This window comes from Sus scrofa, chromosome 1 (assembly GCF_054392235.1).
Source record: "Sus scrofa isolate SSC_HxYL_T2T_F1_AM1 chromosome 1, Sscrofa_HxYL_maternal_Yorkshire_Landrace_v2.0, whole genome shotgun sequence".
Taxonomy (NCBI): domain Eukaryota; kingdom Metazoa; phylum Chordata; class Mammalia; order Artiodactyla; family Suidae; genus Sus; species Sus scrofa.
In genome coordinates this window covers 118,186,313-118,330,491 of record NC_139383.1, presented here as the reverse complement: position 1 = coordinate 118,330,491, position 144,179 = coordinate 118,186,313, and the positions used below count along the sequence as shown (strand labels likewise).

The following is a 144,179-nucleotide window of genomic DNA, read 5'->3' as shown; positions in this document are numbered from 1 at the left end:
CGATGTAGCTTCTCTGAACAGACGCATCCAACTGGTTGAGGAAGAGCTGGACCGTGCCCAGGAGCGACTGGCAACAGCTTTACAGAAACTTGAGGAGGCTGAGAAGGCAGCAGATGAGAGTGAGAGGTGAGGACCCTGCATCCAGCCCACCTCTAGCACAGCCTTTCTCTGATCTTGGGCATTTAAGTACTTTATAGAACCTCAGTGGGATCATTTCTCACTTGATCCAGGTGTGACTACTGGTTTTGTTAACATGAGCAAGATGCCTTTGTGCAAAGCACTGCTTTAAAGCGCAAAGCTGCAAAGATCAAAAAGACCCTATTCTTGCCCTTCTAGAGTTCACCCACCCAACCAGGGAGATAGGACTTTAAATGGGAAGTTCTAGGGATGCATATTGGCCCTTCCATTCCTGCTGACCACAGAGCAGTTGTGCATTTTTTTTTAAAATATAACTTTATTTATCTAGGCCTAAGCCTCCTAGGTATATTTTAAAATTAAGTATGGGCTGGCAGTTGTCGAATAGCCCAACAAATGAGTAGAAGAGAAAGCACAGATATGACAGCAATATGATCCACAAAAGTAAATTGTTTTGGGCTTATTAAGGCTGATAAGACACACATGCACAGGTAAGTACAGTCAGATATGTGTGTGTTCTAAGCCTGCTCCCCCTGTGACCTGGCTGTACCTGATTACTACTCCAGGATTCAGCTTTATGGTAGTTAAGGAAAACCAAAGCCACGTGGGCCAGAAGGTATTTCATCTCATGCTCAAGTATTCGAGTTAATGTACTGATACTGCATATAAGCACTCTAAGAAGAACTCCACAAAACTAGAGAGAGCCCTGCCGTGTGAGAGCTCAGTATTGTGATGTCTCAGACACTGAAAGTGTGTATCTGCTGTGACCTGGGCAGGTGCACACAATCATTTTGTCCATTTCTCCGTCTTTAAGGTGTGTTTCTGCCCCCTGCCACCACAGGTGAAGAGTGATTTCAGCAAAAGCTCTTTTACCAAAGTTTTCAGCTCGTCATTCACTGTTGTTTACTGTTTATTTTCTAACCAAGAGTTTTGGAATTCTTAAAGATGACTCATCATCTCTTAGAGTTGTACACCTAAGTAGCGGTTTTGTGGCTGGCCTCTTCCTGAAATACACTTGTTAGTAAACCTAAAAGGCAATCTGGCAATGTTAGGCTTGAGAGTAAAAAGGTATTTAGAGGTCATTTGCCCCTGTCCCCTGGTTTTACAAATGAGAAAACTAGGGTTCAGAGACTGGGGTGGCCTACCTGAAATCTCAAAGAGAATTTATGGCTGAGCCAAGATGCAGGTCACCTAAGATGTATCGTAGAGCCTCTTTTTTTTTTTTTTTTTTTAAGTAATTTATTTGTCTTATTGCCTACTTAGATTTTGGTGGATGAATCCCATTTTAACATAACTTATTATTCCATAAATCTATAGTCTATTGTAGGTCAGTTAACATTGTCCAGAACTTACCACCATGCTGAAATAGCCAAATATACATATCAGCATAGAAGATAGTGTTGGTCCTGTCTCTCAGCTGCTATTATGAAGGAGTTTTATAATAAGAACTATAATAAAAAATAAAATTTATATAATAGAGGCAAAACTCTGTTTCTTATCTAAAGTATTAGCCCAACCCACATAAAATTGCCATTTTTACAGGTCTCACATGGTCTAATGCCAGCAATTTCATATGGTTTGATCTGATATTTACATTTGTGTCTGTTGGGGTAGGAATAGCTACATGAAGATAAATTTCCTTTGTTCTGACTTTGGTCCATTTTCATGCTAAAGCTTCCCACCAGAAACGGGAAGAAATCCCGTTATTTATATAGCATGGGAAGCACGTTAGCTTTCTCTGATTCCACGCCTCCCAGATTCAGACATGGTACCTTTCATTTAACATTCGTTGCCTGGACAGTGTCAGCAGTACCAGAAGTGTAAGATTTCATTCACAATAAACAGAAAGCAGTGTATGTCTTTTTCTGCCTTCAGCTCTGGAAAGTCTTGCTTCATGGTTTGGAAGATAAAAAGTAGCTCTGTGCTCTGTTTTGGTCTGTCAGTTACACTGAGCCTCACAAACCACTGCCGTGCAACGTGGGTTCATGGAGGTCAGCTCTAAACCTTGCATCTTCCTTTTCAGAGGCATGAAAGTCATTGAAAGCCGAGCCCAAAAGGATGAGGAGAAAATGGAAATTCAGGAGATCCAGCTGAAAGAAGCCAAGCACATTGCTGAGGATGCCGACCGCAAGTATGAAGAGGTCAGATCCTGGGGCCCAAGGCCTTGTGGAGTCCCACCCGCACCCATGGGAGGGAGAGCAGGGTGCAGCCTTGCGTTCTTCGCTGAAACCATCTGCTTAGCAGAAATGGGCAGTTTGATAAGCAGAGTTTCTTTGTCCCCAGAAAACGGTTCCTAGTTTTTATCCTACTAGGGGATTAGTCACACTGGGAAAGACAGTTTTTGTTGTCTCCCATCATACCCAAAGACCAGGACAAAAGATCTGTGGGCAGGAGAAGGGAAGAGTTGGACCTCTTGTGTTTGGTAGAAGGGGCCTCTCATGCAAGTAGTTCTTCCTGTGTGATTCACCTAGTGCAGCCCAGTCCAGGCAGTGCAGAGCTACACACCATGCACTTGCTCTCTCAGTCTGCCCTCCTCGCTCCTCGGGGTTCACAGGTGAATCAGGTTCTGGTCATGTCCCCATGAAAGCAACCTCCCATGATAACAGTTTTTCCCTTAATGTAACGTGGCTTTCGTGAAACAACGTTGTTCATTACCTTCATCTCCAGATTACACCATGCCCACTAATTTTGAAATGCTTCGTAGGATCCCTATTCTCTCATCTTCTTCCATTGAGCTCCAGTGTTAGCATCTCTTGCTATTTCTGTTGGCCTTTTTAATCTCCTCCTCAAAAAGGAAGTTGAGGTACAGAGTTCTAAATTGATAGAGTTCTTAGGCTTATTTTCAAGTCTTGTCTTGCAGCCCCTACCTTTTCAGCGTAAAAGGCGTCATGCCTCATCATACTGCTATTTTTAAGATTGTGAATTTCGTATTTATCCCTCCTTCCACACTTGGGTCTGGTTGCTCTGTAATTATCCAGGCTTTACCTGAGCCAGACTTAAAATAAGCCTACCCCTTAAAACTAACCGTGCTGGGTCTTTGTGAGCAGAAGCCTCTATAGTCTCCCCATGGGCACTCCTGGTGGAGAATTGCTTCTCACTTGTCCATGGGAAAGAGGATCATCTTATTTATAGACAAGAACTCCTAGGGGCTGATGGACCCATTCCCCACCCCTAACACCCCCTGCTCAGAGCTTGGAAGCCCCACGGTGTGTGAGTATTGTGTTTGTCCTGCTTCAGGTGGCCCGTAAGCTGGTCATCATTGAGAGTGACCTGGAACGTGCCGAGGAGCGGGCTGAACTCTCAGAAGGGTAAGCAGGCCTGGCGCCAGGAGGCTGTGTGTGGGGTGCTGCAGAGCAGTGACTAAACAGCATGACCTTCTGGCAGCTGCACATTTACCTGTTTCAGCTCCGGGCCTCCTTATGAGCTCATTTGACACGGATGAGCCATGAGTATGGAACATAGAGGACTTATGTGGGGTGTCTGTATATGAATGCGTGTATCACTGCATGCCTTACCTGCACACTGATTTTGAGAATGGCCTTGTGCATTTCCTGTGTCCACTAACAGCCAAGTTCGACAGCTGGAAGAACAATTAAGAATAATGGATCAGACCTTGAAAGCATTAATGGCTGCAGAGGATAAGGTACTGATGGCTCATATATGGGTTTTAGGTTTAACTGCAACCCAGGTGTCTTTCAGCTTCCAATGCCTACTGGTTCGTTTTTATAACGACTGCACCTTCACTACACCCTTTGCTATCTTATATCTTGCTTTAAGTGCTTTCTTTGGGTCCTTTATACTCCTTTGTTTTTCCTTCATAAATGCTCTTTGATGCAGCCAAAAAAGAAGCCAAATTGTCATGCTTGGAAGTTGTTGGATTTTTGTCACCCCTGCCTTTCTGCTGTTGGAAGGTCAGAGGGCAGTGTCTGTGACAAAATGGAGCATTTTAGTACCTGATGATTTGGCTACTTTAAGGCGGCCCTGTGTTCTCTAGGACTCAGTTTTCATTTTTTCCCATCCCTCTCCTTTTTCTCTCCTCCTCCCTTTGGCTTGTCTCCCACCCTTTCTACCTCTGGTCGAAAACATTAGCAAATGTGCCGAGCTTGAAGAAGAGTTGAAAACTGTGACGAACAACTTGAAGTCACTGGAGGCTCAGGCTGAGAAGGTAGGCCAGGAGCACGGTGTGGGGGAAAGGCACCCGTTTAGAGCTGCTCGAGAGACACGCACTTTTTCTCTTCTGAGGCCCTGCCGGTGAAGGCAATAGTCCATTAGGCACTTTAGCAAAAGGCATCGTTTTGAGGTGATTTCCTGATGGTTATCAATAACAGCGTCTTTTTTTTTTTTTAATGGGGACTCTATTTCATGTTGAGTGTGTGAGTCATCTGTAACAATTTAATTTAAACCAAGTGCCCAATGGATACGTTATCTTGTTCTTAGCCCATGTAAAACAATAGGCAAGAAAACAGAGAATGCATTGTCGTATGCCATTTGATATCAGAGGCTCCGTTACCTCCGGAGAGAGCCTCAACATCTGTTGGCTGGGCTGGCACTGTCTTTGTATTGGAAGACGTGAATATAGGGTGAGCTGTGGCCTGACATCTGGAATGTTCTTTCTAATTACAGTACTCACAGAAGGAAGACAAATATGAAGAAGAGATCAAGGTCCTTTCTGACAAGCTGAAGGAGGTAATGTTAGGGGTGTTTTGGACAAAGCCAACTGGATTGAGTGTGGTTTTATGGAGCTGGTCAGGGGGTTTCTGTTTTAAAATTATGACGATCCAAGTCAGGAACACGTGGGGTTGGTCTTGAGGGAGCAAGCTGGGCTAGCCTCTCCCTGTGGTGCTTGACTGATGGGTGGTCTCACCTTGTTCATGGGTGCTGCATCTGATTTTCATTCTCTGGTGTCCCCATCTCTTTAGCTATCAGAAATCTAAAACTTCCCAATTTTAATGGAAATAAATTGAATTATTGCAGGCTGAAACTCGGGCCGAGTTTGCAGAGAGGTCAGTAACTAAATTGGAGAAAAGCATTGATGACTTAGAAGGTAAGATCTTAAGTTTGTTTTTAACTTTATCGTTATGGCTGAATACCAACCTGGAAAAATGATTTTCCAGTCCAAGTGCGTCCTCCTTGATACACTTCTTTGCTCTCGCACATTCTTCCTATCTGCCCTTTGGGGTTTTCATTCCATAGCTCTTAAACTCTGGGACCTGAGTCCTCTGCTCACCAGATGGCTGTTAGCCACCAGACCGGGCACATCTCTTTTTGTAACAGCAGATGCCCAGAGGCTCTACTGCACACTCTTTAGAAGTGTGGCGGGTTTATTTTTCCCTGCAAGAAAGGCGGTTGTAGGCGAGAATGACTAGTGTGTTTTCTATCTTTAGTGATACCTACTGATTGTCAGAATGGTATGCAGTTGTTTTTAGGCACAACCTGTCCCCTCCCAAGTACGAATTCAGTGTAAGGGTTCGGCCTTATTTCTTAAGTTACTCATCATCTTGGTCTATATCCTGAAAGAGGGGTGGAGGGTTAATAGGGCATTGCCCTTTGACACGATTTGCATTTCCCTACAAAGACATTTAGGTTTTATTTTAGTAACCTCCCCTCTGTCTCTCAGAAATCATAAATGCTGAGCTCTGAAGCTGCAAAAAGAAAGGAAAAAAATACATAGAATTATATACATCAAAGGTAGAAGGGGCTCGAGAAAGGACTGGAGGTTGGTGCAGATGACAGCCAAGCTGCTGGAGAGGAGAAAATGACAAATGGTTGCAAAACAGTCTGCCAGGGAGCAGCAAAGTATGGAACCTTCGTATTACAAAAACTGAATTGCAGGCTTGGCACAGCAACATCGTAAACAGTGTGGTTCTCCTCACGTTCAGGCCTTCTGGACCAGTGAGGAGAACTTGAGTGGGAAGACCCGGGGCGGGGGGGTAGTCTAGGTGGCACCATCAATCGATAGCCCAGCTGTCTAGCTTGGTCAGGAAGTCAGTGGTTTGAAGGTGGAACCAGATAAGGATTACAGACTGTAGTCACAAATTGTTCCTCCAAAACAATGCCCTGGGATATTTTTTCCATTCTTTATAGTTACAGATGGCTGACTACTCCAGTGTAATTCAATTAGAGCCCTATAAAAGGAAGATGTTCTATTACCCAGCCCCACCTACCCTGGCCCCAGGAGACAGCTTTTTGTGGTTTTGTTTAGGGTTTAACATGGTTTACTGATATACCTACCGTATTTGTTATGATTTTCATATTGAGTCTTTCTTGTTTTATTTTCTAATGGGTTTTGTTCTTTTTGTTTTTGTTTCGATTCTGTTAAAATCAAAACGCACGCCTCCTGCATTGGCCACCTGCTGCGGCACCAATTCCTTCATGCATTGCCCTTTCCTTGCTGCTGTGGTGGGATGGTATCCATGCCACCCTCACTCACCCTCCATCTCTTGATCACTCTCCATGTCCTTGCACCTCTGCCTTCCACTTCCTGGTCATAGACGAGCTGTACGCTCAGAAACTGAAGTACAAAGCCATCAGCGAGGAGCTGGACCACGCTCTCAACGATATGACTTCCATGTAAATGTGCATCCACCCTGCCTGCTCACATCCGTGCTCTCATGCTAATACGATAAACTCACCACCACACCCTTCTGTATCTTCAAAATCTCCATCTTTGCAGCTTTCTGCTCACTCTCTTTGCATAATCTAGGATAGTCATTGTTTTTTTTCACATCCTACTAACATAAAGGCCAAGTAGACTGTCTCTCTCTCCACAAACCATTTTCCTTTCAGAATCCATTCATTTCATATTGTCTCAATGCAGTCGTTGGTACCAAGCTGAACTGGAATATGAATGACTTGGGCACTATCTGTTTAGCAAATTAAATGAGGCTCAAGTAAAATTAATAGGCCGTGCACCTGTGCCGGAATTTCCCAAGAAATATCAAAAGTTCATTTCCTGAAAGTCAGTTAAATACAGTGTGATGATTTTTCGTAGAAGAAATATAAATTTAAGGAACTCTACAGTGTCAAGAGGACTGAGGCTCTGAGGGAAAGGAAATTGATCCAGAATATCCTAAAGAATGGTGCTGTAAAAGGTCACATTTTCCTCACTTTTAAGAATTCTAGACAGAAATGAACCATCTGCTGAGTAGCCAAGCCTTTAATTTCCTATGTTTATGTAGAAAGAATGAACATACAAATGCCACAACCTGTGTCAAAGAAATGGAACCTAAAACACAGATTGCAATCTGAGTTTGAGAGTTAATGGCCCAGCCTTTACTACTGCTGGGCAGTACAGGTGGAGTAGGTAGTCTTCCTGTCACTAGAGCCTGGAGCATGCATGACTAACACACATGCTACTAACCAAATGTGAACATTAGACTGGTTCTGCCCCTCTCATGTCTAACCTGGAAATGTTTCACAGAGGTTTCCCTTGATTCTTCTAAGATGGCACTGAATTGCATTTAAGCTGGAAATTTCATTTTCCAGGCCCACCTGTCATTTCTTTACCCAGCTAGAAAAATGGTAGCTTGAAGACTGTTAGCATGTACCTGCTGCCTTACACATTGTATAGACTCACCACATTGCCCTTGGAGACACAACTGTCACCGTGGAAACTAGAGCAAATCCCTTCCTCTCTTCCCTCCTTTGTGAATGAGGGGTGGATGAGATCATCTGTCTCCAAGCACTAAAATGAGGTGATGCTATAAGAAAAACTTTTAGGAGTTCTCGTCGTGGCTCAGTGCTTAACGAATCCGACTAGGAACCATGAGGTTTCGAGTTTGACCCCGGCCTTGCTTAGTGGGTTAAGGATCCAGCGTTGCCGTGAGCTGTGGTGTAGGTCACAGATGCAGCTCGGATCCCGCATTGCTGTGACTCTGGTGTAGACCAGCAGCTACAGCTCCAATTGGACCCCTAGCCTAGGAACCTCTATATGCCAAGGGTACAGGCCTAGAAAAGACAAAAAAAAGAAAGAAAAACTTTTAGTATCAGGTATGATTTAATATTCTGAAAAAGGGGTTCCCCTCACGGCCCAGTGCTTAACGAACCCAACTAGTATCCATGAGGTTTTAGGTTTGATCCCTGGCCTCGCTCAGTGGATTAAGGATCTGGTGTTGCCGTGAGCTGTGGTGTAGGTTGCAGACTCGGCTCAGATCCGGCATTGCTGTGAGCTTCAGTGCAGGTCAGATGCGGCTTGGATCTCGAGTTGCTGTGGCTGTGGTGTAGGCCGGCGGCTACTGCTCCGATTTGACCCCTAGCCTGGGAACCTCCATATGCCATGGGCACAGCCCTAAAAAAATAAAAGACAAAAAAAAAAAAAAAAAACTGACAGGTGGGTTTACTTAACATTTGTTAAGTTCTGTTCATGGGTCTTCTTGTAATGGATCCTCCCCCAGAAGGGGCTGTGCTGGCCTCAGGTCTGGATCCTGGTGGGCAAAGATTGACATCCTCCCTCAGGCACAACTGGCCATGGGTTTTGCATGTCTGCTTCTTGCCTGTGTTTCAAATGCTTCTCTCATCTGTTAGTTTAGCTTCTCTGTTTTCCATTGTGCCACTTTTTCTCCCACCTTTTCTCTTCATGCAGATAAGTTTCTTTGCTTCACTTCTCCCAAGACCCCCTCATCGAGCTGGATATCCCACCTCTCTGAGCTCTGCAGTTTGTCTCTTCTCCAGCTGACCCTGGTTTATTCTTTCACATCCTGCCTTAGGGCCAGGCACACACTGTGCTTTCTATTGTACAGAAGCTCCTCAATTCAGTGTAAAATAAACACTGTGTAAGCTATTTCTGTTTGCTATTCTTTTTACTTCTTATTTATTGATATTTTAGTTTCAACACTGAATAAAACTACAAATCTGCTTCACACATATGAGGGTTAATTTTTGGCTGCTGCTTTGCTTTTTTTTTTTTTTTTTTTTTTTTCTTTTCCCCACTCTGAACATGAATAGCAAGAGTTTCTAAAGCAGTAGTTCCTAGTGGAACTTAAAAAAATAGCCATGCCTCGATCTCTCTCAGCTTTGGTTCGCAAAGGTCAGAGTGAGGCCTGGGCAAATGTGTTTTCTTAGGGGTTGTCATGATTCTCGTATGTAGTGCAGGGTGAGAACCTCTGCACAGGGGACTTTGCTTGTTGGAGATGGAAAAATATGTCTTGAGCAGTGCTTTCCTCTGCCAGACATTTAGTTTGGGATGTGGTAAGCCCCCTGTGTCGATATTTAAATGGCCCTGCTTGGGAGGATGCTGCCAACTAAGAAGGGCTCATGAAGAAGGCTTCATAACCATCCCGAACTGCTAGGAACTTACTGGAAAAGATGGGAAAGAACTTGGATTCCAACAGCGTAAACTGAGATTATTGTTGATCATCCTTTTACAGAACAAAGAGCAGTTAAAGCTTTTTAAAAGTATGCTCATTCCTCAGCCCCCGTCATTTTGATCGTGGAATGACATTCTGTAGTTTTAGGAACATGTGATTATGTTCAAGTCGAGATTTATTTTTGTGCGTATAAGCACATTATGTATTCTTTAGGAGGGATTGTACTTAACATGATTCTCGTGACAAGAACATTTCATTTGTGAACATCTCTAAAGCATAGCCATAATTAAGTTGATTCTGCCTGCCGCCTCCTAAAAATACTGGAAATCGTTCAGTTATATTTTATTTGGGTTTCACCATTTCACTTCAAAAACAGCAATTAAGTGATTTTTTTTAATGTATCACAAAATTAGAGCTTTAAAATGATTTGAACATTCATTTCTTAATTCCCAGCATTTCTCCATCCTCCAACAATCTGGCTGTATTTCTCCTGTGTTTTAAATGCGGGTGATCTTCATCTGTTTGTATATAGTTTTTCTTAGCCTCAGAGGATTTATAGGCCACTCTTTTCAAGTAAATTTGGACAAACTGAAAATGTCAGTTACTATACAAAGACTTCAGAACAGGGTAAAAATAGTCTTTTTAAGAGGGCCATGGTATAGTAGACTTTTTAAAATTTATAATATACACAGTGTCTTTCCCTTGAGAGTAAAAGACTTCTGTAATTTCTTGTTTTCCTTTTCCTAAGGCTTCTTGGGCCTGCTTTTGACTGTGATTCCTGCCTGTTCTTTTTAAAATTCAGAATAATAGAAGTGGGTCCTTTCCTGAGTAACCCTGCTTCCTGCCCTAGACAAAATGACAAGACTGAAAGTTCTGCTAAGCAGATGTTCAGTTAATTCTGGAGGCACATCTGCTCTTGGAAACCCTTCTGGAGACTTTCACACTTTCTATAAGTATATTCTATAGTATGGAGGTGGGAAACTGATGTATTGGGAAGGCAAATCTGAAATGAGCCCAAGAAGGTATGGCTGCCCAAGAGGATAAATAGCTAGTTGATCTTATCAAGAAATGGTTGAGCCCCAAGCTTCTAGCTCAGAGGGCTAAGCCATACATAGAAGCAGCTGCTGCAAGAGCCTTGGTTTGATGAAACCATAAGTATTGCTGAGCACTAGATGCCCCAGACATCAGGGAGGTGAAACAGGAGGGGAAGATACTTCCAAATGTATAACTGTTCCAGGTCCCTTCCTTCAGCCCCAACCCCAGGCACACCAGCTCTGTGGTGCTGAAGTGGAGCAGGTCCAAAGGAGGATGTGGAGGGGATGGCTGTCCTTTAAGCTGCATTCACACTGACCCCCTGAATTCTCTAGGGTATCCTCCAGAGTTCTTCCATTCCAGCTTGGCCGTACATTGGCTCAGCAAACTGAGACATCCTTCCTGCCTGTGGTGATGGTCCCCCACGCAATAGTGTGAATGTGCTGGTAGGGTTTAAATTTTGCAACCCCCAAATATGCAACATACCGTGAAAGGTAGAGAGGCTGTGGTAAAGAGACACACTGCAAATGTTCTTTGCGCTCGATGAGCTGGCCATCCAGTAGGAAGATAGAAGAGTGAAGCAGGTCTGAACTAACAGATGGTGGGATTTTAGCATCAACAAGGAAGAAAGACAGTAATTCTGACTGAGAGCTACCTGGAAGAGGTGACATTTGATGGGTTTTGAACATTCAGAAAATTTGGATCAGCAAAGAAGATAAGGCAGTAGGTATTCTGAGCCAGAATGCACAATGAATATGGAATCTTCCCCATCTTCTACCATTTATGAGAAAAAGTTAAAATAAGAATTAATTAATATCGGGAGTTCCTATTGTGGCACAGTGGAAAGGACTCCAACTAGGAACCATGAGGTTGCGGCTTTGATCCCTGGCCTCGCTCAGTGGGTCGAGGATGTGGCATTGCCGTGAGCTGTGGTGTAGGTCGCAGATGTGGCTCAGATCCTGAGTTGCTGTGGCTGCGGTGTAGACTGGCAGCTAAGCTCCAATTAGACCCCTAGCCTGGGAACTTCCATATGCCGTAGGTGCAGCCCTTAAAAAAAATATATATATATATATATATATATATATATATATATATATATATATATATATTAATTAATATCCCAACAGACCTGGGGGCTAGAGACCAAACTTTTTTTTTTTTTTTTTTTTTCCCCTGGGTGTAGAATTGCTAGCTTTTCAAATTTGTTAAGTAGAATTTGTGGGTTGAGGTTGTCACTATCATTTGAAACAATCATATGGCCTCCAGCTTTTTCTGTTAAGTGCTAGGTGTTTGTCATTGTTTGGGCACCTTCTGGGCCATCAGATACAGACTGACTCTTGTGGCTACTTTTCTTGCCACGTGAGCAGATTACATGCCAGGGTATAAAATGTATGTCAACCGGGCTCCCTGTAGGTGTTTGAGATTCCGTTCATTTTATACACAGCCATCTAGCACAACAGAATGCCACTCTCTCGAGGAAGTCAGTCAGATTTTAAATCAGTTTTGAGAGGAGATAAGTCTTTGTCTCCTGCTCTTCGAGTAGGGTAATGCACACCCCGTACCCCAGCTGGACAGGAGGTCAGGATTTGTACCCTGTATCACTGCAGTTGCGGGAGGGGCAGGGAGCTTGGTTTTGCATTTCATAAACTGTTAATGCAGGAGTTCTCTTGAGGCTCAACAGGTTAAGGATCAGGCGCTATCATTGCAGCAGCCTGGTCGCTGCTGCGGCATGTGTTTGATCCCTGGCCTAGGAACTTAAAAGTGCCACAGGCATGGCCAAAAAACAAAAAACCATTAATGCAGCAACAGAAATCCTTCTTGGTGCTACCCTAAAGGAAAGCCAGCCCTGGGAGTGGAGATGAAAGGGGTTCCTAAAAGAGGTGAGCAGAAAGGGGCAGGTTGAGGTTTTAAAAGCAGCTCTCTGCTGAGTTCACCTCCAGCCCTGCCTCCGGTCCTGAGGCTGTTGCCAGAAGCTGCACTCGGCCCAGTTCACACAGGGGTTTTATTGAGATGCATGTGGAGCATTCCCTCTCTCTCCTCCTCAGATCCTGCCACTCTTTCCTTCCCCTCCCACCAAGAGGGGAGTCCTGGCTCTTCCTAAGTCTGCCAGGCCCTTTGCCATCCACCCTCCCTAGGCACAGGCCAGCTGAACATGGGTAAAGGTAACTGCTCAGCAAGTGACCGGTGCCGAGGTACTTCTGTGTTCTGTTAACTCCCTCACCAACTCCAGCTAACCTCTCTTCTTTCTGCCTCCTCTCTTCTGCTAACCTGCTTGCTGACCTGTACAGATCAACTCTACCAGCAACTTGAGCAAAACCGCCGCCTAACTAACCAACTAAAGCTGGCCCTGAATGAGGATTAAACTTAAGTGGGAAAGAACCTGGGCTGAATTCTAGAAATGCAGCCCATGGGCAGGACTGTTGTACCTTCAACTAACAGGGTTGAAAACAGTTGATTTCTGCACAATCGAACATGAAAGGAATCAGTTGAAAGGCTGACCTTGCCTGCGTTTTCCTCTTATATCAGGAATAATTAAGGTCTCTTTAATCTCACAACTGCTTTTATGGTAAAATTATATACATGTATGTGGATAAATGTTCATAATCAGTTCAGCACTCGTCTTTGCCATAGCAGGTCCTCTTGTTTGAACAGATGCATAATGAGGACCAAAAAAATGTTTTCTATTTCCTACAGAGAACTGAGTCCTGCTTTAAGTTAGAAAGCCAAAGCAGAGGGGTGTGTATGTGTATAACTATATATATATATTATATATAGGATGTGATATATATAATATATATTCCTATTACATATTCATCCTAATGTCTAAGTATTTGGTATAGTATTTGAAACATGATTAAGTGTACCTATGCTTGGGCAAAATAGCTTTTGAAAACAGGAGTTCATGTCAGAAGTCTCTGATTGTCTGAAAGGTATGCCTTTATTCAGTCTAACGGTGTTGGAATCTGGTGAGAATGTCATGCTAATAATAAATAGAACACTGTGAGAATAGTAAGAGAATGTCCTACGGAAGTGTGCATGAAACGTGTCAATTTTTTTTTTTAATGAGCCACAGAAATAAATCATTGAAAAGCTGTCAGAAAGCCTATTTACATCATCTTTGTCTTCTGTGAGATTGTGTTATAACACAACTCCCAGACCTTTAACTGCCTGTAACTCATAAATGTCTGCTGTTATTAACTTCAGTGCTGCAAGCACCTCTCCCTGTTCCCACAGCGCAGCGAACCTTCCCCAAACCCCACTTGCATTGTATTCTCCGTGGATTGTTGGCGAAGGTTCCTCTGGGGCTCTGTGAGAACCCACTGTGCCTGTAGTTCCTTAGGGCTCAAGACGGCTTCCCCTTCCTAGGTCCCTGTGTGGAAATGAGTAATGTCTTACAAGCATGCCTAGTCCTAATCATCTGATCCTTTGTTTGTGATTGATGTTTGCCTGCCTAAATGTACAAACACCACCGTGTCCAAAGTGCAGCTATTCATGACTTGATTTTCTAATCCCACCACAGAGAAAGTGGCTCATGCCAAAGAAGAAAACCTTAGTATGCATCAGATGCTGGATCAGACTTTACTGGAGTTAAACAACATGTGAAAACCTCCTTAGCTGCGACCACATTCTTTCATGTTGGTTTTGTTGGTTTTTTTGTTTTGTTTTGTTTTTAAACACCATGCTTACCATGAAACCCCTTAAATGCATTTTTATTTACTTTTACCACTGTCACAGAAATACCCACAAAATACCAGCTAGGTCGGGGATGGGGAAAACACACACACACACACACACACACACGCACAGAGGCGAGCCCCTGTCAAGGCAGTAATGATTTAAATGTGCCATTTCCCAGGTTGACATTGCCACACTTCATAGAGAGTTTAGCAACACAGTGTGCTTAGTCAGCCCAGGAATCCTCATTAAGCAGAAAGATTTCCATTCAAAGTGCCAATGATAAATGAACAGGAAGATTAATGTTGGAAACACAATCAGGTGTGGATTGGTGCTACGTTAAACAAAAGGTCCCACTGTGGTCTTTCGTTCAATATTGTTACTATTTAGAATCTGTCCATCGCTAATTTATTTTGTCTTGAGTTTTACAATGAGGTGCAACTATGGATCCCGTCTGCCAGAATTCACTAAAGCCAAGGGTTTGTGAGCCATCGTGCTCTTGTAAGCCTTCTGTTTTCTTCTGATTGGCACATTTGCAGCTCGTTGCAACTTGTAGGATAGCATGCCATGTGGATTTCCACCGTGTTAAAGTGAAAGATTTAGGCACTGCATACAATGGTGAAGAAAAAAACATTTTCTTAAGAGTTATAACTGTATGTAAACCTTGTATAATGATATGGAATAAATGCACATTGTAGGACATTTTCTAAATGTGGTGGTCCTGTCATTTGTATGTTTTTACTTTGTGAACTTTAAATTATGCGGTCAGCTTACTTTCCCCCCCACACACGTTTCTTAAAGCAGATTAATACCCCAGTGTCCGGGGGAAACTGGGGTACATGTGTTATCCTCCCAGACACTCTCAAGTCACATGCTGTCTTCCTTTGATCTGTGTAAGTTACAGCCAAGCAGCAAAAAAACCCTTTCCAAGTCCAGGCTTTCCTCCAGGTTATGGACTATATCTACGTGTACATACATATAGGTCTTTTGCAGTGGTTTTGCTCATTTGGGGACTTTTCCTGAGTTCGTGGCTAAGTCTTTATCAGTGGCAGTCATACAGTCATACACATGAACAGGTTGTAGGTTAAGGCACCAAATATGCTGTTCTCCAGCAGTGTGATGCTACTTCAAAGTAGAGATTAAGGGTTTTTGTGATTTTCTGCGTTATAACTCATGTTGAGTTCTAAATTCCCATACATCTATTTCTCGCACTTGGAAACTGAAAATATAACGTCAGTCTGGAAGACTTTAGGCAAACAAAAACAGATTACAAACAATATTAGTTGGCTAAACTTGTGCTACAGGGAGAAAAAAGACATTCCCTTGAAAAAACCCAGTAAAATGGAAATAAACGAATCTTTTGCATGGATATTTTCACTGAAAAGGACTCTGTATCCCTGTAGCTGTTCTTCCATGCCTTTTGATCAGGTATTTTTTCTTCACAGACCCAAATAAAATCCCAGCAGCCAGGAAGAGTTCCCACCTCTAAAAAGCTGTCCCTTTGTTCAAGGCAAATAAACTCTCTGCCTCTCAACCTTCCTGCATCTTCCACAGGTCTGGGCTCTCCCCTGCCCATCCTCAGCTTCAGTCAGGGGCTTTCTTACACCCAGCATTTGTTCACTTTGGGAGCCACATCTGGCGTTATCTTTTCTAGTTGCCTAGCCTACCAAGTCCCTAAACCTGAGATTCTTCATCTCTGAAGTGGGCCCCTCACTCACAGGTTATTGTTGTGGGACTCAAATGTATAAGCCAGGGGATAAACACGCAGCACAGCACTTTGGGCACACTCGATGACCATTCATGGTTTTCCAAATGGTGTGACTCCAGAGCCCTGCCCTTATTCTTCTAGCTCTTGTTCCAGACATTTTACAGCAGCTCGTAGACATGGTTAGAACCAGATGAGGCAGCAGGTACCGTTGGGAGGGTGGGGGTTGAGTCAGCTTGCAGCCGCCATGACTGCAGGGAGTGGTGTAGGCCTGACTTCCTCCCTGGGTTCCAGGGATCAGATCAAATCAGTGGATTGCTGCAGTATCATGCCAGTTCAATGAATTGTCATTACCTCATCATTCTAATAAATAGAGAATGCCCTGTCCCTACACACCTTAGGGCAGACCCAGTGTGGTCATCTCTGAGCATGCTGCTCTGGAGGTCAGGGGAAGTGGTTAAGACCCTTCGGTGTGCAGACCTGGAGGCTGGACACTCATACAGTCACCATTTAGAAAAGAGTATAGTACAGATAACTAAAGATTCACACTCTAAATTCCATTGCCGAACCTCAGCAGGCCCAGACTTACAAATGAGTAGCTGGAAAAGTTGCCTGGTTCAGAATAAAACATTGTGGAACTCCATGGAGAAAGACTACAAGGTAAGAAAATAAGCATCTTGCAAAAATATTTAAATTTGTGGTGAGAGTTCTGTGATCTCTCATTAAAGGAAAATGCTTTGTGGATATATTCGGAACTTTTTGAAACTGACATTGAAGAGAGTGATTCTACTTACTATTCCTAGAGATATCAGCAGAAACAAAATCTAATTTTTGTGTATGCTGCTATATGTCCTCCAGAGTTTAATGCTTTGGGCAAGAAATTGTCTTTTTTCCTTGAACAAATATTTGAGACTATGTTAACCATTTTTTCACCCTGTCAATACTGTTTGTAGATGCAGTTTTTTTTTAAATCTGCAGTCAGATGTACATACAGGGGGGAAAAAATTGAGTTCTCCAATCAAAACAAAACACTGGAGTGCTCCGGGAGCCATCATTTCCAGAATTGGAGACAGGGGTTTGGAAAGAAATTATTGGAAATGGCAGGCGATGCAAGAAGCGTTCCTTCCATTATATACACTCTTTGACATTGAGGGTTTTCAGAGCTGCATTCCTCTGACAGATGTTATAAATTTTGTATGTCAAACAATGAATGAAGCTATGTTGAGGGCTTACTAATGTGAATCCAACTTTAGCCAAATTTTTGACAAATAGACACCAGCCTAGAGGAGAAGACTGGTTCCTGCTGCCCATGAGAGTTTTCTTTCCATCTGTTACCAAGGCCGCAGAGAACAAAGAGGCGAGTCAAAGCCTTATCAGGGCCTGCCAAGGCTGGTGCCCTAACTGAAATGCCCATTTGGAGCCAGAAGGAGGCTTATCATCGAGGCCTGGATAGTTTGGTGGCTTGCTCAAGGTCACTCATCTGCTTGAGTTCACCCCCAGCTCCTACAGGGCAGACAGCACCCTGTGGGGTTTGGAAGCCAGAGGGGCCCACTTCAAATCCACCACTCACTGTGTGAGCCCAGGTTGATTTTACCATTTGCACAGCCATTTCTCCATCCTTAAAGGAGATGATTTGCCTCTTGGCATGCCTCTGCACTTCCGCACAGGCTGAGAGCAGAAGGAGGGGTTGTGTGTAAACTCCCCTCCCCAACTCTTCCTCCTCCTCCAGTCCCTCTTCTGCTCCTTGGGCTTTGAGCCATTCCCCTGGAAATGGAAAATAACTTTTTTCCTTTTGAAATTAAAATACCCAGCACCAATCCCCTGAAAGCCATTCTTGGCTTTGCAGCCCCCATACATAAATTACATTCAAATAGGTTTGTTGATTGGCCCAGACACAAATTCTCCAGGAACAGTTCCAGCGTGGTTAATCACCTGTGCACAGGAGGTGAAAAATGTTTCAAAGTAAGAGATTCACATTTCATTTTTAAGTGGAATACCGGCCCTTGGAAATAAGATTCTCTTGCTCCTTGCTTGAAATGCATTTGGATATGCTGCTGAGTGGAAGCAGACAGAACATGGAATCCTGCTGGTAGGCCTTGCAATAGATGTGAGTGAAGGCAGTTTGACCCGCATTTATTCTTGAGGAGCCGCTGCAGAATCCCATCTCCAGAGGAAAGCTAATGACAGGAAAGGTAAAAAGCCCTTCCTGTGTGTGGGCAAGGGGCCGACAAGACATGGGCCAGAGGCATGAAGGCAGGTACTGCGTGGCGGTGGGGGTGAGAGAGGAGTCTGCTTGATCATGCTGAATCCTGATCTCTTGCCAGCTCAGGAGATACTCAGGATTTGGAACACTGCCTTCCCAGCAGAACTCTTGTTGCTTAGACTCATAAATTTGAAATTAAACTCCCAGGTACCTACAGCAAAGCAATATAGCCCTGTGGCGTTCCACTGAGCCACGTTTTGGTGGGCTGACCACATCCTTAAGGACTCCCATCCCAAGCCCACTTCTCTGTGCAAGCCACGTTTCACAATAAAAAAATTTGCTGGAGTTCCCGTTGTGGCTCAGTGAGTTAAGAACCTGACGTCTCTGTGAAGATGCAGGATCGATCCCTGGCCTCACTCAGTGGCTTAAGGATCTGGTGCTGCCGCAAACTGTGCCATAGGTCGAAGATGAGACTCAGATCTGGTGTTTCTGTGGCTGTGGTGTAGGCCTCAGCTGTAGTTCTTATTGGATCCCTAGCCCCGGAACTTCCATGTGCCCCAGGTGAGCCCCTAAAAGGATTTCTTTTAAAAATAGCGAAGTAACTACTTGAGGTATGTGGTGGTCAAAGATACCAGTATTCTCAGTGAGCTATCCCGAAAGGCTTGAGTGTTGTTGCTCAAAGCCCGGGCATCAGCATATTAGAAATGTGGCCCGGCACCCAGGCAATAGGGTTTTTCATTTTTGTTTGTAAGGTGAGTGACTTCCCAGGGATGCTGGCATATTTGCGCCTCAGAAACCAGCCGGAAAGTGACTCATCGCTGATTTACTGGAACTTCATGACCACCATTCCCGTGATGTGTCCTCCTGCTCTGTTCTCACAAAGTACTCTTTTCCAGGATACTCCAGGATTATCTGCCTTAGCAAGAAATTGAAAAGGAACAAAACGGATCATTGGCCTAGGAATAGGAATCTAATAAATGTAAAGAAAATGTGACTCAACAGAGAGTTTCTTGTCTCAGATCCTGGCAGAACTCTTCACCGCTCTTTAATCCCTAATCTTTGGCTTGAAACCTCCTATCTGGAATGTCCCCTGTTTCCGGCTTATGTTCTCCCTTTTTCCTCCAGCTACAGCTTTTCATTATTCTAATCTCTTATTCTCACTCTCTTAAACATAGGAAAGGCTTCCATATTGTTTTCTAGTAACTAGAGGATATATGGAGGTGAGGATTATAAGTAATTGGGCCTCCAGGACTAAGAATTTCCATTTCTACTTAAGCACTGATACTTTTTAGAGGCTGGATTTTGGAGGCCAATATAGAAAAAGTATAAAATAGACTTCTTGCCCCTAGGGAGTCTATAATCTAGAGGAAGCAATGCACACATATTAAAAAATGGTAAAACTGGAGATGAGTGCCTGGCAGAATGAGAGCACATGATACAGCAGTGAATTGAAAATCAACATCATGCCCCCTTCCTGGAACACCTAAAACCAATGGCAAAGGTTCTCTGGGAAGGTTTATAATTTTCTCGAGTATTCGAGCCACAGGCATGCATGACTCACCCTTACCTCTCACACCTTAGTAACAAGAGCTCTGCTAGTTCATAAATGCTTTGGTTTTGCCATTTACTCCAGCCACCAAGGGTTTTGTTCTTTCTTGAAGATTTCTTCTGCTGGACTTAATTTACAAATTCTCCCCTCTTACCCGCCTCCCATTTCTTGTTTTATTGCCAATTAACTTTTTTTTTTAATTTTCTTTGTCTTCGTACACCTTTGCTTTTACCCTAGAGTACCTCCCAATCTTCAGAGCAAAGAGTAAGAGTATAAATAAATAATTACATAGAAGCTTAGAGACTAGAAAATCAGCTTTCTTCTCCAAGAGGGAGGTCTGCAGGGAGCCTCTGCTTCCTGGGAAAGCAGATAGATTAGCATTGCCATGAACACTCACTCCCTCCGTGGGAAGTCTCCCCAGTGCTCTTTCCTGTGACCCTTGGAGGAGAGTCACCTGACCAGGCTTCAGCCTTCCTAATGGGTTAGGAGCCCCAGGGGGGCTCCAGTTAATCCCTTTTCCAGCTTTCCAGGAAAGATGGAGAGCCAGGTGGGTGTGCCAGGAATGGGGTTTCACTGCTATATTCATAGGAATTGCTGGGGGCAGGGGGAGGTGGTTGCAGCTCCCTTTTACTTTTATTTCTTTTCTTTTTTTTTTTTTTTTTTTTTGATTTTTAGGGCCGCACCCGTGGCATATGGAGATTCCCAGGCTAGGGGTGGAATCAGCCACAGCAATGCCAGATCCGAGCCACGTCTGTGACCTACACCACAACTCGAGGCAACCCTGCATCCTCAACCCACTGAGCGAGGCCGGGGATGGAACCTGCAACCTCATGGTTCCTAGTCTGATTCATTTCCACTGCCCCACAATGGGAACTCCCCCTTTTACTTTTCCAGTCAGGTTCCTGCCCAAGAAAGATAAAGTATTATTGACAAATATGGCACAATGGAATTTGGATGAAAAGGACGCTAACCCAAAGAATTCCAGCTTGGATAACAGCAATAGATATATGTTATGTATTTAAAGGAATAGGTAAATACAGCAGTTTGCAAGTTCAAATGGAAATTTATTTGCCAAATTTGGATAGAGGACTGCAAAAGAAATTAGCCAAAATGTGCACAGAAGGTACAAGGCACCATGTAATTGTGTACATTTCCAGTTTATCTGTCATAAAATGTTATAGAAATAATAGAAAATCTATAAGGAAAGAAAGCCACTCAAGCCATCACAAAAAAATGTTTTCCATCTGTTTTGCTTATGTGTATATTTAGGGGTTTTGATTTAAAACTTTGTTTTTTATCCAAAAAAAAATTTGCATAAGCACCTTCCTGTGTTGCTAACCTAATCTCCAACTGGTTAATGTGATAATTTGTTATTTTCCTAATGTTGTACCTTTGGGTTCTTTCTGACCTTGTTCTCTCATTAACTAGAACTGATAGGAAACTCTTTGTAATTTGGATATTTTCTAATAAGAAATGAAAACATACACTTTAAAAATATATTTAAGTGCAAGTACCCCCAAATATAGTTAAGCTGTTTAACTAGGTAGAGTAGTAAGTCCTGCCCCAACCTGGAGTGAGCCCATTTGATTTCCATCCAGCCTCTTAAGTTCTTAAAAAAGAAACCCATTCCCCAAACAGGTTGAACTACAGGCCTTTAAGAAACCTAACTCTACACATTGTCTCTATTTCTCCCCACTCCTCCTCCCACCAACAAAAGCACACAAGCTTGAACTTTAAGAGATGCTTTTACAGCAGCCACCCACTCTTTCCTGTTCCCCATGTCTAGCCCCAGAGTTGATCAAAGTGAATGGTGGGTGTGTGGGCTGAGAGGCACTGCCCAGGGTCACTCTTGCTTCCCTTTTGGGAAGACCCTTAACTACTGGTAATGAACAGTGATAGATGGGAGAAGCAGCAGCAGTGATAAAAGAAACGAACTGCAAAGTGAGGGATGCAGTCTAAGATATGGGTTAAAATCCCAGGCTTTGCTCCCTCTTATTTCAAGGGCAGGCATTTTCCAAACAGGTTTGTTTTGCATTTTGTGTTGGAGCCCTGTGTGGTGAACAGATGGAAGCTTTTTATTTTAAGTTGTTTGCCCTGAGATTGACAGCCTGGAGAGTTTCCTGAAACAGACCCTGAAATTTCCTTTAAAAAAAAAATATATATATATATATGTGTGTGTGTGTGTGTGTGTGTGTGTGTGTACCTGGACAAATAAATGCCTCAGAAACTGTTTGGGGGATATCACTGGGCCCTGCCGCTTGGCCTCATCTCTCCCTCTTTGTGTTACAAAAATAAAACAAATAGAACTACAAGAAACAAAAACAACACAAGTTTGGAAGTAAGACTAGAATTTGAAAGTTGCTCGGCCACTTAATGGTTTTATGATTTTGAGTAAGCTGTTTGTCTCATCTGCAAAATAAGGGTGATAATAGTCATGCCAGCAAGAGTTCCCGTCGTGGTACAGCGGAAACGAGTCCCACTAGGAACCATGAGGTTGCGGGTTCGATCCCTGGCCTCACTCAGTGGGTTAAGGACCTGGCGTTGCCATGAGCTGTGGTGTAGGTCGCAGAGGAGGCTCGGATCCTGTGTCGCTGTGGCTGTGGGGCAGGCAGGCAACTGTAGCTCCAATTGGACCCCTTGCCTGGGAACCTCCATATGCATGGGGGCAGCCCTAAAAAGGAAAAATAATAGTGCCGGCAGCCAGCAGCCAGGACATGATTAAGATATTCTGTGTAAAGTTTTTAGTGCAGTGCCTGACACAGCAAACTCTCAGTGATGGACAGCTTCTTTTTTGGGTGTTAATTAAACACACCTGCATTTTGTGTCTTTGCAGTCAGCCAGTAGAGCCACCCTCCCCTGGCTCCAAAGAAAAGGCTTCCTTTATCTCTTCCATACTCACCTGTGAGGCTGCCATATGGTGCCATCTTTGATCCTTCCAGGTTGCCAGTGATGTTCATTTCATCAGGATAGTTTATCTGGATGGTTCAGAGCCAGGTAGCCCAGATGGATCTGAAATCACAAGGAGACGAGGCTGCATCGCCCTTCAGAACTAAAAATCCAGCGTGAATGAACAGTAAGAACAGCCCCTCTCCAGTGGGAAGGGATGGGACTTGAGGAGACCCTGCATGATGGAAAGGCCAGCCATCACCCGCTCCCTGGCAGCCACCTCCCCATGCCATCCGGAAGAGAGCATGCAGGTCCTGTGTCTCCACAAGGGCATGATGGGGTTTGCCCCTGGGGTTCAGGGTCTTGGGGGCTTCTCAATGACACTGTGAAAACCCAGCTCACCTGGTCATTGATCCTAATCCCAGATGCCAGGTTACCTAGGGCACTTGAAAATTTTCTTTGGACTGAGACAAAATCCTCATCCTCTTCTGGTGAAATCCTTAACATCTGAGGTCCTGCTTTGTAGTTTCCTCTGTTGAGATGTGGCTCCTGCCTCTGTGTCTCCAGCCTTGAAACGAAGGGTCGGCAGGAGGACGCAGCCTCTCCTCAGTTGGAGCAGGTCCTGGACATGCAGAGGAGGCGGGAGCCTGACTTCCTGGCTGTGACTTTTGTCTAGAGAGGCTGTGGGGTGTGGGGCAGGGTGCAGGGACCTAGCCAGCACTCGGAACAAAAGCCAAGCACCTGCTCCGTGCTTTTGGGGCTGGTTGGCCAGGGTATCTGACACCAGGGAACATCTTTCCTTTCACACTCTATTGTCCTGTGGCTTCAATTACATTCTTGACTCAGAGCCCAGAAATGGGGATAACAGGCACTCCAGAAATTCTTAGAGCAATGACTCATTGAGTTTGCAGCCTCCCCACCTCCCTCACCATGATGCGAACTGCTGGTCTTCCAGACAGGGGGAATCACCACCACCTCCACATAGCTGGACACAAGTTCCTCCACCTCAGCACTGATGTTAAGGTGGGTCCTTCAGGGGTGTGTATCAAGGGTATCGGTGAAAGCAGGGAACCCAGAAGAATGAGAAAAAATGACAGAATTTACTACTTCATATTCCCCCCCCTTAAAAGCATTGATGAAGTCGTCATTGGGAAAATCTGAATATTCTTACTTGTACTTCTTTTATTTTAAAGGACAAGTATGTGGAGTTCCCGTCGTGGCACAGTGGTTAATGAATCCAACTAGGAACCATGACATTGCAGGTTCGATCCCTGGCCTTGCTCAGTGGGTTAAGGATCTGGCGTAGCTGTGAGCTGTGATGTAGGTCGCAGATGCGGCTCAGATCCCGCATTGCTGTGGCTCTGGCATAGGCTGGTGGCTACAGATCTGATTAGACCCCTAGCCTGGGAACCTCCATATGCTGCGGGAGCGGCTCAAGAAAAGGCAAAAAAAAAAAAAAAAAAAAGACAAAAAAAGAAAAGAGAAGATAAAGTACAAGTATGTGAAGTCTTAAGCTGACTATATATATCATGGATGCCGCAGCCCTCCACCTCAAAGAGCTAGGTTCCCCTGCCCGCTTCTGACTGGTACACTTGCCCTTGACCCCCCTGAAGACCCCAGCCAGCCCACCATCCCCCAACACACGTTCATGCACGTCCACACCCAGAGCCATCATACCACTGCCACTCCTCTCACATGCGGCAAAGGCCAGCCACAGCTCTGCGTTGTGTTTCATGTTTTCATGAGTCTAAAACACTGACAGAACCTTGGTTCAGTCCCTGGCTCACAACCAGATGATTTCAGGCAAGTGATTTTGACCTTTCTGAATTTGTTTCCTTCTCTGTCTAAGCCTGTCCTTTATGGCTGTGTTAAAGAAAAAAGATAAAATATGTCCAGGGCCTGGGACATGGCAGCCTATCAATAAATATTAGGGTTGTTAACACATTGTCCCCATGCAGGGCCCACTCTAAAAGGAAGATGGAGCAGGACCTGTCTGTCTCTGAAAAAGACCCACCATTATCCCATATTACCTGGGCCTGGGGATTCTGGAGAGAGGCTTGTTTAAAGGGTGGGGCTGGCATCACTTTCTGAAATTAATGCCTTATTTTTTTCTTTTAGTTTTAGAGTCAACCATGAACAAAACACCAGGTGAGTGTGTCCGAGGAAGAGGGAGGCCCATCTGGGAAGGGCAGGGCCCGCCCTGAGCCTCCTTCTTTTCAGCAGGTAGAGTGTTTCCAGGAGAGGCACCTTTCCCAGGCCCCTGTGCCGTGAAGCTCAAGGGCAGCAGCAGGGGCCAAGCCCCGTGGTGGGAGGGCAGGGGATGGAAGCTGTGGGCTAGCGCTTCCCACAATTTCAGGCACGTGAAAATCACCTGGGGGCTTGGTCAAAACGCAGTTTCCCACTGCGATCTAAGGTGACCTGAGGTTCTGCATTTCTTACCAGCCTCAGGCAATGTCACTGCTGTTGGTCCCTGGACTGCACTTGGAGTACAGGGCTCTGAGGTGTGATGTTGGCATTGTTCAGAGAGACTGTAGGTGGTGAGAAAGAGAAACCAACTTGTTCCTCCCAAGAGTCACCATCCAGAAGGGAGCATGTGATGCCCACACCAGCCTGGGCTCTGGGGGGTGAGAAAGAAGTAATTCCTCACCAAGGAATTGGGCCAAAACCACAAGTGCTGACTCTACCCCTCCTGGGCCCACAGCAGGACCTGGGGGAGCTAAGGCACCAGCCAGGGCGAGGGTGAAGCAGGTGGAATGCTAGGGTGCAGAGCTCAAGGAGGTGCCCACTCTCCAGTCATATAAGCACTCGAGCACGAAAGCTACCTTGACTTTTGCACCCTGGGGGCCTCACTCTCCTCACCCTTCCAGCCTTGCCAAGGCAGAGACCAGTCAGTCTTTAGTTTCCCTCCTTGATGTTCCATCTGGGACAGCCAGCTTAGCCCTCTGTGGCTCTGCTTGTCCCTCAAGAAAATAAGGAAACAAAGTGAAGGTGGGGAAGGTAAGGCAGTTGCTTACCACAAACTTCTTCAGAATCTATTTATCTTGGACTGTCTGGCATCTACCCCTGGACCTGCTGTGTAATAGGTTTCAATACATGTTTTGTTCAGTGACTGGTTGTATCCTGTCACTCAGTGGAAAGGATCTGTCATTATCGAATTGCAGTTCTTCCCTATCAAAGGGCAGGACCTGTGTTTCGGCATCTTTGCACTTAGTGTGTTCCTGGAATATAATACAGGTAAATAAAGGTCCATTGAATCTGATAAAAGTGAAAGTCATTCCCCCTGAAGGTAAAGTCAGTAGTTACTTATAAGGCGGCAAATGCGGGACCTTTTTCAAAATATTTCCTTTGCTCTTCTTGAAATTCCTGTGTTGATAATTTGTTCCTTTCACTTTTCCTTCCCCACTTGTCTCGCTTTATTTTTATATTTTTAACCTTATTGTGTCTTTTAATTTGCTCCAGGACTTGTCCCCTATTAAAGGGGTTTTTAAGTATCAAAGAGGAGGCAGGAAGGTTTGGTTTTGTTTAGGATAGGAATCCAGGGGTACTTTTACCACCAGAGACAGCCCTAAGTAGTTCATTTTTCCTGAGTGGAATTTTTTTTTAATTGAAGTATAGTTTATTTACAATGTTGTGTTGGTTTTTGGTGTCCTGTGAAATGATTCCGATATATATATATATACATATACATATACATATACATATACATATACATATGGTATATTGCATATATATTATATATATTCTTCTCATATTCTTTTCTGTTATGGTTTATTACAGGATATTGAGTATAGTTCCCTGTGCTATATAGTAGAACCTTGTTGTTTATTTTATATTTAGTAGTTTGTATCTGCTAATCCCAAACTCCTAATCTATACCCCCCACCACCATTGTCTTACTTTATAATAGCAGAGCCATAGGAAAGGCTTACAGTAACCAAAATAAAACGTTCCCTTTATTGCTTTTTTGCCTTGGGAATTTTATAAACCAGGCAAACTATTGCTTGTGGGCCATATTCAAGCCACTGCCTGTTTTTGTGCAGCCTAAGAGCTAAAAATGTCTTTTAATTTTTTTTTAATGGTTGGAAAAAACTCAAAAGAAAAATAATAGTTTATAACATATGAAAATTATATAGAAGTCTTGGTGCAGTGGAAACAAATCTGACTAGTACCCATGAGGTGGTGGGTTCGATCCCTGGCCTCACCCATTGGGTTAAGGATCTGGCGTTGCTGTGAGCTATGCTGTAGGTTGCAGATGTGGCTTGGATCCCAAGCTGCTGTGGCTGTGGTGTAGGCCTACAACTGTAGCTCCAATTCGACCCCTAGCCTGGGAACCTGCATATGCCATGAGTGCAGCCCTAAAAAGCAAAAAAAAAAAAAAAAAAAAAAAAAAAAAAAAATTATGTAAAATTCTAACACCAGTGTTTATAAATAAAGGTCTACTGAAACGCAGCCACATCCATTCAAGTGTTGTCTATAGCTCTTTGTGCTCTAACAATGGAGTGGAATGGCCATGACAGAGACTCTAGTTCCACAAAGCCTAAAATATTTACTGTTTAGTTCCTGTACAGAAAGTTTGTTGACTCCCTACTCTCAAGGGAGACTGTTTGTTCTCCTACACTGATCCTATCAGCTTGTTCCAGTATTTTTGCCAAAATTACTAGATATAATCTAATTCGAGTAAGGAAGTGACACTCATTTTAGAAGTCACAAAGATTCCAAGAAAGTTATGTGTACGTAGAGATCTTAAGAAAATCATGGTTTAACTATTTTGTATATTGTATTTAGTTATTTAGGTTTAGAGAAATGCAAATATTCTCTCTGTGAGGTTTGGAGCCGGCTTTGTCTGAAGCAGGCACTCCTTACCCGAGAGTCACAGCCTCTTTATCTCTTTTCACTGCTCCTCATTCTTGGGGCCCAGGCCATCAGCCCTGGTTCTCCCCTCCCCCCATACTTAGTCTCAGTCTCAGCTCACTGGATGTAGACAGCTTGAATTATGCTCCTAGCCAGAAAGAGATTTTTCTCAGGGCTGGAGGAGGAAGTGATTTACTCTAGGTATTCCCAGCAATATGCCTGGGTATCATCTGTCTGCAGCTAAAGGGTTTCCATTCTGCAAGGAGTAGGGGCAGGCAGGAATAGGTAAGGACAGAATTCCAGAACTGGTATTTCTCCCATTGTCCCCTAGCCCACCCTCAAGTTTATCAATAAGTGTGAGGTTGTCGTTTTGGCCCCCATGTCCCCACATGGACTCTCCACAAACTTACGGTTTTGCAGCTTGTCGGCTTAAAGGAATGTGAACTTGGGCCCAGTTGGCAGCACGGTGATTTTCAAGTTAGACATCCCCTCCCAGTTGGGAGAGTTGATGAAGGCTGATCCCAGTCTGAAAATTGTGATTTCCCCTGGCTGTCTCCTATTCTTAGTTTCCCTGGACTTGCCGTAGGGATTTTGTTGGTCTCAACAGCAGGAGTCTTGGAGCTCCATTTTTCCTTCTCACCTTAGTGCCCTAATTCATAGGCTGTGAGCCACATGGGAACCTTCTAGCCATGCTTTGGATTGCTGGTGAGCAATTTAAAAGTTCCTCCAGGAGTTCCCGTTGTGGCTCATCAGGTTAAGAACTCACAGTGTCCATGAGGATGCAGGCTCAATCTCTGGCCTTGTTCAGTGGGTTAAGGATGCCGTGTCACCACAGCTGCAGCGTAGGTCACAGATGCGGCTTGGATCCAGTGTTGCCCTGGCTGTGGTATAGGTCACAGCTACAGCTCTGATTTGACCTTCAGTCCAGGAACCTCCATATGTACAAGGGTTTTAAGGTGTTCTGTCAGGAACCAGGGGCAGAGACAAGTATATATATTTATTTTTATTTCATAAAGAGAGAACTAATTTTACAGATATGGAACTGAAGACCAGATGGTTGAAACAATTTGCCCAAGATCCTGTAGCTAAGGGGCAGCAGGGTTCACATTAAAATCTAGGGTCCCTGGCCTCTTACCCAGGGCATTTCCCATTACACCACACCGTCTTCCCTTAGCTAGTCCAGGTGGGGCGGCAGGCAGAACCACGAAGGCAGACTATTAATGGATGGAACTAAGTCATTAAAAAGAAGTGAGAGGAACTACTATATGCCAGAGGAAGCACCATCTTTGATGCAGCTATCAATATTTCTTTATATTACAGAAAGTATGAGAAAACAGCTTCAAGACACATATCCTAGACTCTGCTTTCAGACTGCCAACCCTAAGCTGCCACTGGTTCCTTGGACTTAGTTTAGGTTCTCTTATTTAGTACTCGCAATAACCACATGAACAGGTACTATTATTCCCAGGTTTTATTTATTTATTTATTTATTTATTTATTTATTTATTTATGTATGTCTTTTCTAGGGCCACACACGCAGCATACAGAGGTTCTGAGGCTAGTGATCTAATTGGAGCTATAGCTGCCAGCCTACGTCAGAGCCACAGCAACACAGGATCCCAGCTTCGTCTGCAACCTACACCACAGCTCACGGCAACACCAGATCCTTAACCCACTGAGCGAGGCCAGGGATCAAACTCGCAACCTCATGGTTCCTAGTCGGATTTGTTAACCACTGAGCCACGATAGGAACTCCATATTCCCAGTTTTAAAAATAAAATTTTGTGAAGTATAGTTGACTTATAAGGTTGTGTTAGTTTCAGGTGAACAGCAAAGTAAATTGGTTATACATATGTCCATTCCTTTTCAGATTCTTTTCCCATATATGTTTTTACACAGTATTGAGTAGATTACCTTGTGCCATACAGTAGGTCCTTGTTACTGATGTGTTTTATATACAGTAGTGTGTATATGTCAGTTCCGTCCACCTAATTTATCTGTCCTCCCCCCACATTTCCCTTTTGGTAACCATAAATTCGGTTTCAAAATCTTTGTCTTTTTCTGTTTTATAAGTTCTTTGGTATTATTTTTTATTAGGTTCTACATATTAGTGATCTCATAAGTTATTTGTCTTGTTCTGTATGACTTCATTTAGAGTATGTATGTACCACATCTTCTTTATCCATCTGTTGATAGACATTTTGGTTGCTTCCATGTCTTGGCTATTGTAGATACTGCTGCGATAAACATTGGGGTGCATATATCTTTTTCTAATTATGGTTTTCTCCAGATATGTGTCTAGTAGTATATTATCCTCATTTTACTTGAAAACAAAATTGGGGTTCAGAGCTGGGAAGTGGTAGAGCTGGGGTTCAGAGCTGGGAAGTGGAACATGGAGCTGGCTGTGTGCAAAATTCAAGTGCTTTTTTATCATTTTCTGCAGCTTCCCTGCTGAGAATGCTAATGAGCTTCAGGGAGGGGGGAGTCTCCCAGCAGTTGTGACTAGTTTGAGGATGGGCCAGGCAAGGCTCCAAGTCCTTCTGATGGACTGCTCATCTGTCCTTCAAGGAACCCTGGGTTGAGCTATAACTGGGGTAAAAGTCCAGGGAAGAAGACAAACTTCCCCCAGCCAGAGAAACCTGAGCCCCTTTCCCCTAGGATATGGTCCATGGCTTTACATCTCTGATGCTTTGGGCACAGCACTGTGTCCATGCCCACTGACTTGATGGGAGGTAAAAAACTGATGTGATCCTAAACCGGGGCTAAGTTTTATGTCATCTTTCTTTATTAGGAAGAATATCAACAACTACTTACTCTGTATGGTATCTCCTCTTATGAAAAATTCCCTAGGAGGATTGAGCCATTGGTCCCAATCCATGCTGACCCAAATGACAGAACCAGCCTTTCAGTTAGTTCATCTGGCTCACTTGGTGCTAGTGACAGTCACTCACAGTTCAGGAGGTGCCAATTCTACATTCCCCTAGTAGCACAACCATCCCTTTAAATGGACTTTCATATGCAAAGTTCACTGAGGAGATCCTTGCCCACCAGGGCCATGATATCTGTTATGGACCCTGGGCGCTATTGCTTTTGTGGGTCCCTTCCTCCATAAAAAATGCTAAAATTTTATTTTATGTCTGCATTGCCATGAAGACAAACATATTAATATTGTATGCTAAAACACTTTCTTCAGCCTAAAAATCATTTTTTTTCTTCTGATTTTAAAGGCAAGTAAAACATTTCCATGGGTCTCCCAAAACATCCTGGGCCCTAGGCACTGCACTTCCCCTGGCTGATAGAGAATTATTTGGCCCTGCTGTTCTGCACCCTTTGCTCCACCCCACCTCCATGGCCCTATTTGCTAAAACCAGTGGAGAGTCCACATTTGCTTAAGAAAATTCACAGTGCAGTGAATTTCTTCATTGAAGAAAGCCAAGTAATAAAATATAGGGGGGGGGGGGGAAGATACCCTGGAAAAGTCTAGGTCTGGGAGCTGAGAGGCCTGAGTCTCAGTTGCAACTTTGCCACCTGATTCCCCAGTTGTCCTATGGAGCCCAGGGCATGTCGGGGGTATGTTGAAGGTCAAAGGAGCCAGGGGCAGGACCAGGAGCAGGAGAGACGTTTCAATGAAGCTAGAACTCTAGTTGATCTAATTACTCTCTAATGGTAAAAAAGACAAGCAAAAGCCTTGACCTGAGAGGTGGAAGGGGGGCCCCCATCCTGGAAATGGCCAGCAGGGGCTCCTGCCCAGGTGCTCTCAGGAGATGGATGCATCAGATAATGCTTGCATGAGAAGAAAGAAAATTCAGGGGCCTGAGTCCTGGCAGCTCTGCTGTTTGAGAAAGAAGCAGCCAGACAAGAGAAGGGGACAGTGTGATATGGGCTTCCTGGAGAGTGGCCTGGGTAGGGTGGCCAAAGAGCCAGCACAGGCAGCTTGGAGGATGTGGGGTGAAGGAGGGTGGGCACGGGGTGGACCAGATGGCAGAAAACTGCAAGGTACATGAGTGACCTCTCTCCACAGTCCTCAGAATTTGTCATGTCACCAACTTCATGAAATATTCAGCAAGGTTGGATATTTTGTAGGAAGCAGCACAGGAGCTGAGGTTTGTGACCAGTTTTTATACCAGCTGAAACTCCAAAACATGAGCAGATATGCAGGAGCAAGGAATTAGAAGATGCCAGAAATGAGGTGGGGGAGGGGCCAGAGTCTTTGGAAGGGCTTTTAGCAACTGCAGTGAGGACCATCTGGTCGGCAGGCCCGACTGGCTCAGGGCCTCTGGCACATCAGCTTTTTTCAAAAGCCTGTGAAAACATGTGATGTGAGAAAAAAAATTAATGGCTCTTAAACTCAAAGAGAAAAGTATAAAGTATAAAAAAGTAAAAAGTATAAAACTGAAAATAATGCTATTTTAATGAAATGTATATAAGCTATGCAATTGTCACTTCATTCATTTTTCAAATTAGTCCTTTTTTTTTAATTGTTATTTCCTCAATATGATTTTTTTTTCTACTGTACAGCATGGTGACCCAGTTACACATACATGTACACATTCTATTTTCGCACATTCTCATGCTCCATCATAAGCGACTAGACATAGTTCCCAGTGCTACACAGCAAGATCTCATTGCTAATCCATTCCAAAGGCAATAGTTCGCATCTATTAACCCCAAGCTCCCCATCCACCCCCTTCCTCCCTCTCTCCCTTGGCAACCAGAAGTCTATTCTCCAAGTCCATGATTTTCTTTTCTGTGGAAAAGTTCATTTGTGCCGTATATTAGATTCAAGTTATAAGTGATATCATATGGTACTTGTCTTTCTCTTTCTGACTTACTTCACTCAGGATGAGAGTCTCTAGTTCCATCCATGTTGCTGCAAATGGCATTATTCTGTTCTTTTTATGGCTGAGTAGTATTCCATTGTGTATATATACCACACCTTCCTAACCCATTCATCTGTCAATGGAAATTTAGGTTGTTTCCATGTCTTAGCTGTTGTGAATAGTGCTGCAATGAACATGTGGGTGCATGTGTCTTTTTTAAGGAAAGTTTTGTCTGGATATATGTCCAAGAGTGGGATTGCTGGGTCATATGGTAGTTCTATGTCTAGATTTCTAAGGTACCTCCATACTGTTCTCCACACTGGCTGTACCAGCTTACATTCCCACCAGCAGTGCAGGAGGGTTCCCTTTTCTCCACAGGCCCTCCAGCACTTGTTATTTGTGGACTTATTAATGATGGCCATTCTGACTGGTGTGAGGTGGTATCTCATGGTAGTTTGGATTTGCATTTCTCTAATAATCTGGGATGTTGAGCATTTTTTCATGTGCTTGTTTGCCATCTGTATATCTTCCTTGGAAAAATGTCTATTCAGGTCTTTTGCCCATTTTTCCATTGGGTGGTTGGCTTTTTTGCTGTTGAGTTGTATAAGTTGCTTGTATATTCTAGAGATTAAGCCCTTGTCCGTTGCATCATTTGAAACTATTTTCTCTCATTCTGTAAGTTGTCTTTTTGTTTTCTTTTGGGTTTCCTTTGCTGTGCAAAAGCTTGTCAGTTTGATGAGGTCCCATTGGTTTATTTTTGCTTTTATTTCTGTTGCTTTGTGAGACTGACCTGAGAAAACATTTGCAAGGTTGATGTCAGAGAATGTTTTGCCTATTTCTCTTCCAGGAGTTTGATGGTGTCTTGTCTTATATTTAAGTCTTTAAGACCTTTTGAGTTTATTTTCATGCATGGTGTGAGGGTGTGTTCTAGTTTCATTGATTTGCATGCAGCTGTCCAGGTTTCCCAGCAATACTTGCTGAAAAGACTGTCTTTTTCCCATTTTATGTTCTTGCCTCCTTTGTCAAAGATTAATTAACCATAGGTGTCTGGATTTATTTCTGGGTTCTCTATTCTGTTCCATTGGTCTGTACGGAATGAACATACATTCAAGACAGTGTCTTCATTACTGTTGCTTTGTAATATTGCCTGAGGTCTGGGAGAGTTATGCCTCCTGCTTGGTTTTTGTTCCTCAGAGTTGCTTTGGCAATTCTGGGTATTTAGTGGTTCCATGTAAATTTTGGGGTTGTTTGTTCTAGTTCTGTGAAAACTGTCATGGATAATTTGATAGAGATTGCATTGAATCTGTAGATTGCTTTGGGTACTATGGCCATTTTTACAATATTAATTTTTCCAACCCAGGAATATGGGATATCTTTCCATTTCTTTACATCTTCTCTAATTTCCTTGATTAATGTTTTATAGTTCTTGGCATATAAGTCCTTTACCTCCTAGGTCAGATGTATTCCCAGGTATTTTATTTTTGGGGGTGCAATTTTAAAACGTGTATTTTTGCATTCCTTTTCTAATATTTTGTTGTCAGTATACAGAAAGATGACTGATTTATGAGTGTTAATATTATATCCTGCTACTTTGCTAAATTTTTTGATCAGTTCAAGTAGTTTTTGGGTTGATTTCTTAGGGTTTTCTATATATATGTCATCTGCATGCAGTGATAGTTTTACCTCTTCTCTTCCTATTTGGATGCCTTTTATTTCTTTTGTTTGTCTGATTGCTGTGGCTAGGACTTCCAGTACTATGTTGAATAACAGTGGTGAGAGTGGGCATCCTTGTCTCTTGTTCCAGATTTTAGTGGGAAGGTCTTCAGCTTTTCTCCACTGAGTATTTTATTTGTTGTGGGTTTGTTGTTAATGGCTTTTATTATGTTTCCTCTATATCCACTTTGGTAAGAGTTTTGGTCATGAATGGATGTTGGACTTTGTCAAATGCTTTCTCTGCATCTATTAAGACGAACATGTGGTTTTTGACTTTTCTTTTGTTAATGTGGTGTATGCTGATTGATTTGCATATGTTGAACCATCCTTGTGAACTTGGGATTAACCCCACTTGGTCGTGGTGTACGATCTTTTTTATATATTGTTGGATTCAGTTGGCTAAAATTTTGTTGAGAATTTTTGCATCTATATTCATCAAATATATTGGCCTAAAGTTTTCTTTTTTGGTGGTATCTTTGTCTGGTTTTGGAATTAGGGTGATGGTGGCATCATGGAATGTCCTTGGGAGTGTTCCTTCTTCTTCAACCTTTTGAAAAAGTTTAAAGAGTGTGGGTATAAGTTTCCTCTTTGTATGTTTGGTAGAATTCACCTGTTAAGCCATCTGGTGCTGGACTTTTATTTGTAAGGAGTGTTTTTATGATATTCAATTTCATTTCTAGTGATTGGTCTGTTCAGTTGATCTATTTCTTCTTGATTCAGTTTTGGCAGGCTGTAAGTCTCCAGAAAGTTGTCCATTTCTTCTAAGTTGTCAAATTTGTTGGCATACAATTGTTCATAGTGTTTTCTCATGGTTTTTTGTATTTCTGTAGTATCCATTGTGACTTCTCCTTTTTCATTTCTTATTTTGTTTATTTGGGTTTTTTTCCCTCCTCTTCTTGGTGAGTCTAGCCAGAGGTTTGCCAATTTTGTTTACCCTTTCATATAACCAGTTCTTGGTTTTATTGATTTAGTCTATTGTTTTTTTAATCTCTATTTTATTGATTTCCTCTTTGATCTTTATGATTTCCTTCCATCTGCTGACTTTAGGTTTTGTTTGTTCTTCTTTTTCTAATTCATTTAGGTGGTGAGTTATGTTGTCGATTTGAGATTTTTCTTCTTTTTTGAGGAAGGCCTGCATTGCTATGAATTTCCCTCTGAGCACTGCTTTTGCAGCATCCCATAGATTTGAGTTGTTGTGTCTTCATTATCATTTGTCTCAAGGTATTTTTTTAATTTCCTTCTTGATTTCCTCATTGACCCATGGGTTTTTTAGTAGCATGTTGTTTAGTTTCCATGTAGTAAGTTTTTTTCATTTCTTTTTCTGTGGTTGATTTCTAGTTTCATGCCATTGTGGTCAGAGAAGATACTTGAAATAATTTCTATACTCTTAAATTTGTTGAGGTTAGATTTGTGCCCTGGTATGTGATCAATTCTTGAGAATGTTCCAAGTGCACTTGAGAAGAATGTATATTCTGATTTTTTTTGGATGTCATGTACTGAAAATGTTGATTAAGTCTAACTTTTCTATTGTGTCCTTTAGGATCTCTGTTGCCTTACTGATTTTCTGTCTAGAGGATCTGTCCATTGATGTGAGTGGGGTGTTAAAGTCTCCTACTATGATTGTATTCCTATCAATTTCTCCTTTTATGCCAGTTAGTATTTGTTGGAGGTATCTGGGTGCTCCTATATTAGGGGCATATATATTGATGATTGTAATGTCCTCTTCTTGAATGGATCCTTTAACCATTAAATAGTGTCCTTCTTTGTCTTTCTTTATGGCCTTTGTTTTCAATTCTATTTTGTCTTATATGAGTATTGCAACTACTGCTTCCCTGTCTTGTCCATTGGCATGAAATATCTTTTCCCATCCCCTCACTTCCAATCTATATGTGTCCTTTGCTCTAAGGTGAGTTCGAAGGTTTTTGACAGCAGGTCGAAGGTTTTTGCTTTTTTATCCAATCTGCCACTCTGTGTCTTTTGATTGGAGCATTCAGTCCATTGACATTTAAGGTGATTATTGATAAATATGTATTTATTGCCATTTTAAACCTTGTTTTCCAGTTGATTCTCTGTTTCTCTTTTCTTCTTTTCTTTTTTTGTTTGGATGGTTTCCATTTATTTTATGCTTGAGTACTTTTCTTTTCAGTTTTTGTGAATATAATGTTCGGTTTTGATTTGTGGTTGTCCTGTTTTTTAAGTACTTTAACCCCTTCCTATATCTGCTTGCTTTTGCCTGATCATCATATAGGCTCAAACACATTATTAAAATAAAAAAAGAATCTATATTTTCTTACTTTCCTTCCCCACATTGTATGATTTTGATGTCTTTTTTTTTTTTTTAACATCTTTATGTTTAGATCTGTATGCTGGCTTATTTAAGTGACTGCTTCCCAAGTGTGGTTTCCTCCATCCTAATTCCTCTTTTTCTCTTTTTTCTCTTTTTTTTTCTTTTTTTAATTTAGAGAAGCCCTTTCAGTATTTCTTTTAGAATGGGTTTAGTATTGCTGTACTCTTTTAACTTCTGTTTGTTGGAGAAATTCTTTATTTCCCCTTCTATTTTAAATGATAGTCCTGCTAGATAGAGTATTCTAGGTTGAAAATTTTTTCCTTTCAGCACTTTAAGTATATTTTGCCACTCCCTTCTGGTATGTAGTGTTTCTGTAGAGAAATCAGCTGATAGCCTTATGGGGGTTTCCTTATAATTAATGCTTTGTTTTTCTCTTGCTGCCTTTAGAATCCTCTCCTTATCTTTAACTTTTGCCATTTTTATTATAATATAAAATATATTATATTGGTCTTGGTGTGGGCCTATTTGGGTTCAATTTGTTTAGGGCCCTCTGTGCTGCATGTATCTTGATATCAGTATCCTTTAGATTTGAAAAGTTGTCAGCCATAGTTTCTTCAAATATATTTTCAATACCCTTTTCTTTTTCTTCTTCTTCTGGAATTCCTCTTATGCGTAGATTGGCCTGCTTTATATTATCCCATAGGTCTCTTATATTGCTTTCATGTTTTTTCATTTGGTTTTCTGTCTGCTGTCCTGATTGGATGATTATTCTATCTTCCACATCACTAATTCGTTCCCCTGCATTATTCATTCTGCTCTTTATTGTCTTAAGCTCAGTTTGTATCTCTGCAATTGAATTTTCCAGTTTTTCTTGGCTCCTCCTCATATTCTCTAAAGGAATCTGCATTACTGTTCATATCCTCTCTTAATTCCTTCAGTATTTCACTATCTCCTTTTTGAACTCCATGTCTGTCAGAATGCAGAGGTCTGTTTCGTTGTTGACTGCTTTAGGTGAATTCTCCTGTTGCTTTAACTGGGAATGGCTTCTGAACTTCTTTACTTGCTTGTGTTTTTCTTTTTCTGTGAGTTTGGGGAAGCCAAATTGTAGTCTTGTAAGGCTACTTCTATGCAAGAATACCCCTTTGTATTTGGGGGGTGGGGGTTTACTATTTATTTTTGATGTGGGAGTTTGAATATTTGCTGTCTCTTTCTTCCGTGTGAGCAGGCTATTATTCCCAGGATGCTCAGTGTGTTTTCATGGAGACGGAGGCAGTGCGTAGGGCCAGCATTCAGTGCCTGATTGTTGGGCTCTCAACAGCAGCAAGGACCTACAGGAAGGTGGCACAGGCTACTCCTAGTGGCAGGGCCCCGGGAAGTGGTAATAAGCTCTAGGCAGATCTTAAAGGTGACCAGAGCACTTGGCAGTAGCAGAAGAAGCAGCAGGGTGCGTGAGTTCCCAGAAGAGTGAGAGCAACAACAGCTTGTGTTCGATCGCAGTGCCCTCCTCTAAGGTGATTGGAAACACAGGCAGTTCCTGTTCAGGGACCTCTTTTGAGAGCTGGCCATGACCGTCTCTAGAGTCAGTGATAACTGCAGTGGTTTGCCCCTGCCACCTGTAGACCATGCCTGAAGCAACCTGTGTCACTTAACCCCCATAGGAGGTGCTATACAGGCTGCTTCTAGTTGCAGGATCTTGGGAAGTGACAGAGATCAGGCATATGGGTACTGCCTGGAATGTTTGGCAGTGGCAGCAGCAGGGTGGGTGTGTTCCCAGGGGTGCGAGAGCACCAACAGTTGGTGTTTGGTCACAGTGCCCTCCTCTGTGGTGCCCTTTAGGGGAATGAGGCTGCAAGTGATTTTTGTTCAGGTATCCCCAGTGGCAGTGGGCCATGCCCACCTCTGGAATCAGGGATAACTGCAGCGGTTTGCCCCCGCTGCCTGCAGACCACGCAAGAAGCACCCTGTCCCACTTAGCCCACACAAGAGGTGCTGCAACATCTGCTCCTAGTTGTAGGGTCTTAGGAAGGGACAGTGACCAAGTGTCTGGGCGCCACCCAGAGTGTTTGGCAATGGCAGCTGCAGGGCGGGTGTGTTCCCAGGGGAGTGAGAGCAACAGCATATGGTGCTTGCTTGCAGTGCCCTCTTTTTTTTCTTTTTTGCCAACCTCTGAGGTGACTGGTGTTGCAGGTAGAGCCCACCCACTGGCCCACATATAAATGGTATCATGGGGCATTTGTCTTTCTCTGACTTATCTCACTTAGTATAATACCTTCCAGGTCCATCCAAGTTGCTGCAAATGGTACATTTTCATTCTTTTTTATGGCCGATTAGTATTCTATTGTTTGTATAGACACCATCTTTTTATCCATATGTATGAGCTTTCAGATAGCGAGGGTAAAGTTCTCTGGAAGGAAGAAGCACCTTACAAGTGCTTAAGGTGACTCATGAAGAAGAAAGTGAGCCAGAATGAGCAGGTGATAAATTACTCTTTGGCTGGTGGCAGGGAAACTGAACAGGTCAGGAGGCCTGAGTATGAAGCAAGGAGCTGCTGGGGGGCCTCTGGCTTGGACCAGGCAGCGTGTAGCACCACTTAGCCTTGGTAGGTGTCCTGATGGTGCTGGAATGTACTGTCACCCACTCAAGCACTAAAAACCAGCCCAGGTTGCCCTCCTCCTTTTCCTCCTGTAGTGGTTTCACTTGTACACTTGGGAAATGGGAGGAGGAAAAAAATAGTGCTCTCCAGACTTTCTTCTCCCACTCATTTTTTGTCTTTGGTCCTGTTCCCAGGCTCATACTGTACTGTGGCCTTTCCCGTCACACTCGGCTGTGTTCCCTCCCAGCCCAGGCCTCCCCAGTCAGGTTTCTCTGACTACACATTTCTTTCAGTGTAGCTGCAGAAGGGGCCTTGCAGGCTGGGTTCAGAGCTCTGGGTGGTGGAGATGTGGGAGGCCAAACTGAGGAGCCCTAGGAGGAACCGTGGGAGAAACCAGGCCCCCTCCTACCCCCACAAGTGGCCCTGGGGAGAGGACCTCAGCCCTGAAGTGGCAGTGAAGAGGCGCTGGCTGTAAGCTTGCTGGTGTTTGCTCTTCGTGGCAGGTGACCTGGGGAGGCTGTTTAGTGGGTCTGTGTGTCTCTCTATCATGGGTGTCAGTGACAGAAAGACAGTGGCCAAAGAGCAAAGAGGAGCAGTGGCCCCCCCTTCCCCAAGGAGCCCCTGCCCCTTCCCAGTGCTCCCACCACCATGCCAGGGTCGCTTCCAACCCTGAGGTCTAAGAGTTTTTACAAGAATAAACTAACATTCATCTAGTACTTCCCTGAACCCTGTGATGCTGGGAACAAGGTGGGGCAGGCATCACAGTGATGTCCATCTTCAGAAGCAGAAATAGTTCAAGGGTAAACTGATAGCCAGTGTTCTGTGGAGGAGCTGCTCAAGACTAGAGTCTGATTCTTCTGACTCTGAGCTCACGGTGCATGGTCTTGCACCTGAAACCCACAGGAAGGGGCAGCTCTCACAAGCAGACAGCCAGGCTGGGGGCATAGATTTGGAGCAGGAGTACACAGCCTGTGAGTACATGTGATCCCTGAACCAGAATTTCTGTCTCAGGCAGCTCTCAAGGCTCATAAGATACTGACATCATGTAAGGCCTTTGAATTTTAGAAGGAAAGATTGTTTCTTTTGTGGCAAAATTAAATTCATTCATTCATTTATGCATTTGTTCATGTATTCATTCCTCAATGAGTATATATATACATTAAGCACTACTCCCATCTCCAATAAATGCAAACCAATTTGCCCAAATTATCGGGGCACCCAAAAACCCAATCTGTGGAATAAAAAATTCATCCCATTTGTCAACTTAGTCATCTTGGCAAATGCCTAGTTTACCAGTTTTTCCAAATGTACTCACTATAAGAGCTTAAACAGTAATATTTAACAATTAAAATGCTGAGCAGTTCCCTGGTGGTGCAGCCCATTAAGAATCTGGCATTGGGAGGTCCCATCGTGGCGCAGTGGTTAACAAATCTGACTAGGAACCATGAGGTTGCGGGTTCGATCCCTGCCCTTGCTCAGTGGGTTAACGATCTGGCGTTGCCATGAGCTGTGGTGTAGGTTGCAGACGCGGCTCGGATTCCATGTTGCTGTGGCTCTGGCGTAGGCCAGTGGCTACAGCTCTGATTAGACCCCTTGCCTGGGAACCTCCATATGCCCCAGGAGCGGCCCTAGAAAAGGCAAAAAGACGGAAAAAAAAAAAAAAAAAAGAATCTGACATTGTAATTGCAGTGGCTCAGGTCACTGCTATAGCACAAGTTTGATCCCTGGCCCTGGAATTTCCACATACCACAGGTATGGTCAAATAAGTAAATAAATAAAACAAACAAATAAATAAAAAGTTGGCCATACAGAAATAGTAGAAATCAACGTTTTTCCCACATGACACACTACTTTTCCAGGCAAAATTCCAGCCTTAAATGATTTGATAGGATTATTTTCACTACTTATGGTTTCTTTATGTGTTTTTTAATGTAAGCATATATTTTCAAACTCAAAACATTTAAATATTTTTTCATCAGTTTCTCAAAATGGAAGTAAGCCTTAACTTTATAGATAGTATGGGGGAAATGGCTACATAGGAAAGCCTGGACCTAGAGCCAGCCTGCACGAGGGGTCAGCCCAGCTCTGCCACTTCCTTTGGGGCAGCTTGCACACATATATGATGTGACTTCATCCATGTTGTGTACAAACACTAGAGAAGAAAAAACACATCACAAATAACAACAGTGTTATTTCTGTGTGGTGGGATTATGCGTAACTTGACTTGCCTTCCTTATAACTTTGGTTAATGAAAAATGTTAATCAGTGATCAATCTAAAAAAGAAACAAATTTTATTTGAGCCAACCTCAGACCCACAACCCAGGAACTGCTCCATAGAGGTAAATGGGGAGGTCAGGAATCTGATTTTGGTAAAGAGGGTGTGTGCAACCCAGCACACATCTCAGTAGAAAGTTTGCCACTAGGCACTAGGAGCAGACATCTTAGTTGACAGTTATAGTGCTTTTCTAATATGGGAAGATGCAAGAATCCAGGTCACAAAAGACTTTTCCTTAAAATATCTATCTAAAGGACTGTTCTGCCAGACTTCCCAGAGCACAGAGTACCTCATTCCAGGACTTCACCCTGAATTCCTTTCTAGGGTGTACCGTCCGTCAGCAAATGCAGTGGGTAATGACTGACTCTTGTAGAACTGGATGGTGGGCAACATTCTTTATTTTACAAGCCCTTCCCTTTCAGTTTTATTATTATTATTTGGTCTCTTTCTTTTTTTAGGGCTGCACCCACAGCGCATGAAAGTTTCCAGGCTAGGGGTTGATTTGGAGCCATAGCCACCAGCCCATGCCACAGCCATGGCCACACCAGATCCTAGCTGCATCTGTGACCTACACTGCAGCTTGTGGCAATGCTGGATCCTTAACCCACTGAGTAAGGCCAGAGACAGAACCCGAGTCCTCATGGATACTAGTCGGACTCTTAACCCACCGAGCCACAATGAGAACTCCCTTTCAGTATTAATTTCAACCAGGTTTTAGCAGGCATTTGGGACCAATTTGTCCCACAGTGCTACAAATGCTCATTTCCTAGTCAGGCAAGGGTTTTGTTGATAGGCCACTCGGTGTGCTGTTACTGGACTGGCCCCTTTTAACAGTAACCAAAGGCCTCTGGATTACCTGTCTTACTAGTCTATTATGGCCCAGGCAGTTATTCCCTCTTGTTGCTTCTTCACATATCTAGAGTTACACTATTACAAACCTTGATCTTATGGAACTATATGTGTGGCTCATCACTTCAAGTCACCTGAACATCATTAATTTTATCTGAGGCTCAGTCATACATTTGATGATGCAAGAAACAAGAATCTTTTTTTGTGTGTGTGTCTTTTTTGCTATTTCTTGGGCCGCTCCCGCGGCATATGGAGGTTCCCAGGCTAGGGATCCAATCGGAGCTGCAGCCACTGGCCTACGCCAGAGCCACAGCAACGCGAATCCGAGCCACGTCTGCAACCTACACCATAGCTCACGGCAACGCCAGATCGTTAACCCACTGAGCAAGGGCAGGGACCGGAACCCGCAACCTCATGGTTCCTAGTCAGATTTCGCTAACCACTGCGCCACAACGGGAACTCCAAGAAACAAGAATCTTATGAAATAAGCAGAATATAAGTAATGTAGCTAATAACATTAATAAAGTCATAGGCAAGTATTTAAGCAGAGAACTTCCATTGGGTGCAGCCCAGTATCTCCCCAGGTCGCCTGACCGGCCTGTTCTGCGTTAAGGATGATATGCTGACATCGTACAAGAAGTTCACCAAAGATGTCTGCATGTATAAGGCAAGTCGTGGGTCATCGTGACCCTTACAGGATTGAGAAAGGAATGTTATCTTCTAAGGTGTTCCATGACTGGCACCAGGAGAAACACTGACCATAAAGGTTGATCGGATATTTCTGCTCTTGGGAAGGTCAGGTTAACAGATGCAGAGTACACTGGATGGGAGGTAGGAGGCCAAAGGGCAGAGGAAAAATTTTAGGTTTAAATTTTTCTTGTCTTGCCTTAAAATGTGAATTTTATGTCAACGCTTTTCTGTATGTTGGATTTTAATGTATCCTTTTAATGATTTTAAGTGTTACTGTATAAGAGGAACTATCCCAGAGGGCTTCATATATGTTATGTTATTTAGTCCTCACAACAAACACACAAGATAGGTAGTATTATCACCATTCTACAAATAAAGAAACTGAGGCTCCAGAGCATTAAATAACTCACGTGTAGTCCCACATCTGACTTCTTCATCGAAGCTCATGCTCATTTTTACTTCCTCTGGCTCAACCTAAGCATCCTTCTCTGTTAAATGTGTAGTATCTGGAGTTCCCATCATGGCGAGGAATTTCCGTCATGGCGCAGCAGAAACGAATCCGACTAGGAACCATGAGGTTGCAGGTTCGATCCCTGGCCTCGCTCAGTGGGTTAAGGATCTGGTGTTGCCCTGAGCTGTGGTGTAGGTTGCAGATGCGGCTCAGATCCCACGCTGCTGTGGCTGTGGCGTAGGTGGCAGCTGTAACTCTGATTGGACCCCTAGCCTGGGAATTCTATATGCTGTGGGTGCAGCCCTAAAAAGCAAAAACTAAAACAAAAACAAAAGTGTAATATCTGCATCCCAAAATATGGAGGAAGGATGGAGTGAAATGATAGATATGAAAGCCCACTGCAATGGTACAGCCCTCTACAAAGGATAATACGACTGAGGAGTGTGTGGTATGTACACTGTGCTGTTCTCGGGCTCCTTCCGTCATCTCAGTGACCCTGCACAGCAGGTGGCCATTGTTATCCCCATTTTACACAAGAGCACATCAAGGAACAGAGTGGGTAACATGCCAAGTTTACACAACTGTACGTGACATTAGTGATCTAGATGGGAGCCTTTCCATTATAAATGACTCCTGGGTGATCGTTCCATCAGGGAGACATGGCCAAGAAAGGGAGGCATCCTGTGAGACGTTAGACAGTCCTCCTGGCCCAGGAGGAGGTGGAGGAGGGGGTGGGAGGCAGGTCAGAGATCAGAGGTCGGGCATTAGGATCCCCACCTTCACTGGTGCTTATTGACCTTGCTTTCCAGGGACTGGAGGGGACAACCACAAACTCCAAGGACACTGCTGCCACCTGCTGTTCACACATTCTCCATCCAAGGGCTCCTCCCCAACGCCTGCCTTCCTGTTCCAGTGTCTCAAGGTCCCGGTCACCACTGGGAACAGACCCCCTTCTATGGCCTGGGTAAGAGAATTTCAACCTTTGCTCAATTTCAAATGCAGGAAAGGTTAGCCCTTAGCAGAAGGAGAGGGGCTCCAATAAAAGAGTAGAGAGATGCAGCCTGTGGGCCAGACCCTGCTTCTTTGAATCTGTGACTTCATCTATAAAATGATGACAACCATTATATCTGCTTCATAGAATAGCTTTTAAGATAAAATGAGGGTTTCCCCCCCTCTACAATCTACCTTTCTTACCAGAAAAAAAAAAAAAGTTAGCTATGTAAAGGGCAAGCCAGGATGGGGAAAAATCATGCCTCCCCAAATGCCTAAAATCAACCTCTGTTTACATTAACATTCTTAACATTTAAAAAAATTTCATAAAGCATTTCTCTTATATTTTGCTACTGATGTTGAATGTGTCAAAATTTAAGTCTTGAATCATTTTCGGTACATTTTATTATCTGAACCAGAATGTGAAATACTGCAAAGGGTATATGATCTTTTTAAAAGAGAATTGAAAGTGTCTCTCCCATCTGAGACTGTCAGAGTAACTGCCAAGATTCTGGTTCACAAGTTTCACGTCACTTCTTTCAGGCATGGCATCTAGCAAATGGGCAATGTGAAACTGAGAAAACTGGAGGGGGCTTTTTCCACTCAGGTTCCCTTGGGAACCAACACCAACAGCAAAACTAAGAGGCCTGGCTCCCTCCCAGCAGCTATAAACATCACACCAGATTCTGTTTGCCTGAACATTCCTTCTGACTGGATCTAGATGCTAGTATTTGGGTACCAATCAACTTTCATGTGGCCAATCCAATATTCCTTCCTAGAATATTGGCAATTTGCATTGCTGCCTTGAAAGTTCAGCAAAACTGAAACTCTCAATGGGCAAGTTCCAGCAAGTACCTGTAAATGATTTCAGGGCTATCCATTGTACCACTACGGGCCTAGTTGTGGTGTGGATTCCAGGGACAGGTCTGGCTGTTCTCATCCTCTAAAAGGGAGATTGGGTACCACCTTGTTCTCTCGCCTTCTTGGTGTGGACAGAATGCTATGTGAAGATACTATCTGCTGCCTGGATTTTTCTTGTGAGACATGAATGTTTCACGTATCTGGGAGAAGTGCACAGTGACCCAGTGGAGAGCCTAATGGCACAGTGGTAAAGCCAGAGTGTGGGACAGCTGAGGGAAAATGACTCAGGACCTCTGCACCAGAGCAAGGAGGCATCTTTGAGAGGGAGACAAGTCAAATGAAGGCCCTGATGGAGACTTTGGGAGGGAGCACTAAGGCTCGACCTGGACTTAGATTTTTGGTCCATCAGTGATGAAGGCAGCTGAGAAGGAAGCATTTCAAACTGAGACCCACACCATAGAAATAAGAGGAACTCTTAAGATGGCATTTAGATACAGCTCTTAGAAGCTGCTCAGTAACCACACAATAAGTGGTTAACAACAGCAGCATCTCCAGTGGCTCTGTGGCTCTGCGCCACAGTGCCTGGACTAGTCTACTGGGGCTTCTTCAACTGGGACCTGCAAACTCACCCTCAGGCATCTGCGACTAGGTAAGGAATGCTACACTGTATCTTTTCACTTGATGCCACTTTAAAATAAGATTCATGTTTGCAGATTCTGGTCATCTGTGCAGCCCCTGAATAGTATAAAATGATTTTAGTGTCTACATTGGCACTTTAGATTAGATTGGGGCCAAATAATGCTCTTTGAGTTGTCAGAACTAGAGGAAAAAAGAACAGAGATAGATTTAATATGTAAACAAGTAGAGACCAAAGGACATCACAAAACATTCTATGAAGATAACTTACCTAGTCGTTCAACCAAAAGACTAGTGGGTCTGCAGAGTTATCACGCAGCCCATGGGGGGCAGGCCTGCCAAATACAGAACCCTGTCGTGAAAAGATATCCCAAAAAGGTAGGCAGTTTGTCTTTTCCATTTTATACCGGGATGCAGGCCTGCCCCAGGATGATCTTTTGGTTTCAGGGCCCATTTATATCTTAAAAATTATTGAGACTCCTAAGGAGCTTTTGTTGATGTGGATTGTATCAATCTATATTTATGTATTAGAAATGAATTTGAGAGATTCATTTACTAATTCATTTGAAATGACAAAAGTAAACCCATTATATATTAACATAGCTAACCTTTTTAATGAAAATATGTTTTGCAAAGCACAACTTTAGTGAGAAGAGTAGCATTATTTTACATTTTTGCAAACCCATTTGATGTCTGGTTTATCAGAAGACGGCTAAATTCTTATGTCTGCTTAAGTATTCAACCCACTTTGAATAATGTTTTGTTTTTGGTTTTTTGGTTTTGTTTTTTTTTTTTTTTTTTGTCTTTTTAGGGCCGCACCTTCAGAATGTGAAAGTTCCCAGGCTAGGGGTTGAATCGGAGCTGCAGCTGCCGACCTACACCACAGCCACAGCAATGCCAGATCTGAGCTGTGTCCGTATCATATCCTTAATCCACTGAGCAAGGCCAAGGATCAAACCTGCATCCTTGAAGAGACTATATCAGGTTCTTAACCCACTGAGCCACAGTGGGAACTCTGGGATATTATTTTGGTTGACATTAAGCTCAGGGCCTCCACAAAATGTGCCACAATGGCATATTGATGATTTTGAGTTAAAGTACTTAAGAAACAGCCAGTGTAAGAGGGCTACTCTTTTCTGTCTCCTTGAAAGCAGGAAATAAATCTCTCCTGTGAAATGTGCACTCCCTGATCTGGAGGTAGAAGGACACCCTTATCACCAGAGATAAGGAATTAGGGCTGAGAAGCCTTATAAGCAAACCTTGCTACTCCTTTAACTTACTATGGATGGCAAGCCTAACTTTTCTGTTTGGATTCTTTAGTTATTGAGCATCCGAACCTTAAGTTCCTTTGTCCTGTCAATTCCTCACAAATGCATTGTTTCTTTGTGTAAAAAGTATAAAAGCTGTCTGCTTTGGCCATTTCTTAGGTCCCATTTCTCTGAGACCTTCGTGCTCACGAATTAAAATTTGTTTCTTTTTCTCCTGTTAATCTGGGTCTTGTGTCAATTTTATTATTCATCCAGCTACAAGAACTCAAGAGAGGTATGGGGGGAAGTTCCCCCTCCCCAACACTGATGTAGACAAAGAAAATATGAACCCACGCATGTGCTGTTGGAAAAGGAAAGAGTATTTTAATAGACTTTTCAGGTAACTGTGGATGTTCTTTGATATTACATCAAAACTCAACAGATGGTAGTTTCTTAAACATTAATTGCAAGGTAGAATCTAAAAGCATATTGGTGAACTTTTCAAAATTTGGTTGTATTAAAATCCATAGGTTCATAATGCATTTTGAATGACTCTTGTTCACAAAGGATTTTCTATCATCCTGCATTGATCATTTGGAAAATATTGGTTCAGTGAGTCATACAGATCTTCCAAATATTGACATATGTCATTATATAATATCAAGAATTTCATTAATATCACCACAAATCTCAGGAGAAAAGTCTTAGTACTAAAAAGCTGTCAAGTTATGGTATCTTTATAGGCTTCCCCAAATTCTAATTCAAACTTGACAACTCAAGATTTACCATTAGCAGCAAACATTGTCATATGATTTTTTTGAGGTGACAGGCTCACTTCATTCATTTTCAAGAAAATGTCTACCCAATTCCCAAAGGAATAATAGTTTGTCAGTTAACTATTCTTTCTTTTTTTTTAAGTTAGCCATTCTTCTAGGTGAAAATGGATCACCATTTAAAAAGTGGCTAATTCAGGAGTTCCCACTGTGGTACAGTGAGTTAAAGATCCAGCACTGTCTCCATGGTGGCTGGGGTCACTGCTGAGCCCGGCCCAGGGGGTTAAGAATTCAGTGTTGCTGAAGCTGTGGTGCAGGTAGCCACTGTGGCTCAAGTCTGACTCCTGGCCCACAGGGCGGCCAAAAAAAAAAAGGTTTATACTCACTGGTCAAGATTTAGTAGGAGTAATTTTTACAGCTTCATCAAGGACATTCTTAAGTGAAACAAGCTTCCCTCCTGCCCCATGAGTGCATGGTGATGAAGAATACAGTGACTGCTAGTTCAACGTGGTGCCATGGCTTTGATTTGTGTGAAAGTGACAGCAGTTTTACCCACCATCTCTTTTACACCATCTATACAAGTGTTAGCACAGTGAAAAAGGTAATGTCTTAGTATGGTGACGACGATGAAGAAAAAGAGGATGTGGAGAAGAAGAAAATATTTTTGAACACAGAAGCCCTGAAAACTTCTCCAATTCTACTCAGGTGTCTCATGGACCAGACTGAAGAACAATGAACTAAGGTAATGTACTTAATTGTTTATTAAAGTTCCCAAACTTAGAGAAATTATTTTTTAGCTTATAGATTTTTACCTAGTAAAAATTATTTTTTCTCAGTAGAAAAGAAAACTCTAAAAGTTAAAACTTTTTTATTGCCTCTTAAGCCATTGACCAGTTTTGTGTGTAACCCATGAATTGCATCCTAACATTCCTTTATTAAATTACGGATAAGTACACAGTTTCTCAAATTCTTTCTCTCTTTTCTTTTTCTTTCTTTCTTTCTTTCTCTCTCTCTTTCTCTCTCTCTCTCTTTCTTTCTTTCTTTCTTTCTTTCTTTCTTTCTTTCCTTCCTTCCTTCCTTCCTTCCTTGCTTCCTTCCTTCCTTCTTTTTTTCCAATCGCAGCCACAGGATGTGAAAGTTCCCAAGCCAGGAACTGGAGCCCAGTAGTGACAATGCCAGATTCTTAACCTGCTGCAACACAAGGGAACACCTCAAACACTGTCTACACTGGTTTTACATCTTTCTGTTTCCCTCATTAATTGATGAACTCAGTAAAATCTTTGACACACGTTCATTTTATATGTGCATGAGTCATGATCTTAACTTTTTTCAAAATTGTCCTTTAGCAACCATCAGTGTTTCTATCACATTCCTATTGCTAGTGTTATTGAGCAAAATCTCCTTTTTTTTTTTTTTTTTTTTCCCCCGGGGCTGAACCTGTGGCATAGGGAAGTTCCTGGGCTAGAGGTCGAATCAGAGCTGCAGCTGCTGGCCTACACCACAGCCACAGCAATGCCAGATCCAAGCCACATCTGCAACCTACACCACAGCTCATGGCAACACTGGATCCTTAACCCACTGAGCAGGGTCAGGGAATAAAGCCCGAGTCCTCAAGGATACTAGTCAGGTTCATTATTGCAGAGCCACAATGGGAACTCCTGTGCAACCATTTTTGTCAAAGAAGGTTATAAAAGCATTTTGCTTTTTCATCCTTCGCTCGCCCCTTTCAAAAACAGTCTTATTATTCTCTAATTGCATTCTCAGGACTGGCCCTGGAGCCAAACTCCTAGTTCTACCCTTCACTAGAAATATGACCTTAAACTGTTTAATTTCTCACTTCGGATGCCTCATCTGTAAACTGGAGGTGATAATAATCTCTACCTCATAAGATTATAGAATGGATTATTGAGAACAAGGGGCGTAAAGCACCTGATGCTCGAAAGAACTCAATAGATGGTCGTTATTATTAACACAATGCTCAGCACCTAAGAGCTAAATAAATGCTAGTTATCATGGCTCAGAAGTGAGGTGATGGCTTAGGGGAGAGGCCCTCCTAAAATGATATTTTTAGAAGGAGGACAAGAAAGGAAATTAGTGGACATGCCCCTATGCCAGGCACTTTTCATACATCATGTAATTTCATCCTCACCCATTGTTGTAAGTCAGATATTATCATTCCAGAGCAGGACGAGGGTGAGGGGAGGGAGGTACCTAGAGGCCAAAATTAAGGAGGGAGGCACTCCCTCTCAGGGTTGTGCTGAGGGAAATGAGGCTCTAACAGGGTAGCTTGGTAACAGAGAGGTGAGCAGCAGAGATGGGATTTCCCCTCTGGTCTGCCAGCTGAAGCTGTGGTGTCGACCTGACATGGACCAACCATGGGGCTTCCTTGCTATGGGTTTTCACCCCTTGACCCCATCTGATGGTACAGATCTCTGAGAAACTGCCCAGCTTGTTCTGGAAGGTGCCCAGCTGTGATTGCCCCCCCATGACTCAAGTCCCTAGCAACCTAAAATGTTCTAACTTTCCTTTCACTGGAGGGCCCTGCTGACATAGCTGCACTTTCAGCTTCTTGAGAGTATCATAGCAATGGCCTCTTAAGATTTTCTCAGTGAGCCCAGATTCTAACAACTTCTAATAACTTAATAAGAAAGGCTTCTTAAGGCAAAACTGGGAATTTCTGATCTCTTCGTGAAAAGCTAAGCTTTTTGACCTCCCATGGCAGAGGATGCTTCTGGAGGCCACTCCTATCACTAGGACGAGTCCTTCAGGCCTGCACTTGGGATTGTTTTCCAACATCTTTACTTCAAGGTAAAATAGCTCTGGGGGTAAAAAAAAGCTGCCTTACCATTTAGTGTTGCCTGTTCCTGAAGATGGAAAGATTTACCCAGTGAACAGAGAGCTGAAGCCACACTTGACTTTGGGGAGCTTTCTCTGCGACTCCCTGAGGCGTTTGTGTGAATGACCAACATAAGGGCAGGCAAAACCTTTGAAGGAACAATGAAAGTCTGTTTGGATAAGCTTCCCTGGAGTCTGAGGGTAGACTCTACAAAGGTGCCCCTCCCTCCACTCCACCTCAAGAGAGGAGGCTGAGCAGAGAAATGAGTTATTGGGAAGGATTGTCCAAATAAAAAGATGACCTTTGTTTTGTTTTCAAGGTTTAGCGATTTCTCTAGGAACATGCTATGGTCTGGCTTGTGTCCCCCAAAATTCCTAAAGTGAAGCTCTAACCCCTAATGTGACTCTATTTGGAGATGGAACCCATTAGGAGGTAATTAAGGTTCACCAAGGTCATAAGGTGGGGCCCTGATACCATAGGATTGGTTCTTACAAGAGACATCTGAGGTCCACCATGTGATCTAGACAAGAAGAGGGTCTCACCTGAATCCGGCATTGCTGGCACTGTGATCTCAGACTTCCAACCTCCAAAACTGTGAGTAAATATAATTTCTATTGTTTAAGCCATGCAGCCTACAGTATTTTGTTATTGAAACCAGAGGTGACTAATACAAAACACTTGGTAATACACCCACAATTTATCCAGTTGGCTCCCAGATTTGCATCTGTATCTCTTTAATCCTCACCATCCAAGTAAGTAGGTAATAATTTTTGCTGGTTAATGGCTGAAATTAGAATAATAGACTCTTTGGATTATAGTCAAGTCCAGAGCTGGGTAGTCTTATATGGCACACTTAACCTTTTTGGGCATCAATTTCTTCAAGTGCAAAATGTGGAACGTATTAGTTCCTGCTTCACAGATTGCTTACGAGGATCTATTTCTGTGTCCACAACCCCCAGTGGGTGGTGTAGGCACTGACCAAGCGGGCCAGAGCCAAATCATATTCCTGGAAGTCAGAATTAGGGAGGCCAGAAAAGAGAGCACCAGAGGGGTAAGTATCTATGTTCTTAAACTGCATGAGGTTTCAGTGCTAAGACTGGGCATAGGGACTGGGCTCAAACAGGAAACACAGGTGAGCGCCTTACTGGGGAGAAGCATGTGCTGGACAAGTAGAACAGAACAATACTGAAGATTGCCACAGATTGCCTTATAGGATCAGATAAGATACGAATGGAGTGAGTTAGGTGACGCACCTAGCACGTGGTAATGATTGAAATCAGTACCAAAGGCATTAGTTTTTGTGTTAAAAACCCTTCTCCCACACCCATGATTCAAAGGGCAGGTTAATGATGAAGATGTTGATGAAGCAGGGGGTTTGATGAGGGTCGGGGTTCAGGTGTGCACTGGATGCAGTAGTTATTAAGCATCAATTTGCTTTCCTTCCTCCTTTCCCTTTCATGACGTAATTGAATATAATGGCCCTGTTGGTAGCTCACTGACCATGCTTCCCACGTGGGAGTCTTCAGCGTTCATCCCAGGATGTGCACCCCTCTCCCCACTGCCCTTCGGCTGAGCTGGGAGGCCAGGTCTCTGGGCCTTGGGTAGCAGGATGTTCCAGAAGGGCCCACATAGTTTAACAGAGGACTTTAATTAGGAACATTGAAGTGGTGCCACCAGGACCCTTAGGACTCTGGTTTGAAATCTTAGAAACTCTCTCCCAGTGAAGCAACCAAATGCCTTGTTACAGAAAAGCATTTTGAGAAAAATATATTCAGGCACATTATCATTAGACCAGAGAATCTGTTGTATCTGAAAAGGAATAAGGGCGAGGATTCAGACACCTGCCCAACAAAGACATCTTATCTGAAACAATAAGGCAGAGATTGTTCTGGACTCCCTTGCTTTTGCGCCCCAGGGTTGTTTGGCTTGAATGACTGCCAAAGCCTAAAGTTCAAAAGAGAGTCACCAGTGGGAAAGAGGCCAGCCTTCTTGGAGTTGGGTTCCCAGAATTCTCCCATTTATTGTCAAGCCTCTCACTCCAAGGTCAACCTGCTCTGGTTGGTGGTTCGGTTTTAGATACAGCCCCTCCCTGTACCATATAAAGACTGCGAGAGGGATTCTGACAGTAAAATCATCAACTATGTTGTCCATTCAAGGACCTAAACTTGGATATGTCAACTTCTTCCAGAAGCCACCACCAACGTCCTGTCTGAGGTTCATGAGGATGGGCAGCCCCTCGCACACTGAACACAGCTATTCTCATTAGGCTGTCATAACAGGAGCAAGCATTTCATCCTTTTAAAAGTGTTTTGTTGTAGTTGAATGCAAATATGAATTCAGTTGATAGGAGTTTAGGTAAGCCATTATGCTAAGCTTGGTTTCATCTTTGAGATCTTCCACTCTTTTGCTTAACACCCCCTGCCCGTGAAACATTCACCATGTCCTGCTGGGTTCTACCTCCGAGTTACCACAGGAACCAACCACTTCTCCATTGCCACCACACTGGCCAAGTCACCCTCATGTTTCACCTCTGTTACTGTGACAGCCTCCTAACTGTCCTCTCTGCCCCAAGTCTGCCCTCCCCTCCCCCACAAAATCTATTCTCTGTGCTCTCACCAGAACAGTGGTTTCAGCACCCAAGCCTCCCCTTGCTCAAAACCTTGTTGCTCCTAGGCTAAAACTCAGAACTTTTCCCCTGGCCCCTGCCTGCCTCTGCCTCCTCATCTTGACCCTTGTTCCCTGTCCATCCCTCTCTGCCTGCAGCCATATTAACCTCCCAGCTTCTTCCACCCTTCCCTCCACCACCCATCGATCACAGTTCAAATGGCACTTCCTAGGAAAGTTTCCCACGAGACCCCCTATCTAGGGCAGGTCTCTCTTTCAGTTTTCATTAACTGTGTTTTCTTTTCTTGAGAGTAATTACCTCCATTGTTACTTCCACATTCATGAGTGTGATTACATAATAAAGATCCATCTTCCCTTCTGGTCTCTAAGCTCCATGAGAGCAGAAGCATATCTGCTCACCATCATACCCGCAGACCTTTAACCCAGTCAGTGCCTGGCACAGAAACAGGTTCTCATGGAACATTATTTGGATGAATTTCTGAGAGGGAGACACCGAGTGAAAAACACAGACAGCTATGAATCAGAGCTGCTGTTGTTTTTCGAAAAGGTCAGTACATTTGAAGGGAAGGTAAATTATTTTCAAAACTTGGAGACAAGGTCACTCACAAAAATCAGCATGTAACAGATGAGATTATGTGTGCACAGAATCCAGAGTAAAAAGACCTAACAGCCTGTCAAAACCACACAGGCAAAAAATAAAAACAAAACAAAACAAAACAAAACAAAACCCACACAGGAAGGGCAGAGAGGATTTTGGACCCAAGAGTGTATGGTCAAAAGTCAGAGAGAGAGGGAGACGGCAGGAAGCAGTGAGGTCCTGGCATACCTGGGGTAAAAGCTGTCTCCTGACACTGGTTTGTAACACAGCCTGTGAGACCATGTTAATGAACAAAATTAATGGGGACCCAGGATGAGACAGATCCCTTCAGCAACCATAAAACATGATCTATAAATGTACCAGGATTGGAGAGTTGGGAGCCAGCCATATCTGTAAGTACAGAGCAATAACTGACTGTTGTGTGGTCTGCCTGATGGAAGTGCATGGCCTCTACAAGAAGGGAGGCTCATGTGTCAGAAGCTCCTGCTCCCTGCTTGTTGGATGGAGGACTGGTGCCCAGCTGGCTCATGGTTGGCGGATGACCCTGACCATGGAGATCATCCACACCACGGTCCTCTGGTCTCAGATTCCCCAAGCAGCCTCTGATCACAGACTAGACTTACAGAGACCCTTTCCTGCTCTAGTGGAGAAAAAAACTTTGTCTAGATACTCATGTTGCAACAGAAGAAAGGGTGGGGGGAAATGTAATTGTAATGTATACATGTAAGGATAACCTGATCCCCTTGCTGTACAGTGGGAAAATTAAAAAAAAAAATTATAAAAAATAAAAAAAATAAAGACTGGCCCACTTCGGTAGGTTGAATAACAGCCTCCAAAGATGTTCACATCTGAATCCCTGGAATTGGTGAGTACATTACCTTAGGTTGCAAAAGGACTTTTGCAGACGTGATTAACAAGAATCTTGAGATGGGAAGATTTTCTTGGATTTTCTAGATAAACCAAAGATAATCTCAAGAGGGAGGCAAGAGCACAGGGCAGAGACACTGCAAGATGCAACACTGCTGGCTTTGAAAACGAAAGGGCCAAAGAATGATGGGCGTCTCAAGAAGCTGGAAAAGTCCAGGAAACATTCTCCTCTAGAGCCTGCAGAAGGGACGCAGGTGTGATTTAAAAGAAACTTGATTTTAGACCAATGAAACTGATCTCAGACTTCTGAACTCCAGAACTGCAAGATGATAAGTCTGTGTGGTTTGAAGCCACTAAGTTTGTAGTAATTTGTTACAGCATTAATAGCAAAGTAATATACCAGGTAACATGACTGTCTGGCCAACAGAATAGTACTTGGATCATACATGAGTCTCTAGAGAATTGTTTTCAATTCAGTTCCCATGGGCCAGACCACTGCTAGAGGAGTAGACCAAATTTCTGGATCTTCCAAGAACCAGTATTGTTGCCCCCAGCTTCCCTAAGGTCTTTCTGCCCTAGGAGCCTGGCCTGGCCATGGCAACACTGGCTCTTCTTTGTAAAGACCACAGTGGTCACTGTTAGCACCTCGTTATGTGTGGGCTGTTAAGTGAGCTCTTGGGAATAGAGCATAGACTTTGGTACCAGAGAGACCTGGGTTCAAATCCCTTCTGCCTCTTGAGGTCCCATGGTTGTCAACAAGTTATTTAACTTTTTTCATTCATGGTTTCCTAACCTGTAAAACAAGACATCTCCCTAATTTACAGTGCTATTGTATGGATTGATAGAATGAGGTTATATCGAACACCAAATAAAGGGTCAGGGCAGGAGGAGGCATCCAGACAAGGCTAGCCCTCCCTTCTGCCATGTCCCACCCCCACTGCGTCTTCCCTGTGCTCAACTTTTTATGTGAGTCTCTTCAGCTCCATAGCTCTGTAAGCCCCATCCTGGTCCTGGTTTTTGTTAGCACCCTGACTACACATCAGTGACCTCAGTGTCACCCCTTTAAAACATCCAGATAATTGAGAACCCTAATTAGTAAAACTCTGGATAATAGGAGGGTCACCATATTAAATGCCTGCTGATCATTGGCTGGATAAAGCCGAGAGGAGGCTTTATCAGATAGCCCAGCCCCAAAGAGCCAACTCTGACACCCTAGATGCTCTTCATTATTAAGCAAAATACAGGGTACTGTTCTGGGTGCCGTGAGGCACACGGAGAGGCCTGAGGAAGTTTCAGAAAGAAAGAACTTTGCTTCCCAAAACAACTCTGACCCTATTCCAACTTCCACTATGAGAGTCTTTTTTTTTTTTTTTTTTTTTTTTTTTTTTGTCTTTTTGCCATTTCTTGGGGCGCTCCCTCAGCATATGGAGGTTCCCAGGCTAGGGGTCTAATCGGAGCTATAGCCGCCAGTTTCTGCCACAGCTACAGCAACGTGGGATCCGAGCCATATCTGCAACCTACACTGCAGCTCACGGCAACGCCACTGAGCAAGGCCAGGGATCGAACCTGCAACGTCATGGTTCCTAGTCAGATTCGTTAACCACTGAGCCACGACGAGAACTCCATGAGAGTCTTTTTTAAAAATTGTTTTTATTTTTTGCCATATCCAGCATCCTTTTATATATAATAAACTTCTCACTAGAAGGGATCAAACCCTTGTACCATACGGCCAAGAGAGACCTCTGAGGTCCTGTTGGTGTATAGACCAACTCGGAGGGAAAATAATAATTATTAGGCTGACCCAACCGCAAATGGTAGAGCTGGGCCTAAAGTCCTTGTCTTTGTCCCTAAAATCTGTTTTCTTTGCATATTAATCTGTTACCTGACCTTTGTGCTGGGGATGGGTTCATTAAGGGCAGGGCTCTGAGATAGCTTTCTAAGGGCAGTACCAGTGGAGTGGGCTCCCCAGCTGTCCCATTCTCCACTCTGCAGCTGGCAGTCCTTGCTCCAGTGAGCCCAGCGGACCCTCTGCTGCCTAAACTCCCCTTCTAGTGCAGCACTTTTCTCCTCTGACCACTGTATCAAAATCCTATAGGAAAATCACTTCATTTTTTATTTCATTTTTAAGTTTTTTTTCTATTTTTTTCACTTTTTAAAATTTTATTGAAGTATGGTTGATTTCCAATGTTGTGTTAATTTCTGCTGTACAGCAAAGTGATTCCATTATACATATACCCATATCTATTCTTTTTTTAGATTCTTTTCCCATATAGGTTATCCCAGAATATTGACTAAAGTTTTCCTGGGCTATGCAGCAGGTCCCTGTTGACCATCCATTCTATATATAATAGCGTGCATATGCCAATCCCAAACTCCCAATCTCCCAATTGGAAAATCATTTAAAATGTTCACTCATGGGCCCTTCCCCAGACCTACTGAGTCAGAACCCATCCCTGGGGTTCAGGCCAAGGAAACAACACTTCTAACAGTAAGTTTATGCCTGTTGTTGATAACAGGCTTTCTACATGTTTCAGAGCACACCAGAGTTTGAGAACCACCAGCCTGAAGCCCAGCATCCTCAGCGTGGCTCAGAAGGCCTGCACCATCTGGCTCTGCCTGCCTTTGGCCTCACCTCCATCAGCCAGATTGAAATACTCCCTGTTCTAGAAACAGGCGTTGTACCTGTAAGCCTCTGCACCTTTGCTCAGTCTGTTTCCCCTGCCTCATTTGCCTTTCTATCTACTAGGCAAATTCCTGTTTCTATTCCAAGGCCCTCCTGAAATGCTCCCTCAGTCTCTGTCCCTCCCCACAACTCCTTCCCTAGGGAGACTCAGCTGCTTTCTCTTTCCTTCCCAGAGCTGCTGCTGTCTGCCTCTCTCATAGCACTTACTGTGTGATTGAGTTCTAAGGCTCTACTTCAGTTCAAGGATGCAGGCAGCACACATTGTTCATTTGTGCCTATTTGAAAAAGGCACCCCTTCCTCCAGAGCCAGACGCACAGGTTGGCAATAGGAGCACAAGCTGAGGAGTGCTGGTGGATTAAGGACCTGGTGTGGTCAGGTCACTGCCATGGTAGTCGTTCAGTCATGGCCTCAGAACTTCCCATGCCAAGGGCCTGGGCGGAAAAAAAAAAAAAAAAAAAAAAAAAAAAGGAGCACAGGCTGGCTTCCAGCTCATTCACCCCTCCACAGGCATCCTTGTGCAGAACACAGCCTGCCAGGCCAGGAAGACACTCGCCACTTGTCGTCTCTGCTAACACAGAGCTCCCAAGGGTCCCTGGCACTCAGTCATCTCTGTATGTCCCCAGCATTGAAGCCTGGCCCTGTTGTGACTTTCTATAAAAGGTTTTCTAAGCTGACGTGTGTTGAACACAGCCTGTGAACACAGGCAGGTTTGCTCCACACATGCGTCATCAAATGCCTGGAGTGGCAGAAGGCCCTCAGAGCAGCAGAGGCGGGATAAATAAGGCCATCTGTTCTGTTCTCTGTGGATTCTGGATATTTTAACATCTGCAACTGAAAATTGTTTAGAGCTGTGAGACTAAAATAGACACCTCTAGCCATCCATTACCTCATTCTTTGCTTTTTGGACCTAAAAAAAATCCTTGCCCACTTCCCCAGGAGGTAAATCTGACTGAGGCTGGTCGTTACTAAGGCCACTGGTGAAATCACATGCCTGAAAGTCCCTCTGTTGGATCCATTCTGCGACACAACATGCTCAGCAGTGAAGGGGGGAACCCATCAGGCCTTCCTGGTCAATTCAGAGGACACAGTCAGCTCTGGCAACAGAGGTACAGAGCCATGTTTCAAGACATTTTATTGACCTAAAAAGAAGGGGCATGGAGTTCCCATTGTGGCACAGCGGAAATGAATCTGACTAGGAACCATGAGGTTGCAGGTTCAATCCCTGGCCTCGCTCAGTGGGTTAAGGATCTGGTGTTGCTGTGAGCTGTGGTGTAGGTCACAGACATGGCTCGGATCCCAAGTTTCTGTGGCTGTGGCATAGTCTGGCAGCAACATCTCTGATTAGACCCCTAGCCTGGGAACCTGCATATGCCCCAGATGCGGCCCTGAAAGGACAAAACACAAAAAAAAAAAAAAAAGAGAGAGAGAGAAGGGGCATGGAACGCCTGTAAGGTTTGGCCCCGTTTCCCAAGAGTTTAAAATTCCCTTTACAATAATGAGAATACATTCATGTATGACTCGATTACTTTCTTTAAAAAGGTCATTATGACATTTCAAGACAGGGCGATTTGCTAACTTTTCGTTGGTCCCAGTCTAGGAGAGGCATTGGTTGGCTCTTCAGATGATGGAATTTGAACACCTATTTTGTCTTTAATCACTAAGGCAAGGACCAAACAATTAAGTTGATAAGTTGAGGAAAAGAGATGTGGGAGGAAAATAATCATACAAATATAAACTGAAAGATTTACAGAAAGAACTAGGGACTTTAGTAGTTGAGAGCTTATTTTTTTTAATTTTCAACAAAAATGATATTAGAGGGGAGTAAACAGTTCTAATTTCTACTCCTACTCAGCCAGTCTACTTCCTAAAGTTTCTATTTTATCTTTTTATAGGTCATAGCACATTTAGTCTTTACAACAAAACTTCACTGTCATTGTTATTAGCTCTAATTTATAGATGAAGAAACTGAGGTTCAGATATCATCACCTAAATTCAGATTGTATGGGATTATATGGTAAAAGTATATTTAGTTTTATAATAAATCACTAAACTGTCTTTCAAAGTTACTGTACCTTTTTCCATCCCACCAGCAAAGACAAGAGTTCCTGCTGCTCCATATCCTTGCCAGCATTTGGTGTTCTCAGTGTACTGAATTTTGACCATTTTAACAGGTGTGTGGTGGTATCTCATTGTTGTTTTAACTTGCACTTTGCTGACCGCATATGATGTGAACCTTCTTTCCATGTGCTTGTTTGCCATCTCTGTATCTTCTTTGATGAAGTGTCTATCAAGGTCTTTAGCTCATTTATAATTCCTAACTGAGTTTTTAAGATCTTTGAGTATTTTGTTTAAGCATTCTTTATCAAGCATGACGTGTGTCTTTTTTTTTTTTTTTTTCCCCACAACCACAGCATGTGGAAGGGCCAGGGATCGAAATCACACCATAGCAGCAACCTGAACCACTGCAAGACAATACGAGGTTCTTAACCCACTGTGCCACAAGGAAACTCATGTAAAATGTGTCTTACACAAAGATTTTCTCCTAGTCTCTGGCTTGTCTTCTCAAGCTCTCTCACAGAGAAGTTTTCAATTTTTATGAAGTTCAGCATATTAATAAACTCTCTAATGTATCATATCCTTGGTGTCATATCTAAAAAGATATCACCACACACAAGGTCACCTAGGTTTTCTCCTATGTTATGTTCTAGAAGCCTTGCAGTTTTGAATTTAGGTAATTTTGAGTTAATTTTTGTGAAGGGTGTAAGGTCTGTCTATGTGTGCATGTATGTATGTGAATGTTCAGTTGCTCCAGCACCATTTGTTAGAAAGAATATATTTGTTCCATTGTACTGTCTTTTGCTTCCTTTTTGCAGTTGACTGTGTTTATGCAGGTCTATTTCTAGGCTCTTTATTTGGTTTCATTGATCCAGCTATTTTTTTCACCAATGCTTTGTCACTGTAGCTTTATAGCAGTAAGTCTTAAAGTCAGGTAGTGTCAGTCCTCCACCTTTGTTCTTCTTCAATAATGTATTAGCCATTCTGGATCTTTAACTTCTCCATATAAACTTTAGAATTGGTTTGTTAATATCTACAAAATAACTTGTGGGAATTTAGTTGAGATTTCATTGCAATATTGAGTCTTCCTGTCCATGAACATGAAGTATCTCTCCACTTATTAAGTTCCTGATTTCATTAATCAGAATTTTGTAGTTTTCCTCTTAATGATCTTATACATATTTTGTTTGATTGATTGATTTTTTTGCCATTAGGGCTGCACCCAGTAGCATATGGAGGTTCCCAGGCTAGGGGTCGAATCAGAGCTGTAGCCGCTGGCCTACGACACAGCTACAGCAACGTGGGATCTGAGCCGTGTCTGTGACCTGCACCACAGCTCACAGCAACGCCGGATCCTCGACCCGCTGAGCAAGGCCAGGGATTGAATCCACAACCTCATGGTTCCTAGTCGGATTCATTTCCTCTGCACCACGACAGGAGCTCCAGATTTATTTATTTATTTATTATTTGCTTTTTAGGGCTGTACCTGCAGCACATGGAAGTTCCCATGCTCGGGGTTGAAACAGCTGCAGCTGCCAGCCTACATGGCAGCCACCAAAACACCAGATCAGAGCCGCGTCTGCTACCTACACCACAGTTCGCAGCAACGCTGGATCCTTAACCCGCTGAGCGAGGCCAGGGATCGAACCCACATCCTCATGGATACTAGTCAGATTTGTTACACTCTGAGCCACAATGGGAATTCCCCATATTTTGTTAGATTTATACCTAAGTATTTCATTTTGTGGGGTGCTGGTGTAAATGGTACTATGTTTTAAATTTCAAATTCTACTTGGTCATTGCTGATACATAAGAAAGCAATTAACTTTTTTTATTATTATTATTTTTTTTTGGCCCACCAGTGGCACATAGAGTTCCCAGGCCCGGGATCAGATCCCAGCCTCAGTTGTGACCTAAGCCATAGCTGCAGCAAAGCAGGATCCTTAACCCACTGTGCCAGGCCCAGGATCGAACCTGTATTCCAGTACTCCTAAGATGCTGCTGATCCTATTGCATCACAGAGGGAACTTCAGAAAGTTTTATTTCTTACTTCCCAATCTGTATACCTTTTTTAATTGTTTCTTCTTATGGCCATACCTGCAGCATATGGAAGTTCCTGGGCTAGGAGTCAAATCAGAGCGGCAGCAGCTCCCCTACACCACAGCCATAGCAATGTAAGATACAAGACACATCTCTAACCTCTCTGAGTGAGGTCAGGGATCAAACCCACATCCTCATAGACACCATGTTGGGTTCTTAACCCACTGAGGCACAATGGGAACTCTCTGTATACCTTTATAAAAATTTTTTTATTGGAGTATAGTTGATTTACAATGTTGTATTAGTTTCAGGTGTACAGCAAAGTAAATCAGTTATACATACACATATATCTATTTTCCCATATAGGATTTTACAGATCATTGAGTAGACCTTCCTGTGCTATCCAGTAGGTCCTTGTTAGTTTTCTATTTTATATCTAGTGGTGTATACGTGTTTATCCCATTCTCCCAATTTATCCTCCCCCTCCCTCATGGTTTCCATTTGGTAACCGTAAGTTTGATTTCAGAATCTGTGAGTTTGCGTCTGTTTTATAAATAAGCTATTTCGTATCATTTTAAATTAGATTCCACATATAAGTGATATCATATGATATTTATCATTCTCTGTCTGACTTAATTTAGTACAATTTCTACCTCTGCTCATGTTGCTGTAAATGGCATTATTTCATTCTTTTTATGGTTGAGTAATATTCTATTGTATGTATGTACCACATCTTCTTTATCCATTCTTCTGTCAATGGACATTTAGATTGTCTTGGCTAATGTAAATATTGCTGCAATGAGCATTGGAGTGTAGGTATATTTTTGAATTATGGTTTTCTCTGGATATATGCCCAGGAGTGGGATTGCTGGATCATATGTTCTATATTTAGTTTTTTAAGGTAACTCCATACGGTTTTCCACAGTGGTTGCACCAATTTACATTCCCAACAACAGTGTAGGAGGGGTCCCTTTTCTCCACACCCTCTCAGCACTTGTTGTTTATAGACTTTTTGAAGATGGCTATTCTGAACGATGTGAGGTGATATATCATATACCTTTTATTTCTCTTTTTTGCTTTATTGCATTCAGCTAGGACTTCCAGTACAATGTGGAAAAGCAGTAATGAGAAGGGACATCTTTAGAGTTCCCTGGTGGCCTAGCAGTTAGGGATCCAGCATTGTCACTGCCGTGGCATGGATTCAGTCCCTAGCCTGGGAACTTCCACATGCCATAAGCATGACCAAAAAAAAAAAACGACTTTTTTTTTTTTTTGACCCTTTGAGGCTAGGAGTTGAATTGGAGTTACACCTGCCAGCCTACACCACAGCCGCAGCAATGAGGATCCAAGCCATGTCTGCAACCTACACCACAGCTTTACGGCAACACCAGATCCCTAAGCCACTGAGTGAGGCCAGGGATCGAACCTGCATCCTCATGGATACTAGTCAAATTCATTTCTGCTGAGCCATGACAGGAACCCCCAAGAAGGGACATCTTTGCCTTGTTAAATCTATGTAGGAAATTTTCCATTTTCTCACCATTATTTCAAATTTCTCACCATTAACTGTGATATTATTTGTAGGGCTTTTGTAGATATTCTTTATCAAGGTGAGGAAATTCTCTATCCCTTCTTAACTGAAGAGTTTTTGATCATGAATGAGTATTGAACTTTTCAAATGTTTTTTCTGCCTCTCTTAATATAATCATGTGATTTTTATTTTTTAGCCTATTGATATGATAGACTACATTAAACTGATTACTGACCCAGCCTTACCTGCCTAGGATAAATCCCATTTGCCCATGGTGCACAATTCTTTTTATACACTATTGGATTCCGTCTGCTAATATTTTGTTGAGGATTTTTGCCTTTATGTTCATGAGAAATATTGGTCTATGTTTTCTTCTCATAATATCTTTGTCTGATTTTGTCTGATTAGGGTAATGTTAGCTTCATAGTATGAGTTAGGATTAAGAACTTTCAAAATCATTTCCCCTCCCCACATTAAAATAAGCAAAAAAAATCTCCATGCATTTTTAAATGCCTTATCCTACAAAAACCACCACACTAGGTAACATCTAAAGTAGCATTCAGCTTTGAAATCCTACAGTTATATCACTGGCAATTTTGTCTCCACATGAAGATAGAAGTAAAGAAACAGACTGAAAAGACAGTACACAGAAGTGCTAGACAGGGGGGATGGAGGCTGTAGGAGGTCATGACCTTTCTTCCTCCGTAAATCTTCACATGGAATGAATACTCTCTTGCCTGAATTACTTTGCACATATTCCCAGGGAAACTAGGCAAGGAAGTGGGAAGGCTGTGAAATGAACCCTAATTCAAGTTCTGATTCTGCCATTTAACTTCATTTCCATCAGCAGCTTAGCTTCTCCTGGCCTCACTGAACTTCACACAGCCATAGTCTTTGGGGGTCTCAGCTCAATGTGCCCAGGCAGCCACTCCTTCTGGGGGCTGGTCCCCAAAGGCTTTTCCAGTTGCATGGTCCAGACTCAGGACGGTCTTCTTGGAACCTGCACCAACTACAATTTTCAGGTCTCCTCCCTTTGCTGATGCCTGCTCTTGACAGTGAGTGTGGGTGTGAGGGACTAAAAGGAAGGGAACCGGGAGATGAAATAAAGCAAACAGAATGTTGCCTTCGGGATGGATCAGCAATGGGATCCTGCTGTGTAGCATGGGAACTCTGTCTAGTCACTTATGATGGAACACTTAATGTGAGAAAAAAGAATGTATACATGTATGTGTAACTGGGTCACCATGCTGTACAGTAGAAAAAAAATATATGTAAATAAATGGAAAAAAATTAAAAAAAAAAAAAAAGAAAGAAAGAAAGCAAACAGGAGTTCCTGTCGTGGTGCAGTGGAAACAAATCCAACTAGGAACCATGAGGTTGTTGGTTTGATCCCTGACCTTGCTTAGTGGGTTAAAGATCTGGGGTTGCCGTGAGCTGTGGTGTAGGTTGAAGATGTGGCTCAGATCTGGCATTGCTGTGGCTCTGGCGTAAGCCGGCAGATGTAGCTCCTATTAAGACCCCTAGCCTGGGAACGTCCATATGCTGCAGGTGCAGCACTAAAAGACAAAAGACAAGAAAGAAAAAAAAAAGGAAAAGAAAGAAAGCAAACATATATCTTGCTCTGCACAAGCTCCATTCAAGCCCTGCCAGGGCCTCTATGTAGGAGGACCTGCCGAGCTCCAGGAAAGGGGACTTTGAAATGGACTTGGCAGAGGAAATAGTGCCTAAAGCAACTGACTAGTCCCTTGAAAATATAACATTTTAATAACTAGATATGGCTAAAAATGCTTTAAACCCAGACAGAGATTCATTAAATTTCCATCATGAAATTTCTCTGCCCAGTTGGAAAGGGATTTGGCCAAGCAAATGAGACAGCTAGGAAAGACAAAACCTTCTCTGTTTATACTTCATTGATCTGAGACCTCTCAGATGACCAGTTAGAGTGGTTAGCTACCCACTGAGGGGTTAGGAAAGCCCAGACCTTCAACACCCAGAGGTCTGGCTACCCTCTTCGCAGGGGAGAAAATGTGGTTCATTCCTTGGCAGAATGTTGTTGGGTTTTTTCCCTCTGGGGCAAAAAGTTTTTCTCAATAGGTTATCCACTTGCCTAACCACAGGAGTCTGGACTTTCTCCTGTTGGTAAAGGGAGTTTTAAAGCATTTCAAGTAGAGGATAGATATTGTATTTGAGTTTCAGAATATTCATCCTGGTTCCTACCACATCTCTTACCTTGAAATAAGTTGTATTTTTTTTAAATAATTGTAGGTTCACATGCAGTTCTAGGAAATAAGACAGAAAGATCCTGTGTACTCTTTTCCCAATTTCCCCATGGTAACATCTTGCAAAACTATAGTACATTAATTACAACCAGGATACTGACAACTGATACATCGAGAAACAGAAAAGTTCCATCACCACACAGATCCCTCCTGTTGCCTTTTTAAAGGAACATCTACTTCCTTCTCACTCCTAGCCCTTCCTTAACCCTGGGCAAACACTAATTAATTCTCTATTTCTATAATTTTGTCATTTCGAGAATGTTATATAAATGGAATCATACAGATACATGCCTTTGAGAATTGCTTTTATCCAGTATAATTATCTGGAGATCCATCCAAGTCATTGTGTGTATCAATAGTTTGTTCCTTTTTTTTGGCTGAGTAGTATTCCATGTCATGGCTGTACCACAGTTTTTTTAAAACCCTTCACTCATTGAAGGACACCTGGGTTGCTTCTAATTTGGACTATTATGAATAAAGCTTGTATAAAGATTCATGTACAGGAAGTTCCCGTCATGGCTCAGTGGTTAACAAATCCGACTAGAACCATGAGGTTGCGGGTTTGATCCCTGGCCTTGCTCAGCAGGTTAAGAATCCGGCGTTGCCTTGAGCTGTGGTATAGGTCGCAGATGTGGCTCAGATCTGGCATTGCTGTGGCTCTGGCATAGGCCAGCGGCTACAGCTCTGATTAGACCCCTAACCTGGGAATCTCCATATGCCACAAGTGTGGCCCTAGAAAAGAAAAAAGACAAAAAAAAAAAAAAAAAAAAGATTCATGTACAGGCTTTTGTATGAAAATCTCATTTCTTTGGGCTAAGTGCTCAGAATTGCAAATATTGGAAGCTGCCACACTATTTTTCAGAGTTGTTATATATAAAATATAAAATATATTTTACATTCTTGCCAGCAATGTATGAGGAATTCAGTTTCTCTGCATCCTTGCCAGCATTTGGTATTGTCACTATTTTTACCATTTCAATAGATATGTACTTATGTTCCATTGTAATTTTAGTTTTCACTTCTTTAGTGAAATAATATTGAACAACTTTTGGAGTTCCCATCATGGCGCAGCAGAAACGAATGCAACTAGGAACCATGAGGTTGTGGGTTTGATTCCTGGCTTTACTCAGTGGGTTAAGGATCGGGCATTGCCGTGAGCTGTGGTGTAGGTCACAGACACCGCTCAGATCCTGAGTTGCTGTGGCTGGGGCATAGGCTGGCAGCTGTAGTTCTAATTGGACCCCTAGACTGGGAACCTCCATATGCCATGGGTGTAGCCCTAAAAAGAAAAAAAAAGAATATCGAACCAACTTTTCATGTGCTTATTTGCCATCTGTATATCCTCTTCAGTGAACATGTCTCTTTATGTCTTCTGGCCATGTATTCTAATGGTATACAATACAATTGTATTGTTTGTGTTTTTTTTTGTTTGTTTTATAATTGTATCACTTGTTTATTTTTGAGGTATTTTTGTGTTTATTTGTTTTGGTTTTGTTTTTTACTGTTGAGTTTTGAGTATTCTTTAACTATTCTAGATACTGAGAGTTCCCATTGTGGCTCTGCAGGTTAAGAACCTGACTAGTATCCAAGACATGCAGGTTTGGTCCCTGGCCTCACTCAGTGGGTTAAGGATCTGGCGTTGCTGCAAACTGCAGTGTAGATTGAGGACGCGGCTCAGATCTGGCATTTCTGTGGCTGTGGCATAGGCTGGCAGCTGCAGCTCCAATTTGTCCCCAGCCTGGAACTTCCATATGCCCTGGTTGCAGCCCTAAAAAGACAAAAACATAAACATTCTAGATACTAGTCCTTTATTGGATATATGGTTTGCAAATATTTTCTCCCACTCTAGAGTTTGCTTTTTTTAAATCCTTTTAATAGTCTTTCTCAGAGCATAAATTTTTTATTTTGATTGAATCAAGTTTATTCATTTTTCCTTTTATGAATCATGTTTTGGTGTCAAGTCTATGGATTCTTTCAGTAGCTCCAGGCCCCAGAAATTTTTCTTCAAAGTTTTTTCTAAATTTTTTAGTTTTACATGTAAGAGCATGATCCATTTTAAGTAAACTTTTATATAAAGTGTTAGACTGAGGCCCTCCCCCTCCCCTCATTTTTTGGCCTGTGAATATCCAATTGTTCCAACAAAAATTTTTAAAAAGACTATTTTTCTTCCATTGAATAACTTTTGCATAATTGTCAAACATTAGTTGGACGTATTTGTGTTGGTCTTTTTCTATGTTCTCTATTCTATTTCATTGATCTGTATCACAATCCCTTTGTCACTACCACACAGTCTTGAATACTATGCTATATAGTATGTCTTGTCATCAGGTAGGCTAACTTAACCCATTTTATTCTATTTTTTCAAAATCATTTTATCTATTTTCAGTATTCCCACTGTGGCGCAGTGGGTTAAGGATCCTGCATTGTCTCTGTGGCAGCGCAGGTTAGGTCCTAGCCCAGCACAGTAGGTTAAGGACCTATGCTGCCACAGCTAAGGTGTAGGTCACATCTATAGCTCAGATATAATCCCTGGTCTGGGAACTCCCATATAACTTGGGTGTGGCAAAAAAATTGTTTTATCTATTCTGGTTTCTTTGTATTTCCATATAAATTTTAATATATATTTTTTATCTACAGCTAAAAAATCTCTCCCTGGGATTTTAATAGGTATTGTTTTAAGCTTGTCTATCAGTTTAAGGAGAATTGACATATTTACTATGTTGAATCTTCCAATCCATGAATATGGCATGTCTCTCCATTCAGTTAGATCTTAACTGATTTCTTTCATCACTATTATATAGTTTTCAGGATATAAGTCCTGCACATATTTTGATGGATTTATACCTAAAATTTGGGGGATTTTTTTTTTGGAGTGATAAAACATAGTATTGCATTTAAAATTTTGGTTCCAAATTGCTATTATGTAGAAATATGATTGATATTTGTATGCTTTTCTTACATCCTATGACTTTGCTGGACTCACTTATTAGTTCTGGGAGATTTTGTTTGTTTTTAAGATTCCTTTGGGATTTCCTACCTAGATAATTAAGTCATCTGCAAATTGAGACAGTTTTATCTCTTCATTTCTGATCTGTATACATTTTATTTCCTTTCTTGCCTATTGTACTGGCTAGAATTTCTAGCACTATGGTGAATAAGAGTGGTGAGAGCAGATACTTAACCTTATTCTTAATCTTAGGAGGAAAGCATTCAGCCATTTCCCATGGGATATAATGTTAACCGTAGATTTTTTGGTAGATGCTCTTTAGCAAGTTGATCAAGTTCCTGTCTATTCCTATGTTTCTAAGAGTTTACTATGAAAAGGCGTGGAGGAGTTCCCTGTTGTCCTAGTGGTTAAGGACTTGGCATTGTCGCTTCACTGCTGTGTCTTGTAATTACTGTGGCTCAGGTTTGATACCGGGCCTGGGAACTTGCACATTCTACAGGGATCCAAAAAAAAAAGTATTGAATTTTGTCAATTTCTCTACATCAATTAATATTATCATGGGATTTTTTCTTCTTTAGCTTGTTAATATGATGGATTATGTTGATTGATTTTTAAAGATTAAATCAATCTTGAATCCTTGGAACAAGCCTCATTTAGTCATGGAGTATAATTCTTTTTATATAGTGTTTAATTTTATTTGGTAATATTTTATTAAGAATTTTGGATCTATATTCCTGAGGCATATTGAGCTATAATTTTCTTTTTTGTGGCATTTTGTACTACCTATATATATATGTATTCCCTTCTCTTCTATTGTCTAGAAGAGATTGTATAAAATTAATGTTAGTTCTTATTTAAACATTCAGAATTCTCTAGTAAAACCATCTGGACCTGGAGATTTCATTTGGGAGAGTTTTTAAATAAATTCAATTTTCTTAATAGTTGTAGGCTATTCAAAATATACACTGGATAAATTGTGCCAACTTTATTGATCTTTTCAAAGAACCATCCCTTTTTTCATTTATTTTCTCTTTTTTTCAATTTTATTGATATATGCTCTTTATTATTCTCTTTCTTTTGATGCTTTGGTTTTATTTTTCTCTTTTTCTATGTGGGAGTGTAGAGTATTGATTTGAGACATTTACTCTTTCCTAATATATAGCAGCTCCCAATTTATAGCATTCAGTGTTGTAAAATTCCCTCTTAGCACTGCCTTATCTATGTTCCACAAATTTGATATGTTGTATTTCACTTTCATTCAGTTCAGTGTATTTTTAGAATTTTTCTCAAGGCTTCCTTTTTGACCCATAGATTATTTAGATGTAAAAAATTGTGAAAATAGAGAAAACAAGAAATCTAAACTGTCAAAGCTATCCCCTATATGAGACTTTTCCTATACAGAATGCCATTCCACACATTTAGAAGAATGTCATGTGTCATGATCACAAAGATAGATTTGCACGCTCTGGCATGAAAGGACAGGTTACCTCCTCAGGTAGAGGACGTGCTTTGTGACCATTGGTGCTGTAGTAAAGGATTATTTGATTAGAAGTAATGGAAACCCATTCAGACTAATTTTGGTGAAAAAAAATAAAGAAAATAAAGAAAAGAGCGGGGAGATTATTGGAATATTTAAATAGATTTTTACAGACATCCCCCTAAACACCAGGATCATGGTCATCCGAAAGCTGGAACCTGAACCTTAAATCTAAAGCAACTAACTCCTATTCTCAACTGTCTAACTGACTAACTAGGTAACTATCTAACTAACAGTATGCCTTGCAGCATGGCCTCTCACCTCTGCACATCTATCTTATCCTCCTCTTTGCAGACCAATTTTCTCTATTTCTCAGTGCACGAGGGGAAAGGTGGCCATCTGGTTCTCCAGCATCTGCCAGGCCAATCACTCAAAGAAAACTGACCAGAATTTTTGTACCACAGTTACAAAGTTCTGGGACAGAGAATCTGATTTGGCCTACCTTGGGTAAGGGTCTAGCTGTCACCCAATCATTGTGACAAGTATGGACAAGTCACATGGCCCTTTGTCCTCTGCTCAATGAAAGCTTTGGAGGCAAGCTTTCTGAGAGTAGATTTTGCAAGATGTGTAGGGATGGGATGGAAATGAATACAATGCTAATACAGTGTGTGATCCCTCCTAGGAGCTGTGAGCTTTGCTGTGACAAGATTCACTGGGAGGTGTGCATCTTCCCATATCCAGATTTGGTTAAGCACCACCAATCACAGTGTTTTCTATTGATACACATGTGACTCCATGAAACAGTCAGAAAAAACCCTGGAATTTCTCACTAAAGAATCTGAATATATGGGTCAGAAACTGAAGGACTTAGAGACTAAAATAACAGGAACTTGGCAAAGAATTGTGTGCTCTTAGCAGCTAGTACAGTGCTTCAGCACAGTAATATTCACTAAATGTAGTTGAGTGAATGACAGAATCTCATAATGACCTGGAAGAACTGTCAGACAAGAAACTTTTCTTGAAATGAGTTTCCAATGAAAGTTGTGTTTTATTTTTAAAATTTTAATTTCACAGAATACATATAAATGTATCTTTTTAATGAGAACCTAACAGATAAAGCTAATATCCTCTCTGACTACCACTTTAAATTCTTGCCTCCTTTCCCACTCTCCAAGAGTAATCACTACTATAAGTTAGATGTATATACTACTAGACTGGCTATAATACTTTCATAAACATAAACATATACCCATCAAAGGGTTCCTGTTGTGGCTCAGGGGGTTATGAACCCTGCTAGTATTCATGAAGGCATGGGTTTAATCCCTGGCCTCTCTCAGTGGGTTAAAGATCCAGTGTTGCTGTGAGCTGTGCTGTCGGTCACAGACTCAGCTCTGATTCAGCATTGCTGTGGATGTGGTGTAGGCTGGCAGCTGCAGCTCTGATTCGATTTGACCCCTGGCCTGGAAAATTCCATATGCTGCAGCTGCAATCTGAAAAATACAAATCAGAAATATGTGATATTGTGTAGGTTTTTTGTTTTGTTTTTTTTTTTTTTTGCTTGTTCGGGCCGCACCTGTGGATACTAGTTGGATTCATTTCTGCTGCACCACAACAGGAAATCCTATTATGTAGGTTTTTAAAATATGTGAATACTATTATTCTGTACAAATGGCTCTTGTTTTCTTTCTTCATTAAAAAAGGTTTTTTGTTCTCTATCCCTTCTAGTTGACCTAGAAAGAGATCTAGTTCATTGCTTTCAATGGATACATAGTATTCCATGGTATGAATGTGCCACAATTTGCCCATCCTCTTAGAAGAGTATTTAGGTTGTTTTCACTGTTTTGCTATCATCAAAAATGCTGCAGTAAACAGCTTTGTATTGTTTTTATATGCACATGTGTAGAAGATGGCAAAAAAAAAAAAAAAAAAAAAAAAAAGGAGTCACAATCTGTCCCTTCCCTGTAACCACACACTTTGCAAAGTGATTTTCTCTCCCCACCAACAGGTAAACTCCTTTTCTCTTGCCCTTGAATCTAGGATGGCCTTGGATTTAATTCAGCCAATAGAATGCACCAGACATAACAGTGTGCCAATTTCAAGCTTAGGCCTCAAGAGGCCTTGTTTTTTTGTTTTTGTTTTTTTCCCTTTTAGAGCTGCATATGGAAGTTCCCAGGCCAGGGATTGAATTCAAGCTGCAGCTGTTGCAATGCCAGATCCTTTAACCCACTGCACCAGGCTGAGGATGGAACCTGCACCTATGCAGTGACCCGGCCACTACAGTCAGATTCTTAACCCACTGTGACACAGCAGGAACTCCTCAAGAAGCCTTGAATATTTCTGCTTTCTATCTCTTGGATCTCTGTCCAGCCACCAGGTGAACCAACCCAGGCTAGCCTATTGGAGAAAGAGAGACCACATGGAACAAGAGTTGAGCTGTGCCAGCTGAGGGCATCGTATACCAGCAAGCCCTTAGCTAACCCAGCAGCAAACTGCTGAACATGACCGATCCAGAGGAAATCAGCACTGCCTAGCTGATCCAGCCACAATTGCCAATCTAGAGACTTGCGAACTAAATAAATACTTGTGGAGAAAATTATCTGATACAATGTATGCAGATATTTCTTTAGTTTTTTTTTTCTTCAAAGTTTAGTTATGTATCAGAATCAGCTGGTGAGCTTTTAAAATCACAGATTGCTGGGCACCACTCAGTTTGATTTAGTAGATCTGGGTGGGACCTGAGCATTTGCATTTTTAACAAGTTCTCAGGTGATGCTAATGATGCTGGTTCAAGGGCCAAACTTTAAAATTCACAGCTCTAGAATATATAACCTAAAAGATGTGTTGCTGGGTCATGAGTTATAAGCATTTTTAATAGTTAATACTCCCAAACTATCATCCAAAGTGAAAATACCCTCATCGAAATTTTAAAGGATAAAAGAATAAGCCACTCAAAACTTTTAAAAGTGTGTAATCAACTATACATCAATAAAAATTTAGAAAATGAAGGAAAAAACAGATAGTGTGATGAAAAATTGGGACAAAGACAGTATCAATGTGAAGGAGGAAGTACTCAGTTATTCTTGGGGTTGGAAGGTACAGCAGGAAGCTGATGAACAGTACCACTTATGACCTGTGACGTCCACACAACAAAGCACAGAGTAAGCCAAGAAAACAAAACAATATTTCATAATACTAGATATTATACTAAATACTAGAGCAAGACTTGTGACCAAAGCTTCTCTAGAAGAGTATTCCTTCTTCCAAAGAAATAGCAGGACAGAGAGATAAGGTCCTGAATGGTTGGTTCCCAGCCTCATCCCCTGCCTTGCTTCCTGTAGTTCTCCATACGAATGGTCATCTTCTACTTCCTTGAATAAAACCTCCTCTCTTCCACTACAGGGCCTTTGCACTTAATGCTTCCTCTGCCTGGAACATTTTCCTTCTGCCCATATTCAACTAAGTTAATTTCCATTTATCCTTAAGGTCTTAGATCTAATTTCACTGACTTAGGAAAGCCTACTCTCCCAGACTAGATCAAATTTCACCATGATACCCTCTCAACACACTGTATCTCTCCTTCATAGGACTTATTACAGTTGGGATTTTATCTTTGTGCGTTTATGTGATTCATGACTACCTTACCTTCCAGCCTGTAAGTTTCCGGGGGTGGGGGTGGGGGTGGTGTTGAGATTGTCCCTATCTCTTTCTCTCCTTCCCTCTCCCTCCCTCTCTTTCTCACTCTCTGCCCATGACATGCAGAGGTCCTTGGGCCAGGGATCAAACCTGCACCACAGCGGTAACCAGAGACACAGCAGTGACAATGCTGATCCTTAATCAACTGAGCCACCAGGAAAATCCAAGACTGTGTCTCTTTTTCGTCACCATTATAACCTCAACACCAACTTTGGCAAAAAAGCAGATACTCATAAATATGTGTTGGATGAATAAAAGTAGGGTCTTGCAAAAGTTTTCAGTGAACTTGGGGTCAAGAATACAATGGGAACCATTCAGAAGAGGAAAAAGGAAGAGGAAACAGAAGTTCCAGCTTCAGGATACTACATACTACCAGGTCACTGAATAGCAATGATGAGCTCCTATCTGTTTAAACAACCATATCAAAAGACTCCTGGCTACTGGACCTCTGACCCCTTAGAGAGAAATTTCTACTGGGTTACTAGTGGGTTCTATCTAAGGTCCAACCTTATTCAATATTTTGAACAGACAAAAGGCTTGCTTATTTTGTTTGCACATAAAAATGAAAGTCCAAAGGTTTATTTTGACAGAATTTAAAAATACCATGGAAATACAATAAGATAAAGGTCAACAGACATCTATATTAAATCAACCTTGCAAGGACCTGATATGGAAGGGAAGCTGGGTTTGATTAGTTGGTTTATGGAGGAAAAAAGAAAGAAAGGAGTTCCCGTCATGGCGCAGTGGTTAACGAATCCGACTAGGAACCATGAGGTCGCGGGTTCGGTCCCTGCCCTTGCTCAGTGGGTTAAGGATCCACCGTTGCCGTGAGCTGTGGTGTAGATTGCAGACGCGGCTCGGATCCCGCGTTGCTGTGGCTCTGGCGTAGGCTGGTGGCTACGGCTCCGATTGGACCCCTAGCCTGGGAACTTCCATATGCCGCTGGAGCGGCCCAAGAAATAGCAACAACAACAACAATAACAAAAAAACAAAACAAACAAAAAAAAAAACTTGATTGCTGACCACAAATTCATTATGAACAAATGCCATGGTACAACTGGTAAAAATGGGAACTGTCCAGAGCATGGGAACTGATGGTCTTACTTTGGGAGTAGATTCTCAATCACCGTGTCTAGCTTTTAGAGCTAGTTTGAGGCCTGGAAACCTTGATATGAGGAATAGTTAGAGCAACTGGAGAATGTTAGCCTGCAAAAGTAACTACCAAGGGAAAATAAAAACTGACTTCTCTATAGACAGCTCACCAAATATGTACTTCCAACTTAGAAACAGTCTTTCTAAAGCTCTCATGATTTTTTATTTCCACAATTTCTGACAAGTTCTTTGTCATGTTCTTTATGTTCTTGTTTCATTTATTCTTATTTCATAATTCCTTGTTTGGGGAATATTAAAATTTATTTCTCTGAGAATGCTTTGGAAAAAAAATTATTTTTAATCCATCTTTTTTCTACAGCCAGGAAATGGCTTTTTTTTCTTTTCCTGTAGATTGTTCTGTTTTCATTTGTCTGAGCTGATTTCACTTCTTGATTGTTGATTTTGATGCCTCTTAGGAATATTTTCCTTGTATGTTTCAGAAATTTGGTTTGTAGATTTATTTTTAGTAGAAAATTCCTTTGCCTTCCTTTCCCTTTCCCCTCTCTTTCTGTCATCCCACTCTTCTTCCTTTCTCATGATTTTCTTTTCTTCTATCTGGTGTCTGCAGCTCCCAGTCCAGAGCACTAAAATACTGGAACTCTGGGCTCCTATCTCACAGTAACAGTAAAGATTCTGCTAACACATCTGCCAGCTGCTTGGTTAAGTTGCCTCCTAAACACTTGGCTTTTATGGAGAACATCCATTCTTTGTTACCTTTACAGAAGCCATACTTTGGGTGGCCTCTTCTTGCTACTACACTGGTGGAAGTCCATTAGGACTTTGGCTTCTGTTTCATTTCTGATCTGAGGAGAGGTACAGAAAGAAGAGTGTGTAAACTATCTATCTATAGTTTTAAAAGAAAAATGAGAATTTATTGTAACCACCACTGGCTATGTCTTTTACATTCCTCTATATTTTTTTCTCTCACTGACCCACTTGGTTGGAGTAGTGGGAGCCCTGGTGATGGGAACCTCCAATATCATCTTGACAGAGTGCACATGTCAACTCTAATAGCAGGTGGTGCTCCAAGGACCTCATTGGGTTTTATGGCTAAACTCTCCTAGGATACCCTGATATCTTCAGGGTTGTAGGCTTTTTATAAGCAGCCCACCACCTTACAATTATTTAGCCCCTGTATCTTCTGACTAGATGTGGTTACCATCATTGCATTTCCCTTAAATTTAACAACAGCTCAAGATGTTTACAGCTTTTTCTCTTGACAACAGTTATCAATTCAAGTCTGTGAATTCTATGAATTCCACCTGTAAGGAAAGATAGGCTCATTTTATACATTGGGTATACTGGTATTGGGTATACCTAAGGCCTATAAGTTTCACAAATCTTTGGGAAATATATATGTATTATTTAAATAATTTAATATTTAGACTAATATTGAATAATTTTTAAAATAAAATATTTAAAATAAACAGTATATAATATTATGTGTAATATATATAAAATTATATGTATATCCCAAAGTATAAAAAGAAAATTATAAAATTGGAATGGATGTTTATCTTCAAAATTAACATATCATTAACTGTTTGATAGGATTATACACATTTTACACTTTGTAGTAATTTGAGGTTGGACTTATTATTTCACAAGAACCTCTGGCGTTCCCATTGTGGTTCAGCCAGTTAAGAACTGGCGATAGTGTTTATGAGGAGGCGGGTTTGATCCCTGGCCTCACTGCATGGGTTAGGGATCCATTTTGGCAAGCTTCAGGGTGTAGGGGTGTAGGGTGCTCATGCACTGGGATCCAGTGTTGGGGCAGCTATGGCTAGGCCTGCATCTGCAGCTCCCAAAGGACCGCTAGCCTGGGAATGTCTATATGCCACAGGTGCAGCAGTAAAAGGAAAAAAAAAAAAAAAATCTCCGATCATCTACAGTTGTCAGGAATCATAGTTAACTAAATTGTACAAGTTACATTTGGTTTGTTTGGGGTTTTTTTCTTTATGGCGGCAAAAACAGTATATGGAAGTCCTAGGCCAGGGATTGAATCCCAGCACAACTGGGACCTATCATACAGCTGCCCCAACGCTGGAGGGAGCCTTTAACCCACTGCACAGATGAACAATGAAACCTGCACCTCCCCAGCTACCTGAACTGTTGTAGTCGGATTCTTAACCCACTGTGCCACAGCGGGAACTCCTGGATTAAATTTTTTTTTTTTTTTTTTTGGTCTTTTTAGGGCCGCACCTGCAGCATAGGTTTCCAGGCTAGGGGTCGAATGAGAGCTGCAGCCGCAGGCCTATGCCACAGCCATGCCAGATCTGAGTCACATCTGCGACCTGCACCACAGCTCACTGAAACACTGGATCCTTACTCCAGCCAGGAATTGAACCTGCGTCCTCATGGTTACTAGTCGGATTCGTTCCCGCTGAGCTACCAGGAACTCCCGGATTAGAATTTTTAAGTGTAAATTTTATTTAAAACTTTTTCACAGCAAAATAAAAAAAATTAATATAAGGACTGAATATAACAAATGTTTGATGTGGTGTGGAGCTAGACAGCCATAAGAAATTTTAAAGGGTGTTAGGGGAAATGGAAGGAGTCTATATGAGACAAAGAATAGTGATAGCAAGAGAGATGAGGGTTCTGGGAGGAAAGGGGATCCCTGCTGAGCCGCTGCTGTGTGCCAAGCGCAGTTCCAAGAGCAGATGTACCAAATGTAGCAGTCAAGGCTCTCCAGAGGTCACAATCTGGTAAAGAATCAAATTAGTTTGTAAATTAGTAAAACAAAGTGTTAAATCTTATTACGGCAGTTGTGCACACTGGAGGTCTAGGTGTGGCGAAAACTCCAAACAGGACAGAGACTAGAAAGGCTTCTCTGAGGAGGAGACACTAGATCTAAGAGGAAGCAGCGGGGGGAAAGTGCGGGGCACAAAGATGAGGAAATATCTAGAGTGGAGGCAATGTGAAAGGGAAAAGGAGGAAGCACTCCATGCGATCGGCGCTCTGGCCCTCGGCCCTCGACTGCTAAGGTCTGAATGCGGTAGCCACCCCTTTCCCTCTCCCCTCCCCTCCCCTCCCCACCCCGCGCCTACGCTGCCCTCCTGGCCTGCGCTAGCTCAGAAGCTGCCAGCCCGCTGGAGACGCCATGTACCGGCTCTTGTCAGCCGTGCCGGCTCGGGCCGCGACCCCCAGAGGCTGCGCCTGGGGCTGCGGGCGGCGCGCTGCCCACCAGCGCGCCGGGCTGCCGAAGCTCGGCCCCGGCTGGGTCGGGGGCCTTGGGTTGGGGCTGGGGCTGGCCCTTGGTATGAAGCTGGCAGGAGGGCTGAGGGGCGCGTCCCCTGCGCCGCCCCCTGCGGCCCCCGACCCCGAGTCGCCGATTCTAAGCGAGCCGCTGCCGCCTCAGGAGCAGCCCCTCGCCCCGTGGTCTCCGCACACCCCGGTGCCGCCCCACGCCAGGCGCTTCGCCAGAGCCATCGACAGCAGCCGCGACCTCCTGCACAGGATCAAGGTGCGGCGACGGGGGGCGTAGGCGGCTGGGGACCCAGCGCCCCACCCCCGGCATCACCGGGGAATGAGACCCCTTGGTGGTCACCTCTCGGGGCGAGCGGGCCCCACCCCGGGTGGCTGGATGCCCACGACCGGCTTCCGAGAAAGACTTCCCGTTTCCCGACCTCCTGGCCATGGTTAGACGCACTTGGGGGGTTGCCCAAGTTGGGGCGGAGGTCACCGCCCGCCTCGGAACCACCCCTTCCCCCCTGTGTGCCCAGCGAGCACACCCCTCACGGTTAGCTCCCGCCAGGCATGAGCCGAGGTGGGCGGGGCCCTGCCGGGGAGGCGGGGCAGTGGGGCGGGGCCAAGGGAAAGCCCCAGACGAAGTTGCTGGCGGACGTGCAAGGTGTCTGTTTCGGTCTGTGTTTGTACTCTCCTTTCTGCTCTTAGGATGAGGTGGGCGCGCCAGGAATAGTGGTTGGAGTCTCTGTGGATGGAAAAGAAGTTTGGTCAGAAGGTGGGCTCAGAAGGGTTTTATTTATAGCCTTGTTTTGTGCCAGTCGGCGAATGAAATCTTGATGTGTTACTCAATGGAGTGAATACCGTAAAATTCTGTTCAGTTTTCATAAAACCATACACACTATAGAGAAAACATATCTAACAGAATCGGACTTTCTGTAAACAATAAGGTTTAAAATTGACTCTGATGAGTAAGTTGGGGTCTTAAGGATCATTCGTTTCTACTCCCACTTTCCTATAAGACTGGTTTTATTGTTCTCAAAATTGTGTATATAATAGCCTGTTAACTGCACATTTGTAGATAACTCTTACGAGTAGACAAACTGTCAGGATTTTGTGTTTTTCTTTTCTAATTCACTCAACAATTTATTGAGTTCCTTAGTTTGTAAAATGCACTGTAGTAATAACTGGGAATATACACAATTCCTTTTCCTTAATGAGTTTGCGATCTACTTAACAAAAGCAAAAAAAAACCCAAAAACCATGCAGAAGTGTCAGGTATTTTTTTCAAACAAAAAGCAGCTTTGGAAGAGAGATTTCTAATCATTCTATGATACTTTAAAACTTATTTTATAATTTAACTTACTTTTCCTTTGCACACAAATTGATCCATCTGGTCATAGCAGGTTTTTAGGAACCCTACCTTTAGGAAATGTTGTTTCAGACATCACTTAGAGAAAGTAGTACTTTTAGCAGTTGATAGGAACTGTAAACTTTTGAATTCGAAGAAATATGATTCTTTCCCTAAGTTTAAACCTAGCCCAATTAACATACCTGATTTATGAAAGATAATGTAATAAAAAATTCTATAAATATCAGCCCTGTGAGGGCTTTTTTTGTGAAAATATTTTTCAGCATAATCTACATTTACAGTTGAAAATAATTATTGTATGTCTTTTCATTCTTTTCAGATCTCAATTCTATGTATTTCTTAGATTTCCACACTTTTATCCTACAGAGGGTGAAGCTTGACTTAAACCGTTTTCTAGAAGGTGCTTTAAATTAGTAGTACATTGTATTTCTTCTGATTTGCAGCTGAGTTAAATTGATTGTTAGCTAGATTGGATTTGCAGGACATCTTTTCACATTTATTTCTATTGGTAGTTATTTTAAGGAATTTAGTGGAAACTCACTTAAAAAACCAAGAATAAATAGAACTTGAAGAACAGTGATATTTTTCTTAAAGCATGTGAAATAATTTATTTAAAATGTGGAATAACCAAATCGTTTAGATAAGCTAGGAAAAGTTATTAACTGAATCAGAAAATCACTCTTGTGAACAGGGTACAATTTCAGTTTAGTTATAAGGTTAAATTGTTAGGCTTACTGTTGTAAGTATTGCTAAAACTCTCATCCCTTATATGTTTAGTTTTAATTAACTTATAAAAGTGGAATACCTTTTCCTTTATATAAACACATAGAATGTTTTAAGCTGGTATTGTTTCCAATTTTGAAGACTCCTTTGACCATGAAGCAGCTGTTAATAATGACTCTTCACTTTTTTCCCCCAAAGGTTTAGGTTATGCTGATGTTGAGAACCGTGTACCATGCAAGCCAGAGACAGTTATGAGAATTGCCAGTATCAGCAAAAGCCTCACCATGGTTGCTCTTGCAAAATTATGGGAAGCAGGGAAACTAGATCTTGATATTCCAGTACAACATTATGTTCCTGAATTCCCAGAAAAAGAATATGAAGGTGAAAAGGTGATGAAGCTCACAGTTCATTTTTCTAATGACATTTAAGTGGTTTAAAGGTTTCATAAGATTCTTTGGCTTGTCTGTAATTATTATTAATGGATTAAAGTTGTTTTATCCGGATAATAACCAAGTGGGTGTTTTTCTGAAATTTGAGGCTGAAGGTGTGTATGTAACATTTTTTCCAGCAGAATTTTAAAATGGAAGATACTGCTGAGACATTATTCCAAGACCGCTGACTTTTTATTATACAGTTTAATATAGTGATTGAATTTTCATGTTTTTACAATCAGGTTTCTGTCACAACAAGATTATTGATTTCCCACTTAAGTGGAATTCGTCATTATGAAAAGGACATGAAAAAGGTGAAAGAAGAGAAAGCTTATAAAGCTTTGAAGATGATGAAAGAGACAGAATCTGACCAGGAAAAAGACTTAAAAGAAAAAGGAGGCAAAAGTAATGAAAAGAATGACTTTGCTGCTAAAACTAAGATAGAGCAAGATAATGAAGCCAAGAGCCGGAATTCAAAACCTTGCAAGAAGAAAAATGATTTTGAACAAGGTGAATTGTATTTGAAAGAAAAGTTTGAAAATTCAATTGAATCCCTACGATTATTTAAAAATGACCCTTTGTTTTTTAAACCTGGTGAGTATTAATTTCTTCTCTTTACAAAGTCATCATTATTGAAGTCTTAATTTTTAAAATTCTAAAATGATACCATCCAGAGTGCACTCAGTGTGGTTGAAGGTTATGGCATGGGTTTTGTTGTCAGATGCTTGCCTTTCTGTCTATAGTTCTCAACAAAGCATAGCATCTGGGCAGCTAGTTGTTTGATTTAGCCTCATGGGAGGCCACCTAAACATTTAGTGGATTCCTAGTATCAGGATATTCATGGGAAAAATTAAATGTTGGAATAATTCTCAAAATCTGGACCAAAGTTGGCATGATAAATTATCATTAATATTGTATTCATTAGTATTTAATTTAGTATTTAGATTGTTCAACTTACTCTGTGCTTTTGTTTCTTAAAGAAATTAGTGTACATCGACTTAATTTCATTTCCAAAAAGGTGATCTATAAAAACAATTTTTTTGGTATTCTTTTGGTATGATCCCTGTTGAAACCATGATAGGTTTCATATCTTTAAATCAGTAAATTTAAATACGAGTTTGTATACTTGTATTCCATTTTCATTTTAAAAGTTTTTTCTTACTGTGAATAGATATTATATAGGTATTATAAACAAGGGCAAAAAAAAAAAAATCATGGATTTTGTCTTAAAAAAATAAGGTCCCTTAGGGAGTTCCCGTTGTGGCTCAGTGGTTAATGAATCCGACTAGGAACCATGAGGTTGCAGGTTAGATCCCTGGCCTTGCTCAGTGGGTTAAGGATCCAGCGTTGCCGTGAGCTGGTGGCTACAGCTCCTATTTGACCCCTAGCCTGGGAACCTCCATATGCCACGGGAGTGGCCCTAGAAATGGCAAAAAGCCAAAAAAAAAAAAAAAAAAAAAAAACCCTTGAAACAACATTGTAAATCAACTATAATAGAAAAAAAAAACAAACTTTAACAAATATAAATAAATAAGATTCCCACCCATTTTTTAGTACAGATCATACAATTGGTTTCCAGAATCCAAAATGCTATAAAGGTATATATTTGGAACTCTCTTTATATGTTCGAATAATATTTGTGTTTTAATATACATTTGAAATAAGTTTTTTATACCTACATATATTTTACTGAAAAAAGACCTTGCACAACTATTTAGATCTGAAACAATAGGTAGTAGGTATATTAAGATAGCTAACTCAAGAAATCAGTGTGCTTTTCTTACCCTTTCTGTTTTGTTGCCATTTGGAAGGATTTTTAGTTTTGAGGTGGGATTTGCTTACTTCACTGCCACAGAAAGGAGTAGATTCATGTGAAATTTTAAGTATACTGATCATCATGTTATTCTTGTGTTAGACATGGAATAAACAGTGCCATTCCAAAGTTAACTAAATTTGTTAATATATCATCCATGATCTTTATCTGAATATTTGAGTAAATGCTCTAGTTTTACATATACCAGTTTTCAGTGGGAAAATATTTTACATGCTTTTAAATAGTAATTAAGCATTTTCTTTTTTTTTTCCCCCTTGCAATGATGTCTCAAGGTAGTCAGTTTTTGTATTCAACTTTTGGCTATACCCTACTGGCAGCCATAGTAGAAAGAGCTTCAGGATATAAATATTTGGACTATATGCAGAAAATATTCCATGACTTGGATATGCTGACAACTGTGCAGGAGGAAAATGAGCCAGTGATTTACAATAGAGCAAGGTAAATGAATACCTTTTGGTATGTCTAGCTATCTCATAACTTCACATTATTCTTGTTAGTTATAAAAGTCACATTTTCCTTGTCTCCATTTCAAAATCAACTTGCCCCATTTTGGGAGCTTTTCTGCATGTCTATTTTTCCACCTATAAAAATAAAATGTGAGCGTTCCCATTGTGGCTCAGCGGAAATGAACCTGACTAGCATCCATGAGTGGGTTCAATCCCTCGCCCTGCTTAATGGATTAAAGGATCTGGTGTTGCCATGAGCTGTGGTGTAGGTTGTAGACATGGCTTGGATCTGGCATTGCTGTGGCTGTGGCATAGGCAGTAGTAATTTAAGAACATGAATACTTAAACCAAAATAACATCCATCATGGGCATCTGTAATTTGCTCTTCCATCATCCCTTTTCTTATGTTTTAGTTAACGCTTTGTTTATTTACCTTTTCTTATTTTTAATTGTCTTTAATTTTGAAATGATTTCATATTTAAAGAAAAGTTACACAACTAGTACAAAGAATTTTCATATACCCTTCATCCAGATTCCCCAAATGTTTATCATTTTACCACATATGCTTTATCTGTCTATATGTTATTTTTCCCTCAGCCATTTGGAAATCAGTTGCCAACATGGTACTCATTTACCCATGAATACTTAAATGTGTATTTTCTAAAAGTAAGGACATTCAGGATATTAACATCAACACAACATTCATATCAAATTTCAGACCTTATTCAAGTTTTGCCAATTGTCTAAATGATGTTCTTTTTTTTTTTTTTTTTTTTTTTTTTTTTGCTATTTCTTTGGGCCGCTTCCCGCGGCATATGGAGGTTCCCAGGCTAGGGGTCCAATCGGAGCTGTAGTCTCCGGCCTAAGCCAGAGCCACAGCAACGCGGGATCCGAGCCGCGTCTGCAACCTACACCACAGCTCACGGCAACGGTGGATCCTTAACCCACTGAGCAAGGGCAGGGACCGAACCCTCAACCTCATGGTTCCTAGTCGGATTCGTTAACCACTGCGCTACGACGGGAACTCCCAAATGATGTTCTTTACAACAAATGGGGAACATTTTTTTCCTGGTGCAGGGTCTAATCTAGGATCACAATTACGTTATTTGTCAGGTCTCTCAGAAGTCACATGAGTTCAATTTGTTCCATCACTGGTGATAGTAATTTTAATCACTTGGTTGAGGTGGGATATACCAGGTTTCTTCACTGTAAATTACTTTTACAGTGATGGTTGTGATGATTTTGAAAATCATTTTATTGAAATATATCAAACTAAAATTTTATCATAATTTTTACTACTAATTTGTAAAAAAGGTATTGGGAGAGAATTTTGAGGCTAAAGACAAATAAGAGTTTTTTCCTTATGGTGTTTTTGTTTCCATTTAGTTTGTTAGAAAGGTAACACATTTAACAAATCAACTGTTAAATTTACCTTTTAAGTTTCCCTTAGAGCATGCTTTACAAATGACTTAAAGGTACTTGAATAGATGAAATGATGGATTTTTTTTTAGCTTTATCTTCCTATTCCCTGTACTAGTTTTGTTCAGTTTTCTGTTGTATTTAGTAAAATTACCATTTGTAAATTACCAGCTTATTTAAAAGGATCAAATATGCATTGCAAATCAGCCTGAAGGAGTTAGGTTTTTATTTTGTTTGGGGTTTGGGGTTTTTTTGGGACCTAAAGGAAATTAGATTAGCAGCAAGCAATGAATTTTTTTCTCTTTTAAATAGTTTTATTTTTGTGTTTTTGGTTTTTTTTTTAAGGTCTCCCTATGGCATATGGGTGTTCCCAGGATAGGGGTTGAATTGGAGGTGCAACTGCCAGGCAATGCCACAGCCACGCCAGATCCAAGCTGCTTCTGGGACCCACACTGCAGCTCATGTCAAGGAACTGAGCAGGGCCAGGGATCAAACCTGCAGCCTCATGAATACTAGCAGGATTCGTTACTGCTTGAGCCACAACAGGAACTCCCTCAAATAGTTTTTATTTTTTAATTTTTAAAAATGTGTTTATCTTTATGGCCACACCCACCATGTATGGAAGTTCCCTGACCAAGGATCAAATCCAAGCCGCCACTGTGACCCACACCACATCTGTGGCAATGCTGGATCCTTAAGTCACTGCTCCAGGCTGGGGATCAAACCATGCTGCCACAGACACAGCACCAGATCCTCACCCCACTGCGGTACAGCTGGAACTCCAAGATTAAAGGGTTTGTTTTTGTTTTTTCTTTTTTGGGCCACACCTGCAGCATATGGAATTTTCTGGGCCAAGGGTCAAATCAGAGCTGCAGCTGCCTGATCCTTAACCCAGTGATTGAGGCCAGGGATAGAACCCACATCCTCATGGATACTAGTTGGGTTCTTAACCCTCTGAGCCGTAACAGGAATTCCCGAATCTTTATTTTTAAATGGCCTATAGTTTGCAACTACTTCAGACAGTGTTTATTATTTTTAGATCCAACATTATAGTCAACTGGAAAGCCGAAGGAAAAAAGACAAGTAGCTGAACTTGACAGTTGAATCTAGAAAAGATTTTCTAGTAAAGATGACATAGATACATGACCTTATTTTGAGTTAGATCTAGGTGTTTGATAACATGCCTACACTTATATCTGAGGGACGGAAGAACATTATGTATAATTATTGAGCATCTTTTCTCAGTATAAAATTTAGTCTCCGTGAATATGCAGACTTCAAGGCAGCTGTCATTTGCTGTTTTCTTAATAAGTGATTAATGTATGACTTGCACAGAAATCAAACGATAGCATATGATGGTGAATTAACTTTATCTCCCATTCTTTGAAAAAAGGAAGTGGGTTTCTGTTTCTACTGTTAAAGGTTCCTGTCAGCTCTGGGTTTCTTCTTTAGATTTTGGTAGTGCCCAGTGGTGCTAACGGTAAGTGATTCATTTTAGATAGATTAGATGTGCTACAGAAATAGGGCACTAAAAGAAAGGAGAAAATGTTATCCAGGAAAATACTCTATCCGATTGCTTTGTTTTTATTTTACTTGATAGTTTAGAGGCCCAAACTATCTATTTGGGCCTCTAAAACTTCAGTTCTTTATTTTTGTAATAATTATTTCATTAGAGGGTAACGACATCAGCTTTGGGGGGAAGTTCAAAGAGTAAAAGAAATTTTCTCAAAGATATATTTAAAAAAATTTAAAATCCTTAGGAGTTCCCATTGTGGCCCAGTGGAAACGAACCCAACTAGTATCCATGAGGATGCAGGTTCAGTCCCTGGCCTCTCTCAGTGGGTTAAGGATCCAGTGGTGCTGTGATCTGTGGTATAGGTCAGATAGGTCAGACACAGCAAGAATCTGGTGTGGCTCTGGCTATGGCTGTGGCCGGCAGCTGCAGCTCTGATTTGACCCCTAGCCCAGGAACTTCCAAACGCCACAGATCTTCCCTAAAAAAAAAAAAAAAAAAAAAAAAAAAAGCCTTAAAGTAAAACTTAGTAAATGCATTTCTATTCATTTGTCGTATGGTACCGTTTTACAGGAAATTTCCAGCAAAAATTTGAAGCTTTGTTATCTAGTGTACTGAACCCTTGGTAGAATCATAAATTGAATATGTTTATATTATCTTGACCTAGGCTTTTTAGAGTTACTGTATCCCAAGAGGAAACATTTATCATCTTTATCACTTCTTTGCGCGTGTGTGTGTGCGCATGCATGCACATATGTTTAAAATAGTGCCTCCAGGTGCCTGTCACTTATTGTAATGTATTTCCCCAGAATCCTACCCCCAAATACAACTTATGTTTCTTTGGCCAGAATTTTAGCAGCAGGCCTCATTGAGCTGTAAAGTATGTAGAAAATAAGTTTTTAGCTGGGCACATTGTTTTCCTAATGAAACTGAGATTTTTTTAAATGGAAGAATAGAAACATTGATTCTTAATATGCAAATATATATATATAGTGATTCTGTATCTCGAGTGTACTCTGTATAAGCAAGTAAACTATTTAAGCAAAGACCCACAGGGAAGTGAAGTTAATGTTATTGCCACTAAAAGACACTCAGTTTGTTGATGGGGAAATCCTTAGGCAGTGCATTAGCTCTTTATTAGGCTCTGTTCATATTTCCTCTGTGTTTGGCACAATGCTTACAACAAAAATCTCTTTCATAATTGGATAGGAACAAAATCAAATAAAATGAATGTTTTCTGAAGTGTTTGCTATATTTTGACAGTATTGATAATGGCCTTTACTTTCTCTCATTGTCTTTATTCTTATTTACGTTGTTCCTTAGGAAGCTCATTTTTAGGCTTTTAGTTGATGGGCCCTCTAATTGTAGGTTCAGTCCATGTAAATGGTAAATGCTAGAATGGGATTGGTTTTTACAGTTTGCATTTTAAATTCTGTGTTGTTGTCTTTTTTTTTTTTTTTTTTTTTTTTTTTTTGCCATTTCTTGGGCCGCTCCTGCGGCATATGGAGGTTCCCAGGCTAGGGGTCTAATCAGAGCTGTAAGTGCCGGCCTAAGCCAGAGCCACAGCAACGCGGGATCTGAGCCGCGTCTGCGACCTACACCACAGCTCACGGCAACGCTGGATGGTTAACCCACTGAGCAAGGGCAGGGATCGAACCCGCAACCTCATGGTTCCTAGTCGGATTCATTGCGCCACGACGGGAACTCCCTTAAATTCTGTGTGTTTTTTAACTACTGATAGCAATAAAGTACAAAGTGGTGTGTGATTGTTAAGGCATTTAAGAAGCATTTTTAAGTAAAAGTGTTTTGAATTCAAAAGTTTGTAGATGTAGATTTCTGTGGTAATGTTCTTGTGTGGAATCTATAGAGACTAATAAGTAGGAAGAGACTGTCATCTGGCATCATTCCATCAGTTTTTCAGTTACAAAGATGTCCCAGTGACTTAAGAACTTGTGTCTCTAATTCCATTCTTTTTAGAGCAGAAATTCCTTAAGAATTTGAAATTATAGTTATCATTCAACTGAACAAAATTATTTTCATGAAAAGTCATTGATTCATCCTCTGTAAAAAGGAATCAAAAGATTAAAGTCTAGACTTTGCCTATTTAAAGTTTAGAATTCTAGGAGTTTACTGGTGGCACAGCAGGTTAAAGATCTCATGTTGTCACTGCACTGGCTCAAGTTGTTGTTGTGGCGCGGGTTCCATCCCTGGTCCTGGAACTTCCACATGCCGTGCATATGGTCAAAAAGAAAAAAAAGTTTCGAATTCTAGATTAAAGTCTAGAAATCTTCATATTTTTTTTTCTTTTTAGGGCCTCACCTGCAGCATATGGAATTCCCAGGCTAGGGGTGGAATGGGAGCTGCAGGCCCATGCCATAGCTATGGCAACACCGGATCCAAGCCACATCTGTGATCTATGCCACAGTTTGTGGCATCACTGGATACTTAATCCACTGAGCTAGGCCAGGGATCGAATCTTCACGGAGACAATATTGGGTCTTTAACGCACTGAGCCATAACAGAACCCCTCCTTGTATTTATATTTTAAAAGAGGAATGACTGTTATCCTAACTTCCAGCCTTGATATAAGTGCTTCAAAACGCTTTACTCTTAAAAGTTGCACAAAGTTGATTATTAATGAGAATGAATTGGTAGTTCTCTCCCAGTTACAAACTTGGAGTTCACTCTAAGAAATATATCACTCAGTGAGAAAATGTATTTCTGTCATGTGGTTTCTTTTAGATTTGATTGGCTAGAATTACAAGTGTAATCAGAATTCAGGCTGAAAGTTATGAGGACCTAAAATATAGGAGTGGCCATGGAATGGAAAGATGAGAGAAAGGACACAAAGCTAAGGTTGGATAATAGGGTTTAGCATTATTGAATGAGAGAGATGAAGACAAGAGAGGCAAGAAGAGTTTTAATGGAGAGGAGAAATAAAAGGTTTGAAAGAGATTAGTTTTGGATGTGTTCATTTTGAGAACCGAGAAGATCACGTCAAATCATTGCTTTTCCAGAGAGCATATCAAGATTCTCTGTAGCCTTTTTTTTTTTTTTTTTAAGTCTTTGGAGTACACACCTGTAGTCATCCCAGCTTCACCCAATATTATGACTTAGACTGCTTATGTAGGTTCCCAGGCTAGGGGTCAAATCAGAGCTACAACTGCCGGCCTACACCACAGCCACAGCAAGGCCAGACCCACATCTTCAACCTACACCACAGTTCATGGCAATGTCGGATCCTTAACCCACTGAGTGAGGCCAGGGATCAGACCTGCATCCTCATGGATATTAGATTTGTTTCTACTGAGCCATGACACAAACTCCAAGACATAAAAGAATCTGGAAGGAAGAAAGAGGAGTCATTTTTCAAATTTTATGTACCCACAATCCCTCCAAAGTAATGAATTTTTGTTCTGCCCAATTATATGGAGGGTTTGTTGCCCTTTGGGGAGGTTTAAGGTCTTCTGCCAGCATTCAGTAGGTATTCTACGTGAATCATTCTAAATGTAGATTTTGTTTTCTGATATGTTTGTGGGAGAAGGTAAGTGCCACATTTTACTCCTCCACCATCTTGATCTGGCTCCTCCCAAAGTAATGAATTTTGAAGGGAGGGTTGAGACCCTCTGCTGGTTCTGATAAGCAACCTTTGAGGAGAAAAAAACAAATTTGAGAATTGTTAATGCTAGTAGAGAATTCGATTGTAAATATGGAACCGGGGTTGTTGTACAGCTGCAGTTTTGTAGTTATCTCTGTAGAAAAGAAAACCTGGAACACTAGACCCACTGGTATTTGGAGGCATGTGGGGAATCATAGGGTTGAGAGCGAGCAGAGAGCCCAGAGCCAAGTGGCCTGATGGGTCACAGTGCCACAGGGGCAACTAAGATGAAGACCATAAAAAGGGAATTAGAAGATCCTTGATAATCCACAGAAGAGCTGTTTAGTAGAAATGGGGGAACAGGAGCCAGCATTTGAGGACTTGAATGAATGGAGAGGGTGGAAACAGCAGGTGCAGAGGACTGGTGGATGACAGCTATAACAAGGATAAAAAAGATAAAAGGTTTTTTTCCTCTGAGGATATACGAAAGTAGAGCATTTTGTGAACTAAGGTGAAGAGGTTAATGTTCCTAGCATTGCGCAGAAAGTCCTTTGTGACCTGCGCCCTGTCCCACATCTACTCTGCCAGCCTCACCTTGTGGAGCCTTCTCCTTCAGCCAGACTGAACTGCTTTGCTCCTCAGCAAAGTGACCAGCCATTTCAACAGGGCTAGCTCTCACTAGTGCTTGGGATTCCTCACATGTATCTTGCTAGTTGTCCCACAACCTGTTATAGTGTGGTCCAGGGACCAGCAGCGTTGACATCACCTGGCATCTTGTTAGAACTGCAGAATTTGGGGCCCTCCCCACACCTACTGAATCAGAATCTGCATTTTTAACAAAACATCCAGTTGATTCATATGCTGCTCTGAAATTTAAGAACCGTCCCACAAGACTGTCAGCCCCTTGAGAGCAGCCACCGTGGATGGTGGTTCTTGTCTCCAGTGCTTTACAAGGAGTCTCCATTAAATACTTGGCCAGCAAATGTTGCTTTCACATGTTCAACATATATTACAAGCCCTTAGTGGATGGACAGTACTCTTCTAGATAGGGGAATCATCAATGAGCCAGGTAGATAAGATTCTTGCCCTTAGAGACAAACATGTAAACTAAGAATCTTGGATGTTGATATGAAGAAAATAGAACAGGGCAATGGGATTTAGAGGGAGAGGATGTTTCTGGGGGCATCCTAACAGTGTTTGGCACATGGTAAGTGCTCCATTGATAACTGTTGAATGCTTGAGTGAATAACAGCTACCAGTTATTAAGTACCTATCAGAAAATGCAGAGTGCTTTATATATTTATTTCTGACTCTGCAAAGTAAACGTTTTGGGGATGGAAACAGAGCGGCAACAGACTGCCTGGGGTTTAATCCAACTCTGCCACTTATAGGCTCTGTGGCTTTGGACAAGTTATTGATAGTCTTTGTGCCTGTTTCCTCATCTGTAAAATAGGAAATTTAATAGTACCTACATCCTAACATTGTTACAGTAATAAATTAGTTCATATTTATGTAGTTCTTAGAACAATGCCTGGAACATAGTAAGAACTGTGCAAGTGTTAATCAAGTAAAATAAGCATAGCCAGTAAGGATGAAAGTTGGGATTTAAACTGAGGCTTGCGGAGTTCTGATCATGACACAGTGGAAACAAATCCAACTAGGAACCATGAGGTTTTGGGTTCAATTCCTGGCCTCGCTCAGGGGGCTAAGGATCTGGCGTTGCCATGAGTTGTGATATAGGTCGCAGACACTGCTCAGATCCCACGTTGCTGTGGCTATGGTGTAGGCTGGCAGCTGTAGCTCTGACTCGACCCCTAGCCTGGGAACCTCCATATGTGGTGGGTGTGGCCCTAAAAAGCAAAATTAAAAAAATAAAAATAATAAACTGAGGCTTGCTAGGTCCCACTTCTTCTACTGCACCAAGAAAGTACCACATCATGTCATTATACATGGTATTTCTTTTTTTTTTCTTTTGATGTAAAAGTTCCCAGGCCAGGGATTGAACCTGCACCACAGCAGCAACCTGAGCTTCATCAGTGACAATGCCAGATCCTTGACCCGCTGAGCCACAGAGGAATTCCTGCACAGTATTTCTGTGTTGTTTTTAACAGGCAGTGTGGTCTCCTTACAAATGTGAACCCTATTCCTGAACATCCCAATGTGTACATTTTTAGTTATAAAATTTACATGTGGCACATGATTCATTGAGCCCAGAGGCTAAAAATATCTAAACAGTAAGTGTTTCTGTCTGCATATGCGTGGGGCAAATATATATTATGTGTAATGCTAATCAGTACATTTTTTGCAGAAATCAGAAGTTTGATACACTCAGCATAGACAAGCCTTGTCAATAGAAAAAAAGCCTGCTCTCTATACTTTAATTACTCGGTTATCTGTGTTTCATTGCAATTTGAAGCAAACTGAAAAATCAGTGATTAGTATGTTGCTATAATGAAATACGGTCTGTCTCATGTATATATTTTCGTATTCACTTTCATGTATAAAGTCAGTGATAGATTATCAGATTTTAATGACTATTCTTATTTCATTTTAGATTTTATGTTTACAATAAAAAGAAACGTCTTGTCAACACTCCTTATGTGGATAACTCCTATAAATGGGCTGGTGGTGGATTTCTGTCTACAGTGGGTGACCTTCTGAAATTTGGGAATGCAATGCTGTATGGTTACCAAGTCGGGCTGTTTAAGAACTCAAATGAAAATCTTTTACCAGGATATCTCAAACCAGAAACCATGCTTATGATTTGGACACCAGTCCCTAACACAGAGATGTCTTGGGATAAAGAGGGTAAATATGCAATGGCGTGGGGTGTTGTGGAAAAGAAGCAAACGTATGGTTCTTGCAGGAAGCAACGGCATTATGCCTCACATACTGGAGGTGCAGTGGGTGCCAGTAGTGTCTTGCTGGTCCTTCCTGAGGAACTGGATGCAGAAGCTCTAAATAACAAGGTTCCCCCAAGAGGAATAGTTGTTTCTATCATATGCAACATGCAGTCTGTTGGCCTCAACAGCACTGCTTTAAAGATTGCTCTGGAATTTGATAAAGACAGATCAGACATACCTTAACGTCATGGATGCAAAATGAGGTGTTTGGATTTGCTTGGGATTTTTTTTCTTTTTTTGGAAACATTAAAGTCCTCAAATACATGAGAGTTTAAAGAATAAATTTTGTAATAGAGTATAATTGAATGCAGAGAACTATGTATCTCTAATTGCTTAATTTTGTAATTGTCTTTTGTAGGATTAGTTCTTGATACTCAGGGAAGTTATTATATTTTTAATTTTTGAAAAAAGTGTCAGCTCTTGAAATAAAATATTCTGATAAAAAATGTACTTTTGAATGTGTAATATAGAGAAAATCTCATTCAACAGGAACCTCAAAATATTGGGGGGTTTCGTTTTGTTTTGTTTTTTTGTTTTATGGCTGCACCTGTGGCATATGGAAGTTCCTAGGCTAGGGGTCGAATTGGAGCTGCAGCTGCTGGCCTGCACCACAGCCACGGCAACACCAGATCCAAGCCACATCTGCAGTCCACACCAGCAGCTTGTGGCAAAGCCAGATCCTTAGCCCATGGAGCAAGGCCAGGGATCGAACCCACATCCTCACCAAGACAACATGGGGTCCTTAACCCACTGCACCACCTGGGAACTCCAAAATACTGTTCTTTTAAAGTGATGGCAGAAATAAGATTATAAGATATGGTGTATTACATATTGCGTCTTGAAAGAACACACATTTATTATCTCATGGGTTCTGAGGCTGAGGAAATTAGGAGTAGCTTGACTTGATGGGTCTGGCATCAGAGTCTGTAATGAGGTTGTAAACATGATGTTGTGGTCATCTAAAGGCCTCACTGGTCCTAAAGGAAATGTGTCCAAAGTGGCTCGTTCACTTAATATGACTGATGGCAAGAAACAGTCCTATGGCTTGGGATTGCGAAGAGGCATATTTCTCACCATGTGGACATCTCTATAGGACTGCTTGAGTATCTTAGTGTCATAATAATTGGTTTTCTCCAGGGCAATTCAAAAGAGAAACTGGGAGGAGTTCCCTTGTGGCACATTGGGTTAAGGATCTGATGTCTCTGCAGTGATTCCGGTCACTACTTTGGTGCAGGTTCCATCCCGAACCTGGGAACTTCCAAGTGCCGCAGGTGTAGCCAAAGAAAGAGTGAGAAAATGAGGGAGGGAGCGATGAACCAGGCAGAAGTCAATGTCTTTTATAACCTATCCTCAAAAGTCTCATACTATCACATTTACTATATTCCCTAGATCACACAGAAGAAAACTTATATAACCTTGGAGGGATTACACAGGGTGTGAATGTGAATATTAGGAAGTAGAGATGGTTGGGGGTCATCCTGGAAGTTGGTTACCACAGTCTGAACTCTGACCCCCAATGATTCATGTCTTTCTTACAGGCAAAATACACTTACCTCCTCCCAAATCCTCCAGAAATTTCATCCCATTATAGGAAGAGCCTAAAGCCCAGTATCTGTCCTCTGAATCAGGTATAGGGGTGGATGAAGTCAAGAAGCCTGATTCCTCCAGCTCTGTTTTTCTTTCTCAGGATTGCTTTAGCTGTTTGGGGTCTTTTGTGTTTCCATACAAATTAAAAAATTTTTTGTTCTAGTTCTTTGAAAAATGCCATTGGTAATATGATAGGGATTGTAATGAATCTGTACATTGCCTTGGGTAGTATGGTAATTTTGACAATATTGATTTGTCCAGTCCAAGAACATGATACATCTTTATATCTCTTTGTGTCATCTTTGATTTCTTTCAATAGAATCTTAGAGTTTTGAGAGTACAAGTCTTTTGGCTGCTTAGGTAGATATGTATTCCTAGATATTTTATTCTTTTTTGATGATTGGTGAGTAGGATTGTTCTTTATTTTCTCTTTCTGATCTTTCATTGTTAGTGTATAGAAATGCAAGTGATGTCTGTATATTAATTTTGTATCATGCAACTTTACCAAATTCATTGATGAGCGCTAGTAGTTTTCTGATGGCATTTTTAGGATTTTCTATGTGTATCATGTCATCTGTAAACAGCAAAATTTTTACTTCTTCTCTTACAATTTGGTTTCCTCTTATGTCTTTTTCTTCTCTGATTGCCGTGGCGAGGACTTCCAAAACTGTGTTGAATAAAACTGGTGGGAGTGGACATCCTTGTCTTGTTCCTTATCTTAGTGCAAATTCTTTCAGCTTCTTACTTTTGAGAATGATGATAGCTGTGGGTTTATCATATATGGCCTTTATTGTGTTGAGGTAGATTTCCTCTTTGTCCACTTTCTGGAGGTTTTTTTTTATCTTAAATGGATGTTGGGTTTTGTCAAAAGCCTTTTATGCGTCTATTGAGATGATCATATGGTTTTTATTCTTCAAATTGTTAATGTTGTGTATCACATTATCCGTTTGATTTGATGGCTGATTGATTTGCAGATAGTGAAAAATCCTTGCATCCCTGGGATAAATGCCACTTGATCATGGTGCATGATCTTTTTAATGTATTGTTGGGTTGGGTTTGCTAGTATCTTGTTGAGGATTTTTGCATCTAAACTCATCAGTGATATCTGCCTATAATTTTTTTTAAAGTTAACCCACTTTATTATTATTATTATTATTATTATTATTATTATTATTATTATTATTATTATTTTGTCTTTTCTGGGGCTGCACCCATGGCATATGAAGGTTCTCAGGCTAGGGGTCGAATTGGAGCTGTTGCCACCAGCCTACACAACAGCCACAGCAACACAGGATCCAAACCGTGTCTGTAACCTACACCACAGCTCATGGCAACACTGGATCCTTAACCCACTGAGTGAGGCCAGGGACCGAACCCACAACCTCATTGTTCCTAGTCGATTCATTAACCACTGAGCCATGAAGGGAACTCCTAATTTTTTTTTTAAGGCCGCACTTGCAGCATATGGAGGTTCCCAGGCTGGGGCTCCAATCAGGGCCACAGCTGCCAGCCTACACCACAGCTTGTGGCAATGCCAGATCCTTAACCCACTGAGCAAGGCCAGGGATCAAACTCACAACCTCATGGTTCCTAGTGGGATTTGTTTCTGCTGAACCACAACAAAAACTCCTGTAATTTTCTTTTTTGTGTTATCTTTGTCTGGTTTTGTTATCAGGGTGTTGACTTTGCAGAGTTCCTGTTGTTGCTCAGCAGGTTAAGAACCCAACACTGTGTCCACAAGGATGTGGTTTTGATCCCTGGCCTTGCTTAGTGAGTTAGGGATCCAGCGTTGTCTCAAACTACAACATAGTTCACAGATGTGGCTCAGATTCCACATTCCTGTGGCCGTAGTGAAGGCTGGCAGCTGCAGCTCTGATTCAATCCAGCACTCAGGAACTTCAATATGCCACAGATGCAGCCATAAAAAGAAAAGAAAGAATGAGTTTTGGAGTGTTTCTTCCTCTGTGATTTTTTTGGAATAATTTCAGAAGGATAGGTGTTAACTCTTTAAATGTTTGATAGAATTCACCTGTGAAGCCATCTGGTCCTGGACTTTTGTTTGTCGGAAGTTTTTAAATAACAGCTTCAATTTCAGTTATGATTGCCATTTTCTATTTCATCTTCATTCACTCTTGGATTGATTCACTCCAGTTGCTTTACAGGTAAGGTAAGGTTGTTTATTTGAGATTTTTCTTGTTTCCCAAGGTAAGCTTTATATTGCTATAAACTTCCCTCTTAGAACTGCTTTTGCAGCATTCTGTAAGTTTTGGATTGTTGTCTTTTTGTTTTAATTTGTCTCTAGATATTATCTGGTTTCTTCAGTGATCCATTGGTTTAGTAGCATATTGTTTAGTCTCCATGTGTTGTGGTCCCCCCACACACACACAGGTTTTTTTTTTTCTCATAGTTGATTTCTATTCTTATTGAATTGTGGTCAGAAAAGATGCTTGATGTGATTTCAATCATCTTAAATTTTCTGAGGCTTGATTTGTGGCCTAGAATGTGGTCTGTCCTGGAAAATGTTCCATATGTGCTTGAGAAGAGTGTGTATTTTGTTGCTTTGGGCCAGAATGGTCTATAAATATCTGTTAAGTTCATCTGGTCTAATGGATCGTTTAAGGCCTGTGTTTCCTTGTTGATTTTCTGTCTAGATTTTCTGTCCATTGCTGTAAGTGGGGTCTTAAAGTGCCCTACTATTACTGTGTTATTGTTGATTTCTCCATTTTGTAATGTCCTTCTTTGTCTCTTGTAACAGTTTTTATTTTTAAAGTCTATTTTGCCTGATATAAGTATTGCTACTCCAGCTTTCTTTTGATTTCTGTTTGCATGGAATATCTTTTTTCCATCCTCTCACTTTCAGTATGTATATGTCTGTAGAACTGAAGTGGGTCTCCTGTAGACAACATATATATTGGTCTTGTTTTTGTATCCATTCAGCCACTCTGTGTCTTTTGGCTGGAGCATTTAGTCCACTTACATTTAAGGTAATTATTGATATGTATATTCTTACTGCCATTCTGTTAATTGTTTTTTGTTTTGTTGATCTTTTTTATCCCCTTCTTTTGCTCTCTTGTGGTTTAATGACTATATTAGTGTTTTGTTTGGATTGTTTTCTTCTTATTTGTGTGTGTATCTATTGTAGATTTTTGGTTTTTAGTTACCATAGGGTTTTGATATAGGAGTCTATATATACAAGATTGTTATAAGTTACTGGTCTCTTAATTGCAAATGCCTTTTCCACTATCTGGCATTTGTACTCTCTTCTCATGATTGCTGGTTTTGATATCATATTGTCTGTGGATGATTTCCAGTCTTTGCTATATGTTTTCCTTTACCAATGAGATTTCCCATTTGTAATATTCTTGTTCCTAATTGTGGCTTTTCCTTTTCCACCTAGAGAAGTTCCTTTAGTATTTGTTGTAAAGCTGGTTTGGTGGTGCCGAATTCTCTTAGCTTTTGCTTATCTGTAAGACTCTTGATTTCACCTTCAAATCTGAATAAGAGCCTTGCCAAGTAAAGTATTCTTGGTTGTAGGTTTTTTCCTCTCATCATTTTAAGTGGATTGTGCTATTCCCTTCTGACGTACAGAGTTTCTACTAAAAAATTAGCTGATGACCATAACAGGGTTCCTGTGTATGTTATTTGTTGCTTTTTCCTAGCTGCTTTCAGTATTTTCTCTTTGTCTTTAATTTCGGTCACTTGGATTAATATTTGTCCTGTGGTGTTCCTCCTTGGGTTTATTCTACATGGTGTTTGTTATGCTTCTTGGACTTGAGCGAATGATTCCCATGCTAAGGAAGTTTTTGGCTATTACCTTTTTTGTTGTTGTTGTTGTTGTTTTTGTTTTGTCCTTTTAGGGCCACACCCACGATATATGGAGGTTCCCAGGCTAGAGGTCTAATTGGAGCTGTAGCCGCCAGCCTATGCCAGGGCCACAGCAATGCCAGATCCAAGCCGTGTTTGCAACCTACACCACAGCTCACAGCAACACTGGATCCTTAACCCACTGAGCAAGGCCAGGGATCGAACCCGCAACTTCATGGTTCCTAGTCAGATTCGTTTCCACTGTGCCATGATGGGAACTCCCGGCTATTATCTTTTCAAATATTTTCTCCGGCCCTTTCTCTCTTCTCCTTCTGATACCCCTATAATGGGAATGTTGTCCCAGAGTTCCCTTAGACTGTCCTCATTTTATTTTTTTCTTTACTCTGTTCCACAACAGTGATTTCCTCCAGTCTATCTTCCACCTCATTTATTCATTCTTCTGCTATTATTATAGTTTTCTGTTATTGATTCATTCTAGTGAATTTTTCATTTCGGTTATTGTGTTGTAAATCTCTGCTTGTTTATTCTTTAAATCTTCTATTTCTTTGTTAAAATATTCTTGTAATTTATTGATCTTTGCCTCCAGTTTTTTTCTGAGATCTTGGATCATCCTTACTATCATTATTCTAAAATCTTTTTCATGTAGATTGCTTATTTCCACTTCACTTAGCTATTCTTCTAGGGTTTTATCTTGTTTCTTGATCTTGCTCATATTCCTCTGTCATTTCATTTTATCTAGCTTTCTATGTGGTCTCCTTTTTGCAGGATACAGGGTTGTAGCCTTTCTTGCTTCTGGTGTCTGCCCCCTTGTGGGTGAAGTTGGTAGAGGGGTTTGTGGCCGACTTCCTTATGGGAGAGAATGGTGGCTGCACCCTGCTAAGTGGAGCTGAGTCTTGTCCCTCTGGTGGGTGGAGCTTTGTCTTTGGCTGTGATTAGAGGTGGCTATGTGCCTAGGAGGACTTTAGGTAGGCTGTTTGCTAATAAGTGGTGCTGTATTTCCACCCTGTTTGTTGTTTGGCCTGGAGTTTCTCAGCCCTGATGGTTGGGGCCATATTTTTCCAAAATGGTAGCTTCCAGGGTGGCTCACACCAGTGATTATTCCCTAGAGCCTCCATCTTCAATGTCTTGCCCCCACAGTGAGCCATAGCCACCCTCTCCTTTTCTAGAAGACCCTTCAAGACCCCCAGGTAGGTCTGACCCAGATTCTTAGGAAGTTCTTTCTTTGCCCTAGGACCCAGGGCACATGAAACCCTGTGTGCAGCCTCCACGAATGGTCTCTGTTTACACCAGTCCTGTGGAGCTCCTGTGTTCAAGCCCCACTGACCTTCAATGCCAAATGCTCTAAAGGCTCCTCCTCCCAATGCCAAACCCCCAAGCTGGGAAATCTAATGTGGGTTTCGGAACTTTAACTGCTATGGGAGAGCTTCTGTGATATAGTTATTTGTCAGTTTATGCACCTCTCCTACCGTCTTGATGTGGCTTCTTCTTTGTCTTTAGTTGTAAGATATCTTTTTTTGGTAGCTTCCGGTATATCTTATTGATAGTTGTTTAGCAGTTAATTGTAATTTTGGGGTTTTCATACAAAGAGGTGAAAACAAAGTTCTTCTACTCCACCATCTTGTCTGGAATCAACAACTCCTGTTCCTCTTGATCTTAAGACCTGTGAATTGTAAGATGTTATTTGCTCCCCAAATTGGTGGCTGCTTGATTAGTACTCAAGGCTTAAAAACAATTCTTTTTTTTTTTTTTTTCTTTTTTTTTGTCTTTTTGCGATTTCTTAGGCCACTCTCATGGCATATGGAGATTCCCAGGCTAGGGATCGAATCGGAGCTGTAACTGCCGGCCTACACCAGAGCCACAGCAACACGGGATCCGAGCCGCTTCTGCGACCCACACCACAGCTCATGGCAACGCCAGATCCTCAACCCACTGAGCAAGGGCAGGGATCGAACCCGCAACTTCATGGTTCCTAGTCGGATTCGTTAACCACTACACCACGATGGGAACTCCCAAGAATAATTCTTGATTATGCTTTCTGAGCTCTTGGTTCTACTCTATGACTTACTCTTCTTTCATGAAAGGCAGCATGTATTTTGATCTGAGTATTTTTTTCTGCCTGCTTTCTGCTTGTAAGAGTTTAGGTGTCCAAAGGCCTCTTTTGTCCTCTCCTTTCAGTATAACTTAACAATGTCTCTGCTAATGTAATTTTTTAAAATTTTGTGAATCCACTATAAATATCATTGGGGTTCATGCTAATAAACAAAAGCCATGGCCACAAAAATCTGTTCAGAATATACCCCTCTCTAGGCATTCTGGTAAGACAGTTGGAGAAAACAATGTTAAGGTTCTTTTAAGGCCTATTGTTTAAGTAGCTCTCAAGGCACACCATCTTGGTTCTTTCCACAGTTTTAAAGGATTTTATAGTCACATCCTCAACTTCGTCTTTAGACCATTTTTTTCCTGGAAGTGCCCTAAATTTTATCTTTGCTTGGAAGCCATTTCTTAATTTTAGAGTTGTTTGTCATCTGGAGAGTCTGGCAATCTTTTTTTCCTTTGGCCATGCCCACAGCATATAGAAATTCCTGGGCCAGGGATCGAGTCTGAGCCACAACTTTGACCTATACCACAGCCACACCAACAATAGATCCTTAACCCACTTCACCAGGCCAGGGATTGAACCCATGCCACTTCAGAGACAATGCCAGAAACTTAATCCATTGCACTACAGTGGGAACCCTGGGTCTGGGAATTTTCCAAACCATCAATTATTGATTCATTTTTGTTCAGTGGTCCTTCCTTTAGCTACCTCTTGCCTGCATTTTAGTATAAGCAATAAGAAGCCAAGAGGCACCATCAACTCTGTGTCTGGAAATCTCAGCTAGATCACCTAGTTCAACAAGTACATGAAAATGTACTTTCCATGTTCTTGCAGGCAACAGTGTTGCTAAATTTTCTGCCATTGCAAAACAATAATGTTCTTTCCTCCAATTTCCAATAAAATTTTTCTTACTGTCCTTTTAAGTCCACACCTGCAGCCTCTTCGAAGGCCATCATACTTCTAAACAGTTTTTTCAGGGTTCCTCAGGCTTCCACTGACATTCTTTTCCAAGTCCTTCCAACTTTTATCCACTGTTCTATTTCCAAATTCACTCTCACATTTTAGATTTTTGTTATAGCCGCACTCTACTTTCAGGTATAGAAATCTGTAATAGGGGAGTTCCCATTGTGATGCAGTGGAAACGAATCCGACTAGGAACCATGAGGTTGCGGGTTCAATCCCTGGCCTTGCTCAGTGGGTTAAGGATCTGGCATTGCCATGAGCTGTGGTGTAGGTCACAGATGTGGCTTGGATCTGGAGTTGCTGTGGCTGTGGCATAGGCCAGCAGCTACAGCTCCAATTAGACCCCTAGCCTGGGAACCTCCATATGCCATGGGTGTGGCCCTAAAAAGACAAAAAACAAACAAAAAAAATTCTGTAACATAAAAAATACATATTTCAGGAGTTCCCACTATGGCACGCTGGGTTAAGCATCTACATTGTCTCTGTGGAAGCATGAGTTCAATCCCTGGCCCTGCACAGTAGGATAAGGATCCAGCGTTGCTGCAGCTGTGGCATAGGTCACATCTGCAGCTCCAGGTCAGTCCCTGGCCTGGGACCTTCCATATGCCGTGGGTGTGTCCTGGAGGGAAGGAGAGAAAGGAAAGGAGGGAAAAAATATATATGTATTTCAGATGTAATTCCCAATTTATATACCTTGAATTTACCCATTTAAAGTGTACATCTTAGTGATTTTAGTATATTCAAAAGACTCTGCATCTATTCAATTTCAGAATATCTTCACTCAAAAAAATAAATACCCATTAACATTTGATCTGTGTTCCCTCTCCTCCCAGGCCCTGACTTTAGACTTAGCTGTTATGAACATTTCACATAAATGGAATCATACAGTTTGTGACCTTTGGTGTCTGGCTTTTTACATTTAATGTAATGTGCATTGTCTATTGCTGCATTACAAATTAACCCACGTCACAAATTCTATTTCATATTTGGGAGCAGTTTAGCTGAGTGATTCTAGTACAGGGTCTCTCTTGTGGCTGCAGACAAGATATCAGCAGGACTTTCAGTCCTGAAGGCTTGCCTGGGGCTGGAGGATCTAATCCCAAGATGGTTCACCCATGTGGCTACAGGCAAGAAGCCTCTTAGTTGCTAGCCTTTGGGAAGAGGTCTCAATGTCTCACTACGTGGACTCATCCATAGGTCTGCTTGACTGTCTTATGGCTTCCCTCAGATCGAGTGATTGAAGAGAGAAACAAGGCAAAAGCCTCAGTATCTTTTATAATCTAGACTTGAAGTCATATACTATCACTTATGCCAAATTTCACTGGTCACATAGACCACCCCTGATTCAGTGTGGGAGAGGGCTGCACAAAGGCTAAATACCAGAAGATGGGGCTCATTGGGGGCCATCTTGGAAACTGGTTCCACCGATGGCTTATTGGGAAATTTTGTTGTACCAGCCTAAGATGATGAATGTTGGAAATTACACTGAATTCAGGAAAATTCAAAAAGAAATCAAAGTTTTCATATACTCTACTAAAAGAAGGCTCTTCTATAGGTCTGAGCTCTAAGCCTGTTTCTTCACTTTGATCTGTGAAGGTAAGTAGTTGAAGATCTTTGAGTGGCTGAAGTACAGAGAAAGACTCTCCCTAAAACAGATCCATTTCATCTCATTTCTTTCTGGCTTCTCCCTACCTCTAGGTCTTCTATTCATATTTGTCATATTTTTCAATCCATTCTATCTTTGATAATATAAAATGCCTTCCTTTAATGTTGTTCTAAAATTTAAGCATTAAATATCATGCCTAAAAGCAAACCAAATTAATGACAATTTAAAAAAATATTTCTGATATTGACAGATACATGTTTTTAATTTAACCATGTCATATCAGTGCAAGCCTTGAACCTTTGCATAGACTGTAGAGCAAACTGCTTGGAGCTGCCAAGGAGGTGCCATTTACATTAGGGCAGAAGGAGGAGGAAAGAACCTTGTCTGGGTGTCAGGAGAATTGTGATATGACTGAACTATCTGTGCAAGAGGAGCCACAGGAGTTCCCGTCGTGGCTCAGTGGTTGATGAATCAGACTAGGAACCATGGGGTTTCAGGTTCGGTCCCTGGCCTCACTCAGTGGGTTAAGGATCTGGCATTGCCATGAGCTGTGGTATAGGTCGCAGATGTGGCTCATATCTGGCATTGCTGTGGCTTGGCGTAGGCCAGCAGCTACAGCTCTGATTCAACCCCTATCCTGGGAACTTCCATATGCCTTGGGTACCTAAAAAGACAAAAAAAAAAAAAAAAAAAAAAAGGAGCCACAAAGTGTGAAGAGCCCTGTGAGGTTAGTGAATGTGTGCTTCACTAAGCAGGGCACTTGCTTTCGGCTGTTGTTTTTCAAATTTTTAAAATTCTTGTTGAAGCTCAGAGAAGAGCTGTGAACCTTCTCAGAAAATGACCAAAGTACAAATGTCAGGGGTTCACAGACCCCAGGTTAAGAATTCCTATTTGCCATGATAACTAATTTTCTTTTTTTCTTTTTTTTTTTTTTTTTTTTCCTGCTTTTTAGGGCTGAACCTGAGGCATATGGAGGTTCCCAGGTTAGGGGTCTAGTCAGAGCTACAACTGCTGGCCTATGCCACAGCCACAGCCACAGCCACAGCAATGCGGGATCTGAGCCACATCTGTGACTTACACCACAGCTCATGGCAATGCCAGATCCCTGACCCACTGAGCAAGGCCAGGGATTGAACCCCATTGTCAGATTTGTTTCTGCTGCGCCACAATGGGAATTCCCCATGAAAACTTATTTTCTTACTTAATACTGTTAGAACCAGCATTGATAAATGTCTACATCTCCCAAAGTGGTATTTCTGGTTTGAGTTATCTTTAATATTAGGGAAAAGAACTCTTGCTTGACACAACTTTCTTGTGTTTTTTTTTTTTTTCTGAAATTTACAACCTGTCAAGGTGATTATATTGGCTGCAAATGATTTGCTTTACCTTCCTAGCAAAATATAAAATTTAAAAATTCTACCTCAGAATTTGAAAACTAAGATTCTGGAAATAATGTCTTTTTAGATTTCAATGGAAAAACACTTAGTCTTTTTCTGGAAGAGTTGGAGTTCATTATTGCACTTTTAAAAGGAAAAAGATAACCTTTATAAAATAATTAGCTTACCTTGTAAGCTTTTAGGATTTTACAATGATATTTTCACAACTATAGGCATAAAGAACTATATCAGATTAAAATATTTGCTATTGATCTAGTTTCAGATAGCCTTTGAATTTTGTTTCTTGGGGGATTCCAGAATAGATAATTGATCTTTAATTTTTGTGAAATAAAAAAACTGGAGTTCTCATCATGGCTCAGGGGTTAATGAACCCTACTTGTATCCGTGAGATCAGTGGGTTAAGGATTCAGTGTTGCTGTGAGTTGTGGTGTAGGTCATAGACAAGGCTCAGAACCGCGTTGATGTGGCTGTGGTGGTGGTGTTGGCCGGCAGCTACAGCTCCAATTCGACCCCTAGCTTGGGAACCTCCATATGCCGTGGGTGCAGCCCTAAAAAGACAAAACCGAAAAAACTACCAAGCACAAAATGTTCATATGGCAAACACTCATGTAATCCCAATACCCAGAATTTTTTTTTCTTTTTAGGGCTGCACCTGCAGCACATGGAGAGTCCCACACTAGGGGTCTAATTGGAGCTGTAGCTGCCAGCCTACACCACAGCCACATCAACGTGGGATCTGAGCCGTGTCTGTGACCTACACCACAGCTCATAGCAACGCTGGATCCTTAACCCACTGAGCAAGGCCAGGGATCGAACCCATAACCTCATGGTTCCTAGTTGGATTCATTTCTGCTGAGCCATGACAGGAACTCCCAATACCCAGAATTTCAAATGTTAGCATTTAGTAAAATTTTATTCATTTAAAAATAATAATAAAAGATAACAGATAAAGCTGAAGACCCCTAGGAGCACCACCCAAAATTGTACTCCTTTTACACTGCAGGCAGCTGCCGTCAGGAGTTGATGTATATCCTTCCAGTCCCTTGATGAATACTTTCACAGCCATGTGTAGTATCCATATCTAAGACATAATATTAAATTGTGTAATTTACATTTATACAAATGACATCATAGTATACATGTTTTCTACATTCCCCCTTTAACATTGTTTTTGTGATCTGGTCAAGTTGATAAATATAAATCTAGTTTGTTTAACTGGTTATAAATACTGCATTGTAAGACTATCACATTATAGTCTTTTATTTGATGGATTTTTTCTTTTTTACTATTATATGCAATGCTGTAAGGAACATCATTTTCTTAGTTTGAACTGTATGAAATTGCTATTTTTCTAGGTCAAAAATGCTTGAATATGGACAGTTTTATATGATTGAACCTAATTTTGTTGTTTGTGTACCAGCACTCACTTGTAATTTTTGACTATGCAATGGATGATAAATGATATCTGATTAGTTTTCCTTGCATTTACCTATTGTTAATCAAATTAGACTTATTTTCATTTGTTCACTGGCCATCCGGATTTCCTCTAATGTAAATTTCCCACTTATATTCTGTGTTTATCCAGAAGAAGGGAAATGAATAAGGCATTTAAGAATTGATTGTGGGAGTTCCTGTTGTGGCTCGGTGGGTTAAGGACCCTGACGTTGTCTCTGTGAGGATGGAGGATCGATCCCTGGCCTTTCTCAGTGGGTTAAGGAACTGGCATTGCTGCAAGCTGCAGCATAGTTCACAGATGCTTCTTGGATTCATTGTTACCATGGCTGTGGCATAGGCCACAGCTGCAGCTCCAATTTGACTCCTGGCCACAGTCATATGCCACAGGTATAGCCATAAAAAGAAGGGGAAAAAAAGGATTTTTGACATGTTCATGGATTGGAGAATGAATACCTTGATAAATACTGAAGTTCTACCAACACATGGTAAATTTTTTAATGGCCACAAATTCTTCCCATTCTGTTGTGCATGCTCCTTTTGCACTGTGATTTTGCCTCTCTTGCCAGCCAAAGGTGGTATCTGTTTCTCTCCTCCCAACCTGGGCTGGCCCTGTGACTAGCTTTGACTCATGGGATGTGGTGGAAATTATGTTGCATGAGTTCCAGACCTTAGGCTTCAAGAGGCCATCAAGCTTCCATCTTTACCCTCTGAAAATGCTGCCCCACCACTGCCATGTAAGGAAGCCAGACTAGCTTACTTGATGGTAGGAGGCCTCATGGAGAACTGAGCTACCCAGCTGAGAGCCAGCACCAGCTGCCATATATGTGACTGAAGGCATCTAGAACCTTCCAGTGCCCTTGAGCCTCCATAGGAATGCAGACAAAAGAGGGAGCCCAGGTGAGACCAACCCACAAAATCATGAAAAAGAGTAAGTTGTCATTATTTTAAGCCCCTAGATTTTGGGGTGGCTTGCTTTGCACCAGTAGTTAACTATGCTCTGGTGTGGTTATGAGATAAATAAATAATTTGGGAGAAAAAGTAGAACTTGAAAGTATTTGATTTTGAACAGACAGGATCCTTTTTTTTATTTAGAAGAATAGTATTAACTGTGCTTGCTATGTGTTAAACATTTGTGCTTAGCATTTTGTATATGTTAACTCATTTTATCTTCAAAACAACCCTAGTAAGTAGAAATTATTATCTTTATTTTACCCAAAGTCATATAACCATTAATCATTAGAACTCATTTCAAATCCAGGTATATCTGACTCAAAAGCCTGTTCTAACCATTATCTTGTCTGCCCATATGAAAAAGCATCTCTAAAAATTTATAGAGCCAATAAAAGGACGGTTAGTGGCATGAAATTTTACAGAAGCAGTTTTTAATAAAAAATTTAAAGTCATGTGGAGTTCCCGCTGTGGCACTGTGAGCTAAGGATCCATCATTGTCTCTGGTGGTACTGGTTTGATCCCCAGCCTGGCACAGTGGCTTAAGGATCCTGAGCTGCTGCAGCTGTAGTGTGGGTCACAGCTGTGGCTCAGATTCAGTCCCTGGCCCAGGAACTTCCATATGCCATGGGTGCATCCAAAATAATAATAATAAGCCACATAAAGTGAATAAAAATTAACATTTATTGGGGCTTTATTTTTTTAAATTTCTCAATGAATTTTATTACATTTATAGTTGTACAGCGATCATCACAACCAAATTTTATGGCATTTCCATCCCAAAACCCCAGTGTATCCCCCCACCTCCAACCTGTCTCATTTGGAAACCATAAGTTTTTCAAAGTCTGTGAGTCAGTATCTGTTCTACAAAGAAGTTCATTGTGTTCTTTTTTTAGATTCCACATGTAATTGATAGCATTTGATGTTGGTGCCTCACTGTCTGCCTGACTTCACTTAGCATGATAATTTCTAGGTCCATCCATGTTGCTGTAAATGCCGTTATTTCTTTAGTAAATCTGGCTGTAAATAAAAAAATACACAACTTTTATTATTAATATGCAAATTAAAGACAGATGACACAGAATTATGCTTTTACACATACCCCTCTCCATAGCATGATATATAAAATGTGAAATGAGAAAATGAAAAAGACACTCAGGAACTTAGGAACACAAACATAAAACATTGGGCAGAGCTCAAGCTGCTGTTTCCTGAGCTCTAGGTCCAGAAGGCAGCGGCAGCTCCAATATTCTGTTTCTGTAGATTAATTGAAACTAAACCTGCTTACCTAAGAAAAAATGTAAATGTAGGCTTTCAACTAAATCTTACAGGACTATTCTCTCTCATTTTTTTTCCAAGGTGAGGTTTTGCTAGGCAAGAAAATAATAGTAGACTTGGTACAGTAGTGGGGTACTGAGCCAAAATAGTAAAAACAGAGGTAAACTGAGAAACTTAGCTCTTCTGGCATCCCCTAAGAAACAAGTTTCAGGGGTTATTTGTGCCTGGATCAATAAGCGAATATCTTAACTTGATATAATTTTTTTAAAATTGTTACTGAAGTATAGTTGATTTACAGTGTTAATTTCTGCTGCACAGCAAAGTGGTTCAGTTATACATATACATATATCCATTCCTGTATAGGTTATTACACAATATTGAACAGAGTTTCCTGGGCTATACAGCAGGTCCCTGTTGACTGATTAACTCGATATAATTCTTTATGCCTATAGTTGAAAATGTAAATGGATAAACAATGAGATCCTGCTGTATAGCACTGGGGACTATGTCTAGTTATTTGTGATGGAGCATGATAATATGAGAAAAAAGAATGTATACATGTATGTGTGACTGGTTCACCTCTCTGTATAGTAGAAAATTGACAGAACACTGTAAACTAGCTATAATGGGAAAAAATCATTTAAAAATGTAGCTGTAAAAATCCTAAAAGTTTATAAGATAAGGTCATTATTCTATAAAGAAATCTTTTTTCTTTGTAAATGCAGTAGTGAACTCTAAACCTTCCAGACAAAAATTTAAGTTTTTGCCATTAAAAATTACAAAGACATATTTCCAGAATCTCAGTTTTTTAAAATTGAAGAATAGTTCATTTACAATTATGTTAGTTTCTGGTATACAGCAAAGTGATTCAGTTCTCTATATATATCTGTTTTCCTATTTTTAGCATTATAGTTTATTAGAGGATATTGAATATAGTTCCCTGTGCTATACAGTAGAATCTTCTTTTATATCCAATTTATATACAGTAGTTTGTATCTGCTAATCTCAAACTTCTAATTTATCCCTCCCCCATCCCTTTTCCCCCTTGGTAACCATAAGCTTGTTTTCTATCTGAGTTTGTTTCTCTTTCATACATAAATTCATCTGTGTCGTATAAGAGATTCCACATGTAAGCGATATCATATGATATTTTGTCTGTCTCTGTCTGAGTTACTTTACTTAGTATGATAATCTCTGGGTTTATCAATGTTGCTGCAGTAGCATTTCTTTATTCATTTTATGATTGAGTACTATTGCATTGTAAAGATGTATCACATTGTTTTTATCCATTTGTCTGTCAATGGACATTTAGGTTGTTTCCATGTCTTGGCTACTGTAAGCAGTGCTGCTGTGAACACTGGGGGCGTGTATCTTTTCAAATTACAGTTTTCTCTGGATATATGCCCAGGAGTGGGATCACTAGTTCATGTGGCAACTCTGCTTTTTTAAGGAAACCTCCATGCTATTCTCCATAATGGCTGCGCCAATTTACATTCCCACCAACAGGGTAGGAGGGTTCCCTTTTCTTCACACCCTCTCCAGCATTTGTTATTTACAAACTCTTTGATGATAGCTATTTTGACTGGTGTGAGATGCTACCTCATTATAGTTTTGATTTGCTTTTCTCTAATAATTAGCAATGTTAATCTTCTTTTTTTTTTTTTTTTTCCTTTTTGGCCACCCCATGGCATATTGAGTTCCCAGACCAGGGATCAAATCTGAGATGGAGTTGCAACTTATGCCACCATGGCAGCACACCAGATCCTTAACACGTTGTACTGGGCTAGGAATCGAACCCACGTCCCTGCCACTACAGAGACATCATTGATCTCATTGCGCCACAGCAGGAACTAGTGTGTTGAGCATCTTTTCATGTGCTGTTGGCCATCTGTATGTTTTCTCTGAAGAAGTGTCTATTATGCCCATTTTTCGATTGGGTTGTTTGTTACTAAGTTTATGAGCTATTTGTATATTTTGTAAATTAAGCCCTTGTTGGTTGCCTCATTTGCAGATATTTTCTCCCAGTCCGTAGGTTGTCTTTTCATTTCGTTTTGTGGTTTCCTTTGACATGCAAAAGCTTTTAAGTTTGACTTAGTCCCATTCGCTTATTTTTGCTTTTACTTCTGTGCCTTGGGAGACCAACCTAAGTAAACACTGCTATGATTTATGTCAGAGAATGTTTTGCCTTTGTTCTCTTCTAGGGGCTTTATGGTGTCATGTCTTATGTTTAAATCTTTAAGCCATTTTGAGTTTATTTTTGTGTAAGATGTGAGAGTGTGTTCTAACTTCATTGATTTACAGTGCAACTGACCAGCTTTCCCTATACTGCTTGTCAAAGAGACTGTCTTTTTTCCATTGTATATTCTTTTGTCCTTTGTCAGAAACTAATTGACCATGGGTGTTTGGGTTTATTTCTGGGCTCTCTGTTCTGTTCCATTGATCCATTTGTCTGTTTTTGTGCCAGCACCACACTGTTTTGATTACTGCAGCTTTGTAGTATTGTCTGAAATCTGGAAGGGTTATGATTTCAGCTTTTTTCTTTTTCCTCAGGATTGTTTTGGCAATTCTGGACCTTTAATGGTTGCATATAAATTTTAGGATTATTTGTTCTAGTTCTGTGAAAAAATGTCTTGGGTAATTTGGTAGGGATCACATTAAATCTGTAGGTTGCTTTGGGTAGTGTGATCATTTTAGCAATCACTTCTTCTAATCCAAGAGCATGGGATATCTTTCCACTTTTTTGAATCGTCTTTGATTTCCTTTATTAGTGTTTTATAGTTCTCAGCATATAAGTCTTTCACCTCCTGGTCAGGTTTATTCCTAGGTTTTTTTGGGTTTTTTTATGTGACGTGTGTGTGTGTGTGTGTGTGTGTGGCTTTTTAGGGACACACCCTTGGCATATGGAAGTTCCTAGGCTAAGAGTCAAAGTGAAACTACAACTGCCAGCCGATGCCAGAGACACAGCAATGTGGGATCCAAGCTGCATCTGCAGCCTATGCCACAGCTCATGGTAACGCCAGATCCCTGACCCACTGAGCGAGGCCAGGGATTGAACCTGCATCTTCATGGATACTAGTCAGATTTGTTTCTGCTGCCCAGAATTAGAACTCCTTTTCTTATGTAATTTTAAAAGGAATTTTTTTCCCTTCTCTGGTATTTCATTGTTAGTGTAAAGAAATGCAACTTATATGTATGTTAATATTGTATCCTGCTACCTTACTGAATTTGTTTATCAGTTCTAGTAGTTTTTATGTGGCATCTTTAGGGCTTTCTATATATTGTAGCATGTTATTTGTATATAATAACTTTACCCTTCCCTTCTAATTTGGATAACATTTATTTATTTTTCTCGTCTGATTGCTGTGGCTGGTACTTCCAATACTATGTTGAGTAGAAGCGATAAGAGTGGGTATCTGTGTCTTGTTCCACATTTTGACAGGAAGGTGTTCAGCTTTTTACCATTGAGTGTTGTGCTGGCTATGGGTTTGTCATAAATAGCTCTTATTTTGTTGAGATAAGTTCCCTCTATATTTACTTTAGTAGGAGTTTTTATCATAAATGGACGTTGAACTTTATCACTTGCCTTTTCTGCATCTATTGAGATGATCATGTGGTTTTTGTCTTTTATTGATATGGGGTATCACATTGATTGATTTGCATATGTTGAACCATCCTTGTGGTCCTGAAATGAATCCATTTTGGTCATGGTGTCTGATCTTTTTTGTGTTGTTGAATTCAGTTTGCTAATATTTTGTTGAGAAATTTTGCATCTATGTTCATCAGTATCATGGCCTGTAATTTTTTTTTTTTTTTTTTTTTTTTTTTTTGGTCTCGTCTGTCTGCTTTTAGTATTAGGGTGATGGTGATTTCATAGAATGACTTTGGGAGTATTCCCTCCTCTTAAATTTTTTAGAAGAGTTTGAGAAGAATAGGTTTAAGTTCTTCTTGGCATGTTTGGCACAACTCCCCAATGAAGCCATCCATCTAGTCCTGGACTTTTGTTTGCATGGAGTTTTTTGTTCATTTGTTTTTTTTTAATTTCAGACAGAATCTGTTTTCAGATTTGGAAGAGAATTTTTCAACTTTGTATTCTTTGACAGGGAGAATAAATGCTCCCCCCCAAATGTCCACATCCTAGTCCCCAGAATGTGTGAATGTTACCTTACATAGCAAAAGTGATTTTGCAGGTGTAATGAAATTAAGGATCCTGAAATAGAGAGATTATCCTGGATTATCCAGGTGAGCCCTATATAATCACAAAGGTCCTTATAGGAGGAAGGTGGGAGGTCAGAGTCAGAGGAGATGTGATGCCAGAAGCAGAGGATGGAGTGATATGGAGCCACTGACCAAGGAATATAGGTACGTAGCCTCTAGAAGCTGGAAAAGACCAGGAAACATATTCTCCCTTTAGAACCTCCAGAAGGAATGTACACCTTGGTTTTAGCCCAAAGAGATATGTTTGGCACTTCTGACCTCCAAAACCGTAAGATAATAAATTTGTTATTTTAAGCCACCAAGTTTGTGGTAGTTTGTTACAGCACCAACAGAAAAGTATATTTCTACTATTTTTAGCTATGTTTCTAATATGACAAATTTTTTGTTGTTAAGAAAAGCAAATGAGAATGAATCTTTGGAAGATAGTAGCTTATTCTGACTTCTTTTCATTTCCAAACTCATCAGCAATCAGGTATACAGATTAGAATAGCAATGATAAACAAGCTTTTAATCATCAAAGTGGCAAAAAATATAGACTCCATTTATTAATGGAAGAGGTGGAGAGGGAGAAAATATTTTCATATATTGGTAATAAAAAGCAATCCCTTGTTAAAAATACAGTATCTTGCCAAGGAGCAGTCCCATTCCTGGAAATCTAACCCAAAGAAATGAAAACACTGTTAATAAGAACATATTTAAATGTTTATGGCAGCACTGATTATAGTAGAAAAAAACTAGAAAAAAGTGGCCCTCAATAGAATAATGATGAATAAATTATGGCACTTCCACACCACAAACTTGTGCAGCCATTGAAAAGAATTAGTGAATGGGGGTTGGACCCCTGCTTCACACCATATGCAAAATTCAAACCTAAAATATAAGAACTGAAACTGTAACACTCCTAGAAGAAAATAAGCACAAATCTCTGTGAACTTGGTTTAGGCAATAATTTCTTAGATATGATACCAAAAGACAAGAAACAATAAAAATTAGATTAACTTCATAAAAATTTAAAATATTTGGGGAGTTCCTGATGTGGTGCAGTGGGTTAATAATCTGGCTTGTCTCTGTAGAACCCCTGGTTTGATCCCCAGCCTGGTATAGTAGGTTAAGGATCCTGGCATTGCTACAGTTGCAGTGTAGGTTGCAGCTCTGGCTCAGATTCAATCCCTGGCCTGGGAACTTCCATATACCACGGGGGTGGCCAAAAAAAGAAAAAAATAAAATAAAATGTTTGTGTTTCTAAGGACAAATGGTAAAAAAGACAACCTACAGAATGAGAGAAAAGATTTGCAAATAATGTATATAAGGGATTGGTATGTAGAATACATAAGAATTCTTATTACAAGGTAACAAAGATCTGAACAGACATTTCTCTAAAGAAGATATACAAATGGCCAATAAGCACATTTAAATACGGTCAACATCACTTGTCATCAGGGAAACGTATATCAAACACTAATGAGAGAACTCTTCACACAGACTAAGATGGCTACAATCAAAAAACAGACAATAACAAGTATTGGCAAGAAGGAAGAGAAATTGGAATACTTGTGCATTGCTAGCAGGTTTGTAAAATGATGTAGCCACTTTGTAAAACAGGCAATTCCTCAAAACCTAAATACAGAATTACTATATGACCCAGCAATTCTAAGGTATAACACCCCTTGGAACTTAAAAATATGTCTACACAAAAACTTGTACACACAGCTCACAGAAGCATTATTCATAATAGCCAAAAAGTGAAAACAACCCAAATGTCCACTAACTGATAATAGATAAACAAAATGTTGCATACTCTTACTACAGGATACAAGTCAGTCAAAATAGGGAATGAGGTGCTAATACATGCATGAATGGCTATGACATACATTATGCTAGCAAAGGAAGCCAGACACAACAGGCTACATATTATATGATCCCATTTATATAAAATGTACAAGATAGGCAAATTCAAGGAGCTAGAAAGTATATTAGTGGTTGTCAGGAGCTGGGAGAAGGAAGCAGTGGGGAGTGAATGCTACTGAGTATGGGGTTTCTTTTTGGAGTGATGAAAATTGTCTGGGATTAGATAGTGGTAGTGGTTCCACAATGTTGTGAATATACTAAAAAACCACTGCAGTTTACATTGTAAAGTGTTGAACTTTATGGTATCTACAGTATATCTCAAAAATCTGAACTTTATCAGATGACTTACAGGGCAATCAGATAAGAAATCATTTGTTACCCAATCAGATCAGAAGCCAAGAATTTCCCTTTATTTTTATTTATCTTTATATTCTGTAACTTTTTAATTTATGGAAGATGTAAGCTTTCCTTTAAAAATGCATTTACATTAAAAAATGAAGTGGAGTTCCCGTCGTCGCTCAGTGGAAATGAATCTGACTAGTATTCAAGAGGATGCAGGTTGGATCCCTGGCCTTGCTCAGTGGGTTAAGGATCTGGTGTCGCCATGAGCTGTGGTGTAGGTCACAGACGCAGCTTGGATCCTGCATTGCTGTGACTGTGATGTAGGCCAGTGGCTACAGCTCCAATTCAACCCCTAGCCTGGATTCGAAATGCCTCGGGTGCAGCCATAAAAAAGACAAAAAAAAAGATGTCAATATAAACAATAGTATTAGAGGAAAACATTCTTTCTTTTGATACTATTTCCGAGAAATTTTTCAGGAATCTGCTCCCTAGTTACCATAGGTTTTGCTCCTTTCCATATCCATATGGGAATATTTCCATATCCATCTTCCCCACTGGCTCTCCTTGGAACCAAGGTTCCTAAACTGTGCAAGCTTAGGTGCCTCGGGGCACCATGGGAAAAACATTTATACTTGAAGTCTGTTGGATACTATGCAAACTTCTAGTTCCAGGTAGTTCTGTTATATTAGATAGCACCACATTCCCTTTGATGATGTATCTTGGTGAAGTTGGTTTTGGGGCCATTGCTGTGCTAAAGAGTACTATGCAAAAATCAATGTAGGGAATTCCCTTGTGGTACAGTGGGTTAATGACATGGTGTTGTCACTGCAGCACCTGGGTTGCTGCTGTGACACAGGTTTGATCCCTGGCGTGGGAACTTCCACATGCTGCGGGTGTGGCCAAGAAATATCAGTGTAGATGAAATGAGGATGGCAGTGTCCATTCTGACCCAATTTTGAGAAAATGCAATGCCCAAAAGGCACATTTATTCCATTAGTAGGTCATTTAGGAATGAGATAAAAATGATCACTTTTGCTTTTAATTTACATGGTTTTTTTTTTCAAATGGCTGTTTGAAAAGTTGTTAGAACCTCACCTTTTCAAAAGTTATTAGAACCTAACTACTTAATAAATTAACTGTTAAATATTTTGGGGTGGGCAATCCCAAGCCACAGCAGTGACTATACTGGGTCCTTAACCACTAGGCAAACAGGGAACTCCAACTGTTAGATATTTCTTTTGGCCAAGGGGCTGTGTGAAAAACTTACTGAGACTCTATAAGGATGCCATAAAGCAAGAAAGCTAGGGAAGCTCTTGAGTTAGCTACTTCCCCATATTATTAAATACATCCCAAACTATCCATAGTTCTTCAATCCTCAATGCAACATTCCTCTGAGATATGATTGATTATGTTAAAGGATTTGTGTCTCGGATTGGGAGTGTATATGCAGGAATATCTCTTGATAGAAAATGGCTGTCTTTAAGTACCTTCCTTAAAGGCAACAGGTTGAATGAGAAGCAGTTATCTTCCCAGTCTAAGGAGCAGTCATGGAGGGACTGAAGACAGAAATACACTCTATTTCCTAACTACTCAGCTTCATAAACCATAAAAATGACAAGGTAACAGAGCCACTCAACACATTTTATAGTCAGGAGTGCTCACCTGTCTGGAGCAGAGAATTCAACATCTACTGCCCCAGCCAAGACATACTAAGCTAAATCATGCTACTCTTAATTCTCCCTCTCAAATTTTCTTCACCTAAAAAAGCTTCCTATAACTCATACCCCCACTGCAGTTACTGGTACTAAATTATGTAGTATGTTATGGGCACATATATCCAAGGCATTACACTAGGATTGTTACTGCATTAAACATACTTCTATAAATATCTCCATACATAGTTACAATACCAAAACTATATTTAGAATTAATAAATAATGCTTCTTTCCATTTAGCCCCTTTATAGCAATTTGGTAAAGGACTGAAAAATCAAATATTCAGGGTTCCTGCTCTTGAAATGAGACACAAACTAATCAGAATATCCTTTTTAAAATGTTTAAGCTATGTTCTTAGCTCAGGGGGTTAAGGATCTGGTGTTGTCACTGCTGTGGCACAGGTTTAACCCCTGGCCCTGGAACATGCTGCAGGCATGGCCCCACAATAATAAAGTTAAGCCAAAATTCACATACACAGTATATATATGTGTATAGTATACTCACATATACTTGAAAAAAAGAAAAAGAGTTAAGTAGCCCATAATCAAAACTTTATTGAAAAACTAACACCAAAATATGAGAGTGCTATTGTATTCCTTATAAAATTGAACCTAATGACATTATCTTGGTAGATTAACTAGATTTATTGAACTGATAAGGCTTTCTGCGATAGAACGAAATTCAAAAGGTTGTGTGCATCTTTAGTGTTGCTTTCTTCTAAATGAACATCCTGCAAAGGAAATCACAAGAGCATTAAAAACAAGTCTCTTCTATCTCTGGTATAGAGTCTTAATGACAAAAAGTACTTTTTATATAAAACACTTAAGTTTTAGCAATACTAATTTAGATTAATATTCATATATAGGTTATTTATTCTTTTATACCAGAACTGTGCTAAAAAGAAATCTTTTATATTTAAATTTACTCTGGTGTGACTATAACTGTCACTCCTGTTCCTCAAATGTTGTAATTCTGATTAGAGTTCATTTCAGACCTATTAGGAAAGAGACATACCCTTTTAATCATCTGTCAGCACACAGGCACAAAATTCTAGGATCATAGCATGATATAAAGGTTTTGGAAATCTTGCAAGTACATTTTTAAGCATAATACTATATTTAAATATCATATGATGACTTCAGAGATCTCACCAGGTCACGCAAATAGATCCTGGATTTATGCCAATCCACTTATAACTCTTCCAGTGAGAATAACATGAAATTCATAGTTCCCCAAAATATCAAAAGCAGATTTCAAATATCATTATGGAATTATAAATCAATAAGTACTATTATGGAGAATTATACAGAGGTGTTCCCATTGTGGCTCAGCAGGTTACAAACCCAACTGGTAACTATGACATGGGTTTGATCCCTGGGCTCACTCAGTGGGTGATCCAGCATTGCTGTGAGCTGTGGGGTAGGTCGCAGATGCAGCTCAGATCTGGCGTTGCTGTAGCTGTGGCATAGGCCAGCAGCTGTAGCTCCAATTTGACCCTAGCCTGGGAACTTGCATATGCCGCAGGGGTGGCCCTAAAAAGCATAAAGAAAAAAGAGAATTATATACAAAAGTATTTTTTATTAGTACACAGAAGTGCAAGAATTAATATTAGATATTAACCATAAGTAGTTGCTCAGAGAAATCAAACCTCTGACATTTCAATTATAGTAATCTATTGCTCAGCTAGCAATGATTAAAACCCATCTTAAATCATATGTACCAAATACATATGAAGCAATATTTACAGGAGAAATTTTTAAATCCTATGTTTTCAGAAATCTATATGTAGTGATTCTTTTGCTCCAATCGGATTTATGTCCAATATTCCAAGTTTGGCAAATTAACTAAGTAGAACAGAATTAGGTATTCTAAACTAAGAAAAGTAATAGTTAAAGAAATTATTTGCAAGGTCAAAAGTACAAACTTATCCAATTGAACAGGGCATCTCTTTACTAAAACAGCACATAGTGAAATATAAATATTATTTTGGGGAGGGATGGAGTGGGAGGTTGGGGTTAGCAGATGTAAGCTTTTACACATGGAGGAGTTAAACAAGGTCCTACTGTATAACAGAGAACTATGTTCAATATCCTATGATAAACCATAATGAAAAATAATATTAAAAAAAAAAAAAGAGCACAGGAGTTCCTGCTATAGCACAGTCGGTTAAGAGTCCTACTGCAGTGGCTCAGGTTGCTGTGGAGGTGCAGTTTCACTCCCCAGCCCAGTGCAGTGGATTAAAGGATGTGGCACTGCCACAACTTTGGCTCAGATTTGATTCCTGGCCCTGAAACTCCCATATGCCACTCCCCCCTGAAAAAAGTGTGTGTGTATATATGTATGTATGTATGTGTGTGTGTGTATATACACACACATTATACATAATATATATTTGTATGCATAACTGAATCACTATGCTATACAGCAGAAATTAAATCAACTATACTTCAATAAAATTTTTTTAAAAGAGTGCAATTTATTTACTATTATTATTATTTTTATCTTTTTGTCCTTTAGGGCTGTACCCATGGCATATGGAGGTTCCCTGGCTAGGGGTCTAATCAGAACTGTAGCCATTGGCCTACACCATAGCTCACAGCAATGCCAGATCCTTAACCCAGTGAGCAAGTTCAGGGATCAAACCCGAAACCTCACAGTTCTTAGTCGGATTCATTTCCACTGTGCCACAACAGGAACTCCTAAAATTTTTTAAATTATTTTGGTAATTACGAGTTTAAGATTTCTTTTAAACTGATTTTTAGTAAAGAGAGAGACTCTGAAATCATAAAATTTCATCACTGGGTTAGCAAATGCTAAATTATTTACCTTCTGTGAGTCTGGCCTTCCCTCCTGTCGGCTGGCACAACACTGTTGAACAACCTACACAAAGCACCACTGTCTGAGCATGGCTGAAAACCGTGGTAATTTTGTAGCAACCTAAAAAAAAGGCAGTGTTAAAAATGAAAAGCAGAAGGAAATCCCAGCACCTGTTCAACACATTTCTACTAAAGACCTTGTAGTAGGTTAGGAACTTTAAAAGATTAGGAACTTCAGTGCCGTGCAGTAGCAAGTCATACATGCAGCTTAAACTTTTCTACTAGTAGCTACATTAAAAAGGTTTTGGAGTAGCCAAGATTTTGGAGTTCTGTTGTGGTCAATGGGTTAAGTGTTGGGCATATCACTGCAGCAGCATGGGTTGGGTCTATGGCACAGGTTTGATCCTTGGCCGGGGTACTTCCACATGCTGTGGGTGTGGCCCAAAAAAATTTATCTTTTTTTTTTTTAAGGTAAAAATAATATATTCTATTGAACTCAACACTTCAAAAAGATTATCATTTCAACATGTAAATCAAAGCTTTTTATCCCCATTCTACATCTTCAAAATCTGGTATATATTTTATACGTGAAGATACAGCATGGTGGAGCTTCCTGTTGTTAGCTCAGTGGTAACAAACCCAACTAGGAGCCAAGGACTGGAGTTTGATCCCTGGCCTTGCTCAGTAGGTTAGGGATCTGCTCAGTAGGTCAGGGATCCAGTGTTTTGCTGTGAGCTGTGGTGTAGGCCAAAGATGAGGCTTGAATCCTGCATTGCTGTGGCTGTGGTATGGGCCAGCAACTGCTGCTCTGATTCAACCCCTAGCATGGGAACCTCCATATGACACAGGTGCAGCCTTAAAAAAAAATTTTTTTTTTAAAATACAGCATGATAGTGGCTATAGTTAATAATACTGTATTGAATGTATTGAATATGTGAAAATTGCTAAGAGTATATCTTAAAAGTTCTTATAAGAAAAAAATTTTTATAATCATGGTGACAGATATTAACTAAACATTGTGATGATCATTTCCCAATACATACGAATAAAGAATCATGAAGTGTTTACACCTGAATAATGGCCATGCTGTTGAGCCCCACAGCTTTATACTGAAGAATCAATATACTTGTCACTGCATATTGAAAAAGAAAACTCATCATCTGAACAGCTTAAAGATTTAATAAGTTAAACATCATGTCCGCTTTGGAGTCCCATGTTCTGACACCCCTCCCCCAAATGTTTCCACAGTGGTTTATTATGGAAATAACCCTTATGACACTCCAATTATTTAATCCCACTTCTATGCAACCCAGGGTCCTATATCTAAACACTACACAACACACTAAATAATCCTTACAGAAATTTTCCTTTAAAAAGTATTAAGGTTTGAAATTTTACCTGGACATTTTACATCCATAAAGTAAGAATTTGGACTCTGAACCAGACGTTTCTTTTTATGTTTTTTCTTCTCCTCTTCCAAGGAAGGATGCAGTAAATCTCTAGCCAACTGAATAAAAAAGCATATTATTACTACTAGAATGAAACCACAACTCTGGCAGATTTAATCATGGGCGAGATATACATGCAAAAATAGAATAACAGTCATACTCAGAAGAGGCGCGCGCTCTCTCTCTCTACATATATATATATATATATATATATAAAATTGTTTAAAGGCTGTTAACTTTCACTAATACTTTTTATAATGCTTGTGTTCTCCAAGTCCCATAAAGGGGCTTTACGACGATCGGGAAACATATGGTAAGGTCAGAGCCGTTCTTCTTCACTTTAACAACAGTCTCCAGTGAAAATAAAACTCGGGTGTTAAGTAAGAACGTGATCCCTGAACCCGCCGAGAGTAGAAATCGCCGAGGTAGATCCGATAGTGCCAACATCGAGATGATTTCTGCCCCCAGGGTTCAACATCTGATCTGACAAGAACTCTTAAGTGCCTGACGCATGACTGTCCTAGATAGAGTTAATGTGTATGGCAACAGCGAAGACAGTTTTTAAAAAGGAAACAAGTAGGAAATTTCTACGGAAAAGGCAGAGGAGGCAAGAACCACGAAGCGAAAGGAGAGCAAGAAGCCTCGCGGGTGCGCACCGGAACCCAAGAGAGCAGAGTTAAGTTACTCGGGAGCTGTCCCCTCCCAGCCACCGACTCCAGACCGTGCGCTCCACGCCCAAGCAGGGCCCGACACGCCGCGCCGCCCGGACAAGTCCCAACAAGTCCGCCACGCGCGAAAAGAGCCGCTTGATCGGCGCTGCCGAGCCGCGATCGGCAGGGAACCCCGGGGGCCCGCGGAGACATCGAGCTAGCCCACCCCAGGGACCCCTCGGCCGATGGAGACGGCCAAAACCAAAGCGAAGCCTGAAAGTAAACAACTCACAGGCATGTTGATCCTTTTGCAAAGCACAGCCCTTCCAGACAGCTATGCTATACCCTCGGCGAGCCGCACGCGACCTGGAGCGCGGCGTCAACTTCCGGGATAGAGGAGGCTGGGAGGAGCGGCGGGCGCGTCCACTCTAGGCTCTCCTCTCGGTGGTGGGAGCGGGCTCCGGCCGCGATCCCCGCGACCCGTCTAGGGGAGGTGCGGAGGGGCACGCCCATCCGAGCTCCCAAAGCCCGAGATCCTAGCGCGTCCCTAGGCTAGGGCCGCGGCCCTCAAAGCTTCACACCGGGCCGGTGGTGCCAGGGGCCAGGCTCAACTGGTGTATGGCGGGTAGGGAGCCACGTTGGGCCTCTGGAGCGCAGGCAACCACTGCAGAGCGGACCTGGCTGGGCACGCTGAGTGGCTGGTCCGAGAACCCCACGCCAAGCCCTCCACTCTCCTGCCGCTCTGCGGGCGGGCACGTGGGAGATGCCTATGTTCTGTTCGTGTGTGTATTAAAAACTGTGATTAATTAAAACCATTAAAATGTGCCAGTGAGATTATAAAAGACTCGTATACTTGCTCATCTGGCTTCCAAGGTACCGGTTGTTAAATTCTTTGCGGGATGCTGCTGTGCCTTGGGTTTGCCTGGCCCTGAAAACGGTTTTAACGAGCACCGATTCGCTGCCGGGCTTTGTTCTCCTTTCTATACTGGGGATCACACTTTGCAGAGCGAACAGCTCAGGCTGAAAAAACGGTTGAGTGTCACCGATAGCCAGACTTGAAATGTTTTTGCTGAGGAGGACAGTCCTGTGGATTGGGTGTGAGCGAGTCTGATCAAAAGCTTAGAAAACAGGGAGGCGCTTGACCAGAAAAGTGTCCAAAATAGACATTCTCGATCAGCTTTTATTTCTCTTCGAAAAAATAATCCATGTGTAATACACATTTAGGAAAGTGAAGAAAAAGAGAAGAAATTTAAACTCACCGTTGAGAAGTAAACATTTTAATATTTTGACCTATAGCCTTCCAAACATTTTTTTAGTCAGTTGCATATATGTTTGGGGTTTGGTTTTACGTAATTCATATCTCTTGCGCATATTCTTTTATAGACTTGCCCCCCATTACTGTATAATGAACATCACTCCGGCACTCTATATTATCCTACATTATGACTTCTAATGGGCACATAGCATTCATCCTGTGAATAATCCTCTTTTCATCCATACGCTAAATTGGACACTAGGGCTGGGGTTTTTTTTATACTATTGAAAATATTAGTTAATATATTTTCAGACAGATAAGTACATGGATTAATACAATTGCATATGCAGAATCATAGCCTCCAAAGATAATGTTTTCATCCCTAGAATGTGTGGTTATATGGCAAGTGTAATTAAGATTGCTTGGAGTTCCCATTGTGGCTCAGTGATTAACGAATCTGACTAGGAACCATGAGGTTGCAGGTTTGATCCCTGGCCTTGCTCAGTGGGTTAAGGATCTGGCGTTGTGGTGAGCTGCAGTGTAGGTTGCAGATGCGGCTCTGATCCCTCCTTGCTGTGGCTAAAGCTCCGATTAGACTCCTAACCTGGGAACCTCCATGTGCCGTGGGAGCGGCCCAAGAAATGGCAAAAAGACAATAAAATAAAAAAGCCACTAACTTTATGGCAATTTGTTATAGTGAAAATAGAAAACGAATACAATAATGAAGATCCCTCAACCCACCAACCAGCTCTGTCAAATCTTAACACATAGTACTCCATTTGCCAATTTTTCACTATTGAAATAGCACTCTAAGAAGCATTTTTGTGGCTGAGTCTTGTCCATCTTGATTATTTCCTTAGGATAAATTCCTAAAGGAGGAACTACTGAATCAAAAGTTCAGCACATTTTAAGGTTTATAATATAAACTGCCAAATTACTTTTACTCTCCAGAAAGTCAAACCAATTTACGATCCAGATATAAATGCTTGAGAATGCCCCTTTCTTTGCATCCTTGACATTATTGGATATTATGTTTTTTCCCTATCTCAGTCAATCCAAAAGAAAGAAATGGTATTTTTATCAGAATACCATGTATTATGGAATAGTAAATGAAATTTTGCTGTTAAGTCATCCATGAAAATTGAGAGCAGTTTTTTGCAAATGTCTGGATTTGTCATTATTTTCCCCTAAATGGAGGGACTATGTTGTGTTGTCAGCTCACTTGTGTGCCAAATGAAGACATTTTAGAGGTGTGTGCACATTCTCTTCTTTGCAAACTTACCTTACACTATCATCACCAATTGAAAAAAAAAACAAAAAAACCTGAAACAAACAGGTATGAAAGACTACTCTCAGGCTTTTCTTAACATCAAAAACATTTAATTTTTTGTAGACACTCACTAGGCTGTCTTCTTATTTTCCCATAGATAACAAAAAGAAGCAAAAACTTCACCATATCCTAGAGTTTGGGAACTAATCTGGAAAGTCTCTGAACACTTGCAGGGATAAGACAGAGTAGTAAAGGAAATTCAAAATCTCCTTGTGGCACAGTGGGCTAAGTATCTGACATTGTACTGCAGAGGCTTGTCCGATTCCTGGCCTGGGAACTTCCACGTGCTGCAAGCAAGGCCAAATAAATAAAGGAAATTAATTTCCCTGTAAGCTCAATCTCTTCTTTCTATCCAAGATCTCAGCTCTTTGCGCATAACTTCTATCCTTTTACCCTCCATTTTTCATTGTAGTAAAATACACATAAAATTAACCACGTTAAAAATTTTGTCAGAGCTCCCATCATGGCTCAGTGGAAACGAACCCGACTAGCATCCATGAGGATGCAGATTTGATCCCTGGCCTTGCTCAGTGGGTTGAGGATCCAATGTTGCCTCAAGCTGTGGTGTAGTTTGCAGGTGTGGCTTGGATCTGGCGTTGCTGTGGCTGTGGTGTAGGCCAGCAGCTATAGCTCTAATTCGACCCCTAGCCTGGGAACCTCCATATGCTGCAGGTGGGGCCCTAAAAATACAAAAAAAAAAAAAAAAAAAGTCCTTTTATGTTAAGGATATTAACTATGATCATAGATGTTGCAAATATTTTCCCCAACTTGTTTGCTGTTGATTTTTTTTTTGTCTTTTTTTTTTTTTTTTTTTTTTTTGGCCTTTTCTAGGGCCGCTCCTGGGGCATATGGAGGTTCCCAGGCTAGCGGTCAAATTGGATCTGTAGCTGCCGGCCTACACCACAGCCACAGCACCACAGGATCTGAGCCGTGTCTGCAACATACGCCACAGCTCACCACAATGCCATATCATTAACCCACTGAGCGAGGCCAGGGATCGAACTCGCAACTTCATGGTTCCTAGGCGGATTCGTTAACCACTGAGCCACGACAGGAACTCCTGCTGTTAATTTTTTGATGATTTTTAGTCATATAAGAATATTTAATTTAATATATATGTATATATATGTGTGTACATGTGTGTAAATATATATGTATATATATGTAAAATATATATGTTTTTTAAACCTTTAATTTTGTCCTTTTTGCTTTTGTGTTTAGACAGGCCTTGGCCACCTTAGGATTACCTAAATATTTGCCCATGCTTTCTTCTAATTCTTTTGTCGTAATATTTATTCTTTCACTTTTAAATTAACCTGGGATTTATTTTGGCACTTAATATGTTTTAGGTCTCAGAACAATTTCTGATGATCAGGACTAGTTGTGGTTTCATTTCCTTAATCAAGGCCCAGTACAATGTCAAAACCCTTCCACTTCTGAGACACTGTAATAGTGTGAGCCATAAAAGTCAAGGTCAAGAAGACCTGGACTCTATTTATAACTCTGCTTCCTTGTCCAAAGGAAGAACTGGTGGGCAAAGAGGGCTTCAGCCTAATGACCCAACCACCTCCCAAAGGCCCCACCTGTCATACCATCACACTGTTTCTCCTAACATGTCACCAGGCCTTTGCACTAGTGACAGATAAAGGCACGTGCAGGCAGGTGCGGGGACCCAGAGTCCCTCTGCCTTGGCAGCCTATTCTTAGGGAGCCTGCACAAGGAGCTCCCGCCTAGGTTTCCAAAGAACCATGAAGTGCCAGTTGGAGTTCTGTGTGCTTCCTAGGAAACTTACAGCTGTTCTATCTGGCCAGGTTTGAAGAGGTGTTGCTGAACCCTTCCCCCTCAGTCCCCTTCACCACATCTCAAAGCTGGTAGCCATCTCCACCCACTTCTTCCTTTGCCAAACTTCCAATGCTAGGAAACTTCACAGGTGTTCAGGTTAAACCTCAGAACCCACTGTTGCTACATTTCGAGCTGGCCAAGACCAGTTCTAAATAGGTTTTTTGTTTTGCTCCGCATTGGAGTTCCTCAGGTTTGCGCCTTTCTTTTCCCAGAAAGATGGTCAGAGGTTTAGTTTCAATTTTAAGAAAGTCAGTGTGTGAGGTGGTGCCCTAAAGTTAACTTGCCATACCCTTGCCTTTCTCAGTGTTTTTCTGAGAAGCTCAGAGAAAGCCATCTTGTTGGCCAATATAACTAGTCATCTGTTGGCAGGTTGGAGAGCATGTGTGGCTTATTCCCAACATATTCTTGAAAGCAGCAGCCTCTGAAACTCACCTCTTTGCCCACTGGTTCTCCAACAGAGTCACAACCATTGTCCCCCAAGCTTTGCTACTGGGGTTGCAATCCATCTGCCACTCACCAGGATTTACGCTTCAGATAAGCTCTTGTCTCTAAGGGGTATGTATTTCAGATGCAAACTTTGGTGTCATTTTCTTTCTTTTTTATACCAACTTAATTTCTCATAGAGGCTGAGCTTTCATTGGGCTCCTAGGCTGAATGTTTGTGTCTCCCCCAAAATTCACACAATGAACCCTAACCTTCAGTGTGATGGTATGACACGTGGGGCCTTTGGGAGGTGGTTGGGTTGTTAGGCTGAAGCCCTCAGGTTGGAATTGCTGTCGATCCCAAGTTCGTGTGCTCAACCCACAGTGAAGCCCAACTGAAATGTCAGAGTTGAGAGCAAAGAAAGGTTTATTGCAGGCAAGGAGAACTGGCAGGTCATGTTCAAAAGAACCAAACTCCCCAATAGGTTTATGGAAACATTTTTGGCCACAGCCCACCATAGCATGTGGAAGTTCCCAGGTCAGAGATCAAATCCATGCCACAGTAGCAACCCAAGCCACCGCAGTAAACATGCTGGGTCCTTAACCTGCTGAGCCAACCAGGGGAGGGAGTTGCAGGGTTTATGAATCAAAGACTTGGGGTTGATGGTGAGGTAGCAGGGGTTAACGTTTTCAATCCTCAGGCTCCAGTAGGTCTGGGGGCTAAGTGCTCATGGTCATCAAGTAGTTAACTTCTTCCATTTGGTGGGGGTTAAAGCATCTGTAAAACAACTCAGGAAATGTGCATCAGATACTATTATTGAGGTCCTTCAGAGAGGAACTGAAAATTCTGTGACTGCCGTATGGCTGGTTTGCTATTTAAATTCTTAGCAGTTCTCCTGGACCAACTGCCATTTTTGTCACTATATGTTCACATCATTTCATTCATTCATTCTTGAGCCAGGCTTTCATGACTCTGGAGAGGCCTGGGAGACTACAGCTTTTCTACAAACAAGAGGCAAGCAGAGGACATGGTGGGGGGTGGTTCTGGGAAGGACCCATACAGTCCTACTCAGTTACAGAATTAGTGTCCTTAAAAAAGAGGCCCCAGAGAGCTCCCTCCCTCCCGATGTGTAAGGACACAGTGAGAAGAATGCCATCTATAAACCAAGAAGTGGCTCCCAGACTTCCCGCCGTGGCTCAGCTGAAACGAATCTGACTAGCATCCATGAGGATGCAGGTTCGATCCTTGGCCTCACTCAGTGGGTTAAGGATCCGGTGTTGCCATGAGCTGTGACATAAGTCACAGACGCAGCTTGGATCTGGCATTGCTGTGGCTGTGGTGTAGGCCGGTGGCTACAGCTCCGATTCAACCCCTAGCCTGGGAACCTCCATGTACCAAGGTGCGGCCGTTAAAAAAAAGAAGAAGAAGCAGGCTCTCTCCAGACACCAGCTCTGCTATGCTTTGATCTTGGACTTTCCAGTCTCCAGAACTGTATTATGTATTAAGAAATTATACATAATAAGCCACCCAGTCGCTGGTATTTTGTTTTAGCAGCCCAGACAAAGCTAGCTGGCCTGGCAGAACATTTCACCTCATTCTCAGGGACTGTGCCGGGTTTTCTGTATGTGTCTGCCAACAGATCTGCTCTCTGTTCTTCATCTTGCTCTGTGCCCTGGAGGCTGACTTTTGATGGGCTGTATCGGCTGGCTTCTAATGCCCTCTGGTTTCTGGTTGAGTTGGGCCCCTTCTGAGTGGGTCATCTGTGATCTGCCAGGATCCCCTGGTGGGATATGCTCCCTTTTTAGCCTAGAAGGCTTTGCAAATGAGGTCCATCTGCTTCCCAGTCATCAGTCTAACCAGGTCACTGCACGGGTGTCCACTGTCCCTGTCTGTGGAACACTTCAGGTCATGGCTCCCTCCGTCCTATGCTTGAGATGGATACAGAATTTTTTTTTTTTTTTTTTTTTTTTGCTTGTTAGGGCCACACTCTCAGCATATGGAGGTTCCCAGGCTAGGGGTCAAATCGGAGCTACAACTGCCGACTTACACCACAGCTTACAGCAACACCGGATCCTTAACCTGCTGAGTGAGGCCAGGGATGGAACCTGCATCCTCATGGATGCTAGTGAGATGCATTAACTGCTAAGCTGCGGCAGGAACTCCAGATACAGAAATCTTAAGGGAGATAGCCTAGAGCCTTGGCCATTCAGATCTTCGCCACTTTGACAAGCAACATTGGGATCACTAGGAACTTTTTGGAAATACAGACTCTCAGGACCCATCCGGACCTCCCTGAGTCAGAATCTACATTTTAATAAGATCTCCCTGGTGATTTGTGTGCATATCGCAGCGTGAAAATCACTGGCCTGGATACACCACACTGCATTCTCTCTAGAGTCTTCTTAGCTCCTCCGTGGGTCTGTCAGAAAGCCAGAACCCAGATTGCTCCTACTCCAGGGTAACAAATCAAGGCTATTTTTCTAAATTAGATCAGGGAATCTCCCTACTTCCTCTGCTTCTCCAAGATATTTTGTTCATTCTGGCAAATCTCATTTTGTCTTACCAGGTCTAGGAAACGTTGAAGTCAGTAACACTCAGAGTTGATTGTACATTGGAATCACCCAAGGAGCATCCTAGGTCAATTAAATTAGAGTCGTTGGGGGTGGGAATCAGGTGGCAGTGTTTTTAAAACTCCCCAGGTGATTCCATGAGGGGCCAAAGTTGAGAACTACTGCTTTAAGTTCTCTGGAGGGCTTAAACATTTCAAAAGCAAAGCCCAGAAAGAACTCCAGGCTACTCTTGCTTAAAGGTAGAAAGGGCAAAGGGGGAGGCACAAAAAAGAAGGATCTCTAATGAATAACAGAGAATATCCGGGTTCAGTAGCCAGGTGAGCCCTCCCAGCACCATTCCCGATGCCCAGGTCTCCTGTCTTCTCCTATCTCTCCGGCTATTCCTACAAACCCGCTCGTGATCTGCCCAAGTCTCCTGGGAAGAAAGTAAGCTCTTTGGAAGCCAGGTGCCCTCTCAAATTTCATTGTCTTCCCACAGCTCATAGGAAAGATATTTGTGAAGATGCTGTGGTCAGCATAACTATGCAAATGTAATTGTTCCCTTTCCTGAGTTCCTGCCATGCTTATTGCCTACATTAATCATTTCCCAATAACCACTGCTGTTTTGTGTGCTTTTCTTTTTATGCTTTTGTACTGCAGATTCACTTTCCTTGTGTCCATGTGTCTTATCTCTTCTCTAAAAGTCCATAGGCTTCTCAAAATTGAGATTTAGTTTCATCTTCCACATGCCTAGTACAATGATTAGTAAGCACAAAACTATGTCTATTGAGTACCACTCTCAACACAATAGAACTGACTTGTGGTCATTCTTAAAGACTAACTACTCTAGAACCCTTCTTTCTAGTCATAACTTTACTAGGTTCTTTTTTTTTTTTTTTTGGCTGCATGTGTGGAATGTGAAAGTTCCTGGGCTAGAGGTCAAACCCACCCCACAGTAGCAACCTGAGCCGCTGCAATGACAATGCTGGATCCTTAACCTGCTGCACCAACAAGGGAACTCCTACTAATTTCTTAATGTAGGCTTTTGGTCTTACCTCTGCCTTAACTTTGTGTGATGGAAACATCAAAAGACAACTGAATTCCTGCTAAACCTCCATGAATTTATTTCTAAAATTGGAAAAATAATTCTGTGTCGTTCTAGAGTTAATGCCCCTGGAATGTGTGTAAAAGCCAAATAAATGAAATTCATGCTGTTTTTCCATTAGATAAAAGCTACTTAAAAGGCTAACAGGTCAAAGGCTCAAAGTATTAAGAAAGGTGCTCTATTTGTTCACATTAAAAAACTGATTCAACTATTTATGGAATGTCCTCTAGATACAAAGCAGTAGCAATGTAATCCCTGTTTCCTAGAAGGACAGAAACTTTTAATTTTTTTAAACTTTAATAGCCACTTAACCACTTGACGTCACTTCCCCATATGTAAAATTAAAGTATTTATACCTATTTCATAAGGTTATATGAAGATAAGACAGTGCTTAAGTACAAAGTATACCGCAAGCACTTGATAAGTGCCAACTGTAATTCCTAGAGCTTGTTGATAATTAAAAAAATGATCAGTTGACTTTCAGAATCTTGGGTCAACGGTCATTTCCTTCATAACAACTTATACAATGCAAAGTTTTTACAATAGTTCTGCCTTAAGGAAGATTGTGGATACTTTCCAGCTGCAGAATATACGTGTTGGAGTCTTACATTTGACTCAAAAGCTGAGATTGTTCTTCCAAAATCCGATAGATGGCACAAGGAGCCACGGATACAGGACACGCACTGGCCAGCAGAGAGCTTTATCTTCTCATTTCCAGAGGGTCTTCCTAGTCTGTCACATGGTTTCTCCATAAATAGTTGTGTATCATAGACTCTAAATGTATAGGTCATGGTTATTATGGGTTTTCCTAAAGAACAAAGAGATGTGGCCTAGAAGGCAGTTAAGAATGAGTCTAGTCTTCTCCAAATATTTTCCCCTAAATATTCCACTCATCTGAAAGTAGTTAATTACATTACACCAAAATTCCAAATTGCCCTTATATGAAAATTAAATACCATTGTCTATAAACACATTTTTACAGACACATGACCCAAAAATCTAGTAGAAAGACTGTCATTATTTATTATTATTATTATTAGCATTAGCATTATTATTATTGCTTCTTTAGGGCCACGCCTGCAACATATGGAAGCTCCCAGGCTAGGGGTTGAATCAGAGCTTCAGCTGCCGACCTGTACCATAGCCACAGCAGCACCAGATCTGAGCCACATCTGCAACCTACACCACAGATCATGGCAACGCTGGATCCTTAACCCACTGAGCAAGGCCAGGGATTGAACCTGCACCCTCGTGGATACTGGTCAGTTTCATTACTGCTGAGCCCCAACGAGAACTCCTAATACTGTCATTATTAAAAGTGCCAGCTCCATAGTCATGGACTCTAAAGCCATGGGACACAGGTCAGTGAGCTGGACTGACAGTTATGTTGCTGATCTGTGGTATTTGCTCATTTCTGCAAATATTTCCACCACAGCCAGTTTCAGGTACTAAGATGAAGTCCCTTAACACAGAGTGGGGAAAAGATGAGCTCAGTCCCCTGATCAGGTAATGCCAATCTTATTTCAGGAATATTTCCATTATCATCAGAACTGCTAATAAAATAGCCATATTGACAACTTGGAGCTTTTCTCTTTCCTCTGATTAAAAAGCAGAGAGAGGAGTTCCCGTCGTGGCGCAGTGGTTAACGAATCCGACTAGGAACCATGAGGTTGCGGGTTCGGTCCCTGCCCTTGCTCAGTGGGTTAACGATCCGGCGTTACCGTGAGCTGTGGTGTAGGTTGCAGACGCGGCTCGGGTCCCGCGTTGCTGTGGCTCTGGCGTAGGCCGGTGGCTACAGCTCCGGTTCAACCCCTAGCCTGGGAACCTCCATATGCCGCGGGAGCGGCCCAAGAAATAGCAACAACAACAACAACAACAAAAGACAAAAGACAAAAAAACAAAAAAAAAAAAAAAAGCAGAGAGAGTGAGAATGGAAAATAAGGGGAAGAATGGACTATTCGATTCACCCAAACTGGATGACTGGCCTTGTGTAGAGAAGGGGTGACCTACTTGATCATTTTGCCTACTTGAGCTTGACTCGTAACAGAATGAGTGCTCTAAGGCACTGCTCTCTGAATTGCTAATAAAGAGGTAATATAGCAAATACAGTATTTCAGGTTAGGAAGGGAAAACCCACTCCAATTTTATTTTATTTTTTATTGACGTATAGTTGCTTTAATCCTGCTGTATAGCATTGGGAACTATGTCTAGTCACTTATGATGGAGCAGGATAATGTGAGAAAAAGGAATGTTTCTGTGTATATGTGACTGGGTCATCTTGATGTACAGTAGAAAATTGAGCGAACACTGTAAGCCAGCTATACTGGAAAAACATAAAAATCATTAAATAAAAATTTTAAAAAGTGTAGTTAATTTACAATGTTGTATAATTTCTGGTATATAGTAAAAAAGTGCTTCAGTTATATATATACAATATTCCTTTCTGTGATATGTTATTACAGGATATTAAATATAGTTTCTGGGAGTTCTCATCATGGCTCAGCGATGTTACAAACCCAACTAGTATCCATGAGGAGGGGGCTTTGATCCCTGGCCTCACTCAGCGAGTTAAGGATCTGGCTCTGCCGAGAGCTGTGGTGTAGGTCACAGATGTGGCTTGGATCTTACATTGGCTGCAGCTGCTGCTCCAATTTGCCCCCTAGCCTGGGAACTTCCATATGCTGCAGGTGCAGCCCTAAAAAGCAAAATAAAAAGGAAAATTTTTTAAATATATAGTTTTTTGGCTATATAGTAGGAACTTGTTTACTGTATATATAGCAGTCTGTGTCTTTGTATCTGCTAATCCCAAACTCCTATTTTATCTCCCCACCCTCAGCTTTCCCCTTTGATAACCATAAGTTTGTTTTCTATGTCTATGGGTCTGTTTCTGTTTCATAAATTAGTTCATTTGTGTCATATAATAGATTCCATAAGTTCATTGTGTCATATAATAGATTCCATAAGTAATATCTTATGGTATTTGTCATTCTCTGACTTAACTTCACTTAGTATGATAATCTGTAGGTACATCCATGTTGCTGCAAATGGCATTATTTCATTCCACTGTGTGTGTGTGCATGCATGTGTGAGTATACACACACACACACATTCATGACACATCTTCTTTATCCATTCTGTCAATAGACATTTAGGTTGCTTCCATGTCTTGGCTCTTGTAAATAGTGCTGCTATGAACATAGGGGTGCATGCTTTTTTTTAGGGGCACACCCACGGCATATAGAAGTTCCCAGGCTAGGGGTCCAATTTGAGCTGTAGTTGCTGGCCTACACCACAGCCACAGCAACTCGGGATCTGAGACACGTCTGCGACCTGCACCGCAGCACACGGAAATGCCAGATCCTTAGCCCACTCAGCCAGGCCAGGGATTGAACCTGCGTCCTCATGGATACTAGCTGGGTTTATTACCACTGAGCCACAACGGGAACTCTGCATGTCTTTTTTTGATTTAGTTTTCTCCAGATATGTGCCCAGGAGTGGAATTGCTGGATCACATGGGTGTTTTTAGTTTTTTGAGGAACCTCCATGCTGTTTTCCATACGGGCTGTGCCAACTTACATTCCTGCCAAGAGTGCAGCAGGTTCCCTTTTCTCTATACCCTCTCCAACATTTGTTATTCGTAGACTTTTTAATGATGGCTATTCTGACCAACATGAGGTGGTATCTTGTAGTTTTTGTTTTGTGTGTGTGTGTATGTCTTTTTAGGGCTGCAGTCATGGCATATAGAGGTTCCCATGCTAGGGGCTGAATTGGAGCTGTGGTTTCTGGCCTATGCCACAGCCATAGCAAAGTGGGATCCAAGCCGTGCCTGCAACCTACACCACAGCTCACAGCAACGCCAGATCCTTAACCCACTGAGCGAGGCCAGGGATCGAACCCATGTCCTTGTGGATACTAGTTGGCTTCCTTAACTGCTCAGCCATGACGGGAACTCCTCATTGTGGTTTTGATTTGTGTTTCTTTGATAATTTGCGATGAACATTTTTTCATGTACCATCTGCATGTCTTCTTTTGAGAAATATGTATTTAGGTCTTCTGCCCATTTTTCAATTAGGTTGTTTGACTTTTTGTTATTGAGTTGTATGAGCTGTTTATATATTTTGGAAATTAAGCCCTTGTCTGTCACATCATATGCAAATATTTTCGTCTAGTCAATAAGTTGTCTTTTCGTTTTGTTTATGGGTTCCTTTGCTGTGCAGAGGCTTATAAGTTTGATTAGGTCCCATTTGTTTATTTTTGCTTTTATTTGTAAGTCTTGGGAAACTGACCTAAAAAAAATTGCTACAATTTATGTCAGAGAATGTTTTGCCTATGTTCTCTTCTAGGAGTTTTATGGTATTATGTTTTATATATATATATATTTTTGTCTTTTGCTGTTGTTGTTGTTGTTGCTATTTCTTGGGCTGCTCCCGCGGCATATGGAGGTTCCCAGGCTAGGGGTTGAATCGGAGCTGTAGCCACTGGCCTACGCCAGAGCCACAGCAACGCGGGATCCGAGCCACGTCTGTAACCTACACCACAGCTCACGGTAACGCCGGATCGTTAACCCACTGAGCAAGGGCAGGGACCGAACCTGCAACCTCATGGTTCCTAGTCGGATTCGTTAACCACTGCGCCACGACGGGAACTCCTGTTTTATATTTATCTTAAGCCATTTTGAGTTTGTTTTTGTGTATGATGTGAGGGTGTGTTCTAACTTCATTGATTTACAGGAGGCTGACCAGCTCTCCCTACACTACTTGTCAAAGAGACTGTATTCTCTATTGTATATTCTTTTCTCCTTTTTCAGAAATTAATTGACCACAGATGTGTGGGTTTATTTCCAAGCTCTGTTCTGTTCCAGTGATCCATATGTCTATTTTTGTGCCAATATCACACTTCTTTGATTGCTGTAGCTTTGTAATATTGTCCGAAGTCTGCTTGTTCTGATTGTCATATGTGTATCAAAACAGCCCAATACCACATAGGCTCTTTTGGCACTGCCATGGTATCGCATTATTAATTTACATAAAATTGTGGCTGACTAAAATCCTAAGTCTTTTTACCTGTTAATAAACCTCATACCTCTTATACTAGAATTCCATTTTCAGAAAACTAAGTCCAGTGGATATACTAAAAACCTTTAAATCAGTGGATTGAATGATATGGGGATTCTATCGCAATAAAATTGGTAAGAAATCTAAGTTCAGGAAAGAAAGACGGATGTATTTTATTGCATAATAAATTTTGTATTTTAGTAAGTAACTATTAAATTTGTCCAGACACAGTAACTCATATAATTTTTCAACAATAGTTTTGTTTTTATTTTTTGTTGTTATTCTTTGTCTGTTTGGGTTTTTTGGGCTGCATGCAGTGGCTTGATGTGGGATCTCAGTTCCCAGACCAGGGATTGAACCTGGGCTGCAGTAGTGAAAGTGCCGAATCCGAACCGCTCGGCCACCAGGGAACTACCTCAATAATGCTTTTAAGTTCTATGGGCATTAAAAACTGGTGCAAGTGGAATAGCAAAGATTTGAACCTAGGTCTGCTCTGGATGCCCATGCTCACATCATGCTTACTCCACCATGCCACACCACCACCCTGTCAGCCTGCTGTGTGCGAGGCTTTGTGATTGGTGCCCAGTTGAAATCAGTGGAGGAGGTCTGCCAGGCAGGCAGAGCTGCAGGACACGTGGATCTTTAGAGAAGCAACACGTGGCATGGTGATTGAGAGAGATTCAGTGTTAGATCTAGGAGTTCCTGTCATGGCCCAGCGGAAACAAATCTGATGAGCATCCTTGAGGATGTAGGTTCGATCCCTGGCCTACCTCTGTGGGTTAAGGATCTGGGGGTGCTGTGGCTGTGGTGTAGGCCAGCAGCTACAGCTCCGACTTGACCCCTAGCCTGGGAACCTCCATATGCCGTGGGTGTGGTCCTAAAGACAAAAAAAAAGAAAGAAAAAAGAAAAAGAAAAGGAGAAAAAAGAAAAAGAAAGAAAGGTACCAAAGATAACTTTGGTGTCCAAAAGGTAGGTGTCCCATACATGGGCAAATATGATTACTGGCAGTGGATAAAGTGCGGGTGATGGAGTGGTGGGGAAACGTTGGAAGGAACGATGTGAGTGACCCAGACAGGTGTGTGGGTCAGACAGGACAAGGGGCAGGTAGCAAGCTCCCAGTTTGCACTGCGTTTTAGGTTGTGTTACCTGGAGAAAACAGATGCAGGCAAGTTAGAGTCCTGATTTGGAAGAGACCAGGGTCCTGGTCAGGTTATAGAGGCAGGGGCTGAAGCCAGAGGAATCAAGAACCCAGGCTCTGCAGCAGGCATTAAAATCTCAATGCCAGGTGGAAGGCAAAATCCCAGAGGCCAGAACCAGGACAGTGGATCAGAGCAGGACAAGTCACAGGATGACCTATGACCCCTGGACTACTGAGCCAGCCTTCACCTAGGGTTAGGATTTGCCTCTGAATCTGGGACAGGGCCAGAGCTACAGACGCGTGTCAAATGGCCCAGCTATGGGGACTGATAGCTGGTTAGAAGAGACCAGAGCCTATCTAGTTGTGTTTCCTGCAACATGCATGGCCTGTGATACCCACTGGTACACACTCCCCTATAGAAATATTCGGGGTTAGACACAGTTCTGGGTGTGCCGTCTGTAGTGCCAGCTGCTTCCTGCCACACAAGAAAGCATTTCAGGAAATGACTAAGAGAGAACATTGTTTTGGAGTAACTATGAATCTGTTCTATTCAGTTTTAACATCAGCAAAAATTACTTGCGTGCACATCTGATTTTGTCAGGCTTATGTGCTGAGGCCCCCAGGGTCGGCATCCCCATGCAGACCCGGTCTGTACACCCAGAACGCCTGGCATGGCCTCTCTCTCTGTGCCAGCCCACTCACTTAGCCAAGGCTCCTTGTGTTTCACGTAACAGATATAGCTCAAGCTTGCCTGTGCTAAAACGGAGAGTGGACTGGATGTGGGCCAGGGCAGGAAGGGCAGCTGGGCCTCAAGGGGGTCAGAACAAAGTCCAGAGAGGCCCCTGGGAACGCAGAGAGCTATTCTCTTGCCACCCTCCTTTTTTCTCAGGGCGACCTGGTTTTTCATCTCTACTTCTCCTGGATGCCGTTTTAGTCACCTTTCTCTCCATTCCAGTTTTTTTCTGCCTCCCAGAGTGAATGTAGCCGTGCCAGCCCCTTATTGTATGCCGTCCTAGATCCGGGGGCGATAATGACCAACCAGAAGGCCTGTGTCCCCATTCCAGGTGCCCTGCAGAGAGGCTCTGGCTGTCTCAGCTTGGGTCAGGAGTGTCTCCTCCCATCGGCTGTGGGCACTGGGGGTGGTAGTGACCCCTTGGCCCACTCCTGTGGAAGGGGATGAGTGGAAGCCTTAAGAAAGGATCCATGATGGATTTCCTGTTGTGGTGCAGTGGTTAATGAATCCGACTAGGAACCATGAGATTGCAGGTTCAATCCCTGGCCTCACTCAGTGGGTCAAGGATCCGGCATTGCCGTGAGCTGTGGTGTAGGTTGCAGACATGGCTTGGATCCCACATTGCTGTGGCTGTGGCATAGGCTGGCAGCTATAGCTCCAATTAGATCCCTAGCCTGGGAACCTCCATATGCTGTGGGTGCGGCCCTAGAAAAGACAAAAAGACCAAAAAAAAAAAAAAAAGTAAATGAAACTCCCTAATGGACAGTAGGAGTTCTTATCATTTTTTATCTTATGAGGATTTTTTCCTTCTTTCTTTCTTTTTTGTGCCCATGGCATGTGGAAATTCCCTGGGGCCAGGGTTCAAATCTGAGCCACAGAAGTGACCCAAGCCTCTGCAGTGACAACACGGATCCTTAACCTACTGCACCACAAAGGAACTCTAAAGAGGTTTTTTTTGTTGTTTTTTTGGGCTGTTGTTCTTTTTTACCTGCCTGACAGCATATGGAGTTCTTGGGCCAGGGATCAGATCCGAGCTGCAGTTTTTGACCTACACTGTAGCTGTGGCAACGCCAGATCCTATGACCCATTGTGCCAGGCTGGAGATTGAACCTGCGTCCTGATGCTGCAGAGATGCAGCCAGTCCTGTTGCACCACAGCAGGAACTCCTGACTTTTCATTTTTAATGTATTTGAACAAGTTTTTTTGATATCTCCTATAAGGAAGGCACTGATGTTGAGGGTAAGGTAAACATGATTAAGACCCTCCTGGGTTTTTTAAGGAGCTCAAGGTCATCTAATATTAAACAAGAGGCTCTAAAAATAGATATAACAAAATGCTAAATATGATACATCATCCCAGTAACATCTTAGCTGTAGGAGATGAAGGCAAGGAGCAATCACATCTACCAAGTATACAAAAGCTATGATTTGCTGCATATGAATGTTGTTAGCTGAATCGTGTGAGAGAAATGGAAATCCTATGTTAGTCAAAGTAATCAGAATTTTCATGTGTGATTCTCAGCAGGACCAGTACAACTAGTAAATCATGTACCTGTGTCAACTTTGTTTTTTTCTTTTGCTTTTTTTTTTTTTTTTTTTTTTTTGGTTTTGTTTTGTTTTGTTTGTTTGTTTTGCTTTAGGGCCAAACTCTTGACATATGGAAGTTTTAGGTGTCTAATTAGAGCTACAGCTACTGGCCTGTGCCACAGCCACAGCAATGCCCGATCCAAGCCGCATCGGTGAACTACACCACAGCTCACGGCAATGCCAGATCCTAAACCTACTGATCGAGGCTGGGGATCAAACCCACGACCTCATGGTTCTTAGTCAGATTCGTTTCCACTGCGCCACAATGGGAACTCCCTGTGTTGTGTTTTTTTTTTAATTTAATTTTTATTTTATGTTGGAGTATAGTGTTGTGTTCATTTCAGGTGTACAGTAAAGTGATTCAGTTATACATACATATATATATATATATATATATATCCATTATTTTTCAGATTCTTTTCCTATATAGATTTTTACAGAATGTTGAGAGTTCCCTGTGCTATACAGTAGGTCCTTGTTGATGATCTATTTTATATATAGTGATGCATATATGTTAATCCCAAGATCCTAATTTATCCTGCCCCCCACCTTTCCCGTTTGGTAACCATAAATTTGTTTTTGAAGCCTGTGAGTCTATTTATATTTCATAAATAAGTTCATCTGAATCTTTTTTTTTTCATGGGCACAACCACATTACATGGAATTTCCCAGGGTAGGGATTTAATCTGAGCCACAGCTGCAACCTATGCCAGATCTTTAACCCACTTCACCAGGCTGGGGAGCAAACCTACACCTCCACAGCAACTCGGACTGCTGCAGTCAGATTCTTAACCCACTGTATCATGGTAAGAGTTCCTCATTTGTATCTTTTTTTTAGATTCTACATATAAGTAATATCACATGATATTTCTCTTTCTCTGTCTCACTTACTTCATTTAGTGTAATCTCTAGGTCCATCCATATTGCTGCCAATGCCGTTATTTCTTTCCTTTTAATGGCTCAGTAATATTCCACTGTGTATGTGTACCACATCTTCTTAATCCATTCCTCTGTCAATGGACATTTAGGTTGCTTCCATGTCTTGGCCATTGTGAGTAGTACTGCAGTGAACATCACGTACCTATGTCTTTAAGTGAGCTGAGGGTCGCAACCCATATGAATAAGACACAAGACTAAAGGAAGAAATGGATCCTAGGGAGGCTTGATTTGTGTTGCCTGTTCTCAGTCAACACTGTCCCTGAAGAAAATACCTCTACTGTGAGCTGTCAGCCAGCAAATGGGACAGTTGGGAGAAATGGCACTTTGAAAAGATCCCTTCCCTCAACATCGCACTTTCCATCTCAAGGACTTTTCCAAAACAGTCCTAGAAATACATGACTGTACACCTAAAACTAACACAACACTACACTCCAATGCAAAATATAAATTCAATTTTTAAAAGTACACCTATTCTTTGTACTCACCAGTTCATCACCTGCCACCAGCTGGAGACCCAGTGGCTCTCGTTGCAGCCTGCCACCCAAAAATCTGAACTGTGCCTTGAATGCTCTGCCCTCCACTCCCAGGAACCCTGCTTTCGGTTCAGGTAATGTGAACCCAGATATGGTTTTCTGCACCCCTGAAGTCTGCAGACGTCTGTGATCAGGAGGACTGAGAGGCTTACCTGTGGCAGGAAAAAGCAGCATGCACTCGGACTTGGGATAAAATAGCTCTAATGCTCCTTTGCATTTATGTACGACTTTACCAAGCCCGTCACAATAGTCATGACTTAAGGCCAATACTCGGCCTCTAAGACAGGCCTGAATTAGCCTGCTCATTTTACAGCTGACAGAACAGATAGCAAGCCTTAGGGATATGCTGAGGTGAAGTGGTGTTCCACCAAGGAAGCCTGGCCCAATTCCCTTTCTATTCATTCGTTTTTGCCTGGAAGAGGCCTGCAACAGACCCAGCTCTTAATTCTGAGCAGCCTTAGGAAGTCAACTGGGAAGAGTTGCTTGGCAGGGACACAAAAGTCGTCATGCCCAGATCACAGTGAATTATTTGAAAACAGCCCAGTCATATTTTGCTGGTTCTCGGTGATACTAAACACACACACCAGAAAGTCTCTCCAATCAGGCCAGAGGGCAGGCCAAGACATGTGGGCGGTTGTAGCAATGCTGCGTTTGACCTGATGGAACGTGGCCTACCCATACCCACCACCCACACATCAGCCCTCTCTTACCAGATCCTTTATATTAAAATTTGGGGGGGGGTTCCTTTGTGGCACAGTGGGTTAGGGACCCAATATTATCACTGCAGCTGCTCAGATCACTGCTGTGGCATGAGTTTGATTCCCAGCCTGGAAATTTCCACACGCCTCAGGCACAGCCAAAAGTAAAAAAAAAAATTTTCTAAGCAAGCTCAGAATAGAGCCTGTTCTAAGAGCAGACCTAGTGCCATATTTGTGGAGCCTGGGATAAGAAGAAAAATGGAAGCCCACATATCATGTATCTAAGTATCTAAAAATTATAGCTAAAGAAGCTGGTCAGCCTTGACAGGCCAGTTAGCCTTTCCTACCTTGACACATATACGTATATAATGTTCTATAAAACCACTTTGACTGGAGTTCCCGTTGTGGCTCATTAGGTTAAGAACCCAACTAGTATCCATGAGGATGCAGGTTTGACCCCTGGCCCTGCTCAGTGGGTTAAGGGTCTGGTGTTGCCACAAGCTGTGGTGTAGGTCAGAGATGCGGCTCAGATCTGGTGTTGCTATGGCTGTGGCTGTGGCGTAGGCGAGCGGCTGCAGCTCTGATTTGACCCCCAGCTTGGGAACTTCCATATGCCGTGGGTGTGGCTGTGAGGAGAAAAAAAAAAAATTACTTTGATTGAATGAAAACTCTTCAGGGTTCCACACCAGAATGTGGTGGTTCGGGAGAGCAGTTCTGGCTTTTCCACCCGCAGGCCTGGCCCACATGCTAAAGGGCCTCATGTACACAGGATGAGGATCCCACCCCACCTACATTCAAGCTCCCGCCACATCAGCGCCGCCTTACAGCCACTGCGTGGGCTTGTGGTGCCACATCAGTGACACAATCTACCCTCGGAAGGTCAGGAAAAGACATTCATACCAGTCATGAGAGTGGGGACCTGGGCAGGGAATTCTGGGCTTAAAAGTAGGCAAGGCTCTGAGTGAATAATCTAGTTGGCCTTAGATTCCTTGCCCAGTGGGGAGGAGTGACCAGAAGAGAGCAAGGGTAGGGCTTTCAAAAGAGTGGGCCCCAGGGAGGGGCCTCCTGCCAAGACCTAAGAGCAAATGATATCTGGCCAAATAATAAACAAGCCAAAAGCGTGAGTTAATGCTAGAGTCTGCACAAATCTGGACACCGTAAAAATTTCACCTCAAGTATAAGATACAGAGGCATGAGCTCTTTCAAGTGTTCTGTCTGCTGCCTCCCGCAAGTAACTTACTTGGGGCAGGAAGCCTGGTCTCCAGTAAGCATAAGGGCCAGAGAACAAATGAATAAGCTCTGTAGTTAACTATTTTACTGGAGAGGCTGAACAACCATAAAACACTGGATACCAAAGCTCTAGATGGTGGAGTTCCTGTTGTGGCTCAGCTGGTTAAGAACCTGACTAGTATCCATGAGGATGCAAGTTCAATCCCTAGACTCACTCAGGGAGTTAAAGATCTCCCATTGCCACAAGCTGCTGTGTAGGTGTTGCTGTGGCTCTGGAATAGGCTGGCAGTTACAGCTCTGATTCGACCCTTAGCCTGGGAACCTGCATATGTCACAGGTGTAGCCCTAAAAAGACAAACAAGCAAACAAACAAACAAAGCCCTGGATTGTGACTTTAGGGTGGGTGCCCCTGCTGTTGCCTCCCGGAAATGGGCCAACCGGGAGAAAGAAGAGAAGCATTACTCCCAGGGCCCCTTGCTCTTTGTGGAGGGGGCCTTGGGTCAGCTGAGATTGTGGGGAGCTGTGGAGGAAAACATTCCTCTGTCCATATCATTTCCCTCAGAATCAGATTCATGATCCCAGTCCTGGCTTGAGATGCTAAGAAGTTAACACTATGAGCTTCCTTATTAACGCACATCTCAATTTTGTTCAAATTAAAGATTTACAACATTTAGTTTTAAGGAGACTATGTCAATATATAGAAAGTATTTTATCATCAGATTGTCAAGGCAAAAAGATGTAGATAAGGCAATGTGTGTAAGATGTGTATTTTGATGCTAATCTGTGGCTGTTGTGTATGTCAATCTTAACAGCATTGAATTCTGGATTCTTGACTCAAAGACTTTAGTCCAACCTTCTCCCATGCCTTTGTTTCTTATATATAAAGGACATGTTTCCTTAATGATCTTTGGATGTTGGTTATATAAATGTATTCCTTAAAGTTTTTTTCTGTTAAAGTGGAGGTAAAAATATAGCCCAAATCAGAATAAAAGAGTCAGTTCAGGGAGTTCTTCTGGTGGCACAGTGAGTTAAGGATCTAGTGTTGTTACTACTGCAGTGGCTTGGGTTGATGCTGTGGCACTGGTTCAGTCCCTGGCCCTGGAACTTCTACATGCCACAGCACAGCCAAAAAGAAAAAAAAAAAAAGTTAGTGTACACCATCAAGTAGTGGTTACATCTGCATTATGGACAGTTAAGTCCTCCTCCACCTTCATAGCCTTCTTCCTAACAGATTCACTATCTGTTCAGACAGAACCATTCTGCAGAGCCAGAGAGAGTTTCTCTGCCTATACTGACCCTATTTCTGGTCGTCACTTGATAACTTTTGTGTTGCCACCTACCCAAATAACCAGCTTCCTGAAAGCATGTGCTCAGCCTCCCATCTCAGTTCAAGTTTCCATGTTATCTTGATCATCCTCCTTGCCTATCCAGTTCAGATGAATTGTACATCCAAAGGAGATGACTTGAAGCTGTCAATAAGAGCTTGCTGAAATGGTCCAGTCCTGTCTTTTTTCTTTCTTTCTTTTTTTTTTTTTTTTTTGTCTTTTTATTGGGCCACTCCTGCGGTACATGGAGGTTCCCAGGCCAGGGGTCGAATCAGAGCTGCAGCCACCAGCCTACGCCAGAGCCACAGCCACATCAACTCGGGATCCGAGCCTCGTCTGCAACCCACACCACAGCTCATGGCAACACGAGATCCTTAACCCACTGAGCAAGGCCAGGGATTGAACCTGCAACCTCATGATTTCTAGTCGGATTCGTTAACCACTGCACCACGACGGGAACTCCCCAGTCCTGTGTTTTAAATGAGAAGCCTTACTCTCAGACAGTGTTGATGGCTGCTAGGAAAATTGAGGTGACTGATATGGAGGGACGTAACCTTTACTTATCCAAAATAGTTAGGGAACAGGAAGTTCTAATATACTGGGTAATGTGCTTAACTACAGACTACTAGTTTTGAAAGAATAATAAGGTAAATTGGAAAAAAACCTTTAAATAACAATGGCATATTACTGGCAGATCATAATTTTGCCTGGCATTGTAATTATTTACATGTGTGCCCCGCCTCTCTTGCAAGGCCATAAGCTTCTTAAGGGATGGTCTGTATCAGTTTCATTTTTCTTCCCCTTAGGGTGAAGCTGAAACACTTCTGACTTGAACCTAGCCAAAACCCAGCTTGGGACTTGAACCCACAGTTTTGGTTTTGGTTTTGGGTTTTGTTTTGTTTTGTTTTTGTTTTTGTTTTTGTTTTTTTGGCTGTGCTAGCAGCATGTAGAAGTTCCCGGGCCAGGGATCAAACATGTGTCAAAGCAGTATCCCGAGCTGCTACAGTGCCAATGCCAGATCCTTAACCCATTGCCCCACAAGGAAACTCCAAACCCATGATCTTTTAATTAGAACCACTCACCTGGTGTCTGGACTTACTGAGGCTCAGGTTCTTTGTGTTCCAGTGCAGAAGGAATTCAGCAAAAGACAAAGTGATAGGCAAGAAATATATTTATTAAGCTAGGCCTCTTGCGAGGGACACAGGTGGGCAGGTGATGAGGCTCTACCCAGAGGATTAGGTGGGCTACATTATTACAATCCAAAGAAGGTGGGCAAGGGGGAAATGACTGCCTTCTTCCTCATTCCTCAAGAAGGTGTCAGGCTTCCTTCACTAGCTCCTCCTTCATATTGGGTAAGAGAATATTTGACCCTATGAGGTCAAACTAGGACTGTCACATCAGCAGAAGGGTGCTAACCTATGCTAAAATATGTTGAATCACCTCAGGTTTCCATATAATGAGGGTCTCCTACTTTGGAATGTCATCTTTCCCTTAAATTCCTGCCATTGGTCCTAAGTATCACGATCTTCCTGAACTTGAATGCTGGCCTCATTTTACTTTTTACTTAATGCATGAGGATATCATGTGCTTCTATTTATGGTTTTATAGTTAAGCAAGACTGCTTTGTTCCATGACATTCTGATAACTTTCTTGAGACACCATTAACTCACAGTGGTCTTTCAGAGTTCCCTAGGTTTCCCTCTCTACCCATGGTCCCCTACTGGGACTTCTACAACTACCTGTGTAACTATCCTACTCTATCTCTATCAATAGTGCCTAGAGAATTGCTTTATATTTTGTAGGTGCTAGGGGAAAAAAGTTTTTATTAAATGAATGAAAATCTAGTTGGCCCTTGAACAATGTGGGGGTTTGGGGTGCGTACCCCTACATGGTCAAAAATCCACATACAATTTCTGACTCCCCCCCAGACTTAACTACTAATAGCCCACTGTTAACTAGAAGCTTTACAGATGACATAAACAGTCCATTAATATATATTTTGTGGGCATTCCCATGGTGGCTCAGTGGGTTAAGAAACTGACATTGTCTCTGTGAGCATGCAGGTTCAATCCCTGGTCTCACTCAGTGGGTTAAGGATCCAGCACTGCCACAGCTGCAGCTTAGGTCACAACTGTGGCTTGTGGCTTGGATCTGATCCTGGGCCAGGAAATGAAAAAAAAAAAAAAAAGAAAAAGAAAAAGAAAGATAGTAAAGAAGGAATTGGGCAAAGGTCCAAAAGAATCCAAACTTTAGTTGATTAAAGTCTGAAGGTCAGAAAAAGTCAATCTCTTCATCCCTTAGGTTCCCATTGATCCAGTGGTTGAGCCCTTCAGTCCAATCTTTACCATTAAAACAGAACTGGGAATCTTTACTGCTGATTTGTTATCTCTGCTATTATTACTTTTCTTGCCAGATAACAGCTGTTTGCCCCTGCATTCTTTTGTTCCTTTAAGATTATTTATTACTGAGACCTGGTCAAGGATAAGCACTGTGGTCAGGCTTAGATCACAAA

At 41.6% G+C, this 144,179-nt stretch overlaps 3 protein-coding genes and 3 long non-coding RNA genes across 41 annotated transcripts in view; 4 read left to right on the top strand and 2 right to left on the bottom strand.

Annotated features, from left to right (window-relative positions):
* Positions 1–14,858, top strand: part of TPM1 (tropomyosin 1) — a 28,998-nt gene extending 14,140 nt beyond the window's left edge. For 5 of the 33 annotated variants that reach the window (NM_001435239.1, NM_001435238.1, XM_021084476.2 and 2 more), the window contains 7 exons: positions 1–126; positions 2,159–2,276; positions 3,373–3,443; positions 4,225–4,300; positions 4,759–4,821; positions 5,110–5,179; positions 13,993–14,858. The exon at positions 1–126 is cut by the window's left edge. In NM_001435239.1, coding sequence (NP_001422168.1) covers positions 1–126; positions 2,159–2,276; positions 3,373–3,443; positions 4,225–4,300; positions 4,759–4,821; positions 5,110–5,179; positions 13,993–14,075 — 607 coding nt within the window. In that variant the 3' untranslated portion in view covers positions 14,076–14,858. Of the gene's footprint in view, positions 127–2,158; positions 2,277–3,372; positions 3,444–3,702; positions 4,301–4,758; positions 4,822–5,109; positions 5,180–6,626; positions 8,112–8,716; positions 8,915–12,760 lie in introns of those variants that run through there. The other 28 variants (NM_001097483.3, XM_085020446.1, XM_021083935.2 and 25 more) reach the window with 9 other exon arrangements.
* Positions 14,248–23,321, bottom strand: LOC146406319 (uncharacterized). 2 transcript variants are annotated; one of them, XR_014809951.1, is made up of 3 exons: positions 22,893–23,321; positions 22,504–22,613; positions 14,248–18,967 (listed from the first exon to the last, which is right to left on the bottom strand). It is a non-coding gene; the product is annotated as an uncharacterized LOC146406319 (long non-coding RNA). The 2 variants fall into 2 exon arrangements; XR_014809950.1 differs by lacking the exon at positions 14,248–18,967 and having other exon boundaries at positions 20,648–22,613; positions 22,893–23,175.
* Positions 16,427–46,995, top strand: LOC110260973 (uncharacterized). Its single transcript, XR_014809932.1, has 7 exons — positions 16,427–16,512; positions 22,544–22,677; positions 23,446–23,513; positions 23,684–23,752; positions 24,609–24,638; positions 43,829–43,983; positions 44,553–46,995. It is a non-coding gene; the product is annotated as an uncharacterized LOC110260973 (long non-coding RNA).
* A 9,270-nt stretch (positions 46,996–56,265) lies between these two features.
* LOC102163023 (uncharacterized) lies at positions 56,266–59,771 on the top strand. The gene is made up of 4 exons (XR_001306156.3): positions 56,266–57,136; positions 58,073–58,242; positions 59,227–59,307; positions 59,548–59,771. It is a non-coding gene; the product is annotated as an uncharacterized LOC102163023 (long non-coding RNA).
* Positions 59,772–77,358: 17,587 nt separating this feature from the next.
* LACTB (lactamase beta) lies at positions 77,359–92,181 on the top strand. 3 transcript variants are annotated; one of them, XR_002342462.2, is made up of 6 exons: positions 77,359–77,776; positions 78,208–78,274; positions 79,790–79,980; positions 80,265–80,616; positions 82,133–82,294; positions 91,387–91,999. XR_002342462.2 is itself a non-coding variant. In NM_001243362.1 (6 exons), exons 1-6 carry the CDS (start codon positions 77,414–77,416, stop codon positions 91,916–91,918), a joined length of 1,671 nt encoding a protein of 556 aa, NP_001230291.1. In that variant the 5' UTR covers positions 77,387–77,413; the 3' UTR covers positions 91,919–92,181. The 3 variants fall into 3 exon arrangements, 2 of the variants coding, with proteins under 2 accessions (XP_084872337.1, NP_001230291.1); NM_001243362.1 differs by having other exon boundaries at positions 77,387–77,776; positions 82,129–82,294; positions 91,387–92,181; XM_085016211.1 differs by lacking the exon at positions 82,133–82,294.
* Positions 92,182–115,541: 23,360 nt separating this feature from the next.
* On the bottom strand, positions 115,542–120,313 carry RPS27L (ribosomal protein S27 like). The gene is made up of 4 exons (XM_003480338.4): positions 120,219–120,313; positions 119,227–119,335; positions 117,839–117,949; positions 115,542–115,742 (listed from the first exon to the last, which is right to left on the bottom strand). The coding sequence occupies exons 1-4, from the start codon at positions 120,222–120,224 to the stop codon at positions 115,714–115,716; spliced, it is 255 nt and encodes an 84-aa protein (XP_003480386.1). The 5' UTR covers positions 120,225–120,313; the 3' UTR covers positions 115,542–115,713.
* Between the last annotated feature and the right edge of the window lie 23,866 nt (positions 120,314–144,179).

Bases quoted from the DNA above. Each gene is read 5' to 3' on its own strand.
- LACTB (NM_001243362.1), top strand. From the start codon at position 77,414: ATGTACCGGCTCTTGTCAGCCGTGCCGGCTCGGGCCGCGACCCCCAGA. The intron at 80,617-82,128 runs GTGAGTATTAAT...TGATGTCTCAAG, and splicing joins CCCTTTGTTTTTTAAACCTG to GTAGTCAGTTTTTGTATTCA. The intron at 82,295-91,386 runs GTAAATGAATAC...ATTTCATTTTAG, and splicing joins GTGATTTACAATAGAGCAAG to ATTTTATGTTTACAATAAAA.
- RPS27L (XM_003480338.4), bottom strand. The intron at 117,950-119,226 runs GTAAAATTTCAA...CCTTTTTTTTAG, and splicing joins TATGGATGTAAAATGTCCAG to GTTGCTACAAAATTACCACG. The intron at 115,743-117,838 runs GTAAATAATTTA...TTTCCTTTGCAG, and splicing joins GAAGGCCAGACTCACAGAAG to GATGTTCATTTAGAAGAAAG.